Here is a 124106-nt window from a genome sequence, read left to right as displayed (position 1 = left end):
CCCAACACTGGTGTCAGTGGATGCAAAATTATAGCCCCCCCCCACCAGCATGGGTGCCAGAGGCCGCGATAATAACCTCCACCATTGGTGTCAGTGGATGCAAAAATAACCCCCAACATTGGTGTCTATGAGTGCAATAATAACTCTCAGCATTGGTGTTGGTGTATGCAATAATAACCCCCAGCATTGGTGTCAGTGCACGCAATAATAACCCCCAGCATTGGTGTCAGTGCACACAATAATAACCCTGACATTGGAGTCAGTGGATGCAATAATAGCCCCAAGATTGGAGTCAGTGGATGCAGTAATAACCCTGACATTGGTGTCAGTGGACACAATAATAACCCCGACATTGGTGTCAGTGGACACAATAATAACCCCGACATTGGTGTCAGTGGACACAATAATAACCCCGACATTGGTGTCAGTGGACACAATAATAACCCCGACATTGGTGTCAGTGGACGCAATAATAGCCTCAAGATTGGAGTCAGTAGGTGCAATAATAACCCTGACATTGGTGTCACTGGACGCAATAATAGCCCCAAGATTGGAGTCAGTGGATGCAATAATAACCTCGACATTGGTGTCAGTGGACGCAATAAAAACCCTGACATTGGAGTCAGTGGATGCAAAAATAACCCCGACATTGGTGTCAGTGGATGCAATAATAACTCTGAGCAGCGGTGCCGGTGGACGCAATAATAACCTCTAGTATCAGTAGAATAGGTGATCTAAGCTGTCTGCTCCCCTCCCCGAGAAGCCTCAACCTGTGATGTCACCAGCCTTCAGTTCGTTCAACCAAGTGAGATTGTCACCTCATCTGGACAAAAAAGGCCAGAACAAGCCCCTGCTTATGGGTATCTTGACATTCTCATCTGTCAAGTACCCCCAGCTCATTTGGGCCTCCATTGGGCTTCCTAAACACAGCTCTTAAAATGGGGCGCTTATACCAACGAGAACATTATTATTACTATACAGGATTTATATAGCGCCAACAGTTTGCTCAGCGCTTTACAATATAATGGGAGACAATACAGCAACAATACAGTTCAATACAAGAGGGATAGGAGGGCCCTGATCCTGGGAGCTTACAATCTAAGAAGGAGGGGCTAGTGGAACAAAAGGTAAAAACTGTGCGGGATGGACTGGTAGGAGGAATAGAAGATTTGGTTATTAGCTGAAGGCAGGATAGGCTTCCCTGAAGAGATAGGTTTTCTAAAAGAGGGCAGTAGTAGGCGAGAGTCGAATAGATTGGGGTAGAAAGTTCCAGGGGATGGGGGAGGCTGTGGAGAAGTCCTGGAGACAAGCATGGGAGGAGGAGACAAGGGAGCTAGAGAGCAGGCAGTCATGGGGGGAGCGGAGCGGACGGTTTGGGTAATATTTGGAGACAAGATTGGTTTTGGGGCTTTGTAGGCAATTAGACAGATTATAATATATGCATATAAAACTTTATTGACAAAACAATATAATTAATTAAAAAAAATGAAAACATTCAAAAACACCAATCTTGGTGCTGTGAATGCTTTTAAATGCAGAGGTGGGATTTGGCAGCCCATGCAAAATGAAATGGGCAATGATGCACACCTGTGTCTGAAAAGTTCAGTACTGCTATATGTTTTGCAGCTGGAGTAAAATAACCCCCAAAATTGGTGTCAGTGGACCAGGGGCGGACTGACCATTTGGAAACTCGGGCACTGCCTAAGGACCCGGGGTCAGTAGGGGGCCCCATGAGATGCCCCTGGTACCTTTTTCATAGGCTTTTTTGAGTTTGGGCAAGGACACAGGGGCCCCATGATCCCCTATTGCCCGGGGGCCCCATGAGTTGTCAGTCCGCCCCTGCAGTGGACGCAATAATAACCCCCAACATTGGTGTAAATGGACGTAATAATAGGCCCCGACATTGGTGTCAGTGGACAGAAAATTATAGTCAACACATTCCCGCCCGGCCTATAGCAGATTGACGGCCGGGCGGGACACTCGCCGTTGTGACTGGGCGTCATGCGGCGCAATCTATCACCAGCTGTGTCCATATCACTACATAGACATAGACCGTTGCCAGTGTCATGTGACCGCTGTGACCAATCACAGCAGATCACATGTCAATAGTATACAATGAATGGCCTCCTGTCATGCCATCCATTGTATACAATTATGTTGTTAGCTATGACCAGTCAAGGCAGTCACATGATACAGACAGGGCCAATCACAGCCCATCTGTATCATGTGATCAGCTTTGACCAATCACAGCTAATCACAATAAAAGTATGAATGAATCAGTTTCATTCAGTAACAATGATGCAAATATTGATATTTATTATACTATAATATAATTATATTGATTATAATAAAATTGATTATTACAAAAATGATATGCAATTAAATACATTGGTATTAGCAATCATAATGTGTTAAAAAAAAATCCAGATCACTTGCTCAGAGTAGTTCAATGCTACTATGGTAACATTGTATTGCTTTGGTCACAGTGTGCTAAAAAAGAAAATAGTAAAAAAAAGAAAAAATGTAATAAAAAATAATAGATACATTTGAAAAAAAAATACAAATTCAATCATTATTATTATTTTCACCAAACAAGTGTAGCAGAATACATTTTGACTTAAATTTATAAAGAAATGTTATTTATTTGCAAAATATTAAAACAGAAACAAAGAAAAGTGTGTTTTTTTCAAAAGTTTCAGGCGTTTTTTGTTTTATTTATCAAAAAATAAAAAACTCAGTGGTGATTAAATACCACCAAAAAAAGCTCTATTTGTGTGAAAAAAAATTATAAAAATTTCATATAGGTACAGTGATGCATGACCGCGCAATTTTCATTCAAAGTGCAACAGCACTGAAAGCTGGAAATTGGCCTGGGCAGGAAGGGAGTATAAGTGCCCTGTAGGCAAGTGGTTAAAGGATAAGTTCACCTTCTGCAAAATGGTACATGTTACACCCGTATTTAGGGCCGGGATCTTCTCCTGGCACCTGTTATCACTATTTTAAAATAAGGCGGCCGTACTGGGCTCCACCCACACGGCCGCATCGTCCATTCACAGTTTCCTGTGAATGACTTGAACTGCAAGTACCTCCAGCGTTTGCGCCTGACCATTTGTAGTTCTAAATAGACTGTGGGGTCGCTGATGAGCTGAAAGCTGCAAGGCTTGTCTGCAAGAGTCTGGCATTGCACCCCCGAACCACCGACCACGGGTGCAATGCTTTCCATGCTTCTTGGGGAAAAGAAAATAATACATCTTTTCCTGCATAAATATGTGCATTTATTTATTTTTTTCCTAAAAGGTGAACTTATCCTTTAAAGTAGAGCTACACCCAAAAGGGGAAGTTCCACTTTAAAGACTGGTCCCCCGCTCCCCATTAAGGATTTGCACCTAGGCGATCGGAAGCGGAAGTTGTCCTCCCCCCTCCCTCCCCTTATGCAGGCCATAGACAGGTCGAAAATCGGCCGATTTTTCGGCCGAAAAAAAAAATCGGCTGATTTTCGCACCGTTAGTGGGTTAATTGGTTGGCTGTTTTTCGGGATTTTGGCACATTTTTTTATCAGTGAAGCTGGAAAAAAATAGGCCGATTTTCCCGGCAATGATGGGCAAATCGGCCGATCTTTTTACCGATAAAAAATCTGCGCATGAGCCATGACCTGCAAGAAGAAGAAAAAGAAGAAGAAAAATAAGAATTCCAGTCCGCTATTATATTTGACATGAAAAAGTATTGCGGTTGCAACAATGTATCTATTTGTATCCAAATAAAACCATCTGTATCCCAAATGGATACAAATGGATACATTGTTGCAACCGCAATACTTTTTCATGTCAAATATAATAGCGGAGCTCTCTGCAGGGACAGAAGTAATTAAATGCTGGCTGTAGATGGGATGAAAATCGGCCGATTTTTTTCTACCATTAGTGGTAACGTCGGCCTATTGAACGACCGATTTTTCATTTTTTTTTTTTAAAACGGACGGTTTTCGATCCGTCTATGGCCTGCATAAGTCTTCTAGGACACGTGACAGGTCCCAGAAAACTACAGGACAATTCAGGAAGCGCAGCGCTTCTCCTGCATGCGCAGTGGACACCTGGCTGTGAAGTCGCAAGCTGTCACAGCCCGGTGCCCACACTGAAGATGCCAGCGCCTGGAACACCAGACAGCTGGTGAAACGGGCTGCACGGAGGACATCGCAGGATCGAGGGACAGGTAAGTGGCTGTTTTCTAACAGTCAGCAGCTACAGTTTTTGTAGCTGCTGACTTTTATTTTTTTAAAGTGTGAGTGGAACTCCACTTTAAGCAGCGCTTACATAATCATTAGATCCGGCTGTTTGCTGGGCGACAAGCTTAGTGCGATATTTTTGCTGTGATTGCCGCAGGATTCGGTTGTGCAACAATAGTGGCAGAATCACATCGTGTTTGGGGGGCCATTAAAGAATTATGGCACCCAAACACGCGTTGCACGTTCCACCTTGATTTGAAATTGCAGGCAGAATTGCGGCAATTCTTCCCTTAATGTCATATCGAAAAATCTGAATGGCCCCTAACTTTCTGTTTCAGGATGTTGGCTAAGCTGTCTGCTATAGCTACTAGAAGAAGAATCGTCGACATTTCAAATCTGAAATATAGTAATAACAAATATGGCACAGCAAGGGCACTTACATTCAGGGCTGCTGTTAGAAACCACGGGGCCCCTTACAGCCAACCTGACAGGGCCCCCAAAATCACAGGACCCCATACAGCCAACCTGACAGGGCCCCCCCAAACCACAGGGCCCCATACAGCCAACCTAACAGGACGCCCCCTCCATCCACACCAAAAAAACAGAGTTTACTATGCTTCAGTTATGAATGAACACAGTGAGTGATCGGTACCAATCACTCATTGAGTTCAAGGAAGGGGCTATTAACCCCTTCCCGCCAGCGCCTCCTGGCCCTTTAAGGGTTTCAGAAGCCAAGAGGCGGGACGGGGTTTAGAGTCATGTGACCGCCGTGACGCGCCGTCACATGATCGGGAAAGGTCCCGATCGAAAGAGGAGATCGGGACCTTTCCGTGAGTACCAGACGTGTGCTGGGAGCGCGCAGGATGCGCGCTTTCAGCGTATATGTTCTTTTTTAATAGAAAGCAAATGTGCGGCCGCTCGGCGTCTAGGCCCAGACTCCAGGAGGCCACACCTTTGCGTTTGGCCGGCGAGAAGAGGTTAAATTACTGAAACTGATCCCCTGTATGTCTCTCTCTGCAGCAGCTGAAAGCCAGTGGGGGGGGGGGGAGAAGAAGCCAGTCTTAAGCTGCTGCAGAGAGAGACATACAGGGGATTGGTTCTAGTAATTGCCTCCCTGCGCTGTGCCGATTTCAGCCAGCTGCCTGGGTCCCCCCCCCGCTGGCCCGAACCCTGCACAGCAGGACTGGTGGTACCCCCTTATCCACTGCCCTGCTTACATTGGAAAAAGACATATAAATGTAAGTTGGGTTTGATGTTATAATGACAATGAAAGTATAGAGTTTTCATTTAAACTTTTCAGGACATTATCAAGTAAAGGTGTAAACAACATCTATTTATTAGCATCTCATCTAACTTTATTCAGGGGGTCCCATTACAAAACATCAGTGGAGTTTATAGCCCGGCCTTTGTGTTCACACACAGTTGCAAACTATGCCTTGCAGTCAGCCTTTTGGCCATTTCCATGCAAATGAAAATCTATTGTTACACAAGCAATGGGGGTTTACTTATTGGTAGAGAATGCACAGTAACCCTTAGCAACCAATAAACAATTTGCTTGATCTATTCTGTGCTAATTAGAGTAACTGGGGTAACACTACAGTAGCCACAGGCAGGGCCAGATTTACATCTCAGGATCCTATAGGCGGAGAATTCTGAAGCCCCTCCCCCCCAAAAAAAAAACAAAACAGTAAGCTCGACTTTTCTTTTGGGATAAAATATTTTTATATAAATATTCACCAGAGTCCCCCTTACACAAGAATCCCCAGAGTTCCCCTTACATCAGAGTCCTTAGAGTTCTCCTTTACATCAGAATATGCAGGGTTCTCCCTTCCCTTATAGTGCAAGAGATTTGCCACATTTGCAGAGAATTCTCAAAATGTACAGTCAGTAAAGCAATATACAGCAAAGTGTGTGTGTGCCTTGAACCAATGCAATGCCCTGGTTGTTGCCCATTATGAATTAGGCCCTTGCAACACTAGCGCCCCACATTGCAAGGGGACCTCTGCAGATCCTGATGTAAGGGGGAACTCTGACATTAGAGGGAACAGTGCGAACCCTGATGTAAAGGGGAACCCTGCTGACTGTGATGAATGGGGGGGGGGCTTTGGTGACCAGAGACTACCTTACATCAGAGTTCCCCTTTACATCATGATGTAAAGGGAAACCCTGCTGACTGCGATGAAAGGGGGGGCTTTGGTGACCAGAGACCACCTTACATCAGAGTTCCCCTTTACATCATGGTCCGCAGTTTCTCTCTCTCTCCCCTTCAGACAAGTGCCCCTCTAGGTTAGACAGGTTAATTCGGTTGTTAGCAAGCTGGCTGGCAAGTTGTCCAAGAACATTGTTCTCTCCCCCTTTTTTTCACTATGTGATGCCTGTTTATGTGTCCTTGCTTCATAAGCCAGTTATAGACTTGGGCGGGTGGCCACTTTTATGCATGTTTGAGTTTTTGGTACGTGGGTGCACTAGGGCCCTGGTTGCCATTGTGCTACATGCTGGGGTCCAGTGCACTCCTTTGCCTTTAAGAGGGGTGGCTCCCTCAGGTCCACCTGCCCTTGATCTATCCATTAAATGCATGTGCCTCTACTATGGGGACTCACAAATTTTAGAGTTAGGACCACAGATGATCAGGGTGCCGTGTCGTGGCTCTGTGGCTTACGTATGTATTTGCAAATGTGTGCTAACTAAACCCCTGTTATAAACGCATACTGTTAGACAGGTTAATTCGGTTGTTAGCAAGCTGGCTGGCAAGTTGTCCAAGAACATTGTTCTCTCCCCTTTATTCACTGCCTGTAGGCACATGCCTACGCTGCCTATTGGGAAATCCAACCTGACCACAGGGGGTTGCTCACTTGGTTACCACCCTTGCTGACTGTGATGAAAGGGGGGGGGGCTTTGGTGACCAGAGACCACCTTACATCAGAGTTCCCCTTTAGTTCCCCAGAGTTCCCCTTTACATCATGGAGTAAAGGGAAACCATGCTGACTGTGATGAAAGGGGGGGCTTTGGTGACAAGAGACCACCTCACATCAGAGTTCCCCTTTACATCATGAAGTAAAGGGAAACCCTGCCTACTGCGATGAAAGGGGGGGCTTTGGTGACCAGAGACCACCTTACATCGGAGTTCCCCTTTACATCATGGTCCACAGTTCTCTCTCTCTCCCCTTCAGACAATGGGATGCCTGTAGGCACATGCCTACACTGCCTATTGGGAAAGCCAACCTGACCACAGGGGGTTGCTCACTTGGTTACCTTATTAATTTTTGCAATACAAGGCAATCTCCGACTGGGCAAGGTGGAAAAGAAGGGTGGCGACATCACCTAGTCCAATCAGAGAACACCTTGTTGTTTAATGAAATAAAATACTTGATGTTCTATGAATCATGACGATGCCCTGCAAGAGACCCCCTGTAGTCAGTGTGCAATACAAATGATCCCTGGAGTTCAGCTTTAACAGCTTGTAAATGTTAAAAAAAAGGCAAAGTGGTGTTATACTCACCTTTGCTCCAGCGGAGCGTCATCCTCCAGTGGTGCGCCGTCCCGGAGATCCCTACTGGCTGCTTACGACTTCAGGCAGCCGCTTCTGGGTATTGATCACCGAACATTTTATTGGCTGGGCCTAGATAATGACACTCCCATGCATATGCAGAAGTTCAGTCAACCCGGCATTGCCAAACTTGTACAATGAAGTACGCATGTGCAGCTCACTGTACAGGGTGGACTGGCAGGTAGGTAACTTTAATGCAGAAGAGATATAGCATGTTTATTTTCTCCACTTACACCCCGGTCACACCAAACCCGACTTTGAAATCGTACGACTTACAGTGAAGTCGCACGATTTCAAAGTCAGATGACAAGCTGATCTGACATAGATGTCTATGCAAATTGCACCAAAAGTAGTACATGTACTACTTTAGAAATCGGACCAAGTCAGAACCGCACTGATATGGCCACTGTAATTGTGGACAATAGGGTGCAACTTGGCATGCGACTTGCAAGTCGCATGCCAATTCGCATCCAGTGTGACCGGGGACTTAAATTTCCAGCTTGACTGTTCCCCAAAATGGTTATTTACATTCAAGGCATGCTGTGAATGATACGTTTTGCAGAGGTACTATTCATCCTATTGTCTACAAGGATGAGACACTATTCCTTTCACTGACACCAACTAATTTCTTCTACTGACACCAACAGTTGGGCATGATTCCTTCCATTAATACCAGCGATGGGGTACTATTCCTCCCACTGACACTAAAGATGGTGCACCATTCCTCCCACCAATACCAATTATGGGACACTATTTCTCCTCCTACTGACCACAGGCACCATGTAATTTTTTACTCCCATTGATCACCAAGCCTGAGGCATTATTTACATTGACTCTGGGGCATTCACTACTCTCAATGGCCACAGTCTGGCCCCTCCAAATGTCTGAAGGACAGTAAACAAAGTTTGGAGACCCCTGCTGTAAAGGATAGGAGGGTTTAGTTCTGTCCTAATGGTAGTCAAGAATGCAAATACATAAAAACAACAGATCTTTATTGCTACTTATTTGAAAACTCAACCTATCGCTTTCTCATATGTTTTGTTTGCATCATTTCTGTAAAGGGAGATTACTTCCATTTGCATTTGTTCCATCAATAAAGGTCACCAAAGGTCTGATAAAGCTTACGTAGATGAACCCTGGGTTTAGATAATCCAATAGGAATATTCATCCAGTGTCCACAGACGTTAAGATTTAAAGCTAAAATGTAGGAATGGACATTTTTGCATAGTTACATTGGACCAGTGTAAGTACAGTACAAGCGGCGTTCAAGTCAAACCGGGACTGTTGAGATTATATAATAAAAGAACAAATTTCAAGGAGTGGAAACTGTATTTATTTTTCTACATAGTCCCCTGCTACATTTATACACTTATCCCAGCATTTACTAATGGCTGGAAAGCTTTGGCATAGAATTAGATTGTAAGCTCCCAGGAACAGGCCCTCCTAACCCTCTTGTACTGAACTGTATTGTTGCTGTACTGTCTCCCGTTATATTGTAAAGCACTGAGCAAACTGTTGGCGTTATATAAATCCTGTATAATAATAATAATAGAAAGATTTATCAATACGCCTGAACCTTCCTAGGACAGCCTGCTTCACTTCGTCATCAATGTGTTCACCGTTTCCACAGAAGGATTTATCTCTTGCACAATTTCACAACAGGTTATGGATCGATAATCCAGGACCAGGCATTCCACACACTGAATGTTCACAGGAATGACTGCTGGGGGCTGAGAACCACTACGGCCAGGATCGTCACTGATTGACGTACGGCCATCTTTGAAACGTTTACACCATTCAAATGTCTAACTGTGGCTCAGCGTCTCTTCATGGTACTGTGCTTGAAGTCTTCTGTAGATATCTGCAGGTTTCACACCTTCGTTCACAAGAAACTTCATCAACACACGTTGTTCCATGCACACACTAACACTGTTGTCTGCCATCTTGATTAACAGTCTATGAACTGGCCCGCAGCATGTGCACCGCTATCAGTAATAGGACACATTTGCCACTTACTACTGCATGTAGTACCGCCACGCTAGCATCCCTTTTTATACCTGTAAAATTAAAAGTCCCAGTTTGACATGAATGTCTTGGTATGTATGTGCCATACCTATGAGATCTTTGCGGAAGCTGGAAATCACTGTAGCATGCACCATTGTTACAGTGATCACTGCTAGCTTCTGGGTCCCGTGGTGGGCAACTGTCCTGCTGCGTAGTGAACAGTCCACTTGTTTGGCACCATTTAGAGAAAACCTCACTAACCAGGGGCGGACTGACCATTTGGAAACTGGGGCACTGCCCGAGGGCCCAAGGTCAGTAGGGGGCCCCATGAGATGCCCCTGGTACCTTTTTCATAGGCTTTTTTGAGTTTGGGCAGGGACACAGGGGCCCCATGATCCCCTATTGCCCGGGGGCCCCATGAGTTGTCAGTCCGCCCCTGTCACTACCTCATCCAATCAGAGTGACCCCTGAGTTCCCTAAACCGCAGGGCAGCTGCTCAGCATGGGACCAGAAGCTAGTGCCGATGACTGTAGTAGTGGTGCCTGCTACAGTGATTTCCACAGGGTTTGGCCAGGCTTGGTATATACTGTAAATACTTAAACTGGTCCATGCTGGACCAATGTAACTATGTAAAAATTGCAACACCTAAACTTCAGCTTTAAGAAAGTTCTTACCAGCTCGGAACACATGCTCATAATCTACATGAGGGGTGAATTAACACCCTAAAGCTGGTCATACATGGATCGAACTTTTGCCCGTTCTGCAGTGACCAGCAGAATTTTGATCCATGTGTGGTCACTGAGGTTGAACAGAATTCGATTTACCAATCAGTTTCTGTTCAACCACCTGTTGATAGTTTCTGCTCGATCAGCACTACAGGCTATTTGGACATTGGGGATGTCTTCCCGCTGTAAGATTACAATGACTCAGCAGGGAGGAGTCCCACATCAAGTGTATAGATGGGGTAATCAGGTAATTTTTTTCCTTCAACCAGCTGGTTGAACAATAAAAAACTGACCCACGTATGGACGGCTTAGGTCTGACGTCTTGAATCTGATGTTGTCAGAATAGGCTGAGAAACCACGAGGAAACTTTGTCACGTGATAAGAGGTCCAGGCTGAAAAAGCATATAGTGTACTAGAGGGAGATCCAAATCAAAACTGGAAATAGATAGAGCCAGCCTGTAGGATATTGTTTCCATTCTAAAAGATTTCTACAGTATGTAGATCCATGACTCCTGCTCTGCTTAGCCCATGGTTTACATGATTTCATTGTGTAAGCCCCCTAGAGTGTTCTAATACTAATGCCTTACCAGGGGCAGACTGACAGCTCATGGGGCTCCCGGGCAATAGGGGATCATGGGGCCCCTGTGTCCTTGCCCAAACTCAAAAAAGCCTATGAAAAAGGTACCAGGGGCATCTCATGGGGCCCCCTAGTGACCCCGGGCCCTCGGGCAGTGCCCGAGCTTCCAAATGGTCAGTCCGCCCCTGTGCCTTACAGTAAATAATGGTGAGCTTTCAACAAAAGAAGGCCTGGTAAGGTATGGTTTATCTACCAAAGGACCAATTTGTTTCGGGCTCACTCAATAACCTATTGTGACCTGATGTTCTGGACAGAGTTAGTAGTTATATTATCAATAAGGTTGAAAAACTGATGTCTATTGTCATAGTAATAAGTAACAAAACGAAAGACAAGTGTCCTCTGGAAGTTTTATTTTTCATAGCTAGCAGAATTCTTTTAGCTAGAAGAACAAGGATTCTGATAGAAGACAGAAAGTCAGCCTACATCTCTACAATGCTCAGACCTTTTTACACATTTTGAGAACAAACATCAACCTATCAAAATTCTTTATTATCAAAAAGTCAAGGCAGTCTTCTTAAAACCAAGATGTTCCACACAAGACATGATAAGCTCTTCTTGTCCTCTTATTCTTATCTTCAAGTTTTCTGTTTCTGAACCAAGTGTCTGGAATTCTAAGGGCTCTATTTATTCCAAAAATTACAGGGCCAATGTCACAAGCATTTACCCAGCCATCACAAATTCTGACCATATTTTGCTTAAGGCAGAACAAAATGTTTCCCAAAACATTAAAACTGAATTCCAGGTAGGGCTATTTTGTACACTTACATTAGTCCAGCTTGTACCAATGTAATCTTTTTGTGTTATACCTGGTTGATCTCTGTGGAAGCTGGAAATCACTGTAGTAAACACCATTAGTACAATGCTTAGCGAGCGCAGGAGGTTGCTTAATCAGCAGGAGCACCATTCACAGAACACTTTGCATTTTCTCAAAGAGTGGACCTAGAAGCCAGCTGCAATCACTTTAATAACAATGCCTACTACAGTGATTTCTAGCTTCCACAGGATTGGCCAGGAATGACATATAACTACTTACAATGATCCAAGCTGGATCACTGCAAAAATACCTGGAAATCAGCACTGCATTCAATGCATGCAATAACCTTCATATTTACTAGTTTGGCTATGTCAGCTGGAAAAACTTTTAAAAACTCCCTGTTTGTCCACCAGTGGAGACAAGCCCTTAGACCAGCCATTCTCAACTAGCGTTCCTCCAGAGCTTACTATGGTTTCCTTGAGCTGTGGCTAATTGACTTCTCCTCTGATGGTACTTACATAATTCCAGGGCCAACGCTACTTGGCAGAGCCAGCGGCATGACACCAACAATCAAAGTAAGCAACTTCCTGCGGAAGTGGGTGTGTGTGCCAATACAAATAGTGCAGTTTACCAATCCTCATGGCGGAACTAAACCCAATCGATTTAACAGTTTAAAAAAACAGTTACATTCCCTTCATGTCGGGAATGTAACTGTCACATTTGCTGTTGCTTTGCAGCATGACACCAACAATAAAACTGAGCAGCCTGCTTGCCTAGGTGAGGACTGTGGAAGTGAGAGCAGGTACCATAAAAAAGGATACTCATTGGCCCCCTCCCCTGAAAAAATCTGTAAACCAGTTTGCATTGAAGACAGATAAATGAACTGTTCAGCCCAATTCCCACTACGGCCTCTTTTTTTAACCAAGTACAAAAGTTTAGTCTGGGAAATGAGCCAAGGGATTGATGGAAGAGATGGTTTGATATTCAGTCTTCTGTAAAATATAACCTTTCTCTGTTTGCCATCTGATGTGCGCCGTGCTGAGAAATTACATAACTTGCTTTACAACATTTTCTAGTATATTAAATTCTGCCTTTTGACTTGACATTCTTTTTTTCTGCAGCTTTTTTTAACTTCAACTTAGCTGTGAAGTAAAATTCTTCTTGCTGCACATGCATGGAAATGTGATACACGTTAGTTTAATAATTAAACCATTGGTTTGAGCTTGATGGTACAGGAATTATGACCAGATACTTGTAGATACAGTATGTTTAATTATTTCTGGTGTCTCCACCATGCCATCACAGAGATGTATAATCTCCATTCCCTTAGCCTCTATATAATCCATCTGAAGATATATTTAAGTAGTATTAAACCCAAAAACAAAAATGTATTATTTTTGCTCCTTACCAATCCTTAAAGTGAAACTAAACCCATCGATTTAATCGTTTAAAAAAACAGTTACATTTCTTTCATGTAGAGTTTGTAACTTTCACATTTTCTTGTGCTTTCAACCAAACTGTCAAACTATCGAATGGCTGGTGTCATAATTTACCGCATGAGCACAATGGCAGTTGCAGATCAACCAGATGCTAAGATGGCAAATTCCATGGCTGAAAAAGATGGGAGGGTTTAGTCCCATTTTAAGGCTAGGTTCACACTAGCCTACAAGCTGTGGGCTGGTTGCCGGTATTGATGCGATTCCTGCACCCTGATCGCATTTTTCTTGTGAGATGGGGGGGTGCCATTCATTCTAAATTACACCCCCATGCATCTCATCTAGCAGCACGAAGCGTGATCACAGGAACCATGCAGATGCATTTTGGAAAAGGTGCATGCACCTTTTCCCTAAGTGAAACGCAGGTACAGCAGCCCATTCAAATGAATGGGCTGCCGTGTCAACGCAAACGCTGGCCATATGGCCTGCACTAATGTGAACCAGGGGTAAGGTATGGGAGTTGCATTTTTTTTTTTATGTTTTCTTTCCTCTATTTGCACCAGGTTATCCTGCAAGTAAGTCTGCTATTTTTCAACTTTCTTTAGGGCGGATTCACACCATGGTAGAGAGACATCAGTTTTTCTGCACGCATTCTGCAAGGGCACAATGAAATCAATTGTTCTCTATGTGACCTGTTCACACCAGGACACTAGTGTCACATGCAGGACAAATCTGCATGTGGTACTAGTGTTGTGGTGTGAACAGGGCACATAGAGAACAATTGATTTTGTTGTGCCCTTGCAGAATGTGTGCAAAAAAACTGACATTTCTGCACCACGGGGTTAACGAAGCCGAAGAGGAAATTGGTCTTTTTAAAAAAAGTGAAGCTTTACTACATTAACAAATACTGTAGCTGTTGACTATTCATAAACAGGTACTTGCCTGTCTAGGAGTCCTGCATTGTCTTCACCTAGGCCGGATCTTTGCCTGGGTCTTCGGGGTCCTGGTGCTGCCATCTTGGCTATGGGAAGCTAGCTATTAGTTTCTACTGTTTCACAGCTGGCTCCTCACTATGTACAGAGACTAGTCCCGCAGGCTCCTGGGACATGTGATGTGACATTTGACATGTCCCTGGAGGTTGCAGACAGGGAAGTGGAGTGTGGCAAACTTCTGCTCTTCTCATTTAGGTGAGAAAAGCAGAAGACTGCACGGCTACCTAACAGAAATAGGTAACCACTACCAGAAAAAAAAGTTTCCATTAATTGCAGAAGAGGGGGTTAGAGGAAGATGGGTGGAACTAAGAGAAGTTGAACTTTAAGGGGTTGAGACAAACCATTTAACAGTGGCAACTCAGGGCAAGCTTCCAAATTCCCAACCCAAGGGTGGGCATACATGTTCAAAAACCACTTGCAAATACTTACAAAAAAATTCAAATGCATATTTAACCACTTCCCAACCTGGTCATATTCAAAAGATGTCCTCATTTGGAAGTGGAATACTGGGGTTATGGCTACAGCAATGTGCCATAACCCTGGTATTGTTTTTTTCAATTCTCTAACTGATAAAAGTCGTCTGACTGCTGAATTTGCCGCTGGAGGGGTCATCTGACCAAACCCACCGCTTCCTGGTGGTTCTCGGGCTTACTTGGATGATCGGTAGAACCGATCCAGCGGTAGCAGCTGTTTGTCCCAGAGATGAGTGGAGGAAAGATGGCCTCCGCTCATCTCTGTGGCCTAGGAGGACCGGAGCGACATCATGACGTCACCTAATGTAAACAAAACCTTTTTTTTTAAAGCACTACATCAAATTTTTTTTTATCTAATGCTTTACATTGTAAAGGAGAGATGTGGGGTCTTATTGACCCAGAATCTCACCATAAAGAGGATCTGTCATTGCTTATTTCTATCACAAGGGATGTTTTCATTCCTTGTGATAGGAATAAAAGTGATAAAAAAAATGAAAAAGATATGTAATAAAATAATCATTGAAAAAAAAAAATCTAAAGCGCCCTTATACCCCCCTGTGCTCATGTGCAGTGGTGGTCACACCCACATATGTAAATGGTGTTCACACCACACATGTGAGGTATCGCTGTGAACGTCAGAGCATGAGCAATAATTCTTAATTCTAGCACTATATTTCCTCTGTAAACCTAAACTGGTAACCTGTAAAAATGTTTAAACCAACGCCTATGGAGATTTTTAAGTTCTGTAGTTTGGCGCCATTCCACTAGCATGCACAATTTTAAAGCATGACATGTTGGGCATCTATTTACTCAGCGTAGCATCATCCTTAGATTTTACAAAAAAATTGGGTTATATACTGTATTGTGTTTTTCTTTTATTATTATTCTTTTATTATTATTATTATTATTTAAAGTGTGCCATAAAAAAATTGCGATGAACGCTATTTTATTTTCTAGGGCCTCTACTGAAAAAATATATAATATTTGGGGGTTTGGGGAAAGTAATTTTCTAGCAAAAAAACACTGATTTTTACATATATGAGACAAGTGTCAGAATTAAGGCAAGGAAGCATTTGTGGGCATTGAATATGTAACATCAATGGGGACAAGCCCTAAGGGAAGAACTATTTTGTTTCCGAAACCTAGGATTTCCGTCTGCAAAGTATACTAGCAGTTCAACTGCCTCTAGCCTGAGGTTAATGCCCTGAAAAACTGAAACCAGAGGTTTGTGCGGTGCCAGCCACACTGTTCTGCATTGCATATTGCTGTTAATGTAAAGAATCAGAACAAGAAATATGGAGGCTGCCATAGCTGACCTCCTTCTAAAAATATTAGCGGTTAGCTGTCTTGTTACAATTTTTTCTGAGTTAGTCATCAGGAATGGGCACAACCTGCATATTTCCAAACTGGTTTATTGTGTTTCAGGCCCTGGGAGCTAGGGGAAGTTAAAGTAGATAGTGTAAGGGAGGGTAATAACCCCTGTCAGGTTTTGTTTGCCATTGGTGTCCCATTGGAGAGATTTCTCTTCAACTAGTATCTCTAGTGGAACTTTTCCCCTCTATTACTGTTCTGTGGACAACCCAGCATTTGGGATTTTCTTTTACTCTTGGTGATAATGTAAACATGATAAATAGAGAGGGTGAATCTCCCTGAAAGGGACACAGACAGCAATAAAAACCTAACAGGTTCAAATCACCGTCCACGCTGTCCAAAATAAAATAAATACCTTTAGTTATACTTTAGAGCAGACCTCCGGGCAAAAATGTCTTTACATGTCCTTGTTGCTGATTTCCTACCCTCACTGAATAGGTCACCCATCTTCTGGTTCACTCAGTAGTTGTTCTGAAATAGCCTATTCATGTTCAAACCATTAATTCTCTTTGGTTTCCTGTTTGTAAGCCCAGTGGCTGCTATGCCTCCTATTCCCCCAGCCACTGGTCTTGGCACATCCCTTCTGTAGTTTTCTCAAGGAAGCAGTGTAATTCAGCCCCACTTGCAGTGTTGGACGGATCGAGACTCTCAGACACATTTAACATGTACAGGCCTAGTGTACCCACCAACACTCAATGCAATTCCCTGTGGTTGATGGGAACTGTAGTTTCCTTTTACTGCAGAGAGAGAGAGAGGATATGATGTAATCTCCGGCTGTTACACCTCCTCCTTGATAGAGCAGATGCTGTTATCTTTTGAATTACAAGATGAGGTTATGAAAATTCAATTAGACTTTTCTCCTAAATGGTAAGGATTTAAAAAAATATTATTAAGGGTTTAGTGTTTTTTTGTAGGGGGGGGGTGTACTAATGGGTGATTTTTTTGCCAATCCTGGAGTTCTTCTTTAAGTCCCTGGTCACACTGGGTGTGATTTGGCATGCAATTTGCATGCCATACAACTTGCAAATCCCATGCCAACTCGCACTCTATTGTCCGCAATTACAGCGGTCATATCGGTGTGGTTAAGATTTGGTCGGAGCTGCACCGATTTCTAAAGTAGTGCATGCACTACTTTTGGTGCGATTTGCATAGACAACTGTGTCAGATGTCTTGTAAATCGCACCTCAAATCGGCATGACATCCAACTTTGAAATTTCAAAGTTGGGATCAGTGTGAAAGTCAGGATATAGAAGAAGAAAAGCACTATGAGGACCTCAGGCATGTGATAATGCTCATTTTTGTCCAGTTACATACAGTAGTTGATCTGGATGAATAAAGGCACAAGTCCATCCAGTTCAACCAACAGAGAAAGAAAGAACAATGACGCACAAGAAAACCTCCATATACACAATCCTATAATCACAGTTGATCTAGAGGAAGGCAATAAACCTTAATAAAGCATGATCTAATTTGCTCCAGTGGGGGAAAACAATTCCTTCCTGATTCCCAAAGAGGCAATTGGATCAACTTTACCTATAAATATTAGTATCCAGTTATATTGTGTACAGCAATCTGCTGAGCTGGTCAGACCCAGCTCTTGAGGGAGTCTATTTTACATTTTCATCTCTCTTACTGTGAAGAAGCCTTTCTGTATTTGGAGATTGAATCTCTTTTCCTCCAGGCGTAAAGAGTGCCCCCTTGTCCTCCGTGATGACCTCAATGAGAATAAATCTACGGAGTTCACTATATGGAACACCTATGTATTTATACATAATAATCATATCCCCCTTAAAGTGTTACTAAACCCAGGACCCCGCATTCACTCTATCTGGTCTCCCACAGTACACACAACATGGAAGTGCAAATATTTTGGTAAATATAAACTGCTAAATACCTTTACTCATCAGCAGTTAGAGCAGTCTTGTGACTTCTGCAGAGCACTGGTTAAAGCTTGTAGGAGTTTTCTTTCTGCTCTAGGAGGATGCAAAACTCCTGACCTCTGTCTGGACAGTGCTGATTGGCCCTGTGCTGATCACATGCACTCTCCCAAGAAAAAAAAAAGAAACCTCTAGCAATACACACTAAATTGTGTGTGTAATTGTTGCATGTGCAGAAGGGCTAGGGGCTCAGGCTGTCTTATCTTATCAGTGTGGACATTTGAATAAGGAGGGGCAGAGAAGTCAGGCTCAAACAGCATTTTTACACAATGCAGAGGATTAACCCCTTAGGTTCCACAGTGAGTATAACAAGCATGCTTTACTGCATATACAGACTGATTTTACAGTTGTGGGTTTAGTAACACTGTAATATTCTCAAGAGAGAATACATTCAGTTCCTCTAATCTTTCCTCATAGCTGAGCTCCTCCATGCCTCTTATCAGTTTGGTTGCCCTTCTCTGTACTTTCTCCAGTTCCCCAATGTTCTATTTGTGAATTGGTGCCTAAAACTGAACTGCATATTCCAGATGAGGTCTTACTAATGATTTGTACCGGGGTAATATGATATCTCTCTCTCTGGAGCCTATACCTCTTTTAATACAGGAGAGGATTTTGCTCGCTTTAGAAACCTCAGCTTGGCATTGCATGCCATTATTAAGCCTGTGATCTACCAGAACTCCCAGATCCTTCTCCACCATTGATTGCCCCAGTTGTAACCCTCCTAGTATGTATGATCTGTGCATATTTTTTGCCCCCAAGTCCAGTGATCAGGCAGTTAACACTCTGCTGGCTATGGGGTAGATTTACTAAAGGGAGATAGACTTTGCACTTAACAAATGCAGTTGCACTCTTTTTCTTAGCAAATGTCAATGTGGCAAAACTTCACTTTGTAAATAATACAAGGCATAAGGAAAAAAAACATTTTACTTATTGCATATTATTGAATGATGGAAATCAGTCGAGCTTTACCACATTTTCTAAGCTCTGGGGAAAATCAGTTCAACTGCACTTGCACAGTCTAGTAAATCAACCCCACTGTGTCATAAAACAAACAGCAAACAAGTCACCTGCAGTAATTCTTTTCAGCAACTAGAAGTCCTAAGCCTTTCAGGCTGAATGACGCCCAGTGTTATTAAACTGACTTCCTTGGAGTCCAAGCTGTCAAGGATCCGCCTCTTATGGGTTGAATGATACTCACACATTGTTACTTGAATGCTATTCAGCACTGCTGAAAGGACCATTGCAGGAGAAGAGCAACCAAAATACCTTTGGAAAAAAAGTATGTATATTTTCTGTTTAAAGTGGGAGAGGGAGAACCGCTCATTGCATTTTTCCCCCCCAAAAAACCTTAGAAAAAAATGTAGTGTAAATGTACAGTTGCAAGAAAAAGTATGTGAACCCCTTGGGATTACGTGGAGTTTTGCATGAATTGGGCATAAAATGTGCTCTGAACGTCATCTAAGTCACAACAATAGAAGAACACAGTCTGCTGAACATAATACTACACAAACATCAGATGTTGCCATGGTTTAATTGCACATAACATGTAAACATTCACAGTGCAGGGAGGAAAAAGTATGTGAGGCCCTAGCTTAATGACTTCTCCCAGAGCTAATTGGAGCCAGGAGTGAGCCAACCTTGACTCCAATCAGTGTGATGATATTGGATGTGTTGCTGACAGCTGTCCTGCCCTTAAAAAAAACACACACCTGTTTTGGGTTTACTGGTTTCAAGAAGCACTGTCTGATGTGAACCATGCCTCACAGAAAAGAGCTCTCAGAAGACCTACGATCAAGAATTGTTGACTTGTATGAAGCTGGAAAGGGTTACAAAAGTATCTCCAAAAGCCTTGATGTTCATGTGTCCACGGTAAGACAGACGGTCTACAAATGGAGAAAGTTTAGCACTGTTGCTACTCTCCCTAGGCGTGGTCGTCCTGTAAAAATGACTGCAAGAGCACAGCGCAGAATGCTGCATGAGGTAAAGAAGAATCCCAGAGTGTCAGCTAAAGACCTACAGAAATCTCTGGCACATGCTAACATTTTTGTTGACACATCTACAATAAGGAAAACATTAAACAAGAATGGAGTACATGGGAGGACACCACGGAGGAAGCCATTGCTGTCCAAAAAGAATATTGCAGCATGTTTGAAGTTTGCAAAAGATCACCTGGATGTTCCACAGCACTACTGGCAAAATATACTGTGGATAGATGAAACCAAGATTGAGTTGTTTGGGAAGAACACACAACACTATGTGTGGAGAAAAAAAGGCACAGCACACCAACATCAAAACCTCATCCCCACTGTAAAACATGGCGGAGGGAGCATCATGGTTTAGGACTGCTTTGCTGCCTCAGGGCCTGGACGGATTGTTGTCATTGATGAGAAAATGAATTCCAGAGTTTATCAAAACATTTTGCAGGAAAACGTACGACCATCTGTCCGCCAACTGAAGCTCCGCAGAGGATGGGTGATGCAACAGGACAATGACCCAAAGCATACAAGTAATTCAACAAAACAATGGCTGCAACAGCACAGAATACGCCTTCTGGAGTGGCCCAGTCAGAGTCCTGACCCCAACCCGATTGAAATGCTGTGGCATGACCTTAAGAGAGCGATTCACACCAGACATTCCAAGAATATTGCTACACTGAAACAGTTTTGTGAAGAGGAGTGGTCCAAAATTACTCCAGATCGTTGTGCAGGTCTGATCTGCAACTACAGGAAACGTTTGGTTGAGGTTATTGCTGCCAAAGGAGGGTCAACCAGTTATTAAGTCCAAAGGTTCACATACTTTTTCCTCCCTGCACTGTGAATGTTTACATGTTATGTGCAATTAAACCATGGCAACATCTAATGTTTGTGTAGTATTATGTTCAGCAGACTGTGTTCTTCTATTGTTGTGACTTAGACGACGTTCAGAGCACATTTTATGCCCAATTCATGCAAAACTCCACGTAATCCCAAGGGGTTCACATACTTTTTCTTGCAACTGTATATTTATTTTAAAAGTGAAGGGAAGGCTGCTGTCTTTTTTTTTTTTTTTTAGTAGACTTCCACTTTAACTTTTCTGCTTTTGGATATATAAGCAGAATATGGTCATTATGCAAGAAAGACAAACACTCAAGTAATTAAAAAAGTGACAATGAAATGTATCCAAATCACTTTATTACAAACATGTGCTGATTCTGGAATGAATGCAAACTACATTTTAAGTAACACTTATGCCATATTTAACGGTTCATGATTTCACTTCTATTTATATAAATATATATCATTTAGGCTGAGCCTAAATACTGGAAGAAATGATTCAAATTGCAGCATCGGTTAGCATATGCACAGTGTATAGTGATGTGATTAAAGTGTAATTCCCATATCACAGGGGTGAATACAAGTCTGTAGTATCAGGAGCTCTGTAGTTTGATTTAGTAGCCAGCAAGCACTTTTAAGAAGTTAAAGGACATGTACTCAATAACAGCTCCAGAAACTGGGCACAAGTAGATATGGTGACACTGGAAACCTTGAATTTGCCCAGCCCAGGCTTGTTCATATACAGAAAACTAAGTAGTCTGCATGCTCATTAAACCCCAAATGAACCTTTAGTCACCGGTCACACTGCTGCGATTTGTGTGCAATTTCAGGTGCGATTTCTGAAGACTTTGTGAAGATTTTCAATGATTTCTTGGAATTTGCATTCAGATTTCCATTCTATTCTACCTCCTACTCTCTAGTTCCCTGGTCTCCTCCTCCCATGCCCATCTCCAGGACTTCTCCCATCCTCTGGAACTCACTACCCCAATCCATCAGACTGTCACCTACCTTCCTCACCTTTAGGCGCACCCTGAAAACCCATCTCTTCAGAGAAGCCTACCCCACCCTCACCTAATTGCTGATCTCCTCCTCTCTTCCCACCACTCCATCCCCCACAGCTATTTCCCTCCTGTACCACTCTCCCCTCCCTCCTAGATTTTAAGCTCCAAGGAGCAGGGCCCTCGAACCCCTCGTGTATTGTATTGTATTGTTACTGTGCTGTCTTGTGTACTGTCTCCCATTATAATGTACAGTGCTGAGCAAACTGTTGGCGCTATATAAATACTGTATAATAATAATATTCTATGTATGTGAAATCCCAATAAACTGCAGAAAAATAAAGCAAGAACTACTTTAGAAATCGCGCTGCAGCAAATTGCACATCTTAAAGTGGAAGCTCTGCTTATTTGCCTCCTCCCCCCCTCCACTGCCATATTTGGCACCTTTTTGGGGAGAGGGGGGAGCAGATACCTGGTTTTGACAGGTACCTGCTCCCACTTCGCCGGGAATTCATCCCCTTCCTCTCTCCTGCAACCTTTCACAGGTCCCAGAAGACTGCCGGACCAATTAGGAGGCGCAGCTCTACTTGCGTATGCGCAGTGGGCACCAGGCTGTGAAGCAGAAAGCTGTCACAGCCTGGTGCCCACAGTTGAGATGCGGCGCCATGGAGGAGAGAAGGGATGCCACGGGTGAGGACCTCGCTGAACCCCGGGATAGGTGTGTGTTTGTTGAAAGTCAGCAGCTACAGTTTTTGTAGAGGCTGACTTGTAATAAACACAAAAAGGGCTGGAACTCCGCTTTAAGACACTGACATTCATTAGATTTGATTTCAGGTGCGGTTTCAATTCCCAAATCGCATCGGTATGACCAGGCACTTTGTCCAGCTAAATACAATTCAGGTGCTTACAAACAAACTGTATGCAAGTGAATGCAAGGAGGATATAGGAGGTCAGAAGTGCTGATATGCTGGAGCTCTGGTCCAGGGCTTTTTAACTTCTGTATACTCTATTCCATATCCATAAAGACGCCAATTTAGCTCTGCTACATTGTCTGATCCAGGGTTTATTTTCCTTTTAGCAAAAGCTGGCAAGTAACCTGTTTATTGCTGCCAAGTGTGCTATAGCCAAGGCCTGAAAAAAACCATTGGTATAATTTCAAGTGGTGGAGACCAATCTGATGTTAAGCAAAAAAAATTTCCAGTATTTTACATGATTCTCATGCAAAATTTTTTAAAGTTTGGACTCCTTGGTTTGTATGCCCTTCCCACCTTGCCCCCAACCATCCTAGACACTCATATTTTTTGATTTATTACCCAGACCCAGTTGTTTTTGGACTGAAACAACTTAGGAACAGTCTGGCTTTTTAGCACTGTGGCCATGTCTCAGTTGTTTGGCATCCTGTTGACCATGTCCCTGCCTGCCACCCACCTGGATGGACCTGTGCCATAGCTTTGCCTGCCACCTGGATAGCCCTTTGCTTGTCTACTGACCACATTCCTGATGTTTCTGGATTGACCTTCCCCTGTCTATTGATTATGTCCCTGCCCTGATGCCTGAATTGACTTTTGCCTTTCTACCTACCATGTGTGTCTTCCGGCTGCATAGACCTTTGCTTCTTCAATAATTATGTCTCTGCCTGCCGTCTGGATGGACCTGACTACCGACCATATCCCTGCCTGCCGGCTGGATGGATTGTTGCATATTCAATGTTCAATTCCCTAACTACTGCCTAGATGGACCTTTTCCTGTCCGCTGACACCATGTCTCTGCCTAGATGGACCTTTGCCAGTCTACTGACCAATTTCCTGCCTACTACTTTGATAGATCTTTGCTTGTCTACTGTCCATGTCCCTGCCTACTGCTTTTATTGACCTTTCATGTCTACTGCCCATGTCCCTGCCTGCTGCCTGGATGGACCTCTGTCTTTCTACTGACCATATCACTGCCTGCCACCTGAATCCATCTTTGCCTGTCTACTGATCGTGCCTCTACCTGCTAGCTGTCTGGACCTTTGCCTGTCCAATGATCATGTTCCTGTATACTGACTACATCGCTTTCTGTTGCCTGGACTGGCCTTTCTTCACATTCACTAAGTTACGCTCCTACCAAGGCACCAGTCCTAGCCCACCTTTGCCAACCTCTGCATACAACAGGTACCCTTTGTTCTATTTCTGCTCAGCCTCCTGTGCTACGTGGGGGCAACCAAGTACCAACAGGTCTGCTATGGAAATGGGGGTTGCTTTAGATGAAGCTACACTAGCCAGCTATATTCCCTAACCACTAATACAGAGGTAACCATTACACAGGTAAAGCCCAACTCTGAAGGACAGGAGAGCAGAGATTTATTTACCTAATCCTCCCAGCACAAGACTGGTCCAATACACCCACGCTCCAGTGGTCTTGAATAGTGGACTGTTCCTGATGTCATCATGTCCAAAGCAGGCTTCATAGACCAGGAACCACAATCCACCACTGGACCATGGAGGAGCACTGTTTTCCAGTGGATCAAATGAACGGGTGAGTATAAGTTTTCTTTACTACTTTACCACTAGAAAAAACAAGCAGTTGACCCATACAGTGTGGGCATAGCCCCACTGCATGCCGGGAGTTGAGCTTTAGGATTCAGTCGTGACAACTGCCAGATCATCAAAGGGCGGTAGAGGCTCTAACATTTGACATTTGAATGACAAGGGGTGAATATTACTGCTCAGAATGGTTGGTTTCTAACCCTGACTCGAGAAGTCAAGGTCCCATGTTCAATGTAGACATAGAATCAAAGAGGGCTCCACATGAATAAAGAAATCAATGTGAACACTAGTGTAGATACTTGTATGTGCCCAGGAATGGCACGTCCAGGCTCTAGTTAGTTTTGCAGCATTTTAGACCGTCAAGTTTTTTTTTTTTAACATGCACTCACTTGCTACAGTCTAAATCAGCTATTCTCAACCATGGATCCTCCAGAGAATGCTAGGGGTTCCATGAGCTGTAGCTGATTGCCCTTCCATTTGATGATGCATGCATAGCTTAAGGTCCATCGCCACTTAGAAGAGCCAATAGCATGACACTAATGATCTTTTTAGCGTACTGTAAGGGTGGTATTCTGATCACCAGAGTAAGAGGTCATTCTTCCTCTCGACCAACAACAAAAGGGGCATTTTTCCCAAAGACCCCTGATGGACTAGTCTAAGCAAGGTTTCTCCAAAACCTGAAAATTATTTCAGGGGTTCCTATGGGGAATAAACGTTGAAAAATGTTGATCAAAATATTTGATCCATCTTATTGTTCAGTATTCAAAATCTGTGCCATTGTTTTCAATCACCTTTCAAATATTTCAGGATAGATAAAAAAACAAAAAAAAGTAATTGGACAGACAGGAACATATCATTTTTGATTATTTTTCTGTAACTGATACATTGATTATCATTACATAATTCTTTGAAAACATTATAAATCTAAAAAGATCAAAGATTTTTAAAATACATTTTTTTGTAGTTTTTACTTTGTTTCCAGATTTCCTAATTAAACATTAGACTAAATAATAATGAAAAAAACAACAACAAAAACACACACACAACACCATGCAGGTGATTGAAAAAGCAACCCCACACCTATTGAAACATTCAGATAAAACAAGCAATAAATAATATTTGATGCTCATTTAGAGATCGCCTAGGAATGTGCACTCTTCAAGGCATCCTCCCAAGAGCCAATCCACTGCTTGTATCAGGACTGAGGGCTCTTGAGAGGAGTATTGAGCAGGGGCGGACTGACAACTCATGGGGCCCCTGTGTCCTTGCCCAAACTCAAAAAAGCCTATGAAAAAGGTACCAGGGGCATCTCATGGGGCCCCCTACTGACCCAGTGCCCAAGTTTTCAAATGGTCAGTCCGCCCCTGGTATTGAGGCAGGGTGTTGTGATGCTTCAACCTCTTGGCGCCGACCGAACGCAAATGTACGGCCTCCCAGCGTCTGGGCCTAGACGCCGAGCGGCCGCACATTTGCGTTCTTTTAAAAAAAAAAAACATGTGCTGAGAGCGTATGCCCTGCGCACTTCCAGCACACATGTTCGGTACGCACGGAAAGGTCCCGATCTTCTCTTTCGATCGAGACCTTTCCCGATCATGTGACAGCGAATCATGGCGGTCACATGACCCTAAAACCCCGCCCCGCCTCCTGGAACCCTTAAAGGTCCAGGAGGCGTCGGCGCCAAGGGGTTAAGGAAGTTATGAACAGCACCCTGTAAGCGTCTCCCGCCAGCCATGATTTGCCTGCATGCCATAGAGAAGCACATAGATCTAGTGATAACATCACTGGTTTTAAAATAGGTATGTAATGAAAATAGAAAGGTTTCATTTCAAATTTGCATTAGCATGTTGATGGGGGGGGGGGGGGGGGGCGGGGAAGGAGGAAACAACAAAGGCAAAATATAAAGAGATCACATTTTAACAGGATATATTGTAGTATGGTACTCAGAACTCAACTCGCACTGGTCTGGTTCTTTCAAGTAAAATCAGAATGGTCCTGAATAAGGCCAACAGTTCCCTAAGTTCTGAGGGCACAGTGTGTGAGCTCAGGTGGGTGACAGGCAGCGACTGTCCCCAACACCACAGCTAATGTGTCTGGCTGTGACAAACTAAGTCAAGTGAAATAAGAGGAAACAAATCCTAAGTAAACCACCAGAGATATAATAGTGACAGACTGAGCATTCAGATTTGTGCATAAATCCAGTAGTTACAGGTTCTCTTTAATTTAGCTCCTTCAGTATACCCAGGAAAATCAGACAAAACTGTAGATACAAACTATCTCTTATCCCAAGGTCCTCTGAGGGAAGAACCAGATAATCAAAGCTCTATTTCCAAGGCAACTTTCTTTTATTTTCTTGACAGTTTTTCGCAGATGCGGAATAGAGAACAGAAACTCGATCGAAGGAAAGCATCCCACTAGATCAGTGTCCTCTACAGACTAACCCACAACTGGCTGGCAGAAATCAGCATGGAGTATTAATGTGTAAAGCTATTTTTCTTTTAGGGCCAGTTCACGCAGTCTGGATGCGTTTCTGCGTGCGTGTTTTTAAAGTGTTACTAAACTCACAACAGAAAAATCAGTCTGTATATGCAGTAAAGCTAGCTTGTTATACTCACTGTGGAACCTAGGGGGTCAATCCTGTGCAATGTGTAAAAAGGATGTTTGATCCTCTTCTCTGATCCTCCCATTCTTCCACTCTGCACATGTTCACTTTGGTGTGTATGCTCAGCTTGGTGTGTAAGGGGTTAATCCTCTGCATTGTGTAAAAAGGCTGTTTGATCCTGACTTCTCTGCCCCTCCTCTTGTTCAAATGTCCACACTGATAATACAGACTGAGCCTGTAGCCCTTCTGTACATGCTCAGTTTAGTGTGAATTGCTAGAGTTTTTTCTTGGGAGGGTGCATGTGATCAGCACTGTCCAGATAAAAAGTCAGGGGCTATGCAATCTCATAGACAGTCATAGGAGAATGAAAACTCCTACAAGCTTTAACCAGTGCACTGCTGGACACTGATAGAAGTCACAAGACTGTTCTAACTGCTGATGAGAAAAGGTATTTAGCATTTTATATTAGCTAAAATAATTGCATTTCCATGGTCTGTGTATTCATTGTGTAGTGAATGTAGGGTCCTGGGTTTAGTAACACTTTAAAGCATTTTTTTATGCATTTCGGTGCCTTTTTGACACATTTTTGATGAATTCCAGTTAATTTTCTTCTAATTTTTTTCTTCAACTTAATAAAGAGATGTACATTCTGGCGTTTTACTGTGTTCCAGTACAGTTCACAAAAAATACAGCATGTTCTACATTTTTTTCTGGAACTGGAACCGACCGCACTGATGTGAAGTATGCCACTGGAAACCATAAAAGCTACTATCCATGCATTTTTGAAGCAGAAAAAGTGCACTGGACTGCATGTGGTGTGAACTGGCCCTCATAACGGAAAATACAGTAACCTCCCTATTTTTGTTTTGTTTATTAATACAATTCCAGGTGCAATACTGAAGATGTATAAAAAGGAACAAAGTTCTATTTCAATCAGATATGAGGGATGAGGGTCCCTCTCAAAGATGCATATTCAGGTTATCCCACATTACCACATATTTGCTGCTACTTGATGAAGTCACAGCAGATGCCAATTAAAGAAATACTTATAAAAGAATCTACCTGTTATTTATACTGCAAGCATGGTAAATCCAGTGTAGACCAGAAATTACTGAGCCAGTAGATTTTTTCCCATTATATAAAACTAGTGGTAAAACCCAGAACAGAACTCCAGACAAAGCCTAAAAGTAATTAATACAAATGGAAGATTTGAATGTGCTTGATATGAGTGCACTGCTCAATGCTCCATTAGGCTTTGGCCTCACAGCAGGACAAGGAGGCTGGCTGTGGCCCAATACTGCTGTGTGTGAGCAAAAACTTGCCAGTCGACTACCTTTCAAAAAACCTGCACTGATTTAGGAAAAACTAGTTTTTACCTTCAGGGCAAGTATTTCAACAATGAAAAGATTCTAAAATGATTATTCAAATTTACTAGAAGATCCTTTCTAAAAAGTAAATGTCCACCTAAAACAGAAATATGAAGGCACAATTTAATCTTTTCAATCATTTACTGCTTTCTCATATTTCTTAAAGTCTCCAGTGGTGAGATCCCAATGATGGAATTCCAGGTTTGCCCCTCGGATAGCCAGTGATATGTTGCTTGGCAAAGTAAAGTCTGTCCTGCTCTGGTTACAGAAATATAGAGGCGCTGGGGAACCTGTAATGAGATCCCTATACTTATCTATCAGCTCAAAACTAACTATATAAATCACACTCTTGAAGAAAAGTTATTCACTTCCACCCTTGAAAGTTAATCAAAAATTATATATAAACACCTTTTCTTTATACAAAATCAAATAGCTATACAAAATGTCCCCAATGTCTTCAATCACCATATGCAATTCCACAAAATAAAGTCTTTTTCTTCTTTCAAAATGAATCTCTCTCTTAGTTCGTGAAGTTTCCAATGATCATAAACCTCAAAAAAAAACAAAACTCAAAATAGTGTCATACCCTTTAAAATATGTGCCACTCACTGTGAGTCATGCAAAACACAAAACTAGTGCAAAACAAACAAACAAAAAAAAGAAAAATGTATATATATATTATATACACATATCAGGGGCGGACTGACCATTTGGAAAGTTGGGCACTGCCCGAGGGCCCGGGGTCAGTAGGGGGCCCCATGAGATGCCCCTGGTACCTTTTTCATAGGCACAGGGGCCCCAAGATCCCCTATTGCCCGGGGGCCCCATGAGTTGTCAGTCCGCCCCTGACACATATATATCCAAATCCTCCAAACGTGAAAACACTCCAATTGTGTCCACTACAGCAAATCAGTAAATCACTCAAATAATGTGTATAACCACACTATATCCAAAAACAGTGATCACCTTAAGCCCATGAAATCACAATATAACACTCAAACTCGTGTAACAGTGAATAATGACCCTATATATATATATATATATATATATATATATATATATATATCAGAAGGGCATATCATAAGCTAGGATGACATCTTTCTTCAGGATCCAACTCAGTTCTCAGATTTCTCCTCCATTTCCCTCATAAATGAATCCACAATTAGATATGGTGGGTAAAATATACTAATTTATTCAGCAACTTACATTTAAGATTGTAGAAAACAACTCCTCATAGCAAGTTCACCGGAAGTGCAATCGCGGCCATTTTGGAAGTGGGAACATGTGGTTGTTCCCTTGCTTCACAAACACAGAGTGGAATTGTCTTTGCTATGAGGAGCTGTTTTCTCCAATCTTAAATGTAAGTTGCTGAATAAATTTGTATTATATTTTACCCACCATATTTAATTGTGGATTCATTTATGAGGGAAATGGAGGAGAAATCTGAGAACGGAGTTGGATCCTGAAGAAAGATGTCATCCTAGCTTATGATATGCCCTTCTGATATATATATATATATATATATATATATAGGGTAATTATTCACTGTTACAGAGTTTGAGTGTTATATTGTGATTTCATGGGTTAAGGTGATCACTGTTTTTGGATATAGTGTGGTTATACACATTATTTGAGTGAATCACTGATTTGCTGTAGTGGACACAATTGGAGTGTTTTCACGTTTGGATATATATGTGTATATAATATATATATATATACATAATTTTTTTTTGTTTTTTGTTTGTTTTGCACTAGTTATGTGTTTTGCATGACTCACAGTGAGTGGCACATATTTTATAAAGGGTATGACACTATTTGGAGTTTTGTTTTTTTGAGGTTTATGATCATTGGAAACTTCACGAACTAAGAGAGAGATTCATTTTGAAAGAAGAAAAAGACTTTATTTTGTGGAATTGCATATGGTGATTGAAGACATTGGGGACATTTTGTATGGCTATTTGATTTTGTATAAAGAAAAGGTGTTTATATATAATTTTTGTAATGAGATCCCACCACTGGAGAGTGTCTGAAGGGTACGTGTGACCCAACACCCATGGCTCATCCCACAAAAAGAATGTCAGTTATAGGTTGAATTGAGATATCACCACAATTTTTTTTAAACGGACATGGCACCAGGCATTGCCCAGTGACTGCTGAAAAAAAAAAAGGAATATCCATAATGCTGCTCTGGCTTGGTTCCATAGCATGGAATAATACAACCTCTATGTGGCCATATATGGAGTCCCAGGACCGACTGTAACATGGTGGGTCTGCTAGGGGTCTCCCAGGTTTAGGAAACTATTAGAACACTTTAGTCTATAGAAAAAGTCTTCAGTCTAAATCTAGAATAGTCAGCAGATTCACCGTACGATGCACACATCCACAATACAGAATCTGGCTCGGCAAGTAGGACAAGGCACTAGGCTGGACAGCCAGGTCTCTGGATGTTGCTGGTCCTGACGACTAGCAAACCACTTTCCCATGCAAGTAAGGCACCACATGGGTCGGCAGTAACACTGTTGGCACTCTCCCTCATCGGGCTCATGGCAATTCTTGACGAGCTTGATGTTGGCACTGGTCTGCATGCAGCCAATACAGGGCTCCAGCTCCTGTGAAGAACAAAATACGCATGTCATTAACACATAACTAAGCCCATTTATCTAAGTAATTATGGAACAGGAAGTAGTAGCTATGACAATCAAGCCTAAACATCAGATGACAATCTCTCGATTCAGCCAATTCAGGTCTAATGTATATAGGGCATTTGCTGGCAACCCTGGCCTGGCTCATCGAGGGAAAACAGCAATCAGCCAGGTTAGAGAATCATATCCAATCCAGTTGTATCCCCCTGTGTTGGAGGTGTCTGCAGCACGTCTTTCCGGCCATGCTCAATGGGCCTGACAAAAGTGTTTGTTATCTGGGAGGCATTGACCAGTTCAGGTCCCTGAGGTCAGTCAGCTGAATTCCTGTCCAACTGCCATTCACTTTCTTTTAAGACTAAACTCAACGATATTAACCTATGCTTCAATGGTCCAATTCCCATGAGGTCCCTCACTGGCAATGTTTCCCCGGTTTCTTCTTGGTGATGGTCTTGGGTCATCTTGATTGGCCGGCGCAGGATAACATCACTTTTGTGCATGTACAGGAGTGTAGTCATCCCGGTAAATTCTACAGACAACTGTGAGTAGGCAGGTAGGTTTATTTATGCAAAAATAGGATTTGTTTTATAACAGCCTGCCTGCTCACACTTATTTATTAGTAGACTTCAGTTCCACTTTAAAGAGGCTTTGAGAATATGTGGCTTCACAGTGCTGTACTGCAGTTAGGCTGCAGCACAGATGCACTTGCAGTTTTTGTGCGCTTTACCCGCGGTCCCATAGACTATTAGGTTGCGTGTTTTTGCCATGTTTTTAAAAGTGCACCAAGGATGCAGCATGTAGGACTTTTGGTGTACTTTCAGAAAACGTGCCAAAAATGTGCAACATAATAGAAAGCCTATGGGACCATGGCTAAGATGTGCTAAAACCACGGATACACCCGCGTGACCGAACCACAGTGCACCAGTGTGAAGCTGGTCTTATCAATGCAACTGTGCCTCAGATCAGCAGATTGCATTTTGTGTGCAAATATGTCAGAATTAATTTTTGGGTCTGTTTTGCAACCAAATCAACAATTGTAGTTTTCCGTAATCGTACGGCCAAATAGTGACTGTCTGCCTCTGTTTTCTATTGCACTGCACCTGAAGAAACCTCTATTTTAAAGATGAAATTCAACTTCATAACTGTGGCAGAACTTAGATGTGGTACGGGTCATTTTTTAAACACATGCAGATATGTTCATTTTTATTGTGGCCAATTTATTATGCAAAAAAAAAAATCTGGTCCTAAACTTTATTTTAAATTATAGAAATGACATATTAACCACCACAACCATTTGGAGCAGTGGTCTCCAAACTGCTGGCCATTATCCGGCCCTTGGGGTACTTTTCCTTCCATTGATATGAGGTACTATTCCTGCCACTGCCACTCACACCAATGATGGGGCACTGTTCCTCCCACTGACACCAATGATGGGGCACTATTCCTCCCACTGACACCAATGATGGGGCACTATTCCTCCCACTTACACCAATGATGGGGCACTATTCCTCCCACTTACACCAATGATGAGACACTATTCCTCCCACTGATACCCATAATGGGGTACTATTCCTCCCACTGACACCAATGATGGGGAACGTTTCCTCCCACTAACACCAATGATGGGGCACTACTCCTCATTCTACTGACCACAAACCCTGAGGTCATGTTTATTCTCACCGATGCTGGGCCTGGGACATTTAATACCCCCACTGGACACAATCCGGCCCATCTAAAGTCTGAAGAACAGTAAACTGGCCCTTTTTCTTGAAACGTTTGGAGACCCCTGATCTAGAGCAAACCATTGCTGTAGACATAAAGCGCAACCAGGAAGTGTGTATGTGTGTATATATATATATATATATATACACACACACACAGTATATACAGTAATATATATATACGTATGTGTGTGTTATGGTGATGTGCATAAAAGCAACATATCTTGCATGCACGAATGTGCTGCAATGCTATACATTTTCAACATGGTGCACGTCAAATTTCTGGTCCATCGTGGTGTTGTCAGCTGATTCAAATGATTTGAGTGCATTGGCATAGTGTTCAAATGAGTGGGCTGCTTTAACTCAATGCATGTTAGGCTAGCCATACATTATACAATTTTCTTGTTCAATTTCCATTAGATTTACCTTCAACTATGTAGTACAAGGGCCTGCCTGATTGCATACAAATTGAAAAAGTGTTTAGGTTTGACCCCATATTATATGGCTTTGATAAACCTAAAGGAAAATTGTATCATGTATAGCCAGCCATACCCTCTACTTTCACACAAGCAAAATGTTCCTAAAACCTTGGAAGGGGGAGGATTTGTCATTCACGTGTGTGTTTAAATTTCACCATGCTCCCTACCCTAGTAGACTCCAAAAGCTGCATTATTAAAGAACATTGCTGACTCAAGAGGATGGTGCTTCCTAGGAACTAATCCAAGTCTCCTATTATTTAGGCAGGCCATAGATTATGGGTTGCAGGAAAGAAGATCGCTCAATTTCCCCATCAACACAGTTTTAAACACAAGCAGCTGTCTCTTCTGGAAGGACACAATGATTATTGCTAGTGGCTATAGCAGCTGGCAATAATCGCTTGCTAAAAGTCTGAAATGGTGTTTGTACCCAAATCGATGAATGGATCTACTTGGGTACAACCAGTCTGCCCATAGATGGATTGAATCTCGTCCGGTCGCTGCTGAACTGGCTGAGATTCAATCCATCTATGGCCGGCTTTACCAGTAATGTTTGTAACTTAGTTTTGTATTTCCTGCCATATGAAAAGCCCTACTACCTGAGAACAGTTTGGTGAGCTGGGTCGAAGACCAAAAAGCTCTTCATTCTACTTCTAGGCCCTATGTGGCTGGGGATTGCTAATATCGGTTCTGAGCCTTATCAATGCAATGACAGTGGATGTTTACTGTACCTTCTTTTTTAAAAGAACTTTTTGATTTTGTAAATTGTTTATCTACTCCTTTTCTGTGCTCATGCAAAACTTAAACAGATTAAAACATAAATTTCAGCTTGAGCTAATGAACTCTATAAAGGAGCTTTTTCAGCAACAAGTAGGTAGTGATCGCATGAGAAAAGGAGCCAGATTACAAAGATCAACCAGGCTTAGAGGAAAAAGAAATATTGCTATGCAGTTATTTATATTTATCTGAAGAAAAAAAAATGTAAAATGCTATTTTTATTCCCAATTGCTAACACTTTCTTTTTAAGCTGCCTTTTAAATACTCAATCCCTTAGCAATGTATGGGGTAGACAAGTGTTATGAAGAAAACAATACAAAGATAACCAGGGAGTAGCAGTATTTCTGTGTGTATGCCAAAATCTTGGCGAGGTGTCTCCAAAAGTCACCATGAACCAAGTCCCAAAAAATGTACAGATCTGACACCTTCTATGTCTAATGCAAAAGATTTATTTGATAATTTGCATATAAAAATTAATGAAAAATTGATTCCAGTGCAATAGCCCTATGTATCCCCTCCCTTCCCTGTCCAATGTCACTGATCCCTCCTCCCCCGAACTACCTACCCAACCTATTTGTACCCTCCAATACCCCCTTCACTAAAAATGTCCCCCATTATGATGGATAAAGATGTGACACCCTAGATAGGTAGGTTGGAGGGATATTGGACAGGGAAGGAAAGGGATACATAGGGCTATTGCACTGGAATCTATTGTTGTTTCATTTTTATATGTAAATTATCAAACAAATCCTTTGTATTAGCCATAAAACTAAACAAATGTTATGGCCTACAATGGCTTTCGAATATGTGTTCTGGTGACAGGCTACTCCTATTACTGCCTGGGGCCAAAAAGGGACAAAGCAGAGGAATGCAAGCTGACATTTGCAGCTTGTTGACTCATTTCCTTTCATGTTCCAAACTGAGCAGGTGTTTCCAACAACATGCTGACTTTACTATAAATTGCCATGAGTGGTAGGTTCTTGTGATTTCAACAACAATCATAAAGTCACCCTAATTCTAGGTTCAGAAAGTCACTACATGAGGTTTAAAACAAAACTGTAGAAAAATGAGACAACTTAACAAATGGCTATAGCCTAGCTGGGATCACATATCTCTTGCTTTATAATGTGCCAACAGAACCCCCTTCACAGGATGTTCACTTACACATAGTCCACGTCTCCACTGGCCGCTGCAATACCCAGATTCCCTTTAGGAGGCCTGGGCATTGCCACATGACATACAATTGTCTACAGCCAATACAGGCTTTCAGAAAGTCTGCATAGGCAGGCATAGCCAAATCTCTTGATGAGATCCTGTGACAGCCCATTAGTAGTACTAACCACCACTGCACCAGAAGATTATGGCGGAGGGGTGAGGGCAGGACAGAGGAAGATTACTAGTAACAGCAGAGAAATCAGCACAAGGGACACATCCTACTGACTGTAAGTTATGTCTCTTGTATTGATTTTTCCATTTTTGATTGTTTGTAGAAAGACAGAAGGTGCTCTACCTCTCTATTCTTGTTGGACTGGAAACACTAGTGCTCTGGCAGGAGTGTATGTTAACTCTCACACTGCTGATCAACAAGAGGAAGCCGGCAACACAATGACATATCAAAGCTTAAAGTGTTTCTAAACCCAGGACCCTGCATTCACTATATCCGGTCTCCCAGACCCTGCATTCACTATATCTGGTCTCCCTGGACTCTGCATTCACTATATCTGGGCTCCCCGGACCCTGCATTCACTATATCCGGTCTCCCAGACCCTGCATTCACTATATCTGGTCTCCCTGGACTCTGCATTCACTATATCTGGGCTCCCCGGACCCTGCATTCACTATATCCGGTCTCCCAGGACCCTGCATTCACTAGATCTGGTCTCCCCGGACCCTGCATTCACTATATCCGGTCTCCCAGGACCCTGCATTCACTATATCCAGTCTCCCCGGACCCTGCATTCACTATATCTGGTCTCCCCGGACCCTGCATTCACTATATCTGGTCTCCCCGGACCCTGCATTCACTATATCTGGTCTCCCCGGACCCTGCATTCACTATATCTGGTCTCCCCGGACCCTGCATTCACTATATCTGGTCTCCCCGGACCCTGCATTCACTATATCTGGTCTCCCCGGACCCTGCATTCACTATATCTGGTCTCCCCGGACCCTGCATTCACTATATCTGGTCTCCCCGGACCCTGCATTCACTATATCTGGTCTCCCCGGACCCTGCATTCACTATATCTGGTCTCCCCGGACCCTGCATTCACTATATCTGGTCTCCCTGGACCCTGCATTCACTATATCTGGTCTCCCCGGACCCTGCATTCACTATATCTGGTCTCCCCGGACCCTGCATTCACTATATCTGGTCTCCCCCGGACCCTGCATTCGCTATATCTGGTCTCCCCCAGACCCTGCATTCACTATATCTGGTCTCCCCTGGACCCTGCATTCACTATATCTGGTCTCCCCGGACCCTGCATTCACTAGATCTGGTCTCCCCGGACCCTGCATTCACTAGATCTGGTCTCCCCAGACCCTGCATTCACTAGATCTGGTCTCCCGGACCCTGCATTCACTATATCTGATCTCCCCGGACCCTGCATTCACTATCTGGTCTCCCACAGTACACAATTTATTAGTAAATATAAACTGCTAAATACCTTTTCTCATCAGCAGTTAGAGCAGTCTTGTGACTTCTATCAGTGTAGCAGAGCACTGGTTAAAGCTTGTAGGAGTTTTCTTACTGCTCTAGGAGGATGCAGAACCCCTGACCTCTATCTGGACAGTGCCGATTGGCCCTGTGCTGATCACATGCACTCTCCCAAGAAAAAAAAAACCTCTCTAGAAATACACACTAAACGGAGCATGTGCAGAATGGCTACCATTCAGTCTGTCTTATCAGGAGATAAGACGTGGATATCTGAACAAGAGGAGGAGCAGAGAAGTCAGGATCAAACAAGTTTTTTAAACAATGCAGAGGATTAATCTCTTAGGTTCCACAGTGAGTATAACAAGCATGCTTTACTGCATATACAGACTGATTTTACTGTTGTGGGCTTAGTAACACCTTTATTTAGCTGCATGGTAAAATCCAGCACATAAGGAGGCTAACGTGTAAGTAAGGCTGCTTAGCTGAAATGTGAAGTTAGATTAAAAATTTAAGTAATTACAAACATGTTATACTTACCTGGGCGGCCCCGAACCTCCTCTTCTCAGGTCCCCCACTGGAACTCCTGGCTCCAACCCTCAAACGAGTGCCCCATAGCAAGCATCTTCTTATGGGGGCGCTTGTGCAGGCTTGTTCCCAAGCCTCGCTGTCTGCTTCTATTGACACAGACAGCAGGACTCGGCCCCGCCTCGTTTCCTCCTCAGCTTTGACAGCAATGGCTCCCAATGCCTCTGCAAAACCAGTGAGACCAGAGAAGAGCTGCAGATGGGCACATCGCTGAATCGAATGAGAGCTTAGATAAGGGGGGTGTTGAGAGGGAGATACTGATGCCTAAACATTATCATCTTAATGCAAGGAATGCAATAAGGTAAAAATGTTTAGGCTTTATAACCACTTTTAGCTCTGAGATACCATTGTGTTGCCGGCTTCCTCTTGATGGACAAGCAACTGATTTACTTTTGCACTATACTCAAAAATGTCTTAAAATAGGTGGCAATACCTCCAAACAGTGGCATACAGTATTTACAATATTACAGTCAACTCTGGATGCATATCCCCCGTCCCATGCAAGCCGCAGTCTAGGATTTGTCCAGCACTGGAGCCAGGGTGGATAAAAATCAATGATTTTTTTTTAAAAAATCAAAAAATTTTTTTGATTTAAATCGTTTTTTTTTAATTTAAATCGGATTTTTTAAAATAAAATGCTTTTTAAAGAAAATATATTACCACCCAAAGGTTATTCCATCATGAAATAAAGATTAGTTTTTTAATTATGCAGAATAAGGCTGTATATGTTTAATTTTTTTGGTAAATAAATTCCATGAATCCATTCACAATGTCATGCTCTTCCAGAGGTTTTTGTAACATTATTGGGCAGTTTCTCTGCCTACAAGATATTATCACAGATGATTGGTTTACTTTGCAGTTCTCAAAACTGAATTTGACTCAGCGGAGATCACATGCCTCTTCTTCACAGCAAAAATGTTATAACATGAACAGAGTTAAGAAAAAGACCTTCATCCTAACTTCTACAAACCTATGAATACAGAATCAACCCCTTCACTGCCAAGGTTCAAGAAGTTCAGTGAATAGAATAGAAACAATATTTTTCTGATTGTTTGGAGTGGAATAGATCTGCACAAGAAGAAAGTGAAACTAAGTGTGAGGAGGGAGGGGCTGACAGTGCGAGGAGGGAGGGGCTGACATTGTGAGGAGGGAGGGGCTGACAGTGTGAGGAGGGAGGGGCTGACAGTGTGAGGAGGAAGGGGCTGACAGTCTAAGTTTCTTAAAATATATAGATTTTGTTTAGCCAAATTAGTTAACAAACATGGATGTTTAAGCAAATCACATATGCTGGAATGTTATTGTTTCAGTTAATAAATCTATTTAAATTGTTATTATTAAGGTAATTATTATTTTTCTCCTAAATACAACAGAAAAGTTGTCCAAATATATTAAACTGGGGATAAAAAAACTAATATGAAAAGTTGTTATTCTAAAAATCTTCATCTACTTGTATATTAAAGTTATACCAGCAAGAATTAGTCTTTATGTAGAAAACTAGGATTTAAATCAAGCCTTACTGACTAGTGATTTAAATCAAATCCACCCTGACTGGAGCACACCACTGCATCCAGCATTGCAAGCTACTAACCTGCAGTTCCCAGCATTTGTAACTAGAATTCCATTACTACATGGGTCACTGGAACTTGCAATTACTACCAATGTGATGCAGTCCACTAAAGCAAAATATCCGGCAGACATGAGCTGTGTGTTTTGCAGTTTCCCTGGAGCTCCAGATTAACTATTCATGATTCTGACACATTTTGACTATCCATGTGGCAAGTTACTGTCACGTTACAAGGTGTGTAATCAATTAGCGGTTAGCAGCGACAATGCACAGTCATACTATGGACACCCTGCCCTGCTCCAGAGGCTTTGCAGTGCCTTTTTGAATGACATGGTTCTAGAAACATTTTTGTGATATTAACTAACCTGATTGCTGGGCAGCTCATAGAAACTATTGGCTTCTACGAGAGATCTGAAAGTTTCCAGGAACAAGTCGCTCAGTGTCTGATGGATCACAACATTGGCTGCATTTCGGATGGGGGCGTGGAGCTTCTCCTTCAGCTCGCCATATTCTGTAGAGTTTAACCTGCAAGCACAAAAGGATAGAATTACATTCTCTGAACCTCCACATTGTACATTATTATTATTTATGTGTCTCCTGAAAGTTTTAGGGTCTGTACTGATGGGTCTTTGTACACTGCAGATGGATTTTGCTATTCCATACAAGTCTATGGGACAGGAAAATCCCCCTTTAAAAAAGTCAAATCCCATTTCAGTCTTTGCAGATGACACCAAGCTGTGCAGTGGAATAACGTCCTTACAGGATGTCTCCAACTTACAAACCGACCTCAATGCACTGTGTAATTGGGCAACTATGTGGCAAATGAGGTTTAATGTCGATAAATGTAAGGTTCTGCACTTGGGGGCTAAGAATCTGCATGCATCATACATACTAGGGGGGGTACAACTGGGGGAATCAATGGTGGAGAAGGATCTGGGGGTTCTGGTAGATCACACGCTTAATAATGGCATGCAATGCCAAAAAAATAAATGAGTGTACTTGTGAGCTACTATGGTGTTTGTCTAAACTATTACCATTAATTAATTTGACAAACAAAACAAAACACAATATATGATACACCTGTGGTTCACTGGCACTCACACCTACTCATTAGACAGTGTTCTGTGAGAAAATTAAATATATAAATTGTGCCGTGCTCCTGTGTACAAATAATTACAATATTCACTATTTCAAATGACAATCCAAAGAAAAAAAAAAAAAAAAAGAAAAAATAATAAAATGATATATATACTTACAGTATATCTAGTGTATAAAATACAATTATCTTCTGCTTATAACATCATAAATAAATACCGCATACTGTGCTGGTGACAATAGTAAATAGTGATAGCGATAAAAACAATATATATGAAAAACTGCTCATAGACAGTCCTCTTTCAGTTTAAATTATGATGCTGCAATGCCGCTCCCATAATCCACGTGCAGTGTGATTTTATTATGCGCTCACCTCAAAGCTGTGGTAAAATTCCTGCCTGTTTGCCCTTTATAATGTTTGGACCTAAAAGTTCCACATAAAGCCTACATATACGCTGACCCCCATTCTAAGCCCTATGCTAATTACCCTGTAAAGGAAAGATGCATAAAATTTACATAACCTAAGGGCGCTGAGGTTCATTCTCGTGGTCGGGTGCCAACACTGGCTGCAGGGGAGAGGAGGGGCAGTGCACAACGGATGCCCCATAGTAAGTCTATGGGTGATCTCACTGCCCAGGCTCTGCCATCTTCTCTGAAGCCAGCCTCTGGGGAGATCACGTGACTGGCCTGCAGCACCCTTATATTAGGTAAGTACGGGCATCTTTCCTTTACAGGGTGGTTAGCATAGGTCTTAGTATGGAGGTGGGAGTAGGTTTAAGCTTAGTTAGCTTTTGACTGAACTTCCACTTTAAGTCCTCTGTATCTATGTAGAAAACAGTTGTCATCAGACAGGCCTACAGAGATCTGCTACTGTCCTTTTCTCCATAATATGGGCAGGGTACTGTAGTCCTCAGAGATAACTAGGAACAGTGTAACTGATAAAGGTGCGGCACAGGCAGAGAGCACAAGAAATCAGGTGACAAGACTGCTGACAAAACCTACTGGATTGGTTTGCACTTATCAAACAGGTACTGTATAACAAAATGCTGTCAATGGTATATTTAAAGAAAAAAAGTCTCGCCACAAGATGAAAACGCTTGTCAAATCCCCTACAGGAAGCACTGCACATCACACTTGGCCCCATTCAGTCCTGTGCAGAGGTTGCTAAGCAGCGTGATCGAATAGCTCCCGCTGGAAGGCTGTAACTTCCCCATACAAACTCCCATAATTTGGGCTTCAGCCTGGGGTGGAGCTGCAGCCAGAACTACCAGAAATAAAAATGGTATTTTATTTGAAACTCCCTGAATAGATATGAATGGCACTAAGTGTGATATGCACTGGGTCCCCTGGGGAGGGGTCCTTCCTACCTGCACCTTGCATTTTTCACCTGAATAGGATGTGCATTGATCATGTAGTTTCTTGATATCATTTTCTGCTCTGTATGCACAGCCTGTAGTAGATTAAATCTGCACATTCATGTGTCAGAAATTTCTAGTAGTGCACCAAAATGAAAATTCTGGTGCCGAAACTGAAAATTCAAAATGCACTTGGCCAAAAACCGAAACCGAAAAGTTTTTAAAAATGAATTTATAATTTTTGGAAAAAATACACTGATAAAAAAACAAAAAAAAAAAAAAAACAATATATAGCCCAATTTTTTGTAAAATATGAAAGAGGATGTTACGGCGAGTAAATAGATACCCAACATGTCACGCTTTAAAATTGCGCACGCTCGTGGAATGGTGTGAAACTGCGGTACTTAAAAATCTCCATGGGTGATGCTTTAAAAGTTTCTACAGGTTAGCAATGTAAAGTTACAGAGGAGTTCTAGCGCAAGAATTATTATTATTGAAACTTTGTTTAAAAATTGTATTTAATTTTCTTTTTTTGCACCGTCCGTTTAAAAAAAAATTGTAATCACTTTTATTCTTATCACAAGAAATGCATGCATCCCTTGTAATAGGAATAATTAGTGACAGTTCCTCTTTATGGAGAGACATGGGGTCAATAAGACCCCACATCTCTCCTCTACAATGTAAAGCATTGGAGCAAAAAAAAGCATTGATCTAGTGCCGGAATGGGAAGTGACATTGCTCCGGTCCTCCAAGGGCATAGAGATTAGTGGTGGCCATCTTTCCTCCACTCATCTCTATGCCCAGCACCGGGATCGCCGGTTTCTCAGGTAAGGCTGAGAACTACCGAGTGGCGGTGGCAGGGTTTTTTCAGCACCTGTATCGGTGCTTTTTTTCATTTAGGCCAACGGCCAAAAGAAGTGTTTTCGGCTGAAACATTTCGGTGCATCCCTAGAAATTTATGTTTGTGTAAAAAAAATGAGGCATGGCACTGCACATGTTAATACATGATCTCTGTCTGTGGTGTGAGAACTGACACTTTCTATGAAGAAAATAAATATCCCACAATCCCTGGGTCTCTCAGTCCAGTGTTCTGCAGATGAAACCGACAACAACCTTCTTGATCCCCTACAGTCTGGCTTCCGCCCACAACATTCCACTGAACATGCGGTACTAAAACTCACTAACGACCTCCTAACTGCTATAACCAATGGCCATTACTCCGTACTCATACTCCTAGACCTTTCCTTTGACACAGTCGACCACCCACTCCTCCTCAGTAAACTCCACTCCCTTGGCCTCCATGACTCCGCTCTCTCCTGGTTCTCCTCTTACTTTCTCAGTGCATTTCAGCATCACATACAACTCCTCCTCCACTCCTCTCCCTCTTTCTGTTGGGGTACCCCAAGGTTCTGTCCTTGGGCCCCTCCTTTTCTCTCTCTATACCTCCTCCCTGGGCCAACTGATAACCTCCCATGGCTTCCAATACCACCTCATTGCTGATGACACCCAGATCTATCTCTTTACTCCCCAGCTCACCCCCTCAATCTCCTCACGTATCACAAATCTACTAAGCGACATATCAGCATGGATGTCACATCACTACATTAAACTCAATCTTTCCAAAACTGAGCTTGTAATATTCCCCCCCCCCCGATCCCCCACTCATGACTTTACCATTAAGATCAACAGCACAACCATTGGTCCTTCTCCTCATGCCAGGGTGCTAGGCGTAATCCTAGACTCTGACCTCTCCTTTGGGCCCCACATCCACTTACTGGCTAAATCCTGCCGCCTCAACCTCCGGAACATTTCCAAAATCCGCCCCTTCCTGACCAATGACACCACAAAACAACTCATCCACGCCTTGGTTATATCCCGCCTCGATTACTGCGACTCCCTCCTCACTGGTCTACCGTTACACAGGCTATCCCCCCTTCAGTCTATTATGAATGCTGTTGCTAGACTCAAACACCTTACCAACCGATCAGCGACTGCTGCCCCTCTCTGCCAATCCCTCCACTGGCTTCCACTAACCCAACGTATAAAATTCAAAATACTAACCACAGCCATCCACAACACTGCCCCTAGCCACATCACCAACCTCATCCGCAGATATCGTCAAAATCGCCCGCTCCGCTCCTCCCAAGATTTCTTCTCTAGCTCCATCATCACCTCCTCCCACACTCGCCAGAGCCTCTCCCATCCTCTGGAGCTCCCTACCACAGTATGTCCGGTCAGCCCCAACCCTGTCTGCCTTTAGGCGATCTTTGAAAACTCACTTCTTCAGGGAAGCCTACCCCACCTCCACCTAAGAACTGTACTTGAATCACCTCCACTAGATCATCCCCCAAAGCTATCACCTCCCCCTTCCTTTAGATTGTAAGCTCCTCTTATTCCTTCTGTACTGATATGTATTGTTGCTGTACTGTCTCCCTTATATTGTAAAGTGCTGCGCAAATTGTTGGCGCTATATAAATCCTCTATAATAATAATGAGAGCTACATAGTAATCAGATCTGACATAAATACTAGCAAGCAGAACAGTTGAAGCTGAATTCAAGGAATTCAGCAACTTTGCAAAAAGTGAAGGCATATTTTAATTTCAAGCAGATACACGTTGCCTCTGGGACTTATCTTTATTACCTATATGTGACAAGTTTATCATACTCCTGGAGGAACTACTCCAGCTTTGAGAAGAGAGAAGCGAACAGAGCAGCTATGCCCCCCCCCCTCTGTCCATTCACAGAAGCCTTTGCATTTTGTGAATGAGTTCACATAGTACAAAGGCTCCTGTGAATGGGCAGAGGAAGGGGAGTGGGAGGCATAGCAGTTCCAGCAACTCTGCTCTTCATGGAACTGAGACTCACAATGAGCAATGGAGCTATGGAAGTTATCTCCCTAGAGAACAATAAACCTGTCAGGCGTGAATAATAGAAACAAGTCTAAAAGGCGGCAGGCAACTCATTAGACTTAACTCACAGTACTCTTGCAGTTTTTACAAAGTAGCTGAATTCCTGGAATTCAGCTTTAACAGAGAAATCACTGTGCAGTCTTTTATCACATTAGCACTCCCACATTTGTGATGTAACAGAGGAAATGGTGAGGCATGGAACAAGACATTTCCCATCCTCTTAGCCAATAGGGACAAGCTAGGTGAATGAACATATGGACACAGGGGAATCTATCAGCCATGACACTACAAACTGCAGCAACAACATGTGGACCCATCATTACAAGGTAGGGCAAACAAACAACATAGGGACTATAACTACACTAATACCTAGTTCAAATAAACAAAAACTTTGAAAAGTATACAATCCCTTTATGGTAACCATTTTTGTCAGAGAACTGGATTGAAGCCAACATCCCAAAACCAGTGAAAATAAGCTTCTCCATCACCTGATATCAAAGGGCCGAACATTGGGGTTGACGCTTGCCACGCATATTGTGATGAACTGGATGGGGGTGTTGGAGTCCGGGGAGAGTTCATGCTGTCTAGACTCAGTCACAGTGAGGTGAATATCTTGTTGCTGGGCTATGTACACCCTGTAAGTGGTCACCTTCATCACCCAGGTGTCTGTCACAATCACTCGGGCTCCAGGAACCCCTGTAGCAAACTTATCAATTCTCCGGAATTCAGTGTTCATGGAAAAGGCCACGAATCTCCAGTTAGACTGGGGAAGGGTGTGATGGGCCAGGGTCCTGGCCAGAGGGTGATTGCTCCATTTCTTCTGTGACCAATGCAGAGCCAGGAGGCTGGTCAAGGTGGGAAGGGCAACCGCAATCAAGGCAAACACCTTCCAGCCTTCACTGGCCAAGTAAAAGTAATACAGTTGTTTCTCTGGAGCTGCAAAACACATTCCTATGTAATACCCTGGAGGAAAAAAAAACGTTATGTTAATATTTGGCAGTGACTTAATTCGCCCATCAGTTGGCATACGTGGGGGCACATTGGGGCGGATGACACATGCGTGAAGGGACCATCGCCATTGGGAGAAGCCATCAGGGGCGGACGACACGTGCGGGAGGGACCATCAGGAGCGGACACCGATATGATCGCGGGAGGGGCCATCGGGGGCGGACGACGTGTGCGGGAGGGGCCATTGGGGGCAGATGATGTGCATGGGAGGGGCCATTGGGGGAAGACGACGTGCGTGGGAAGGGCCATTGTGGGCAGACGACGTGCGTGGGAGGGGCCATTGGGGGCAGACGACATTAGTGCGCAGGGGGGTGGGCATCGGGGGTGGACAACAGGAACGTGCGGGGGGGGGGGGCCATGGCCGATTGCGGGAGGGACCATCAGGGGGGCGGACGACGTGCGTGGGGGGGAGGGGCGGACGACGCGCGCGGAAGGGGTTGTCGGGGGGGGGGGGCGTACGCCGCGAGCGGAAGGGGTTGTCGGGGGGGGGGCGGTCAGACGAAGCGCGGGAGGGGCCGTCGGGGGGGCAGACGACGCGCGGGAGGGGCCGTCGGGGGGGGGGGGGCGGACGACGCGCAGAAGGGGTCGCCGGGGGGGGCAGACGACGCGCGGGAGGTGCCATCGGGGGGGGGGGGCGGACGACACGCGGGAGGGGCCATTGGGGAGCTAGGGGGCGGGCAACGCGCAGGAGGGGCCATCGGGGGGGCAGGCGACGCGCGGGAGGGGCCATCGGGGAGGGCGGACGACGCGCGGGAGGGGCCATCGGGGGAGGGGGGGCGATCGACACGCGGGAGGAGCCATCGGGGGGGGCGGATGACACGCGGGAGGGGCCATCAGGGGAGGGGGGGCGGACGACACGCGGGAGGGGCCATCGGGGGGGGGGCAAAAGCCGCGCGCGGGAGGGGCCATCGGGGGGGGCAAAAGCCGCGCGCGGGAGGGGCCATCGGGGGGGGGCAAAAGCCGCGCGCGGGAGGGGCCATCGGGGGGGGCAAAAGCCGCGCGCGGGAGGGGCCATCGGGGGGGGGCAAAAGCCGCGCGCGGGAGGGGCCATCGGGGGGGGGGCAAAAGCCGCGCGCGGGAGGGGCCATCGGGGGGGGGCAAAAGCCGCGCGCGGGAGGGGCCATCGGGGGGGGCAAAAGCCGCGCGCGGGAGGGGCCATCGGGGGGGGCAAAAGCCGCGCGCGGGAGGGGCCATCGGGGGGGGGCAAAAGCCGCGCGCGGGAGGGGCCATCGGGGGGGGGGGCAAAAGCCGCGCGCGGGAGGGGCCATCGGGGGGGGGGGGGGGGCAAAAGCCGCGCGCGGGAGGGGCCATCGGGGGGGGGCAAAAGCCGCGCGGGGGGGGCAAAAGCCGCGCGCGGGAGGGGCCATCGGGGGGGGCAAAAGCCGCGCGCGGGAGGGGCCATCGGGGGGGGGGGGGGCAAAAGCCGCGCGCGGGAGGGGCCATCGGGGGGGGCAAAAGCCGCGCGCGGGAGGGGCCATCGGGGGGGGGGCAAAAGCCGCGCGCGGGAGGGGCCATCGGGGGGGGCAAAAGCCGCGCGCGGGGGGGGGGCAAAAGCCGCGCGCGGGGGGGGGCAAAAGCCGCGCGGGGGGGGGGGGCAAAAGCCGCGCGGGGGGGGGGGGCAAAAGCCGCGCGCGGGGGGGGGGGCAAAAGCCGCGCGCGGGGGGGGGGGCAAAAGCCGCGCGCGGGGGGGGGGCAAAAGCCGCGCGCGGGGGGGGGGCAAAAGCCGCGCGCGGGGGGGGGGGGGGGGCCTTTGGGAGGGGGACGCGCGCGGGAGGGGCCTTCGGGGGGGGGGCGGGGGACGCGCGCGGGAGGGGCCTTCGGGGGGGGGCGGGGGACGCGCGCGGGAGGGGCCTTCGGGGGGGGCGGGGGACGCGCGCGGGAGGGGCCTTCGGGGGGGGCGGGGGACGCGCGCGGGAGGGGCCTTCGGGGGGGGCGGGGGACGCGCGCGGGAGGGGCCTTCGGGGGGGGAATTGGGGGCAAACGACGCATGGGGAGGCAGTCATGGTAGCCTTTGTCTGAAGTCAGGCGGCAGCTCACCCAATGGCAGCAGGGAATGGACCAGCAGAGTGGCCGTGGTCCTCTTGATGTGGTACTGGATGAAGGACTGGTCCTCACTGCCCAGCCAGCCGGACAGCAGGTTCTGCACAGTGATCCCGGCCGAATGAAATTCATTGGGGGTGAAGACGAAGCACACAGCGAACACCACGTAGGCTAAGGTGAATGTAACTGCTGGGCTCTCCATTATAGCCGGGCACAGCTCGCCACAGACACGCACTTCCGCCAGTGGAGCGGAGGATGCCGGAAGTTGTAGTCTTTTGGACGTGTCCTGTAGCGCAAAGCTCCGATTGCACAAGGACGTCCGGGGGCGGGGACAGGAGTTTAAGGCGCACTGTGATTGGACATTGTATCATCAATGAACACCTCTGAGAATATTAATCAGGAATAACGTAACTTTCACATGGAATTATCAGTTTGGAACAACACAGTTGGCAAATAACCGCGTGCGGGTTAAAAAAAATATATAAAACAAAACTATTCCCTGGAACAGACATGCGCAGAACGACCTACTACAACAAACCTGAGCAGAACAAGACGCTTCCCCAGCAGGGCAGGCGCGTTCACGCTCAGTTCTCCACTCCGATTGGCTTGTTTGTACGGACGTGATCATGTTGTCAGCGGAGTCCGCTTCTGATTGGATAGATTTCTCGAACTGTCCAAATTCAAACCGCGGATTCGGAGCAGAGCGGAGCGAGGCGTCAGTACAGACGGAGGATTATAAATAGCGGGCGACGTGAGGCGAACCGGGCCGGGCAGGTAAGAGGCGGCAGTAAATTGGTGAGGAGTGGTGGGTGGCATGCTGGTGTGGTCAGTGGCAGAGCTGGCGGGATGGGCACTGTGACTGGCAAGGTGTTCTGTACGCCATTCTATAATATATTCCTGTGGTGGGCTCACATTGTTATTGGTGATAATACAATTGTATAGATGAGGGGTCTCCACACACAGGGCCAGTTTACTGTCCTTCAGGCTTTAGGGGGCTGGACTTTGGCAACAGGGAGTAAACTATGCCACATCAGTGGGAGGGATAGCCCCTATTGTCGGTGTCACTGGGGGGGGGGGGTAGTTCCCTCGTTGGTGTCACTGGGGGGGGGGGGTAGTTCCCTCGTTGGTGTCACTGGGGGGGGGGGTAGTTCCCTCGTTGGTGTCACTGGGGGGGGGGGTAGTTCCCTCGTTGGTGTCACTGGGGGGGGGGGGTAGTTCCCTCGTTGGTGTCACTGGGGGGGGGGTAGTTCCCTCGTTGGTGTCACTGGGGGGTTGGCGTTTCCCTCGTTGGCGTCACTGGGGGGTTGGCGTTTCCCTCGTTGGCGTCACTGGGGGGGGGGGTGGCGGTGGTTCCCTCGTTGGCGTCACGGGGGGGTGGCGGTTCCCTCGTTGGCGTCACTAAGGGGGGGTGGTTCCCTCGTTGGCGTCACTGGGGGGGTGTTCCCCCCCCCCCCCCCACCACTGTTGGTGTCACTGGGAGGGGGTGGTCCCCCATTGTCGGCATCACTTGGAGGGGGTTGTTCTCTCATTGTTGGCGTCACTGGGAGGGGGTGGTCCCCCCCCCACCACCATTGGTGTCACTGGGAGGGGGTGGTCCCCCCCCTACCACCGTTGGTGTCACTGGGAGGGGGTGGTTCCCCCCACCACCGTTGGCGTCTCTGGGAGGGGGTGGTCCCCTCGTTGGCGTCTCTGGGAGGGGGTGGTCCCCTCGTTGGCGTCTCTGGGAGGGGGTGGTCCCCTCGTTGGCGTCTCTGGGAGGGGGTGGTGCCCCAAGGGACAGGTAAAGGGTCAGTTTAGAGACCACTGGTGTATATGAATTGGTGTGATGTCTCCTCTTCCCTGGGGCAGCTTAACTGTTTGTTCACTTGAGCTGCTTTTCAGGATTTTGCACATTTTAGGCCTGAACTTTAACTAATCCTCCCCCCCCCCCCCCCCACAAACATTCTATATTTCTGAAAGCAGGGGCCCTAAAGATTAAAATGGGGTCATTCGGATGGTTTATCTATTATAGGATAATAATGCAAATGTGGAATTTCAGTACAAAGAAAAAGCTATTAACCACTTGCTGCCCATCCAAAGTACGTCTAGTGCGGATGGGCAGCACAGCCAGGGTCAGCAATGTGAATCTTTGATGCCTGGCACATGTGCACTGGCCTGCCGCTCTTGTAACAGTGGATTATGGTTCCTGCTACCTGGCCTTACTGAGAGGCCAGGGGATCATGTGATCACAATGTCAATGAAGTTATGAATGGATTTCATTCATAACAGCTGTGATTCCTGTACATTGGTGTTGTGATTGGCCCACAGCTATCACATGGTCCCTGAGCCTATCATGGCACCCTGTACCATGTGGTTAGCTGTGGCCAATCACAGCAAGTCAACCAAAAGCTCAGCTGGTATGAATGGAACCCATTCATGACAGTTGAAACTATTGCTGTTAGTGGTCATCCTTGTAGTTACAGTGAAAAAAAAATCCTTCATCACCCCTCCTGAGTAATACAGTGACATTGAACTACTCTGAGGGAAGTATGTAAAAGAAATAAAGTTAAAAGAAAGTTTCAAATATATATACATTTCAAAAATCCATACTGTCACCAGTCCGTGTCCCTGATCACTGCCACACCAGACATATGACCATGCTGTACTGCACTGCTGAACAAATTCTATTGAATTTCCTCATTTTCCAGAAAATTGACAAACTACAACTTCAAAAAAACTTGCCATATTTCTTACTAAATGCCTCAGACTGTGTACATTCCAAAAGGGGTTGTTTGTACTGGGGGGCATTTTAGGGCTTCAAGAAATTACTTTTCTGATCAATTTTCAAATAAATACCATAGTTTGTAGACTAAAACTTATCACACAGACAAAATAATATACACTGATTTTCGTTTTTTTTTTTTTACAAAAAAATGTAGCAGTGCGGCCCCAAACGTCCTCTTCTGGGGTCCCCTGCCAGTGCTGTCTGCTTCATTGGGGAGGGAAAGAATGTAATGCGGTCTGCTGTGCACTGCATTACATCCAGTGGAGTACAGAGCTGACATGCAGGACCCTGAATGTCTCAATAAAGAGAACCTGTCACCAAAATAACCTTTGTCCCCTATGTGATGAAGAAGAAAAGTTGAGTAAACATATATATGCATGTACAAATGTAAAAGCACACGCTAGGGCACCTACGCTGGAAGTCTGTGAAACACGTGGCATATTGCCATGCATGCCAGAGTAAGAATAATAATTCTAGTACCATACCTCCACTGTAACACTAAACGGATGACATAGAAGGGCTTTAAAAGCATCACCTATAGAAAATCTAGGGTACTAATGTTTGTCGCCATTTCACGAGCGCACGCACATTTTAAGGTTTGACATGTTGGATATCTATTTACTCGGTGCAACCTCATCCTTTATAAGTTACCAAAAAAAGGTAGTTTTTTGCTGTTTTTTGTCCTAGAGATTAAGTATTTTTTACTGAAATGTTGTGTTTCCTAGTCCTTTGTGGTAATATGTAACATAAATCGCAACTACTGCTTTTTTATTCTCTACGGTCTTTGCCTTTAGAAAGTCCTGTTTTGGGGTTTTTTTTTTTTTGTAATCTTCAGGCCAAAATAATGTTTTTTTTTTTTATGTGTACAAAAAACGCAAAAAAGCCCTGGAAGTAATAGGGGATAAGCCTCAGACTCACCTTTCCTGATGAGCACCCAATCGGTGCTCATTACATTGTGAGGTCTTCTTTACCCCCATCCCACTAGTCCCTGGGTATGGTGCTGGAGACAGGCAGGGAGGGGAGGAGATAAACTGTAGAATCTAAAAAATATTAGACATTAAAGGCCTTTTTTTTTCTTTCTCTGGACAAGTAGATTGGGACCCTGATTTAGTCCCTGGACAAGTAGTTTTTTTTTTTCAAAAATTTCCACACCACTGCTTTAATTATACTTTATTGGCTTGGAGCTTACAATCTAAGGGGGGGGGGACTGGTGGTAGAAATGGTAATAACTGGGGGATGGAACTGATAGGAGGAATAGAAGATTCTGTTATTGGCTCAAAGCGGGATAGGCTTCCCTGAAGAGAGAGGTTTTCAGAGATTGTCTAAAAGTGGGCAGAGTAGGCGATAATCGGGTAGATTGGGGTAGTGGTTTCCAGAGGATGGAAGAGGCTCTGGAGAAGTCCTGGAGACTAGCATGGGAAATGGAAATGAGTGGAGCTAGAGAGCAGGAAGTCGTGGGAGGAGCGGAGAGGACGGTTTGGGTGATATTTGGAAACAAGATCAGTGATGTAATTTGGGGCAGAGTTATAAATGGCTTTATATATTAATGTTTTGAATTTTATCCGTTGGGCAATGGGAAGCCAGTGGAGGGATTGGCAGAGAGGGGTGGCAGATATGGAAACGTTAGTAAGATGGATGAGTCTGTCAGCAGCATTCATGATAGACTGAAGAGGGGATAGCCTTCGATGAGGTAGGCCAATGAGGAGGGAGTTACAATAGTCAAGGCGAGAGATAACCAGGGAGTGAATAAGTTGCTTAGTGGTTTCTGAGGTTAGGAACGGGCGTATCTTGGAGATGTTGCGGAGGTGAAGTCTACAAGATTTGGACAGTGATTGGATTTGGGACTGAAAGGACAGATGGGAGTCCAGGATTACACCTAGTACACTGGCATGAGGGGAGGGACTGATTGTGTTATTGATCTTGGAGAAGTCAGGGGAGGGGGCACAGGCTGGAGGGAATAGTATGAGCTCAGTTTTGGAAAGACTGAGTTTGAGGAAGTGGAGTGACATCCATGCTGATATGTCACTTAGTAGGTTAGTAATGCGAGAGGAGACTGAAGGGGTGAGGTGAGGAGTAGAAAGATAGATTTGTGTGTCATCAGCATAGAGATGGTACTTAAAGCCATAGGAGTTTATCAAGTGACCAAGGGAGGAGGTGTAGATGAAGAGAAGGGGTCCAAGGACAGAACCTTGGGGGACCCCAACAGAGAAGGGGAGTGAAGAGGAGGAGGCAGCGTTATATGTAACACTGAAGGAGCACTGCGTTAGGTAGGAGGAGAACCAGGAGAGAGCAGAGTCTCGGAGGCCAAGAGAGTGGAGTCTTTTGAGGAGGAGGGGATGGTCAACAGTATCAAAAGCCGCAGAGAGGTCAAGTAGTAAGAGTACGGAGTAGTGGCCATTGGTTTTAGCAGTTAGTAGATCATTAGTGAGTTTTAGTAGGGCAGTTTCAGTGGAGTGTAGTGAGCGAAAGCCAGACTGTAAAGGGTCAAGAAGGTTGTTGTTGGTGAGGTGGGAGCTCAGGCGATTGTAGACTAAGCATTCTAAGAATTTAGAGATCAACGGCAGCAGGGAGATGGGTCTTAAGTTGTTCAGGTTGGTGGGGTCCAGGGAGGGCTTTTTAAGTATGGGAGTGATGTGTGCATGCTTTAGAGGGGAGGGGAAGGCACCATTAGAGAGGGAGAGATTGAAGATGTGAGGGAGCATAGGATGGAAGAAGATGGTGACAGTAGTAGTTGAGGGGACATGATCCAGGGGGCAGGTGGTGAGGTGGGCTCCTGAGAAAACCTTGGTGACCTCTTCGGTAGTGGCGAGGTTAAAAGAGGAAAGTGTTGAGGGAGATTTAGTATAAGGTATGCTAAGTGGGATGGATGTCTGTGCAGTGGCGATGCCCCTACGAATTGCATCAATCTTCATTTTGAAATTCTCTGCAATCTCATAAGCATTGAGTGAGGTACTGGGTGGAGGTGGAGAAAGTAGAGAAGAGATGACTGGATGAAAAGCTATTGATGAGAGTGACAAAGTAGGCTTGTTTGGCAGCATGGAGGGAGGAAGCGCATGTTAAAGCAGATTTATATAAGGTGAATGCTTGGTGAGATTTGGTTTTACGCCACAATCGCTCCAGTGCAAGACTGTCGCTTAAGATTTCTGGTGTCTTCAGTCTGCTACGGTTGTAATGGTCAGGGCCTGATACTTCGTGTAGTTAGAGGAGCACGTGCGTCTAATGTGAATGAAAGCAAACTGTTGTAGACAGCAGTGGTCAGGGAAGAGATTCTGTCAGAGGCAGTCAGTTGAAGAGTGGAAAAGAGAAGGGTTTAAGTTGTGAAGGTTTCTGCGGGTAATTGTTTGCTGCTTGGAGGGATAGGTGTTTGAAGACGAGGACACTGAAGGTGATGAGATTGTGATCAGAGAGAGAAAACTGTTTGTGAGGTTGTAGGGAGTGCAAAGATGGGAGAAAACAAGGTCTAGTGTATTCTCATCTTTTTCCTTAACACAATGGATACAATCCTCAACTCACTCTGATGGGGTTAGGTTGAAGAGTTGGGATGTAGCTGGGTTGTTCACATTAATGGGGATGTTAGTCTCCAAGAACGATAGTGGGTATTTCAGAGGAGAGAAAGTAGGGTAGCCAAGCAGAGAAGTCATCCAGAAAGCGGGACACCGGTCCAGGAGGCCAGTAGATCACTGCAATCCTCACAGAATTTGGAGAAAACAGCCAAATGCAGGGAGTCTCGAAAGAAGAGAAGGCTAGAGAGGGAGGGTTAAGGAGGACTTGGAAGGTGCTCTGTGGGGATAGAAGCAAACCAACTTCCCCTCCTTTCCTACCACTGGGTATGGGTGAGTCCAGAGAAGGCCTCCATAGGAAAGTGCTGTGGTAGAAGCAGAACCTGATGCTTGAAGTCAGGTTTCTGTAATTGCTAGTAGGTTAAGGGAGTGGGAGAGAAAGGTCATGGACAGAGGTGAGCTTATTACAGACAGAGCGGGCATTCCAGAGTGCACATGAAAAAGGGTTTGTTTTTTTGTGTTTTTTTTTAGGAACATAGGGATTGAGATTAATGCAGGCTATACATGGGTTGAATTTTGACCGCTTTTTCATCAAAAAATCAAAAACGTCATTCGCTCGGTAATCCGATAGTGCCATCAATTATTTCAAAAATTGGCTGACCGAGTCATAAAGTTCATCCCATATAACAAGCGAAACTTCTGTTCCTTCCAGGTCACGGCACATGCGCATATTCTTTTCAGAAAAATGATCGTACGATTTGACCATCGAGTCGAAAATTGAAACATGCCCTTTCACCGGAAAGGGGAGGAACCACAAAAATCAGCCATTGACCCACTAACAGAGTGAAAATTGGCTGATTATTCTTAGGTCTGATTTTCAGATGAAAAATCGGTTGAATTTCAACTCATGTATGGTCTGCATAAGTTGAGTGTATTGCGGCTATTCCCAGAGGAAGGAGGGTGCCTGGTGTGGGGGTGAGATACTGGAAGACCAGGGTTTGGGGAGATATCCTCAGGGGTTAGGAGGGTGAGGAAAGTAAGGTGGAAGTGGGATGTATATGAGTGTACATGCCTTCCTGTCCTGGTGTTTGGGTCAGCAGGTGAGTAAAGTATTAGAAGGAGGTGAGAGCAGTAGTAGGGAGATGGTAGCCGTGAGGGTGAGATGTATAAGCTTTGGGGTGGATCAGAGGGGTAAAGAAAGGTGATTTTGAGAGTAGGAGATAGTAATATGAAAAGGAGGAGTAGAAGGGCTGGTCTAAATTTATAGGGAGATGATCAAATGAGCAACTCATCTCCGCCCCGGTTAGGAACTGATAAGGATCACATGAATTGGAGGGGGTTAGTCAAAACCAGACCCAGGCCAAAGTCATAAAAGATTGATTTTCTGCTCACTACACAGCCTATAGTACCTAGTAATCTCAGGATCAAGCAAGAGAGAGGGGCTATGCTCTACATAGAGTTGTACTATGGTGAAAGATTCTAAGGGAAAGTTGCATCACTCCAAAAAAAAAAAATAATTATAATTTGGAGGAGGCTGAGCAATAGTCGGCCATCTGTTCACTGTTTGAAATGATTCGGACCCTCACATGTGGTAAGAGCACCTTTCTCCTACAGACAACAAAGGGCAAGGATGGATGCCTAAACCTGGGCTTATTCCATTTAAGGTCAAATTTGTTCACCAACAGCCCTGGCAGTCCAAGTCCCCTAAGCCTTTCTTTGCATGAAGATTTCCCCCACTGCAGAATCTAAAGATGGGTCAGGGGAGTGTTGGGTTGGGAATTCCTTGTGTATTCAGCGCAGTTTGCTGTTGCTTCCCTGCACCAGGGGAATCTTCTGGCTTTGACAAACCTCAAGGCTGCTTGTCTTCATGTTCCCATTTTCTGCAGCCACCAGTGCTTCCTTCGGTTCATGTTGTGCTGGTGTATTGTTACAATGGATGCCAGTCTTTCCGGATGAGGGGCAGTGCTAGGTCAGTGGACCAAAGAGGAATCCGGTCCACCAATAGATTTAATTGATTTCCTGAAGCTTCAAGTGACTTGGCTGTCATGAATTTCCTTGGGGCTTCCCCTTGGGTTTTGCCATTTGGAAGAAGTTACAGGAAGTGGCAAAAAGCGTCAGAGCTGGGCTACCACGCAACACGGACGGAGTCCATACACAAGGACTTGGTGACATTTACATCTTTTTAAAGCGATGCACTACTGTTTAAGTGCACTAGACTTGTGTGTATTTTATTGGTTTAATAAATATATAGTGGTTTTAAATGGTAAAACCCTATGTACAGTTTCTTCATTTCTGAGCTAAACACTCAAGGGATCTTAGTGGGGCGATCAGATGCTTTGACAGAATCCAACACAAGCATAGAAGGAAGGAGGAAGAATAGTTTTGATAACCAAATAGACCCCTTAAAGGGGAAGGTGCATGGTGACCTACATATAGGTCATAAATGAAGGTGAGAGCGGTGATTGACAGGTGGTGGGAATCACTGAAGATTTTGTCACTTTAATTTTTCACAAGGATTGGAAAAGTGGTTTGGAGACTTCATTTGGACTGTGGGGACGTCACTGAACATGGTTTTTCACATGGGACATTTTATTGTTTGGATCAATTTTTATTTTTATGTATATTATTATTATTATACAGGATTTATATAGCGCCAACAGTTAGCTCAGTGCTTTACAATATAACAGGAGACAATACAGCAACAATACAGTTCAATACAAGAGGGTTAGGAGGGCCCTGCTCCTTGGAGCTCACAATTGATGTGATATGGAATATAAAATTTTATATTAAGACAGCCCTCATTGACTAACATTAGATTTCAAATGTCATGCGACTTGGAGTCTCAAGTTGGATCCCAAGTCCCTGGCAGTGTGAACCAAGCCTAGGAGCCCATTCACACTTGTGCAACTTGTCATACGACTTTGGGGTCCAAAGTCACATGACAAGTTGCACTGCAGTGAGTACCCTTCATATTTGTGGGACTTCAAATTGCAGTGACCTGAAAGTAGTTCCTGCACTACTTTGGTCTGACTTGAGGGCTATAGACTTCAATGTAAACCCTCCAAAGTTGCATGAAAGTCGCATCTGAATGATATACATACAACTTGTGTGTGACTTTGTACAACACAAACCTTCATCCTTGGTCAAAGCCAAAGTTGCATTAAAGACGTATCAAGTCTCAATGAACAAGCATGATTTTGAAGTTGCACAAGTGTGAATGGAACCTTAATGGTGAATGCAGTATTTTAGTTCAGCTTTAAATGTGCAAAATATAAAAGCTATAAATCATAAGTCCTACGCATAGCACAAAATATTTTTCCCTGCTACTGAATCGGTAGAATGGTAAAAATTGTGTCTTGTGCAGCTTTGTAATCAATGTGTTAATGTGATCCATTAACAAAATATTTGTAATATAGGCAATGTTTTATGGCTGATCACCCTTTTACTATGTGGTATATTATTATTATTTTTTTTTTTTTTTGGACTGGTCTTTGGGAATACAGGATCTTTTTACACTAACTTGTATATTCCACACTGTTCAGCCTCCTGGTTCTTTTCCAGTGTGTTGTCACTAGTCTGAAGGATACCTAATGCTGGCTTGGGTAGGGCATCAGGCAATTGCAGTGCCTCCAATGCATGTGAATCCTTTTGGAGCCATTTTATTTGCCGAAAAGAGCATTTTTGAGTAACTCCTCAGCTATTGTATTTAAATAGCTGAGCAGCTGGAACCCCTATTGTAGGATATTGAGTGATAATTCTTTGTGACAAGGTTGGGTCCTGTTGGATGACTGGCAGTGTAAGGTTGGGCACAAAGTGTGGGATGTACTGTAGGTTCCTGTGATAATTGGCATAGTTGGTGGCTGGCAGTGGTTATGGTTATCTTTATGTTGGGATGACATATCCCTGGTATCATCCTGAGGACAGGAAATCACCAGGCCACTCAGATTGGGATTGAATTCCTGAGAGAAGTCTGTGCTAAATTTAAATTTGAGATTGATTTTGGTGCTTTCCTTGAGAATATGCTTGCAACCTCTGCTTCACAAGTCATATGTAAGGGACCACGTCAACAATCCTGATAACAGAAGAACTTTATTCCCGAGAACATGCTGCCTTTGTCTTGTTTCATGTCTGGCCGTAAACATCTAGAGGTGACATAGAGGAGACTTAACTTCCAGCTAGGCCCAAATATCTTCTCTTCTATAGAGAAGTGGGCAGCCTCACTGGCAATTTGATATCCAGACTTCTAAAGTTTTGCCTATAGGGCAGGTTTTCTATGGAAAATTCTAGCCCTGCAAATAGACACACATGTTTGACACCCCGAGAAAATCCAAAAGTTTTATGTGCGTTCACTATACAGCCCATCCTTGTGTTTTTACGCAGGAATTTCCTGCCAGGAATCTGATTTGGATCATCAGAACGGTGTGCAAGTACCTTCTTTCTTTCTTTCCTTCTTTCTTTCCTTCTTTCTTTCCTTCTTTCTTTCCTTCTTTCTTTCCTTCTTTCTTTCCTTCTTTCTTTCCTTCTTTCTTTCCTTCTTTCTTTCCTTCTTTCTTTCCTTCTTTCTTTCCTTCTTTCTTTCCTTTTCTTCTTTTCTTCTTTTCTTCTTTCCTTCTTTCCTTCTTTCCTTCTTTCCTTCTTTTCTCCTTTTCTCCTTTTCTCCTTTTCTCCTTTTCTCCTTTTCTCCTTTTCTCCTTTTCTCCTTTTCTCCTTTTCTCCTTTTCTCCTTTTCTCCTTTTCTCCTTTTCTCCTTTTCTCCTTTTCTCCTTTTCTCCTTTTCTCCTTTTCTCCTTTTCTCCTTTTCTCCTTTCCTTCTTTTCTTCTTTCCTTCTTTCTTTCCTTTTCTTCTTTTCTTCTTTCTTTTCTTCTTTCCTTCCTTCTTTTCTTCTTTCCTTTTCTTCTTTCTTTCTTTTCTCCTTTCCTTCCTTTTCTCCTTTCCTTTCTTTTCTCCTTTCTTTTCTCCTTTCTTTTCTTCTTTCTTTTCTTCTTTCCTTTTCTTTCCTTTTCTTCTTTCTTTCTTCTTTCTTTCTTTCTTTTCTTCTTTCCTTCCTTCTTTTCTTCTTTCCTTCCTTCTTTTCTTCTTTCCTTCCTTCTTTTCTCTTCTTTCCTTCCTTCTTTTCTTCTTTCCTTCCTTCTTTTCTTCTTTCCTTTTCTTCTTTTCTCTTCTTTCCTTCCTTCTTTTCTTCTTTCCTTTTCTTCTTTTCTCTTCTTTCCTTCCTTCTTTTCTCTTCTTTCCTTCCTTCTTTTCTCTTCTTTTCTTCCTTCTTTTCTCTTCTTTCCTTCCTTCTTTTCTCTTCTTTTCTTCCTTCTTTTCTCTTCTTTCCTTCCTTCTTTTCTCTTCTTTCCTTCCTTCTTTTCTCTTCTTTCCTTCCTTCTTTTCTCTTCTTTTCTTCCTTCTTTTCTCTTCTTTCCTTCCTTCTTTTCTCTTCTTTCCTTCCTTCTTTTCTCTTCTTTCCTTCCTTCTTTTCTCTTCTTTCCTTCCTTCTTTTCTTCCTTCTTTTCTCTTCTTTCCTTCCTTCTTTTCTCTTCTTTCCTTCCTTCTTTTCTCTTCTTTCCTTCCTTCTTTTCTCTTCTTTCCTTCCTTCTTTTCTCTTCTTTCCTTCCTTCTTTTCTCTTCTTTCCTTCCTTCTTTTCTCTTCTTTCCTTCCTTCTTTTCTCTTCTTTTTCTTTTCTTTTTCTCTTCTTTTTCTCTTCTTTTTCTCTTCTTTTTCTCTTCTTTTTCTTTTCTTTTTCTCTTCTTTTTCTTTTCTTTTTCTCTTCTTTTTCTTTTCTTTTTCTCTTCTTTTTCTCTTCTTTTTCTCTTCTTCTTTTCTTTTCTCTTCTTCTTTTCTTTTCTCTTCTTCTTTTCTTTTCTCTTCTTCTTTTCTTTTCTCTTCTTCTTTTCTTCTTTCTTCTTTCTTCTTTCTTCTTTTTTTTCTTTTCTCTTCTTTCTTCTTTCTTTTTTTTTTTCTTCTTTCTTTTTTTTTTTCTTCTTTCTTCTTTTCTTTTCTTCTTTTTTTTTTTTTTTTTCTTCTTTCTTCTTTTCTTTTCTTCTTTTTTTTTTTTTCTTCTTTCTTCTTTTCTTTTCTTCTTTTTTTTTTTTTTTTCTTCTTTCTTCTTTTCTTTTCTTCTTTTTTTTTTTTTTTTCTTCTTTCTTCTTTTCTTTTCTTCTTTTTTTTTTTTTTTTCTTCTTTCTTCTTTTCTTTTCTTCTTTTTTTTTTTTTTTTTTCTTCTTTCTTCTTTTCTTTTCTTCTTTTTTTTTTTTTTTTTCTTCTTTCTTCTTTTCTTTTCTTCTTTTTTTTTTTCTTTCTTCTTTAAAAAGTGGTAGTAAGCACTTCTTTAATAACTTTACCTACAGGCAAGCTTATAATAAAGCTTACCTGTAGGTGAAATTAATATCTGCTAAACACAGTTTAGGAGATATTGGCCCTTTTTAATAGCCGGTGCATGCACTATGAAGGAACGGCGTATACGTGTCGTTCCTTCAGAGCACTGTCTTGGCCTGGGAATCCTGCTCGGCCAGTCAGCCAGCCAGAGCCTGCATACCCGGAAGGAGGACCAGTTGAGGATAGAAGACCTGGGGAGCCGTGACGACGCTCTGCTGGAGGGCTTTGTTTCAAGGCAAGTCCTTCATAATGTGCTAGTATGCAATGCAGAATAGCACATTATGCCTTTACCTTGCAGGGGTTTGCTTTGCTTTTCTTTTCTGGATGTGGTTTACTACCTCTTTAAGCTGGCCATCGATGGATAGTGTTTTTTTTTGATCAGCCACACAATTGAGTTGGATTGGGGAATCCTCTCTGAGTTATTGTGTTCTGACAGTAGGGATTCCCTGACCGTCAGAATACACTGATCAGTGTGGCAGCCCTGATCGAAGCAAAATTTTCCAACAAGCCTGTTCAAGAGCAGTTGGTCTTTAGATCGACTGCTATCGAACAGGAATGGCCATAGATGGATCAAAATTCCTCCGATCCCTGACGAACCAACCAAATTTCAATCCATCTGTAGCCAGTTTTAAGCTGGGTATACGCAGACTGAAAATTGGCCAATGGCTGCAAGCACTGATTGGTGTGTTCTGGTGGTAAGGGGATGGGGGGTGTCCCCCAGTCAGAGCACAATGGCATAGCGGGGGGAAGGGAACTGTACTAACATAGCTCGTGTTGCTACAGCGATCTGTCGGGGTTTTTTTTTCTTTTTTCGTTCAGCCCGTTGGGTTGAATGAAAAACTGACTCCAGGCAGCCCTTTTTTTTTTTAAAGTTTTTTGTAAAGGTGATTTCACTTTTAAAAGTGAAGTATAGGATTTTGGTAAATACATTAATATCTTCCTAGGTGGATCAAAATGATGCTGCATCTGCCCTCCGCCACTTTGAAGTCTGAGAACAGAGTGCTCAAAGATTACTGATCGCTCAGTTCTCAGTCTTCAGTGAGCAGAGAGCTGGTAACTTTCAGTCACCGACTCTTTGCTCTGGTGCTCCAGTGCTCACTAGATCACCAGGCTGTGGAGGGGACAAGAGGCTGGAAGCGGCTGGCTCAGGTTCTGTGGCACTCTGAGAGGCAATGCCAGTCAGGCATCTGAGTGGATCCTGACAATAACCACTTGACCACCGTGCTATAGCCAAATGAAGGCTACAGTGCGGTCATCTAATTCTGGGAGGGTGTCGTATGACATTTTCCCAGAATGTGTCCCCAGCAATCTCTGTGATCTCAGTGTCCTTTGGACACAGCTAATCACATGACATGGTAAAAGGCCCAATCACAGCGCCATTTTACCACCCGATCAGCTGTGTCCAATGACACAGCGGACCATAATGTAAATACAGTTGCTGGTTATCGGCTGCACTTTCCTTCACCCTGTGACAGCATGAGGACAGCGGATAATCGGCAACTGTACATGGACATCAGTGCTGCCAGTCATTGTCCATCAGTGCCGCCTCATCAGTACCCATCAGTGAAGGAAAAAAATGACCTGTTTGCAAAATTCATTAACAAACTAAGAACGTTTGTTTAGTAAAAAATAAACCCAGAGCTGATTAAATATCACCAAATGAAAGCTCTAGATGTCTCAAGAAAAGATCAAAATTTCATTTGGGTACAGTGTTGCATGATCGCACAATAGTCATTCAAAAGTGCGACAGCACTGAAAGCTGAAGATTGGCCTGGGCAGGAAGGGGGTGAAAGTGCTGGTAGGCAAGTGGTTAAAGTCAGGATTCCACCAGAGCTTGAACCAGCTGAGTGATGTCAGCGGACTTCAGCCCTCAGCTGAATCTGGATCACAGGAGTGCAAAACGAAGTGCGCTCCGGTCACCCATAGGAGAAGTGTGGCCTAAAACGCTTTGGCCCTACTTCTCTCCTAACAAAACTGGGCTTAGTGGTTAGCACGTTTGCCTTGCAGTAAATGGGCCATGGGTTTGATTCCCAACCATGGTGCCTCCTGCCTGGAGTTTGCATGTTCTCCCTGTGCTTGCATGGGTTTCCTCCCACACTCCAAAGACATGCTGGTAGGTGAATTGGCTCCTGTCTAAATTGGCCCTAGTATGTGTATGTATGAATGTGAGTTAGGGACCTTAGATTGTACACCCCTTGAGGGTTAGGAACTGATGGGAATGTACAAAATATATCAGGGTGGATTTGATTTAAATCACTAGTCAGTAAGGCTTGATTTAAATCCTAGTTTTCTACATAAAGACTAATTCTTGCTGGTATAACTTTAAAATGCAAGTAAATGAAGATTTTTAGAATAACAACTTTTTTCATATTAGTTTTTTATCCCCAGTTTAATAGGTTAATCATTCATATTTGGACAACTTTTCTGTTGTACTTAGGAAGGCGAAAAATAATCATTCCCTTCATAACAATAAATAACAATTTAAATAGATTTATTCAACTGAAACAATAATATTCCAGCATATGTGATTTGCTTAAACATCCATGTTTGTTAACTAATTTGGCTAAACAAAATATATATATTTTAAGAAACTTAGACTGTCAGCCCCTCCCTCCTCGCACTGTCAGCCCCTCCCTCCTCGCACTGTCAGCCCCTCCCTCCTCGCACTGTCAGCCCCTCCCTCCTCGCACTGTCAGCCCCTCCCTCCTCGCACTGTCAGCCCCTCCCTCCTCGCACTGTCAGCCCCTTCCTCCTCCTCACACTTAGTTTCACTTTCTTCTTGTGCAGATCTATTCCACTCCAAACAATCAGAAAAATATTGTTTCTATTCTATTCACTGAACTTCTTGCACCTTGGCAGTGAAGGGGTTGATTCTGTATTCATAGGTTTGTAGAAGTTAGGATTAAGGTCTTTTTCTTAACTCTGTTCATGTTATAACATTTTTGCTGTGAAGAAGAGGCATGTGATCTCCGCTGAGTCAAATTCAGTTTTGAGAACTGCAAAAGTAAACCGACATCTGTGATAATATCTTGTAGGCAGAGAAACTGCCCAATAATCTTACAAAAACCTCTGGAAGAGCATGACATTGTGAATGGATTCATGGAATTTATTTACCAAAAAAATTAAACTTATACAGCCTTATTCTACATAATTAAAAAACTAATCTTTATTTCATGATGGAATAACCTTTGGATGGTAATATATTTTCCTCAAAAAGCATTTTATTTAAAAAAATCCGATTTAAATAAAACAAATCCGTTTTTTTTTTTTTTTTTTTTTTATATTTATTATTTATTTATTTTTTAATCGATTTTTATCCACCCTGATATATATGTGTAAAGCACTGCGTAACATTGACAGCGCTATAGAAGTACCTGAAATAAATAACCAAAAGCCTGTGCTCAGCTCAGAAAACTTCATTCGCTTCAAGAAAAGTGAATGAAGTCAATGGCTGCTTATACTGTATACTCTCCTAGATTGTAAGCTCCAAGGAGCAGGGCCCTCCTATCCCTCTTGTATTGAACTGTATTGTTGCTGTATTGTCTCCTGTTATATTGTAAAGCTCTGAGCAAACTGTTGGCGCTATATAAATCCTGTATAATAATAATGGTATTAAAAAAAAAAGTGGAGCATTTAATCCTACTGGGACACCCAATTGAGATACCAGCCTGACGTCACCTTTAAGATGAACTTGTGCTTTACCTACCTTTTTAGAATGGCATCTGAAATCTGCTTTTTGAAGTGTAACCAACCCCCCCCCAGATTTGTTATGTTTTATTACACCTCTACCCTGTAACATGCATACACGTTTGACTATCCTCGCTGTGTAGTGACCCTCCCCGCTGGCTGTGTTTTGGTCACTTCTTTGTGTGGTTTTATAGCTGGCTTCCACCACCCAGAATCATGCTGGTGTGTCATTCTTTTCCACTCTAGAATGAATCTGCAAGCTGTAAATGATGAAAATCTCCCAATCGACATAACATCTGAGTCGTGTGACTTCCTGTTTACCCCTCCTCAGCCTACCGGCAGACCCTCCATCCTGCGTCCTTCACAGAAAGATAATCTTCCTCCCAAAAGCACCAGCAAGAGCATGAAGGTACTTTCTGTATGTGACGTCTATTCTTTGACACGCCATGATTTCAGGGCTGTAACTGTAGGCGTGTAGCACAAACTTTTCTTGGAGTGAATGAAGTTTTCTGAGCTGGGAGAGGTCGGCTCTCAGCCCAGGAAACCGTTAGTCACACATGTGCTGTTGGTAGTCAATGCATCATTCTGCCTTCCAGGTCACTTTCCAGACTCCAATGCGGGACCCTCAGACTCACAGGATTGTAAGCCCCACTCCAGGCTCAAAACCTGAGAATCTCTTCTTGCTGGAGGACTGTACACAGGCGCTGGAGCAGCTTCATCTGTCTGCAGCTGTTACTTCTAGGTAAACGTCTGGAAATGTCATTGTTCTGCTGTCATCAAAAGCTCTTCATCAAAAGCTCTTCCAATATTCCTCAAAGTCTCTTGGTATTTGATCAGCCATAGGTATCCAGGAGATTCCCGCTATTGTGGAGCTACAAACTAACCTGTCAGCTAAACTACTGAGACTTGTAGTTCTACAGCAGGTTGTCATTGGCTGTATTGTAATGTATTTTATGTATGTGTTACTTGGATTAAAATGTTTTATTTGAAGACAAGAAATCATGTGGGTGGGCTTAACGTGGACAGGTCAGACATCTGAACTACTTTTTTTTTTTTAGTTTTTGCAGACATGTGTCATAAGGCCATTTTAGGCCTGAATAGCTACAAACTCCCCCCCCCAACCCCTGAAAACTGTGTGAAATATATATATATTAGTGTGATTATAGTGATAAACCACAATTTTTTATATATATATATATTTTTTTTTATTATTATAAAATTAAGGTTTATAATGTGTACCTGGTATGTTGGGCCATAAAATTGCGCATGCCTTGAAACCGTCATAATTCAATAATTGCCCATAAAAGTCACCTTTTGAAGGTTAATCATGATTAAGGCTCAGTTCACACTAGCTTTGTCAGCAGGTGTCTGACAAGCGTTTGCGGAAGCGTCTTTAACGCTTCTCAAACGCCTATGAAAATTCTGCACATGGGCTTTTCACACTGAAGCGTTAACGTTGTGTCACAGCAAAACTAACTTCTCATGTCAAGTCAGGAGTTTAAGCCTCCCATTCAAGTCTATGGTGCCACTCAAATGCCTGGCAGGCGGTTGCAAGGTGTTTGCAGAGCGATATTACCATTTAACTTTGTTATAGGCGTTTGTGGTGCAGGTTTAACACTTGGTAAACACCTCAAAACTGAGCATAGGGCATTTGGGGAGTGTTTGAGGAGTGTTAAAACCGCTTCCCAAACGCCTGTCAAATGCTATAGGGGCGTTTGGCAGGCAGTAAAAATAAAGTCACGTGTGAACGAACCCTAATGACTTTAGAATTTTATTCCTCACTTTGTTTTTTTGTGATGTGTAGCGCAGTTGTTTGTTATGTAGATGTCCCTGCCCATCACTTGCTTTACCAATGTAAACAGTCCCAACTGTTGTTTAAAATCCTGGTCTACCAGCCACTATTAAAACAGCGCTGGCAGACAAGTGGTTAAATGTTGTAAAGTCCTGTTCCCTTATTGGCCAGGAAGGTGTCGCTCTGTTAGGAATAGGCACAACCATCCTGACGTTTGCAGCCATGCCTCTCCCCTGCTGGAGGACAATCTTCTTGGCCATTGAGTTGTCAGAAGCCAATCTCTGGGTAACAGTGAGATTGCCCTCGGTTGTGAACAAATGTCATGAATACCTTGATGTCTGCTCTTTTGTAGGGTCTTTTCAGAGGTAAAAATACCTGACCAATTCACTTGAACAATAAGATTATCTTCCTGCCTGCAGTTATACTCTTGAGGATTATGAACAGGAGTCGGCTATGCATGACTGGCTGCTTAAAATGACGTAATGGTTATTCCAGATCCCATTTTGCCTGACATAATGTTGACACGTCACCCTTTTGTAAACGTCTGCATTTTTTTTCTATGTTGTGGATTGTAGAAGGTGGCTAAACACCGTATTGGAAAGAATACCTCCTGCAGTAGTGGTGTTTGATCAAGGACACCCGTTCCACCCCCACCTTTTGATAGGATAATGGAGGAGCAATAGGCTTGCATTGTTGGTGTGAGGTCTGTTTGTTTTTATTTTTTTCTTCTCCCTCTCTGGGCTAGCAGTCTCCTGTTGGTGCCAAATGTGTGGTGCCAAATGTGTGGTGCTGAGACTTGTTCCATCTGCAGAATGCTCAGTAAACTGGTCACTCTTGATAACGTGCTTGGCACATCTATTCATAAAAAGCTTTTCTTTCTAACAAATGCAAGGTGCCCTGTATTTAGGGAAAAGGTAGGCTGAGGTTCATTCACACCTCCCAATAGGAGTGCCTTGCATTTGTTAAAAAGATTGCAAAGCTTTGAGGTGCCAAGCAAGTGACCAACAGTTCTCCATGCGCTGAGTATACTGCAGCCAAAGGTAAGCTCCGTGCAGGAGGTCCGGTGCTGATAGATCTGGGCAAAAGCAAGATGTGTAACAAATCTGCAGCAGTCAGAGAAGGGCACGTTAGAGAGTGCGTGTGTATAATTAATATTATGTGTGTGTGTGTATATGTATGTGTACATATTTATATTTTCAATACTACTTCTGCTTTAATTGGCCAACATTACTTTTATTTGCTTTAAGTTCAGCTAAAGTACTGAGGGAAGTTTGACACATGGTATCACAGCATAGGGTTTAAACAATGGGTGGGTGAAAAAACCATACAGTAATTCAAGGTTCTGCAGTTGGAAGTAGACTTAGCTGGTGAGGTCAAATTATAGGTTTAGGAAGTATAAAATAGATGAGACATCTGGTGTGGGGGCTGTTGTGGGATTGACAAATGCAGACTATTGAATTTCATAAAGAATATAACTGCAAGGGGAACTTTTTTTTTTTTTGTTACCAACAGTCTAAAATCAAATCCAGATAAAGCAAGGAGAATTGCAATTTCTCTTTAAAATGGTAAGAACTGAATGTCTCATCACTGGATAGGAAATCCTCAGTAGATAGAGAAAAGAATCCCTCCCCCCCCCCCCCCCCCAAGAAAAAAAAATTACATTAACTTTTTAAAATAACATTTTGTTGCTTTGCAGCTTGCAGTAAAGACAGTTTTTATTTTATTCAGCTGTATTTAGTGCAACTTTTAACATCCGAGTGAAAGATGTAACACCAAAGTGTCACAAAAAAGTAACAAAATTCAAAAGCAGAATCACTGAATTGGAAAAGGGGGTCACCCACTCCTAACAATGACTTGTAGCTAATCACCTTGTCAATGGCACAGAAAGCCATTTGACTTTAACCACTAGCCTACAGGGCACTTATACCCCCTTCCTGCCCAGGCCAATTTCCAGCTTTCAGCGCTGTCACACTTGAATGACAATTGTGCGGTCATGCAACACTGTACCCATATGAAATTTTTATCATTTTTTTGAGACAGAGCTTTCTTTTGGTGGTATTTAATCACCTCTGGGATTTTTATTTTTTCTTAAACCAAAAACCACTGAAAATTTTGAAAAAAAAAATGTTTTTTCATAGTTTTTGTTATACAATTTTGTAAATAAGTGATTTTTTTCCTTCACTGATGTGCGCTAATGAGGCTGCAGTGATGGCCACTGATAGGCTGCACTGATGAGGAGGCACTCGTAGGTTGCACTTATGGGCATTGACAGGCATCACTGATGGGCACTGAGAGGCAGCACTGATACATGACACTGACAGATGGCACTGACTGGCAGCATTGATAGGTGGCACTGACTGGCAGTGATGGGTGACATTGAAAGGCAGCTCAGATGGGCACTGATATGTGTCATTGATGTGCACTGGTAGGCACTGATATTTGGCACTGATGAGCACTTACTGCTGGCACTGATGGACACTGACAGGTGGCACTTCTGGGGCCACACTGATCATCAGGGCTCACTGATCATCAGTGCCCTGATGATCAGTGTACATGTCCCCTCTGCGGAAAGCTGATTACCGGCTCTCCTCACCTCTCGAGCTGTCAGTGTGACAGCTCGAGAGGAGAGAAATGCCGATAACCGGCATTTCCATGTTTACCTGTGATGAGCTGTGATTGGACACAGCTGATCACATGACTGAGCCAACATCTTCGGCTCTTTCCGTGATCGCTGTGTCCGAGGGACACAGCGCACTGGCGATTGCCGTGCTGCGCGCTCCCTGAGCCGCGCATGCGCGGTGAGAATGGAAGGATGTCACATGACGTCCTATCAGAAGGAGAACCATCTTGTGCCCATCATTGTACTATATGGCGAGCGGAAGGTGGCTAAACTGTCATCCGCTGTGGTCATTTTGATTAGCTTAGTATAAAAAGAGCTTTGCTGGAGCATTTCAGTCCCTGGTAGTGCAACTGATGCAAACTATAAACTATAGGTGGCAAGGCAATGTCAAAAGAGCTTTGGGATAAAGTTGTTGACAGGCACAAGTCAGGAGATTGATAACAAATAATTTCAAAGGCTTTATCAATGCCTAGAATCTCAGTGAAGTCTTAGTAAGAGGAAGGTATTTGATACAACACAGACCCTCCCTGGATCAGGACGTCGCTCCAAACTGGATGAGAGCCCTGAGGGATCTGGTCAGATCAAGAGGCCTACAGCAACTCTGAAGCAGTTGCAGGAATTTGACAGAGTGGTCATTGTAGGCATGTGACCACAATATCACAAAGTCTCCAAAAAATGTGGCTTGTGTGGGAGGGTTGCAAGAAAAAAGCCACTCCAAGAAAAGCCACATGCATTCAAGACTGAGCTTTACCAAAACACAAGTTGAAGACTCAGGCCCAATGTAAAAAGGTGTTCTGGTCAGATGAGACTAAAATTGAATGATTTGGCCTCAACACTAAATGTGTCTGGAGGATATCCAGTATAGCTCACCATCCAAACAACAATATTCCCACAGTAAAGCATGGAGGTGGTAATGTCCTGTTATGGGGGGTTTCTCTTCAGCAGGGACAGGAGAACTCGTCAGGGCAGAAGGAAAAATGGATGGGGAAAATCTCCTGCCCCCTGCCAGAAAGTTGTCAATGGGAAGAAGGTTTACCTTCCAACATGACAATGACCCAAAGCACACAGCCAAAATGGACACACAGTGGTTGAAGGGGAAAAAGTTGAATGTCCTTCCATGGAATAGTCAGAGCCCAACCTTTAACCACATTGATAATCTGTGGAATGATGAAGACTGCAGTCCACAAACGGTCACCATCAAATTTAACTGAACTTGAGCAGTTCTGCAGAGGAGTGGTCAAATATTGCAAAGTTAGTAGATACATATCCCAACAGATTATAGGCTGGAATTAAAGGAAAAAGGGAGGTTCCACAAAATACTGACACAAGGGGGGAGGAATACTTTCCAACTTGGTGATTCTGTTTTTGATTTTAGTTTTTTTTGTGTTCTTTTTTTTTTTTTTTTTGTTGATATGTTAGTGTTATATCTTTCACTTGGATGTTATAAGTTGCACTGGATAACACAAAACTGTAATTTCAAGCTGAAAAGCAACAAAATGTGATTATTTTAAAGGGAGGTGATTCTTTTCTATAGCTATTGTATAACCCAGGTCTAAATTGGGAGTGTGGAGTTTAGGCTTTTTTTTTTTTTTTTTTTTCTCCCTGGAAAATCTAATCCTTGATCAGCTAAATGTTGTTTGGCCTGTCTACATATACTACAAGGCCACATCATCTTTCCTGACATCTTTTGTTGAGGTTTTTTTTTCTTTTTTGTTTTGATGTGCATGCCAACACACGTCTGTTTACTTCAGTGGTGTAATATTGGTGACATTCGGCCTCATTTTGACCCACTTTGCATTTTGTTCTTAAACACAGTGGGTCCTAGTAAAGTTAATTTACATTGAAAGTAAGAAGCGGCTTTGCTGTAGTTTACATTAAACAGCAGAGTTCTGACAGTTGCCACCAGTTATGATACAAAAAGCTTGTGTAGGTGTAAAGCGTAGTAAATACAAATTTTGTGAATAGATAGAAAGCGTGACTGGATGTAATTTCGGGGGTTTTAATTGGTAAGGCATATGTTTCCCGTTAGACTATCCCTTCAAAGCCCTGAAAAGGGAAAGCGTCCATAAAGCTGGTTCCTGCCATGGAGATCAGGAGACATTGACTTGATTAACTGTTGACTTGTTCTAACTGGGACTGAACAGTCCTGAAGCTTGCACATACTTTAAAATTGAGCAGTGGAAGCATCTTGGCCCTTGTATTCATTTTCTTCATAAGGGGGAAGAAAATAAATGCTTCAGTAAGATTTCCTTGTGATGGCTGTGGCAGTTGGGTGGCATTTGGAGTTGGCTGTAGAGATCTCGCTTGGGGTTCTCCAAGTGGTGAGACATGTTTAATTTGCTGTCATTTGTCCATATCTAAAATCTGTTAAAGCAGAACTCCAGTAAAAAAATGTTTTTTTTTTTTTATTTCCATGCAGTGGGGCTGTGCCCAAATTGCAGGGATTAACTGCTCATTTTGTCCAAGGGCTCAGGGAGAAGCTGTACCTTCCCCATCCTCTGGAAAACCGTGCTGCCTGATGTCCAGCGGTGGACTGTTCCTGCCGTCCTCATGTCCGGAGCTGGTCTATGGGCGTGATGACGTCAGGAACAGTCCTTTCACAAGACTGCCAGTGTGCGGGGGGCAGGAGTGGCAGGGACCGTTCTTATGCTCAGAGGATTGGTTGATTGGGTAAGTATATCTTTACTGTCAGAGCCCCTAGACCGAAACGAGTATGGGGAAATAAACAATTTGCTCAGATTTCTTTAAGGCTTAACACTTTTGGACGGTCACATGACCAGTCAGTCCATTGTTTTGAATGGCACCTGTTTGGATCTATGTGTCTTATTGCATTACTGTGATGCGACTTGAGTGCCAGAGAGTGTAAAGTCACATCAGTCACTCCAAAGGTGTGCTGGAATTGTGCCACTTTGAGTCACAAGTGTGAACAGAGCCTAAGAGATGTAACATCCCAAACTCTATCAGTATGTGTTAAGTCCTTTACATTATTTAAGCTGAACTATAGGTAGACAAAAATCCATGACCTTTAGGTATATATTGGTTAAACAAATTCTGGATATAGGTCCATGGTTTTCACTGAAATCCATGCAACTATATAAAGTGAAATGTATGCAACTAAAAGGCCCAGTCATGTACTTGGCAAGCCCCACAAGTTGCCTACACATCAGCGTTAATCCTTTTTAGACTATTTAATTTTTTAATTGAGGTTTTTGCTATGTTATGACCATCAAAGACAAACTGATAACACCTGTCATACAGTAGAGAGGCTGCAGTTGAGAAGATAAAAATGGTCAGTCCCAAAGGGCCCATTGAGCCTGGATTTGTGCCGGTCTATTCTCTTGGTGTAATGGTCCACATAGTCTCGGGATACAACAATCCTAGTATATAGCAAGTCTCCAGCAAACCAGGCTAGGCTTGGATCAAAGATCCAGAGGCCATGTTTGGCTCGTAATACAGTGCTATATAAATTCGATCTTTTTTTGTGTTTAGACCATGTAGTAGTAATTTGAAAAACAGCCCCAGACTGTCAAACTTGGAAGATACACTTTGGTTGGCATAGGTGGATTTAGCTTCAGCTTAAGTACTATTTAAAGCGGAGTTCCAGCTGTTTTTGTGTTTAATAAAAGTCAGCAGCTACAAAAACTGTAGCTGCTGACTTTCAATAAGCACACTTACCTGTCCCAGGGTCCAGTGATGTTCTCACCTGCGCTGTCCCTTTTTTTTTCTTTAATCATGTAGGAGGAGTTTTCATTCCCCTCTGACTGTCCTTTGAGGCTGCATAACCCTTGACCCTCTGTCTGGACAGCACTGGCCCTGTGCTGATCACATGCACCCTCCCAAAAATACTCTCTAGCAATACACTCCAAACTGAGCATGTGCAGAGTGACTTCCAGAGCTTTGTACTATCAGCAGGTGGATTGGGGACAGAAGGGGAGGATCAGAGAAAACAGGATTAAACCGCCTTTTTACACAATATGGAGAATTATCCCCTTAGGATCCACAGAGTGTATAACAAGCATGCTTTACTGCATATACAGACTGATTTTTACTTTTGTGGGTTTAGTAACACTTTAATCATTCTTTTCTTGCCTTGTTATGAAGACCTCTTCTATGTTTTAGTTATTTTAAGTATGGGCTTCTTTAATTTCTATTTATTTTTATGTTTTTGCCTCAGCAGTGTAATACCAGAAGCCACAGCTGTCACAAAAGATCCCCCAACCCACACTGAAGATGAAACCCTATTTAGAAGCATTGGTGCCTATAACATCGACTTTGATAAATTGGATGAGATTAATCCATTCAAAAGTATGAATATGATGCAGAATTCTCCTGTGAAACCAGATTGTGACCCAACAAATGCCCCAGATTCTCTGGCTGATCTAGAAGTTAAAGGCTTGTCTGAGGCCACTGATAGTGCTGGTATTGTCATGGAAAATGTAGCAACTTTTAAAACAAGTCCAAATATAACAGATTCTCCAGTTATTGTACAGTTTACTCCAGGAGATAATGTTTTAGATACTTCTGCTAAATCTGGATTAGATGACACGGTTCCTCTGATGGTTAACACTGATGTCCAGGAGAGTTTGTCATCAAATCCAACTCTTGATGAAGACAAGAATATCTTTCCAGCCGAGAAGGAAGGTGGTAGAGCTGATGCTATAGACGATGCAATACCAGCTGCTGTTACTGAGGGTGTAGGTGAGGGTGCACAAGCTGATATTCCTAGCTCTCCACCAGTTCCAAAAGGGTCCTACAATTTTGATCCAGATCAGATTGATTCCATAGATCCTTTTAATACTGGAAGTTCAAAGCTGCAGAATTCTCCAAAAAAACCTGTCCCAGAAGAAGGTGAAGGTGATAAAGCGGAGCCATTGAAGCTTGAATTTGATTTTGGCGGTAGTGATGCCCCTCGTAAGCCGCCACCTAAAAAACTGGGGAAGAGACCACCTGTAAAAACTTCAGCAAAGAAGCCACCAGTGGCCAAAGAAACAGTACCTGAGAAGCCAAAGGAGCAGGATCCTCCAAAACCACCTGAAGATGAAGTTCTTGCTCCTAAAGCTTCTTACAACTTTGACTGGGATAAGTTTGATGATCCCAATTTTAATCCTTTTGGATGTGGGGGATCCAAAATGGTTGCTTCACCTAAAGCCCCCAAGATTACAAGTGAAGATCCAGATGTGGAGAAAGTGGACATTCAAGCAGAAGCAGCAAGTGTAGCTACTGTCTCATCAGTAGAAAATAATGAAGCCAGTAAATCCACATTATCTGAACCAGCTGAGGAGTAAGTACCATATTATAGCATGAGGACTCTGGTATTTGATTCATTTTCCACTTTATCAATTTACCTGATTTGGAAACAAAACAAAAGGTGGGCAGTCTGGATTCTCCAGGTGAGACAAAAACCTCCCTTGTGGGGAGCTGCTTTTGCACTGCAAGGATTAAATGCTCATTTATGTCTAGGGCAGTGTTTCTCAACCTTTTTTCAGTCAAGGCACCCTTTAAAATTATGGACAGTTCTGAGGCACCCTTTAAAATTATGGACAGTCCTGAGGCACCCCATTCTACAATGTGAAAAACCTATTCTAACCGCAACATCCACACATGTAGGACACCCAACATTAGAGGGGATTTATTCTTCCAAAGCAAATACACTTTTGCACACTGGTACTGACTAGTATGCCAGTGTTTCTCTTCTCCCTCAGTTTTTATCCATAACTGAGCTAATGTGACCCCAGCACTGACCGAAAGGGGAAGGGAAAACAAGGATGCTGTGCATCCAGCTGACATCCTCATCAGTTGATGTGATTGGTTGTCAGGATGCCGGTGGCTAGAAGGTTGTAATGGTGCACAATGAAAACCTGTGGCTTTGTGTAACTAAAAGGCAGGTTTGTTCCACCACATATGCAAGTTATAGGCTTATATGCAAGTTTTGGGCAATTTTTAGACATTTTGCCAAGGCCCTCTTGAAGAAACCTCAAGGAACCCCAGGGTGCCTGGCTACCCTGGTTGAGAGGCTCGTCTAGGGTACCAGAAAAAAATGTTTCACTTTACCTGATCACAGATGAAGCTAGCCCCTCTTCCCCCTACATTCTTGCGGGACCTCTGAGTCCTGTTGCAGGCTATGGGTCCAGCATTGTAACTGCTGTCATTGGACCTGTGACTGGTGCATAGGGGAATAAGACTGCGGGTGTGGGGATAAGGTGAGAGCGCATTCTGTTACCCTAGGCATAAGCATTTAATCATTGCAATGTTTGGGCAGCCCAACTACAAGGTAGGATTAGTTTTCCCTGGGAGTTCAGCTTTAAGCCACTCTTGCTAAAACGTGTAAAATATCACTTGGAAAGATGGACGATACTTGCCCTTCCTACGCTGCCAATCTGCTGTGTTAAAGAGCAACTGGAGCTACTGACTAAATTGTCTTCAGAATAAGACCCTCTTTGGGAGTGTCAGGTTCATGGTGCCTTTCTGTCCACTTCTCCCTACATAAGACCCCTTTCACTATGCAGAGCAATACAAAGCAATGTGCAAGAGCTGACTGACAGGGGAGAGATCTGTATTGTTTACACACAGGTCTCTCCCCCGTCAGTGATCACTGGGTGTTGGTGAGGAATCACTGGCTGGGACCCGGTGATCGACAGCTGAGGCCAACAATGGTGACGTGGGTAGGGCGCGAATGTGGAAATGTGAAATCGTGTATATATGTGATTTTGCGCAGCTCTGCCACCCTGTAGCAGTATTTCTGCTATAGGGCGGCAGGAAAGCGGTTAAAGTGACCCCATCAGTACTTTTTTTTAAAAAGTCTGCAATTTTAAATTCTACCTTTATCACGATGTGTATTTGTTTTTAAAAAGGTGCACTTTCACCATCAAAACAGCCTTTTGCCCTAAGCAGATAACTGCTTCAGTCAAATGGGAGAAATATGAGGAAATGCTTCCTCATGTAACAGACTATTTTAATCCAGTGATCACTGCAGCAGCAGGGCTGTCATGTTTTGGAAATGGTTCAGAACCAGGTGCTAGCCCTGAATGATGCCTGAGTGAAGGTGGTGGGAAGGAGGGAAGCAGATGGAAGGTATTATCAGGGGAGGAAGTCCTTTAATTTCTTTGGGATACAGTATCTGTAATACTTGGCTGGCATCCACTTTACACCTCGGTCGCACTGGATGCGATTTGCATGCCATGTGATTTGCAAATCACATGCCAAGTCGCTCCCTCTTGTCCGCAGTTACATCGGTTATATTGGTGTGCTTCCGCACTGATTTCCAAAGTAGTACATGCACTACTTTTTGGTGCAATTTTTGCATAGACATGTCAGATGTCTTGCAAATTGTGCCTGAAATCGGCAGTTCACCCAACTTTGAAGTCATTCGACTTCACTGTAAGACGATTTCAAAGTCAGGTTTGATGTGACCGGGGTGTTAAAGCAGAACTAGCTTCAGGTTTTTTTTTTTCTCTATTTTAAGTTGTCCACTTCTAATTTAGCCATGCCATTAGTATAGGTGGCATACAACTTGTAATGTCATCTCAGTCGGCATTTTGCAAAATTTGCTCAGTATTCCATTGCCAAATCTAGCATGGAGCCACTTCTGGATGGGTATGCATATACTGAGGCTAGATATTGTGGTCTGTAGTAAACTCTGCTTGAACATTACAGGCCTCCCAAAGAATGTTCCATGACCGAGGACAAACCTGTGAGCATAGGCAGCGAGAATACTTATCCGGAACAAAAGGTACTGCTGTATCCACCTCTTTTCTTCAGACCTATACTGGATGATTTTGTGTACAATCCCACTGACTTTCTTCACATCTTCTGTTTTTAGGATGAGAGCACGGACTTAACTGTGGTTCAAGAGGATAACACCCCTCATGTTGATGAGAATCTCTCACAGATTAACAGTGTGCTGCCAGATCCAATGATTTTTTCAAATCCACAGCTTGGAGCATTGGATATGGATTTCAATGCTGCCTTAGAACTAGACTTTAAACCAGCTGAGGAGATGGACTTTAAGCCTGCTACAGAATGTGAGTCACTCCAGGCCGTTTGCCTTTCAATCTCTCTAGGTGGTTGTCAGCTGTCAGTACAGACCATGAGGGAGATTTCTTTTTTCTCCAAAAATATTTTATTAAAGAATAAGGCATAGCAAATACAACTACGGATCGCAGTCCGAGAATACACCTTAAACTGCGTCCCATGAGGGAGATTTCTAAGTCCGATGCTGAGAGATCTAGCTTGATTATTTCAGCTTATTGTAAACTTTGCTGCTTTGTGGCCAGATGAAATGCTACACCAGATTAAAATGTAAAGGAAACATTTGGGGCAAACAAATGTGAAAACGTGTATAGTATGCTCACTCCATGCTGAAACATCAATGTGATACCTCTCCAATGCTTACTGGAGTGCTGGGCTGGAGCGGGGTGGGCACAGCCAGCTTTGGCTTTGTTGCTTGCTGAGAGATAAAGGCAGCTGGGTGGATCCCAGCATTGTCAGGATCCTTCCACAACTTGCCGCAGATGATTCTGGGTCACATGCTGGCACCAGTAAGGGCACTCCTGGGACCCAGAAAAGTATGGCCAAAACTTTTTTTTTTTCTTTTTTTTTCATGGAGACAAAAATTACAAATAGAATAATTTTTGCAGACAGCTGGATTTTATATTTATGGGGCGGTAGTTTTTAGAAGCATTGCAAACAAACTTAGGGGATGGCATTGAGTAGGAGTGAAGTTCAGTAGTTGCATGTTTACCTTTCGCAGTGAACAAATCTTGCTATAATCTGCACTAAGGCTTGGTTCACATCTGTGCGGGTGGTGCTGCTGCAGATCCGCACAAAAATCCGTGCAGCCGCACCACCCGCACAGAAGAATGCGGACCCACGGGTGGGTGCCATTAATTCTAATGGCATGCCGCCTGCACTGGAAATTGCAACTGCACTGGGAACAGAGGTTCCCATTCAGGTTGCGGTTTCCAAAGAAGTGCAGGGACTTCCCTACGTGTCCTGGGGCACGGGAGTCCATTCAAATGAATGGGCTCTCGTGCCTGTGCAAAACGCAGTCCGCACGGCCGCATATATGTGAACCAGGGCTAAAGGTCTCTGTTAAGCTTTCATAGACTGAAGCTGAAGGATGCCTTAATGCTTCAAGAAAGCTGCATTCATTGACACAGCTGCTGCTGCTGCTTTATTCATCACCAAACAGGGCTTTATAGCCCAGTCTACAGGAGTAGGACACTAGGCCAAAAGACTCAGCATCTGCGATGGGCAGTCCTCTCTAGGCATAAAGCCCCATCTTTGCTATAGGCTCTCAGGTTGGGTTATTATGTGTACTTCTCTGATGGCCGCTTCCTGGAGGTCTGATTCTCTGCTGGGGTCTCGCACGTGCCAAGGAATAGCATGGCTACCTTTTCTGCCACTATTTCCCGTCTGGATTTGGCAGGATCCTCCTTTCCTCCAGGGCGATTATCGCCTCCTGGGCTTTTCGACATCAGGCATCTGTCTCAAGCTTGCACGGTGGCAACCTGGTCATCTGAGCTCTTGCTTCTGACATTTTTATACAGGTGATTGTTGAGCATGCTCTGCTCGTTTTGGCTGCAAGGTTTTACAGGGGGCTGTTTAGGATACTCTGGTGCCCCCCCGGGGTGGTTTGGAATATTGGTTCGTTACCCTGGGTTTTTTCTTCATTAGTTGGTTTGTTCACCCCTCATTGTGGCACAGCTTTGGGACATCTTTTTCGTCAAAGATAAAGAAACAGCTGTGTCCATTAATGAACGTAAGAAAACAGAATTTTTTTTTTAATATAAAATAGGAGTATGTGAGCGCACTAAAATGTAAAAGCAGCTATGCACGAAGGTAATCAAGAAAAACCTCAATAGAAACAATATAAGAAAAGTGCAGCGCTAAAAATAAGTATGATCATAAAATATCTCATAAAAAGGATATTAATAAAAGTTCATAAATTATGATAAGTCCAAAGGTGACTATAGTGCTTTTAAAGTGCTTGATGTCCTGGTAAGCCGGTGTCTGTGCAGTGATTATAGAATTGCGCACTCACAGGATGCGCAATTTAAATGCGAATATAAGTGTAATCCCAGACGACCTCAGGAACAGCCAGGTAATGGGAAGGGGGGGGGGGTCAAAGGATCCTGGGGCGTTAGTGGTGATAATTTATGAACTTTTATTAATATCCTTTTTATGAGATTTTATGATCATACTTATTTTTAGCACTGCACTTTTATTATATTGTTTCTATTGGGATTTTTTTTTTTTCTTCATCATAAAATCCTTTTCTGAGTCCATTGATGGACACAGCATCCACCCCAATATGGAGTTTTCTCCTTTGACACTGCTTGTGACTGACTGGAGGCTTATAGCAGAGAAGGGGGTTATATGCCCAGGGAGGACAGCCCGTAGTGTGTGTGTGTGTGTGTGTGTGTGTGTGTGTGTGTGTGTGTCCCCGTCCAACTCCTGTAGGTGGGGTTCTAAAACCCTGTTTGGTCAGGGATAAAAAAAAAAAAAAAAGCAGCTTCCCCTTTGATGCAGTTGGACAGACTCCCCACTGGTGCTATTATATGTACTGTACAGTATATAGGCATCCACATCATCTGCCTTCATACGGTAGTGCTGCTGAGCAGTGTCTGCATCTGCTGGGATGCAGTTGCTGCGGAGGCAATTTTCCACTTGACTCAGTTAAATTTTTTTTTTTTTTTTTTAAATCCAATTTTATTGTGCTGGGCTGTGCTTTCAGTAAATAAAATTCAAGCGCCCTGTATGGGGGACCATCAGAGTTGTCTTGTCAGGCTTCTGGATTGAAACAGACCAATTTCCTTGCCCTGGTGCCTCATCTCCATAAAGTGTCTTCCATTGCTATAATGTGAAATGTTGAATGAAAATTTTAGCTGTGACTAAAATCCCACATTTTGAAATTCTAGGTATGTCTAGCTCCTACAACATTAAAGTGATACTAAACCCCGGACCCTGCATTCACTCTATCTGGTCTCCCCGGACCCTGCATTCACTCTATCTGGTCTCCCCGGACCCTGCATTCACTCTATCTGGTCTCCCCGGACCCTGCATTCACTCTATCTGGTCTCCCACAGTACACACATGGAAGTGCAATTATTTTAGTAAATATAAACTGCTAAATACCTTTTCTCATTAGCGGTTAGAGCAGTCTTGTGACTTCAGCAGAGCACTGGTTAAAGCTTATAGGAGGAGTTTTCATTCTGCTCTAGGAGGATGCAAAACCCCTGACCTCTGTCTGGACAGTGCTGATTGGCCCTGTGCTGATCACATGCACTCTCCCAAGGAAAAAACCTCTCTAGCCTATACACCAAACTGAGTGCAGAATGGCTACAGATTCAGTCTGTCTTATCAGGAGATAAGAAGTGGACATTTATTTACAAGAAGAGGAGCAGAGAAGATGGGATCAAACAATCCAAAAATCTATCAACATTAATTTAGGTATAAATTGATTAAACAAATTCTGGATATAGGTCCATGTTTTTCATTGAAATACATACAGCTAAAAGGCCCAGTCATGTACTTGGCAAGTCCCACAATGTTGCCTACACATCAGTGTTCATCCTTTTTTAGAATGTTTGTTTAATTTTTTAATTGAGGTTTTTGCTATGCTATGACCTCAAAGACAAACTGATAACACCTGTGGCTAATACAGTAGAGCAGGGTTTCTCAACCTTTTTTCAGTGAAGGCACCCTTTAAAATTTTGGACAGTCTTGAGGCACCCCATTCTAAAATGTGAAAAACTATTCTAATTTTTTACAACGTAGCAACATCCACACATGTAGGACACCCAACATTAGAGTCCTTTTTTTTTTTTTTTTTTTCCCCCAAAGCAAATACCTTTTGCACACTGGTACTGACCAGTATTCCTATGTTTCTCCTCTCCCTCAGTTTTTTTTTCATCACTGAGCTAATGTGACTCCAACACTGACTGAGAAGGGAATGGGAGGGTCAAGCTTAGGATACTCTGCAGGCAACTCGTATCCTTTTTATCAACTGATTATGTAATTGGTTGTCAGGATGCCGGCGGCTAGAAGGTGGTAATGGTGCACCATGAAAACCTGTGGCTTTGTGTAACTAAAAGGCAGGCTTGTTCCACCCACTGGCTTGTATACAAGCTATGGGCAATTTTTAGACATTTTGCCAAGGCACCCCTGAGGAAACCTCAAGACACCCTGGTTGAAAGGCTGCAGTAGAGAATCCTGTTGAAGATAAAAATGGTCAGTCTCAAAGGGCCCATTGAGTCTGAATTTGTACCTGTCTCTTGGTGTAATGGTCCACATAGTCTCAGGATACAACAATCCTAGTATATAGCAAGTCTCCAGCAAACCAGGCTAGGCTTGGATCAAAGATCCAGAGACCATGTTCGGCCATGTAACACTGTGCTATATAAATTCGTTCTTTTGTGTTCTGACCATGTAGCAGTAGTGGAACTTGACAAACAGTCCCAGACTGTCAAACTTGTAAGATACACTTCCGTTGGCATAGGTGGATTTATCTTCAGCTTAAGTACGGTTTAAAGTGTTACTAAACTCATGACCCTGCATTCACTATCTGGTCTCCCACAGTACACACAACATGGAAATGTAATTATTTTAGTAAATATAAACTGCTAAATACTTTTCTCATCAGCAGTATATAGCAGTCATGTGACTTTTCAGTGTTCAGCTGAACACTGTTTAACTATGTAGGAGGAGTTTTCATTCCCCTCTGTCCTATGAGGCTGACCCTCTGTCTGGACAGCACTGATTGGCCCTGTGCTGATTTCATGCACCATCCCAAAAAAAAAAAAACTCTGCACATGCTCAGTTTGGTGTGTGTTGCTAGTGACTTCTAGAGCTGTGTACTATCAGCAGGTGGATTGGGGACAGTAGAAGGGGAGGATCAGAGAAGACAGGATCAAACGGCCTTTTTACACAATGTAGAGGATTAACCCCTTCGGTTCCACAGTATAACAAGCATGCTTTACTGCATATACAGACTGATTTTATTGTTGTGGGTTTGGTAAAACTTTAAGACATGACGTTGCTGCCAAATTTGTAAAAACTCTGGCTGATACAAAAGCATGTTCCTCCAAAAAAAATTGTAGAAGCTCCTGTGGGATGAAGGGTTTTTGAGAATCCTTGTGCAATGATCATGCTTTAAAAGAGCAGGGCGGGAAAGTGGATGCTCTCCTGCTCTGGATTTGGGGGATTGAATGCAGCCTGTTACTGTCAAGATGAATAGAAAATTAGATGGAGTTCTTGACTCCTCCCCTTCAGACGCAATGGCTTCACGGGTCTTTACAGGGATGTTTGTTACTGTCCTTGCCCTGTTCATTGCACTCTGAACAATCTTCAGGATCAATCAGTTCAGTCTGTCAGACCAGGAATTAGACTGCACAAACTTTAGAGCTTCAGGTGGCATCAACCTCAAAGCCCAGTGTTGGTGCAGACTTGGTACCTGGAGTGTCTGAGTCTGATACTGAACAGGGACCAGGCCAGGTTGTCCTGCCCTCAGGACAAGATGGTGTCTCTGTTCCTTTCAAGCCAGTCCAAGAGATGTCTGTGGCTCTGTATTAAGGTCCTAGGCTTCATGGTGACCTCCTTTAAGACACCACTGTAGGCACCATTGTATTCCTGCACATTACAGCTCTGCATTCTGGCCATGTGGAACCAGACTATTCACTCTGGATCTTTCCATGCACCTCTTGCAAAAGGTTTGGCTTTGTTGTGATGGCTACCAGCACAATGCTTGGTCTGGGGAAATCTTCCTTCCATGGTCTTGGATGGTTCTCACTGGATGCCGGCTTGTTGGGCTAGGAACAGCTATGGTCCTAGAGACATGGTTGTCGATGGACTTCTGATCCTTTGTCCTGGAGCTAAAAAAACTTGTTCATTCTTTATTGGATGACTTGGTTTTGGGGGCACTTAATAAGTTTAGTCCAACAATGCTGTGGCTTGCATCAATCAAGGTAAAAGGTGCAGCCACCACATGTGATTGATAAGCACCAACATTTTACACTTTTTTTGGTTTTGTGTTTTTAACTGTGCTTTAATCTTCTCAGTATTTTTAATCTGCAGCCTATGTATATTGGAATACATGCTCTGTCTTCACTGTTGTCACTGTCACATGTTGCAATAAATACATCACATTGATTAACCTGCACTGAAAAATGTGCAAAAGTCTGCAGATCAGCAGGCCAGATATGCAAAAAAAGTATGGGGGAAGGTTTTATTCTATAAATAAAGATTGGTTTAGGTATATGTGACCCCTAAGTGATTTGAAAGCACAATTACATTGTAAAAACTTACATACTGCCTCCCGTTACATTGCTCTAGTATTTTTCAATGTGTTAATGCTGAATTAATTTTGCCTTTTGGGGCTTTTGGGTTTTTTTTTCAGTTGGATTTGACCAGCCAATAGAAATTGATTATCTTGAGAAGTTTGGAACATCTTTAGTAAGTGTTACTAATTCTCCTACATGACCCACCTGTTCCAAGCATTCTTCCATACATAATTGATACATATAACCTTCCTGGTCTGTTGATAATGTTTCATCACCATGTGTATTGGTTCAAGTGTTTTTTTTTTTTTTTGGTTTTTTTTGTTTCAGTTCAAAGATTCTGCTCTGAGAAAGCAGTCCCTGTATCTGAAATTTGATCCTCTGCTGAGAGAGTCTCCTAAGAAGTGTGCTGCTCCAGACAGTGACCTGATGTGCAGCTTACCTCTGCGCAGCAAGTAGGTGCCGCACCATCTGTTCACTTTCCTGAAACACAAGATGCTTTTATTAAAATTGTCTCTACCAATTGCAGCTTGGAGCTTTTTGGAGCCTTGCCTAAACCGACTTACCCCGCTGCTCTGAACCTGGAAATTGAAGAGAAGCCTAAAGGCCTCGACCTCCTGGGGACGTTTACTGTAGCTGTAAGTTCTGTGCCGACTTTAACTCCCACACCTGCAGGCATTGTGTAACCAGACAATTGCCATCGTTTGGGTGATAAACGTAGAATTTACCTGTATAACCAGTTTGTAGTGTGTGTTGGGGTTTTTTTTTTGTGTCTTTCCCGAGCATTCTGGAGCTGGGTTGGCACTGTGCTGCTTGGCTTAAAGCCCACTTTATTATTGTAATGCATTAGTGCTGTATACAGTAAAGGGTGTGCATTTGCCATCGCCCCCCCCCCCCCCCCTCCCCTTCTTGTGTACTGCAGCCTTTTGTTAAATATCCATGTGCCAGCAGCCTAATGGGTGTGTTTTTTTTTTTTTTTTTAATGTCATACTTGCCTGCTCTATGCAACAGTTTTTGTATAGAGCGGCCCAAATTCTATTCTTGGGTTCTGGTGCTCCTGGCTCCTCCACCTTGACCTGTGCTCCGAATAACAAGCTGCTTGCTATGGGGCACTGGTGCATGCTAGCTCCCGAGTCCCGCTCTGTGTCCAGAAGACAAAGCTGCAGCTCAGCCCCGCTCTCTCTCCTCATTGGCTCACTGGCTTTGACAGCAGTGGAAGCCAATGGCTCTTGATGCTGTGTCTCCGGCAACAAGGAGAGCGAGAGATCCGGGACAGCCGAGGCTCCCGAGCACACCACTGGCTCAAGAGGGGCCTCAGGTGAGTATAGGGGGGGGGGGGGCGCGTGGGGGTGCAGCATGTACAACCTTCAGCCTTTACAACCACTTTAAAGCATCATTCAGGGGGAGTGTGTCTGAAATTGGTGATCTGGACTACTGTGCATTGAGATCCAGACTGCTGCCCATCAAATGTGCTTTTACCACAGGACACTAGGGCTTTAAAAAACAAAAAAAAAGATACTAAAGTTTATGAAGCCTGACTACAGTATAGTAACAAATCATTCATTATGGACTTTATAGTGGAGCACAAAGAAAGTCATTTGTAGAATCTCAATTCTGTTCTCCACTGATATGGGCCACGTGAAGCTGCTTTCACATTGATCAGTTTTTCTTCCCTTTTTAAACAATTGAGTACTGACGTGATACTTTTTTTATTTGCACTAACATACAATTTTGAGGACAAGCTTTCGGGGTATGTCCCCTTCAAGGTCCAAGCAGTACTATTACAAAGTTTTAGCAGAATGTTAGAAGAGATGTGGGGGATGAAATAAATGTTTTAGTTCATAAAGGAAATTTCAAATCCATTCAGGAAAGAAAAACTTTTGAACTAAGAATGACAATTCTATTTGACACGAGAGGCCTTAATTCTGACATGGGATTCCTCACTCATTATCCAATATTATGACTCCCTCTGAGTGTTGTTCTCCCCCCCCTCCCCCCAGTCTTTGCTTTTGCTTTGCTGTGTCTTATCTCTAGTTTAACCCTAGGCTTGTGTTTCTGCTTTTTTTTTTTTTTTCTCATCCCCCCACATCTCTTCTAACATTTTGCTAAAACTTTGTAATAGTACTGCTTGGACCTTGAAGAAGGGGACATACCCTGAAAGCTTGTCCTCAAAATTGTATGTTAGTGCAAATAAAAAAAGTATCACGTCAGTGCTCAATTGTTTGTCGCAAATGCACTAATACGGCTACAATCACCTCTTCCCTTTTTAAATGCCAAAACAAATAAGCAGAAGAAAAACGCATGACCTTTAAATCATACTGAACTCTTAACACTGAAAAATGCAATGGACCCGCAACTGACCAAAATCCTGTAAGCTGCATTTTTAGGCGCATGTTTGGTGCATTAAAAAAAAGCACCCAATGCACCTCCCTATTAAAATGAATGGAAAACGCACCCTCGGTTTGAGTCGCTTGTCCTTTTTTCACAAGTGCAAAACGCACTGGAAGTGTGGTAATAACGCATATACGTTTTTGCAATGGAGCAATGTGAAAGTAGCTTTACACCGTTCAGAACCTCCTGCCCCTAGCTGAATTCATGCTAATGGTACTTGCCCAGCTGATTGGTGGCCATGGGAGGCCATGGCTGCTAAAGTTTTTGAAACCTATATTAAATACTGAAATTAAATTCTAACTGTTCCCTATTCTTATGAGGAGGCGATGAACATCCAGAAGCAATGTCATCCCCTGAGGCAATCCTCTGCTTGCAGGGTGTACTTTTTCCTGTGTTCTTTCCATAGTTCATTATGGATGGACAATCCTTTTTCTTGCGGTGATTTGCAAATTAAGAGAACCAAATCAGGTGGCATCACTTTGGTTTTTTGATTTGGAGGGGATGAGAAATTGATACTTTGTTGCAAGGGTCATTGGGTAGTTGGTATAGTCTCCATGAACCCAGAACAGATATTTAACTAATTTGCAAAAAAGTATGCAAATGTAAAATAATGGTTTGAACTATTCAGAATAATGCAGGCGGTGGCAGACGCCCTCTTACCAAGCCATCTGGTCTGTACTATAGCGAGCATGTTCAGTTTAAGGACTGGTTGGATGTGTTGTACTTTGCTGGCAGAGTATTGGTGTGACAGAATTGGACTCTGCCAGTAGCTGTTGCCACTTTCACCTCTACCTCTCTGTAGTGGCTTTCCTTGTATTCATTGTTGCTGTAGTAACAGTGAGCTGTACAAACAGCAACAGCTACTCCGGTGAGGTGTTCAGTTACTTGTAGAGCAGACCTGTCTGAATAGCCTTTTTCATCTTCCCCAGGACACGGCACCTTTAATTCCAGACTGTGCGGATTTACTGTCTAGACCAGACCCCTTCCTCCTACCACCTGATGTGGGGGCAATTGTTGAGGTTCTCAAGTTCAGTCAGAAGGACATGGATGCAGCTATAGAGAAAGTTCGGCAAGAGGTGAGTGGCTTGCTAGGATGGATCAAATGGATATACATGACAATCCCTGTGTCAAAATCATGACCGATTTCCATTGATGCTGTGGGGTTGGTATTTTGTTCTATGCCAGCTTCTGCCCTGGCAACTGATGTCCGTCCTTTTTTTTTTTTTTTTTTTTTTTTTTTTTTTCCCGCCCCCAATGTACCAAAATTATATAGAAAAACATTTCTGCCGTATAACTAGAAATATTACGGAGATATCCAAAGAAAATGGAGTACAGATAAAGCATACTATCTTGAGATCATGCCAGACAGATTTAAGAGACCTTGACTAATTGCCATCTCACAGCGATAGTACCATTCCAGAAGTTGTCATGTCACCTTTTTTAGATTTGGATCATGCATACCATTAGATAGGACAGGTAGCTTGCCTGCTTATTGCAGCTTCAGGGGGATCCTTGCTGGAAACTGTGGCAGGGGCAAATAACATGGGAGATTGCCGAAGCACTCTTAAAAATTAGACCTAATAAAATGTGTTGGGTGGTCAATCAGGTTTCTAGGGTTTCAAAATGCAGGTTGCCCTGAAAATTCAGTTTCTTGAAGAAAAAAAACGACAGATCAAGTGGTCCATCAAGTCTGCCCATGTGGTGTTTTTTTTTTTTTTTTTTTCTTCTTGGGGGAAGGGGGGGGGGGGGATTCTCTTCACTTTGAGTATACAGTAGATCTATGCTTGTCCCAAGCATGTTTGAAGCTATTAACTGTTGACTGGCTCACTACCTCTGCTGCATGATCTGCCATAGAACAACCCCGATGTTCCCTAATCGGTGATTCTTTTACAGGACGCCATCTCTCAACTAGGGATAGGACTATTACAGAATTTCATGTGTGCATCAAGCTTGTCTTGTACATTTGTAGGATAAGACTTGCAACAATTTTTTTTCCCTCTATCACTGGGAGGGTCTTATATGTAAAAGGAAAGCACTTTGACTGAGGGGTCTGTGGCCTTATCACACTACTTATTCCTTGTCAGGAAAAATTTCCCTGGATGTTTGAGATCTTCTGATCAGCAAATGAATGTTGAAACTGGAATGCCTTATGATGGTTGTATCTTTAATCACTGGTTTGGGGGCAATCATTTTTGTGTGGTGGGTTTTTTTGTTTTATTTTTCTGCTCACTTTACTCTTTTTTACTCTGTTTACTTTTTTACGATCTGCTGAGCTTATACCTTCTGTTTCTAGGTTCAGGAAAAAGAATTGGAGATTTTAGAATGGAAAAATAAGCATGAAAAACTCTACATGGAATACGTGGAGATGGGGTAAGATTTTAATCTACTGGACTTTTCATCCACTATCAAGTTGGGAAGGGAGGTGGGTGTCCTCCCTCAAGTGAGGGCTAGAATCTATGGTAATTGAAATCAAAGTGTGCTATTGCATTTTATTCCTCCATACAAGCCAGTGTGTCCAAAATGCCAAACCAGTGTTAAGAAAAACTGGCCTTTTGCTTGGCTATGGACACAAAACTCCTCCAACAGTGTTTATAAGAATCGGCTGCTACACTGCAGCACAACTGGTCTGTCAGAACTTCAGCTTTGAAAAAACATAATCCGTATATCATTTATGAAAACAGGCAGGGATCTGGAATGAAGGAGATTACCTAACGATTTTCATAAATCAACTGATACACCAAGTTCTTTATTTGCGCTAATTTGAAGACTAAATAAAAAGCCATAATATCCAAAAATATATATCTATTAATAAAAAAAAATCTTTGCAAATGGTACACTGAAAGTTCAATATACAAACTTTTGTTGAGATGGAACAATTGTCAGCTGAAATATTGAATTTGAAGGAGTTTTCCAAAACAGAAAATTAATCATCAAATCTCTGAATTGTGTGATTGCAAAAGGACAAAATCAACTTTAGAACGAAAATGACAAGTTGAGCATTACTAATACCAATCTCTGCTAACAAGCAGAAGTTATATGTCCAAAACTGGGCATATCAACAACTGGTGCATGAGTCAAAAGCCAGCAATACAAGGGTTAAACCTTCTACTTGGCAGAGAATAAATGTAATTGAAACCTTTAGCAGCTCACACCCAGGCTGCTTTGTGAAGCCTAAAATCGTAAAGCCATCAAACTGGCTTCAGAATCTGAGAGTAACTAAAGTCACACCTCAGATGAGGATGAAATTCCTTCCAGTAGTCAATGTTCTCTTCCTAAATTAAAACCAATCTCCATAAAACACCCCAAAAGTGAGAGAAAATCCCAGAAGCCTGTGTGATACCACTAAAGTGATAAAATTCTTAAAAGAAAATGTGGGTCTCTTTACTAAAGGATCGTCTTGTATAATTGATCACATAGAAACCGGGGTGGACGGACAACTCATGGGGCCCCCGGGCAATAGGGGATCATGGGGCCCCTGTGTCCTTGCCCAAACTCAAAAAAGCCTATGAAAAAGGTACCAGGGGCATGTCATGGGGCCCCCTACTGACCCTGGGCCCTCGGGCAGTGCCCTAGTTTCCAAATGGTCAGTCCACCCCTGCATAGAAACCTTATGAGGAGGCGATGATGACCCTAAGTTTGAATTATGACAAATAGAACATTGAATTTGTCCCATGGGTGTTTGAGCCAAAGTACAGGTATTTCTTTACTTTCCTAGGAGAGATGGGTGTAAACGGTCAGAAGTGGTATAAAAAATAAAACAATTTGGTCCCTACTGGTCAGCTGCTGCTGCTAAAAGCCATTTTGTATTTTAAAATGTTGGCCAAAGCAAAATCCCTGAGAAGTTGTCAGTTCTCAAGAATGCCTGCAGCCTGACTGAAAAAGAAAACCCCGAATTTATCCAAGGGTTTTATGATGCTTTGCCCACATACAATAAATGCAATGCAGTAGATTTAAAAAGTCCACAGAAAAAATAGCCGAGACTCAGATTAAAATGCATCCCATAAAGTTTGAATCCCCAAAAGTTACACCAAAGCTGTTAAACTCCAGATGTCTCAGTCTGAATACGCCTAAACCCAATCTAGACTTCAAGAAGGTCCCTGCCACTGAAATCTCATTACAAATGACCTCAGTGAATGTCTTTAAGATGTATAGATAGCAATTTTGTTTTCATAATCATTTGGGTAATACATCATTTTAAATGACACTGGTCCCAGTTTGTTTAAACAGTTCTGCCAACAGAGCAACTACCTCTTAAATTTATAGCCTGTTAACAAGCTGGATGTTAGAGGTCAACTCTTGACATTTTATTTATTTATTTCAGGTACTTATATAGCGCTGTCATTTTATGCAGCACTTTACATATATATTATACATTCACATCAGTCCCTAACCCTCAAGGGGTGTACAATCTAAGGTCCCTATCTCACATGCATATGTACACATACTAGGGACAATTTAGACATGAGCCAATTAACCTACCAGCATGTCTTTGGAGTGTGGGAGGAAACCGGAGTACCCGGAGGAAACCCACGCAGGCACAGGGAGGACATGCAAACTCCAGGCAGGTGGTGCCGTGGTTGGGATTCGAACCAACGACCCTAGTACTACCAGGCAGAAGTGCTAACCATTTAGCCACTGTGCTGCCCACATGACACAAGAGTTTGCAGGAAAAATCCAGTATTATTCCTACTCATTTTCTGCCCCCATTAGGTAATTGGGATAATTTAGTAAAGAAAATCTCACCTAGAGTGACGTCTTAAATTGGGCAAGATAAGCTTTGCCCGCTGACGTAAAGCTAACATCACGGATACCATAGAGTCTTTTATGTAACGTATAATGTTAATTTTTCTGTAGCCAATTTGCAGTCACCTTATATCTACAGCTAAACCGTTTAGTCTGATATCAGTTTTGGTTAGCACCGGAGTTGATTAAATAAATTTTATTGCAGTATAAATTATCTTCATAACAATTCTCAGGAGGGAGCATTTTCATTTTTAATATCTCCCGAAGCTGACTTCAGCTTTTAGTCAATGGTTTGTTTGGTTATATATAACAAATAGACAACTTGGCGGAACATTTGTCATTGACCTCAGATTCTAAGCTCGTTGGATTGTCCTCTATATGATTTTCTAAATCAGTTCATACCAATGTAAATTTTGAGCTTTTGAATATTTGGTTGTAGCGCGATCACATCCTTGCATAGTCTCGTATTCTACTGCGTTACCAATATAACCAACTATTTAGAAATACAGCATAGGAAACTATTAATATTTGATAATATTGCTGGTTTGAATATGTAACCATTTATTTTTGATTAGCTAATTGAACTATTTTGATTTTATGATTTATCATCACTGATTATATTTTTAATTGACATTTACACGTTTTTTTATTTTTTTTGCCTATTCCTTTTTTATTTCGTCTTCAAATTAGCGCGAATAAAGAACTCAGGCTATCCGATATTTATGAAAATTATTAGGGAATCTGCTTAATTCTGTTTTCATAAACTACCGTATTTTTCGCTCCATAAGACTCACCTAGGTTTTAGAGGAGAAAAACAAGAAAAATTCTGAACCAATGGACTGCGGACACAGTACAGGAGATGGCCAAGAGACTGCGCACACAGTACAGGGGATGGCCAAGAGACTGCGGACCTTTGGGGAGGGAGGGGGAGCGGGTACCTGAATTTGACAGGTACCCGCTCCCACTTCCGCGGAGTTGTCCTCTCTAGTGCTAGCACCCGGCTGTGCTGGGTGCCCATTGAGCATGCGTGAGAAGCGCTGAGCTTTGTGAATGGCCCGCTGTCTTCTGGGACCAGTAATGTGACCCAGAAGACGCCGGCACATTCACAAAGCACAGCGCTTCTCGCGCATGTGCAGTGGACACCCGGCTGTCAAGGCCGGGTGCCCGCACTAAAGTTGCCAGCGCGGGCAGACTGCACAGCGCTGGACCGAGGAACAGGTAAGGGCCTGCTGCAGAGGAGCAGAGCAGCCGGCCTGGTATTCTAACATGGTGGTGGCGGCAGAAATACCGGACCGGCCGCTCCATATTCGCTCCATAAGACGCACTGACATTTTCCCCCTTTTTTTGGGGGGAAAAAGTGCGTCTTATGTAGCGAAAAATACGGTATTGTGTGTGGGGTCCCCCCCCCCTTCTTCCCTCAGAGCTAAAGTTCTGACGTGTTCCATGCCTCTGTCTTGGACTTTATCAGTGGGCTGGCTGCAAGAACAAGACAGCTGGCCCCCTGACACGGCTCATGTACTGCAGCGTGCCCTGAGGCCAACTAGAATCCATGACATGGGTAGGCCAGGAAACTGCAAGCATTGAATAAGTTATTTTTACCTAGGTGTGAAGCCAGAAAGTGGGGGGGGGGTATTAAATTAAAAAAATGAAATGATAAAATTTAGTATTTAACATTTCGATTTGGTTTGAGGGTTTAGTGGCATGACAAGTAGGTGGGGAGGGATACAAACCAGAAATTGCTTAAAATGATGCAGCACATGCTCTTAAATTTCATGGACTTGTGGAGATGCAGCAAATCAGCAGGCTCTTGTGTACATTTCAGCTTGATTTTGAGATCAGCTTGAGTCAGCTGGGTCTCACCTGATTTCAAGTCCTCTGAACCGCAAGCCTGCTCCAGTTCTTCTGAACAGCTTCTGGCTGCTCCTGCAAACCCTTTTGAGGTGTCTAGGTAGAAATAGTTGTGAAGATAACAAACGTTTTGTGTGTTTTTTTGTATTTTTTGTATTTTTGTTTTCTTCATTGCCATAAGTTAATTTAATATTCTCTTCTAACATTGCAGGAAAATTGTTGCTGAATTTGAAAGCACAATTGCACAAATAATAGGTAATGTATAAACCATGGCCTTGGTTGGTTTTCATGTGACCTAATATCTAAGAGAATTCTTTTGTACTTGCCATTTTTAGAGCTGAATGCCAGACAAATATAACCTAAATTAAGGTAGAACTATGGGCAAACCTCCCCCCGTCCCATTGGGGAGATTTACCTTTACTAGTCAAAACAGGAGGTGAGATAATCTCTGCAAATTAAATGAATCTCTTGGACGCCAAGGTCACCAGAACTAGTATCCCCAATGGAATATTTACTCTGTTACTTTTCTGGGAACAACCCTAAAAATAAGATTTTTTTTTTTTTCTTTCACTTTTCAGTAATAAATAACAGGACAAAAGAGGGTGAATCTCCCAAATGACGACAAAGATAGAACTGTTGGGGTTCTAATCCATCTCCACTCTATCCAAAACTGACATTTTTGCCTTTAGTTATACTTTAATGTCACTCTGCATTTAATTTGTAATCACAATGTATTTTATAAATGCAACCAATGTAAGTACCTTGACTTGGTACCAGCCTCTTACTATCCCCTATAATGGCAAGAAGTGGGAGGAGCAGGACTGGGAGCCAATGGAAATGTACTGTCAAGGAACATGCTGATAGGGAGTGGTATGTGTGAAATGAATGGATTTCAATGTTCTGTGGAGAACACTGAAGTTGCAGTTATTGTAAACCTTCTCTTCTGTCCTGCTCATGAATTTTTACTCCTACAGCGGACTCTCAAAGACAAAAGGAAATGGCGAAGCTAGAGCTAAATAAAGTGGTGGAGGAAAAACAGCAAGTTCAGGTGGACCTAAACTCGATGGAAAAATCCTTTTCCGATTTATTTAAAAGATTTGAAAAGCAGAAGGAGGTCTTGGAAGGATATCGCAAGGTAATGGTTATCATCCTAAACTGGACCTATAGTGCATGGACCCATTTATTGCCGTGTGTATGTACATATACACCTAATTTTAGGTATTAAAGAAAAAAAAAAAGAACTTGCTATAAATCTAGGTTTTGAGCATCCAGAGCTAGGTAACAATGGCATCCAAAGGGAAAGGAAGCGTCTGTTCCCACAATATCTGAGAAGGGATGTTGTGGGAAGGTTACAGCCTAAAGGATAATAATCATAATATTAAAGCCAAAAAAGATGGAGGTACTGTAATAACAGCATATCCAAATACGCTCCATACCTTCTGTGGATGTTGATGCTCAAATTGCCACACCTGCAAAATAGTCACATTGACCTGTGAAATTGTCATCTGACCACTGCCCTGCCCACTATTCCACCTCTGGAAATGGCACCAGGTCATAGTGCAGCAGGGACGTCCCACTAGGCACACAGGAACCTCAAGCAAGCTCATCCTGCCAACATCTGCCAGGGCAAAAGAGTAGGGAAGAAAAGTAATAAAACCTCCAACACCCCAGTAAGTCAACACATCCAAAGTGCCACCCCAAGGTATACCCAGGAGCACCTCTTCCCCCACATCGAATCCTGCGTAGTAAATGGAGTGCACCACACAATATGGGGCAAAAGCACTCCCTTGTGACAAAAATAGATTCCATCACTATAGTTAAAATATACAGACATATGCATGCTCCTCTCAGGTCTAAACTGCATTGCTGCAGGCAGGAGGAACATTTTTAAATTTTTTTTCACACTCCAGCCTCTGTGATCATTCTGGCTATAACCACCTAACCTGTAATGGTAGGGAGGGTTGTGTGTGAAGACCTGTGTGCATAGACTATGCAGGCACTTGGCATATCTGAGACTAGGTCCATTTTAAATGTATAGTACAAGTATACCACTAAATGGATATATGGGAACGGTTTTACTTGCCAAGTAGTGTAATCTGTTGTGATGCTGGGAAATTTTTGAACCTGTGACTGTCTTTCTAGAACGAAGAGGCCCTTAAGAAATGTGTTGAGGATTACCTGGCCAGAATTAAGAAGGAAGAGCAAAGATATCAGGCACTGAAGGCACATGCAGAAGAAAAATTAAACCGGTACATAAAATGTATTCGTTGTACAGGTGCATTGTCTTGATAACCTTAAGTGAAATTGCTTAACTGCTTGCCGACTGCCTAACATACTATTATGTGGCATAGCAGCCTCTCTGTGCTGGATCACGTACCTAGTGTGTGATCTGCGTGCGCCTGCTGGTCCAGTGGTGCTGTGATTTGTTGAAGCACAAGCTGATCAGAAGGTCCCAGCCAATGAATGATTTCCGGGACCTGCTGATCGGCTTGGTGATTCATGGAAGAGAGCTCTGTGTAAATTAGTGAAGTGCAACACTATTAATACCATCAAAATAAACTCAAACCATACAAATATTTTTTGTGGGATTTTTCTCTTAGTGGTAGATGTTCCACTCAAGGACAATGAGACTTGGTGAAATCAGTGACACTGAGGTCCAAAAAGGACTAAAAGCTAAACTTCACCTTTCACTATACATTACAGCTTGGCCCAAACGAACTGTCCTCCACTAGCGTGTGAGGCCACTAGATGTGCGGTATAAACTGTATGTAGCTGCGGCTACATACAGCATACTGCACTATGTTCCGGGTTTGAGCCAAGACTTCTAGTCTTAGACCCGGAACGGAACACAGTCTATCACAGAGGTACTCAGCCAGTCAGAGGAAGCTTTTGTGTTCATTTATGGAATACGTTGCTAACTCTGGCTCAGTGCCGCTGTGATGGACTCTGTGTTCCGGGTCTAAGACTAGAAGTCTTGGCTCAAACCCGGAACAGTGCAGTATGCTGTATGTAGCTGCAGCTACATACGGTTTATACCGCACATCTAGTGGCCCAAACTAAAGAATAGCGAAAGGTGGAGAATGGCTTTAAGTTCCAGGGAGATGTGATTACCCAGGTACTCACTGTTGAACCCATTATAAATGGGTTTTGGTTGTCACTTGAGTTTGCAGGTTTGTCAATGGAGGAAAAAAAGATAGACTTGAATCAATTTATTCTCATGCCGGAATAATATCCAAAATCATTAAAGTGTTACTAAACCCAGGACCCTGCATTCACTTTATCTGGTCTCCCACAGTACACACAACATGGAAATGTAATTATTTTAGTAAATATAAACTGCTAAATACTTTTTCTCATCAGCAGTTACTTGTGACTTCTATCAGTGTTCAGTTGAGCACTGGTTAAAGCTTGTTGGAGGAATTTTTATTTTGCTCTAGGAGGTTGCAGAACCCCCGACTCTCTGGAGAGTGCTGATTGGCCCTGTGCTGATCACATGCACTCTCCCAAGAAGAAAAAAAAAACCTATAGCAATACACACCAAACTGAGCACGTGCAGAGTGACTCCACATGATATGTCTTATCAGGAGATGAGAGGGGGACACTGGAAAAAGACAGGATCAAACCGTTTTTACACAATGCAGAGGATTAACCCTTTAGGTTCCTCAGTGAGTATAACAAGCATGTCTTACTGCATATACAGACTGATTTTTACTGTTCTGGGTTTAGTAACACTTTAAAAGTCTGCAGGGTGGTTGCCAAAGGGGAGGTCTGAGCATCGTTAAGGTATCAGCATGTAGTGATCACTTGTCCTCCAATATCCCCATCCGCAAACCATGAATACATGGGTTGGCACGAATCAGTAGCCAGGGATCCCATGGCCAAAGCAAAGAGGCCCAGAGATGGGGCAGCCCTGTTTTGTGCCCCTATGAAGAGTAAAGGGGGTAGACAGAAACGTATTGGTAAATAGCCTGACCTTAGGAGCCACATAGAGCAACTTTTTTCCCATAATTTTATTTTTATTGAATTTTTTTTAACATTATACCAAAAAAAAGCAAAGAAACAACTTGAGAGACTAGGATCAAACAAGGATCACTAACTGTTTCACATAGAAACACTAACAAAATATACTGCTAAACTGGATGGGATTATGCCAAAGAAGTAAAAAATGCAAATACACAGGAAAAACGAAGAGAGAAAATGTAGCCCAGAGTGTCAAGTTGGCTCGTAGGGACGAAGGTAAATTGTAGGACCCCAAGAACACACTAGAGGAGTAAGGTTGAGAGCATAGAAGCCAAAGGATTGGATCCAAATGAAGTAACTTGAGCCATTGGATAAATTTTGTCCAAAACCAAAGTTGGTCCCCTAGAGCTATGGCTGTTTGACAGTCAAACTTTCTTAGTGTCAAGAGAAGCAATAACTCAGGTAATGAGAATTAAAAATAGGTCACATACCAACCATAAACGCACTGACATCTGCTTGTTTCTCAATACAGAGCTAATGAGGAAATTGCTCAAGTAAGGACCAAATTCAAGGCTGAAGCAACAGCCCTCCAGGCAACACTACGCAAAGAACAGATGAAGGTCCAGTCTCTGGAGCGCACTTTAGAACAAAAGGTCAGTCCCCTTTCTTGTGCACTGAGGGACACCGAGATCTTAAATCTGCAGGTTCACTGTCACATACAGATTGGAACACTAGCAAACAAAACTGTAGGCCAATCCAGGGTAACGCCTCTTTCTACCAGCATACCTCAGATTTTTTTTTTTCCCTGGGAGGATGGACTTGTTTTCAGCTCTGCTGTGTGAAGGCTACTTTTTTTTTTTTTTTTTTTTTTTTTTTGCTAGTTTGTGCCACATTTTGGAGTTTAATTATCCAGCAGGCTCTGGATGCAAAAGCAACCTTCAGGCACTGGGTTCCACATGAGGCAATGTCTAGACTCTCTTCTGGTAAAAGTTAGCCGCAGAACACTTTCTAGGTCTAGAGCCACTGGTATTGCCTCAGCACTTGCCCTATCTCTGTTGGGCCAAGCATTAAGAACTACCTCTTTACATATTATATAAGTCACTGGGCACCTTTTTATTCCTTGGGGGGGAAGGGTGGGGGGGTTGCCATAAGGGGGGTTAACACTGCAAAACTGAGCACTGGCACCTGCTGGGTGAAATGTGTTTTTCTCTGTTCTCCATGTGGTCCTAAAACATCTCTGCACTGCTGCTCTGGCTTTCTAAGAGCCATGTGGAACTTTTTTTAATCTGACAGTCCAGCTGTGCCCCAGTACACTTTCTAGTGGCTCTGTTGCTGCTTTCAGCATGTTTGCTGATGTCTGCTGCTTGGATTGGCGCCTATCCAATTCTAGCAGTCCACTTTAGCTAATTTGGGTGTAGCTGCATCCTCTAGCACAACAGTCGTGCAAACCTCAGCCAAACGTGTAAACTTTGTGGGGCAAATAACCGTTATTTGTGGACTGCTGAAACAAATGTGCCCCAATGGCCTCTCTGCAGACTCTAGATCTGATTTTGTCTACGGCCCAGAGTTATTGGCCATAGAGAATGTCTGTCTGATTTTGCGTCTTTTTTTTTTTTTTTTTTTTTTTTTTCTCCATTCCTTGACTGAGCTTAACCTTTTGAAGTAGCAGTCTATTGATTTTACTCCCAAATTTCAGAAGATTTAAACTAACGCAGCAGCCATCAGCAGAATGGACATTTCAAATTGATTGTAAGTACTTTCCCTTGAGCTGTGTTTTGGGGGTTTTTTTGGTCGGTGTTTTTTGCCACCAACTGCTAGTGTAAGTAAAGCCTATAGGTGCACCAGCTTCTCATTTAACTATCTCTAGGTGGCTCAGACCTTTCAAGCTTATGGTCTCAAGGTAACCGGTTCCACCCCTTCCTGTCAAGGGGCACTCTGAATCTGTGAATGCCTCTTAGGCTTTTTTGCATCAATCAATGGTTTTCCAGATTTGCAAGGTGGATGTTAAGGCTTCATTTGATTCCAGCTTCAAGTGTAAAGTCCCTTTTTAGTCAGCTGCTTGAACTACAGGCAGTATAACCTGATTCAAGAGTTCATGTTTCCCTCAAACACGGGTAACACAGGGTTCCCCTTTTCTGGCTTTAACGCTATCAGTACCTAAGCACATTATTATAGGCAGAGGATTTGGGAGTTCACTATATTGTTTCTAAGGTTGTCCTGGAGTAATGTCCTGTTAGAACACCACTCCCATAATATGACAAAGGCATATTTTTCTCTGCAACTATGTCTGAGTTCTTAGTCTCTTAGCACTTCTAGAGCCTTCGGTTTTCAGGGGTCAGAATTGCTACTCATCTGTTCTCCTGGTTCCTATTCAGAAGTGGAACCACTTTTCCTTGAGGATATTATGAAGGAAAATATTGAGTACTCTAATTTTGTAGCGGAGGTTGCAGAAAATTTTGCCTTCCTCCTACATTATGAGGTGCAAGATGGTTTTGCACCAAATGCAGTCTACTGTGAACTCAGTATCTGATGTGGCGAGTTTGGTTTTTTTTTTTTAGTGCCCATGGGGACATGTTTAGGCTGTGGGAAGTCATGTTCTGTTAGGTGAGTGCAGAAGACTTTTACAAGCACAGATTGTATACTTCTGAGTTCTGACCCAACCTTGAAAGGGTATTCACTCCTAAGTTTTTTTTGTTTTTTTGTCGTCGTCCCCCCCCCCCCCGTTCAGCCCTCTGAACAAAAAATGTATAGGCTGCTTCACTAGGTTTTTCACTCTTTCCATGCATAAGGCTAAGCCTCTCCTTTCGTTACCCATTGAAGGAGCACCCCCACTCTTAGGAGTGAGGGGGAATGTCTGGGTCAAAAGTTCTTTACCAATGGTTCAAACTCCAGATTGGTGCAATCTAATTTCAAATGTGTTCAAAGTAGTCTCCATTTCTGCTCCCTCGCTTTTTGCCTTCCAATCTGCAGATTACCTGGCTGATGACCTACTGGAGGACTTGGCTGCAAACATCCAGAAGACAATTCGGTTCCTTTTTAAACCTTTGGCTGGATAGTCGACTTTTAAAACTCTGCTCTCCAGCCCTTGCTGTATGGAGTACCTGGGTCTAATTTTTGGACACCATCCAAGCCAGAATTTTTCTTCCCTCTATAAAAGGATGATTCACTGAAGTACCACACAAGGACCCTTAGGTCAAAATGGCAGCCCTCAGTTTGATTCTGCGTGAGGTTTCTGGGCTTGAATGGTACCCTCCTTTTTTTTTTTTATGGCAGTTTTTTCCCAGTTTCTCTCCAGGCCTTCTAAATATAATAAACTGATGACATGAAACAAGTCAGCTAAATCCTTGGTGTGCCCATGTCTTCTTTCCAGCCATACAAAGCTCTCCCTGATTTAGTGGCTCTCATGCCCTAGACTTGAAGGGATTTCCTTCACATGCCCTTGAAGGGGGTGACAGCGGATGTCAGCCTTACAGGCTTAGACAGGAGATCTGGTCCCCACAGGAGTTGAAACGTTCCCTTAACATCCTGGAACTGACAGCAAATGGGATTGTCTAATAACGGACCTTCCTTCTGAAAGGTCACCCACCCAGTTAGTTTATGTAGGCCACTGCGGTGGCATTGTCCACCTGTACCCTCTCAGGGGGCAACAAAAGCCAGACTAAAGGCTGATCTTTTAGATGGAAACATTTGAGCTTTTGGCCCTTCACATCCCTGGAGTACACAATGGGCAGGTGGGCTTAAGCTGCCATCACCCAGACTGACCGATACTAAAAACTGTCTGGGTGCAGAGCCCACTCCAAAGGTTGGAAAAAAAACAATTTCAACAGCAAGCTGTAATTCTGGTGATTCCTGGGACTCAATACGAGCTGGTTTATGCCTTCCCTCTGATAAAAAATCTTCCTGACTGCTGCACAAGATGAAGGAAAATGTTTAGGTGATTCTCATTGCACCAGTTTGGTCCATTAGGATGTGGCACAGCCATACTTAGAATTCTGGTGAACAAGCCTTGGCTTTATCCACAGGCCAGATCTACTGGCTCAAGGGTCCCCTCTTCTATCCTAATTAGTAGCTAGTTTTAAAAGGCATGACTGAAAGCCATTCTGACTTTTCCCCACTTTACTCAGACAAAGGAAATCCAACTTCCGTAAGGTTTACTATCGCAAATGCAGTGCTTGGTGCGAGGACAGGAGTCTGAGTCACTTGTTTCACTTATATTTTGGCCTTTCTTTGGTTAGGTCTTGTTTAGTATTTTGCCCAGAATACTTTACTGTCAAGGGACAGCTTTCTATTTTAACCATTTTATTCCAGAAACCTCTTGTCTTACAATCTTTCATCAGGACTTTTTCTTCAGAGTATAAATCTCCCCAGTTCGATTTCCTGTGTCACCTTGAAATCTCAACCTGGTGCTCTGTCGGAGACCTCTTTTCAACCAAACGATTTTATTGGAAGACTTCCCTTGAAAGGTTTGCTTTCTTGTAGCCCTTACATCAGTTATTACAGGGAAGATTTGCTAACATGTCTTGTTTTACACAGTGGTCTTGAGACCAAAACCTTCCTACCAAAGGTGATCTTTCCAGGAGAACATGTTTAGGCTCAGGAAAAATGGAAGAAAAAACTGCCAAGGAAAGCACCCTACGTTACCTAGGTTTTCAGTATTTGCTTTCCAGAATTGCAAGGTCACCACCTGGTCCTCTGTTCACATTTTCAAAGATCTACCAGGATGTCCAAGCCTTGGCCACAAGGTGCTTCATGCTGTCTTCTTTAAGTACAGCCAAAGCTCTTTTGGCTGTATTACTATACATCACAGAAGTGCAGTTTTTTTTTTCTGCAGTCCTGTGACCAGTTTTCAGCTGATGGCTGAAAACAGGTCACTGAGTTCTCATCCTTAGAGCAGTCAGGGGACAGATGCAGCATCCACCTTGATAAGGTATGACTTTTTAAAAAGTTTCACATACTTAAGTTTTGTTTTTTTTTTTTTTTTGTTCTGTGTCTGGGAGGGGGGGTTCTTCCACCTCGTGTTCTTGTGGACCTGTTGACAGTTCTGTTAGCTATGTTGCCCACCCCTCAGTTTATTGCTTGAGTATATTCAGTAGTCTGCGTAAAACTCCTGTACTGTAGGATAATTTTGACTTTTCTGTAAACTCCTCATCTTGGAATACAAGACACAAGCCCTTGTCTTGGTCACTCCTTACTGCTTGCTTAAAAAGTGGGATCTGAGCGGGCAGGGTTATATAGTGAGCTCTGGGGGCAGCCCTAGCAAGTTCTGTGTCCTGTAATCCCACCTTGAATAATTGACAGGGAAATCAAAGTTCTTTTTTAATGATCGCATCTTTCTAAAATGTTCTTTCTGCTGTGCATTTCACCTTCCTTGATCTGTTCAGTTACTGGTTATACAGACCTACTTACCAGTCAAAACTGAGTTATATCCATTTTGTGTGCAGTGTGAAGGTTGGTATCTCTTATGTCTTCTCTGCTAGCTGGGAACCTGCTTGGGGTATTCCTCCCACCCACCCCAAACTACACTACAGGGTGCATTATTTAATGATGCTTCAACTGTCCTCAGGGTCACAACCAGGTTTTTTTTTTTTCTTCTAGATGGACATGTGATGTTTTTAGAAGGTGCGGATTATGGATATCGTTCTATTTAAGTGTTCTTACATGGCAAGACCACTTACTGTTATCTCACATATATATATTCTTATAGCCAAATTTACTACCCTAACTCCTCCCACAGTTTTTACACTACATAAACAGTAATATACCGAAACGTGCAGATTGTTCCCGATTGGTGTGCTATTACTTTGTGGAACGTTTCGCCGAATGGTTCACGAAATATCGACGTTTTTTGTGGTGAAATTGGTCCCATAGGAATGAATGGCGCAATGTTCAAAACTAGAGTGGGAGCTGACAAAAGCTAGAGTGTGACCTGAAAAATCAGGACATGATTTCTAAACTGCCATCACTCCCTCATTTTCAAGCCCACCTACACAAATCTTATATCAAAACGTTCAGCTATCCCTGCTGCCACTAAAAATGTCCACGGCTAAGCCATAGTCCTGATAGTTTTCACAATATTACCATTTGTTTGCAACTCACGCCACCCATTGACCGTTTCACAGTTACTCCAACCACACAACCAGTTACTCAAGCCACTCCAGTTGTAGACTATTGGTGGAGGCAAGAACACTTCACACAATTTCCCCAGAAATTGTAGCTTTTCTAGTTGAATCTATAGTTGTAAATTTTTTCTTTTCACTGTTGTGCCACTAACTCTCCCCTTTCCCCCCTCATTTCAGTCAAAAGAAAATGATGAACTGACAAAGATATGTGATGACTTGATCATGAAGATGGAAAAAATCTGAGAAGTGGTCCAAGCACTTTTGTACAATATTGTTTGCGTTGTAGCACTGTTTTTGTCTTTTGTCTCTTTATATGTTAAAAACTAATAAATAGAATTTTTAACTTACACTGTTGTCTTTGACTGTTTGTTACCATTTAACCCTGTTCTAAAAGGAACCAGGGGCTTACAATGCTGTCTTGTTATCACACGGACTCACTTGCTGGAAAACAATCATTTGCAATACCCTGTTTCCCCAAAAATAAGACCTGCTCCGAAAATAAGACCTAGTACTACTTTTGGGAATTGTTAAAATATAAGACCTACCCTGAAAATAAGACCTAGTTGTGATCAGGGCTTTTTTTCCAGCCAGAACGTGGCGGAATGCTGTTCCGCCACCTCTGGCACTGGCCCTGTGCACATCAATATCTACTGTCTCTTATAAACAAAGAAACGCAGCTTTTGTGCTTGCAAGTGACAGTCCCTCTTGTAAGTGACAGTCCCTCTTGTAAGTGACAGTCCCTCTTGTAAGTGACAGTCCCTCTTGTAAGTGACAGTCCCTCTTGTAAGTGACAGTCCCTCTTGTAAGTGACAGTCCCTCTTGTAAGTGACAGTCCCTCTTGTAAGTGACAGTCCCTCTTGTAAGTGACAGTCCCTCTTGTAAGTGACAGTCCCTCTTGTAAGTGACAGCACCATCCGCTCCCACAGAACCTCCCTACCTCTGTACTCACTGTGGGACAGGGAAGGAACAGACATCGGCGGGTGCAGTGTGTAGGGGCGGGGCATCTCATCCTGCAGCCTAATGCATGGAAGCTGATGCCCCAGGGGTGATCACCGGCCAGTGGGGAAGAGGTGGAGCGGTGAGTAAGTGCACTTGGTGCACTGTGTGGAAAGATAGGACCTAAAACGGGAGTTACTATAGAGAGGGGCCGGCTGCTGACAGCTGTGTTTTGTAAAGCTAGCTAACCATATGAGGGAAGTGGAGGGGGATGGGGGGATGTGCAAAGGTGAGCTGCAGTCAGATGTTGCAGAGGTATATTTACAGGTGAGTTGAAGACATGGTGCATAGGTGAGCTGTAGCTGGGGGGGTGCAGAGGTGAGCTGAGTTGCCCACCTCTGCAAACCCAAGGCTACAGCTCGGCTCTGCACCTCCTGCCCAAAGCTTGTCCCTATAGCCCCAGCCACAGCTCACCTCTGCATCCCCTGTCCACAACTCACCCCTGCACCCTGTCTGTGGCTCATCTCTGCACCCTGTTTGAGACTCACCTGTCAATTCACCCCTGCAACACCAGACTGCAGCTCACAACTGTCATCAGCCGGCCCTCTTTATAGTAACCCTCATCCACAACTGCCTGTCAATTCACCTCTGCACCCCCTGTCCAAACTGTGCATTAAAAAATAAGACCTACCCTGAAAATAAGACCTAGTGTGTTTTATTGAGCCCAAAAAAATATAAGACCGTGTCTTATTTTCGGGGAAACACGGTAGTATTCCAATGAGACCCAACATTTTGGTTATATTTGTCAGGATCAGCATAACTTTTAAACCCCCCCCCCCAGGATAAGGTCATCAGTGGCAGCCAATGTATGTACATTTCATAAGTTAGTATGGCAATTCTGGTCCCTGTACTTTACAAACTATAGAAACTGCCATTGCTATTTTGGAAGGTACCTAAAGCAAGCGGGCTCATGCTGATCTCATTTTTAGTGCATGTGTTGGACACTACTAGAGACTGCAGGGTGTTTGTTTTCACAATGCAATAGTTGCTATAGTCTCTCACCTCTGCCAGTGGTTTGATGGATTTTAAAACTTTTATTCATGACGAGGGAAGGTGCCTTACTGTAATGTGTTTTGGTAACTGTTGAACTGTTCTTGCAGTGCTTTTAATGATTGCCTTTTAAAACTCTCCTCCAAGAATCCCTATTTGGCAAATGAGAGGCACCAATAGGCATCCTTCCCTTAAATGTAGGCTTTACGCATTAGTTGAAATTACAGGATTAGTGAAATTTAATGTTTTGGATTACTTCTATTCAGGTTTACACTGTTCTATACAATTTTACTAATTGCCACTAGAGGGCAACCTATTACAAAACACTCTGGAAACCTTTTAGGATTGAAGACTTTCTAACAGGATCAAAAAAATTAGGTCACACAAATGGCAGCCATACTGAAATTTTAGTTTCTTCTGTCACAATACTTTTTTATTGAATTTACTTGAGCGAGATGGCAAGGTACAGAGTATACAACATATAGTCCAGCATACAGTGAAACAAATATACAGGGATTGGCTAAAAATATGGAAATACTACATGATTTGCAGGTGTGAAAGTGACTTTCTTGTTGAAAGTGGTGATGTAACATCTTTTTACTTTTGCTGTGTGATGAGACACCTAGCCAAGCGGTGGGAATACTCACGTTTGTCATTCTCTGCATTTTGCTGCTAGTAATAGTCCTGCCTGAGCTTGCTAAGCTTCAAACAGGGCATATGGTTGGTGCATCTGTGACTGAAGTTGCCAATCTATTTGCCATGTCACGAGGTACAGCATCAAAGGATATGACACCATGTACAGTTTCTGGGAAAACTTTGTCTGATAAGCATAAGCATGGTCAACTGACCGAAAGAGACAAAAGGGCTTTGCGCAGGATTGGGACCCAGGATAAGAAAACTGCTGAAAAAGTGACTGCGGAGCTCAATCTCAGTCATCCAAAGCCCGTGTCAACAAAAACTGCGGAGGGAACTCCATAAGCAAAACATTCACGTGTGAGCTGCAATTGCTAAACTACTAGTGACAGATATGCTCCGAAGAGGAAAGAGTGGTGTAACACCCATAAATCGTGGACTATCGATCAATGGAAGACTGTATTATGGTCTGTATTGCATTTTATACTGTTCCCAACCACCGAATATGTTTGTGTGGCAAACATCTTCCCAAGATTACTTTCAGGAGTGTCTTGTGCCAACGGTAAAGCATGGCGGCAGTGCAATCGTGGTTTGGGCAGACAAATCCTGAAAGGTAAAGTTGTTGCCAGTGACTGCACCATGGGGTACACTTGGTTGGCCAAAATTTGTACAGACATTGTGTCCCAAAGACAGTGCCTTTCACCAAGACAATACTCTGATTCACACAGCTGGTGTCAAATCGCGGTTTGATGAGCATACAGATGGAAGTCCTACACCTTCCCTGGGTGCTGCAGTCAGCGGACCTCAATATCCTAGAGCCGCAATGGTCAATTTTGGAGCACAAGCTTTGGGCTAGTTTCGGCCTCCAGCATCTCTGCAGGAACTGGAGCGATTTTTGCATTCAGAGTGTTATTGGTTTTCATTATCCACCATCCAAGACTTTATATTTGACACTTCCCAGGAGACTTCAGGTTGTTTTGAAGGCCAAAGGCGGTCCAACACCATAATTGGTAACTATTTTTTGTTCCTTTATCTGGTGTTTCCATAATTTTTGTCAAATTCCAGCTAGGACAAAGGACACAATGTAAGAATGCTGCTCTAACCACTCGTGGAGTCCTATGTGAAGATGGCCTCAGCTGTTGCTCCGTCCAGAGAGTTTGGCCAGAGCGACAGCTGAGGCCATCTTCACATAGGACTCCATGAGTGGTGAGAGCGCTGTCCTTTCTTACATTGTGCCCACATGACTGCAGACATTTGAGGACATCACTCCCCCTTTTGTACCGGTGAGGTGATTATTGAGCTCCAGCTTGCAGCGGTGCCATTACATTATATACGGTAGGACAAAGGACAATTTTATTTGCAGTTATGATGAAATTAGGTTGGAGTCCTAGTCACCATCAGTGAGTTTCCCAAGTATACATTACTCTAAGGCAGCCAAACATTAGTAACTTTTTTTTTTTTTCATTTTTTTTTCTCTGTTCATCCAGCAGGTTCAACAAAGACCTGATTCCCCCCATCTACACATTCGAGGTGGATGGGGGAATAGCTTTTGCTGAGCTATTGCATTCTGACGGTGGGCAGACTTCCCCACCATTAGAATACACTGATCAGTGATAGCGGCTCTAGCTGATGGCACGGAGTGTTGAAAATTTCCAATATGCTGGTTGTACATGGATCAAAATTCGGCCTTTACCTGCTGAATTTCAGTCCATTTATGGCAGGCCAAAGTGAGGAGGAAGTTGCAATTTGGCATAGACTGTTAAGTCACCTGGTAGGTCTGTTAGATGGTGGTGCTCAAGTAGAAGCGAATACTGCAAGTACCCAAGGGGTATTAAGAATGGCAAAGCGGTATAAGAACAATAAGAGGAAGGGTATAAGACTGAAATAATGCTAAAGAGGAGGGCAGGGGTGTGGGGCAGTCACAGGAAAGTAGAAGGGAAAGGCATTGGATTATGACAAAGACGCAGATTTTGTGGGGCTGAAAAGCGTCTATGGGTTCTTTTTATGCTCTATGGTTAAAGATTTGTAATTTTATTTCATACTGAGTCTGTGCTGGTCTCTTTATGGAAAGGCATTGGGAACCTGGACAGCAAAACACTCTCTCGTATGATCCAGTGCTCCTTAAAGTGAGCGAAGAGTTGAGATTAAGGTGGTGGGTGTAGTCCATCCACATGGACCGTACTTTCAGGAATTTGATTTCATAGAGGTGAGTTTTTCTCATGAACAGTTACGACCATGATCTGAGAAATGTATTTTTTAATAAAATATTGCAAGCACACACACCTAATTGAAATACTCACCTAACCTTCACCTTTTTTTATAGTGAAAAATATTGTATTCCTGTAACTATGTTCTTAAATTAGAACTATAGGCAAAACGTATTTTCATTTTGGATAGAGTAAGGGAGGGTTATACCCATCTTCTTCTTCTTTTTTTTTTTTTTTTTTTTTTTTCAGGTCACCAGAACTAGTGTCCCTATTTGAAGATTTCCCCTCTATTACTTTTCTGGGGACAATCCAAAACTGAGATTTTCCTTACTTTTACTTTCAATGAAAATGGGTAAACAGGACAAACAGAGGGAGAATCTAACTGGGGCAGACACAACAATAAAAAGCGACATGTATTCTAATACATTTCTCCCTGTGTCTTCCAGGACAGCCCCTTGAGATGTAGAGCTCCTCCCTCAGGGTCAAGAAACAAAGTTAACGAAGTAAATCTGGCAGGGGATTGGAGTGGAACCAGCCGGCTCCACTCATTGTTACAACCGATGCCAGCAGTTATGGTTGGGGAGTCCATCTAGGAGACATGGCGGCACAGGGGCTGTGGTCTCGGAAGGAGTCTTGGAGATCCTCGAATCAGAGGGAACTGATGGCAGTTCAAAGGGCATTGGAGGCCTTTGGAACAAACCTTTTGAACCATCACTTACAGAACCATTCGGACAATATAGTGGCAGTGGCTTATATCAACAAACAGAGGTACACGGAGCTCCTCGCTGCAGAAGATTGCAGGCAATATTCTATCCTGGGCCAAGCGAAATCTACTTTCGGTCTCTGCTGTTCATCTAAACGGATCACAAAACTCCCTAGCAGACTTCCTAAGTCGGTGGCCAAGCAGTCACGACGATTGGTCTCTCAATCAGGAGGTCTTTCTGGATGTAGTTTGCAAGTGGGGGGTACCGGAGGCCGATCTTTTTGCTTCCCACAAAACAGGAAGGTCAGTCAGTTTTTCACCCTGAATCCACGAGAGCAGGCCTTGGGGATAGACGCCCTGATGAGTTTGTGGGATTTCAGCCTATCTTACGCATTCCCTCTGATAAGACTGATCCCAGTGGTCCTGCAGAAGTTTGTGGGGGAAAAGACGGATCTTATATTGATGGCACCCTTCTGGCCAAAAAGACCCTGGTTTTCTCTTCTGAACAGTCTTATCTCGGATCCCCCATTTCCTCTCCCAGAGATGGAAGATCTGATTTCTCAAGGTCCTGTTCTGCATCCACGGATCAAAACCTTGAAATTGACGGCATGGTTTTTGAAGAGCAGCTCCTGAAAGCCAGAGGGTTTTCAGACACCGTGATAAAGACTCTGGTAAGCCGGTAACTAGAGCCATTTATGAGAAGGTCTGGAAGAAGTTCAATTCTTGGTTGTCAAGTGGTGGGGCCTAACTCTGCTTATCCAAAACTCAAAAGTATAACTAAAAAAAAAAAAAAAAATTGCCTTTAGTTATACTTTTGAGTTTTGGATAACCAGAGTTGGGCTTACTGGTAACTCCTTTTCTACGAGTCTTCCAGGACAGCCCCTTGAGACTTAGAGCTCCTGCCTCTGGGTCAGGAAACACACCATCCCCCACCACTTTAAAAGGCGGACCTCCAGGCCTCCATCCCCAGTTTTATTCGAACTAGCGGAAGACACTGAAAGATGCAAACATTTAGATAACCACATATACATCACTTGTACATCTTCAGGGTGAAAAATCACGGCTGTCCTGGAAGACTCATAGAAAAGGAGTTACCGGTAAGCCTAACTCTGGTTATCCAAAAGTATAACTAAAGGCAATTTTTTTTTTTTTTTTTTTTTTTTTTTTAACATTTGTAAGGAGAAATCCTATAATTCTGCTGGTGGTGCTTACAATGGTCAGTTTTGGTTTTGAATACTTTCAGCTTTTTTTTTTTTTTTCCCCCTCTCCAAAAGAAAACTAATGCTCTAACTGCTTAAAGAAGTCCATTTTAAATCCTACATGTCCATCTAGACTACCCTTAGGGGGAACCTCAGAATCTATTATGCCATTGATAGACTGCAGCATGTGGTTTTTTTTGTTTTTATTGCTCATGGCTCCAGTTAACGCTGATCCCTTTCACGTGTTTTGGTCTCCTTTTTCTAGTATTTTTGCACATTTTCCAATTTGGTTATAAAGGTTCCCAGTGTTGAGCATAGGCCAAGTGTCAGCATATATAAATGAGAACTTGAGGCTGCAATAATCATTTGCAAGATATCAATGTGCAGCAAGGAAGGAGCACAGAGCATCATGACTCTCCATATGCGATCTTGCACTCTACCTTTGAGGCCATGCAACAGGTATGGTGGCTCATGACTCGTTTCATGTGACAGAGCTGGGTCAGTAGCCAAGCACCAGCCCATGGCCTGTGTATACTAGAACTTCAACAACTCTGCTTACACAGGGTGGCTTTTCCACCTTCCTGATGACCAAACGGAGAGGTAGAATGAAAGGTGAATCGAATATGTGCTACTGGGAAAGGGGGAATAAACTTGTGAGCCATTGTGGACCCCCGGAAAATACTAGTTGCCTGGCTATTCTGACCTCCAGCTTTAGTACGTTCTCCTCGAACCCAGACATTTGCATAAAAGAAATGTCAGATTCAACAATATGGCAACTCTTTCTGACAAATATGATTGTAGTTGTTAGACATGTGCTGCTCGTTTTGTTCTGAATCGAATTTTGGATGAAATTTTTCGTTGTTCGGATATATCAGAATTCCGAATTACAAAAATAACGAATTTAAATGAATCTGAAATAACGAAGCTAAATTAGGCTGAAATTTGATTTGAAAAAAAATCTAACAAACATTCGAAAACAAATTTTAAAGCAGAGCTCCACCCAAAAGGGGAAGTTCCACTTTAACCATTAGCCGCCCGGCCAATGGCCGTGTGGCGGCTTCAGAAGTGCTTCGGCATTCCGGGTGCACGCCATTTGGCGTGTACCCGCACATGCGCAGTTTGCGACCCTGCAGAGCCACGCAGCGGGGCGATCTGTCACCGGCCGTGTACCTCGGACACGGCTGATGACAGATCTGAGTACCGGCCCCCGTTGCTGGTACCATGTGACCTGCCGTGACCAATCACAGCAGGTCACATGACAGTTGTATACAATGGATGGCTTCATTCATGCCATCCATTGTATACTACTGCCTAGCTGTGAATGGTCACAGCTAATCACATGCACATGTCATGTGATTAGCTGTGACCAAATCGCATCTAAGCACAAAAAAAAAAAAAAAACTGAATGAATCGATGTCATTCAGGTAAATGCTTGCCTATAGCAAAGTAATTCTTTGCTATAAGCAAATTGTGTAAAAAAAAAAAAAAAAAATACTGATCACTTCCCCAAAGTAGTACAATGTTACTATGGTAACATTGTACTACTTTGGTCATAGTAAAATATGAAAAAAAATCTTTAAAAAAATGTAATAAAAAATTTAAAATAATAATAAAAAAAAAAAAAAATATATATATATTTTTTTTTTTTTTTCATACTGTCACCTGTCAGTGTCCCTGTTCACTGCCATGCCAGTTATATGTTGATGCTGTACTGCACTGGTGACAGTATGTAAAAAAAAAAAATAGTGAAAATAATTTTTTCAATTTTTTAATTTTCCAAAAAATGATAAACAAAATACAACTTCAAAAAACTTGCCATGCCTCTTATGAAGTACGTCGGACTGTCTACTCTGCAAAAAGGGGTCATTTGGGGGATATCTGTACTGTTCTGATATTCTTGGACCTCAAGAAATTAGATTGGCTGTCAGTACTTCAGGATTAATCATTTTCAGATCTATCCCATAGTTTGTGAACTCTAGTACTTTCTTACAAACTAAATAATACATCCTAATTTGGGTTATTTTCACCAAAGACATGTAGCAGAATACATCTCGGCCTAAATTTATGAAGAACAATTATTTATTTGTAAACTTTTATAACAGAAACAAAGAAAAACGTGTTTTTTTTTCAAAATTGTTGGTCTTTTTTTGTTTAGCAAAAAATAAAAACCCCAGCGGTGATTAAATAGCACCAAAAGAAAGCTCTAGTTGTGTGAAGAAAATGATAAAATTTTAGTTTGGGTACAATGTTGTATGACCGCGCAATTGTCATTCAAAGTGTGAGAGCGCTGAAACGTGAAAAATGGCCTGGGCAGGAAGGTGTAAAATTGCACGGTATTGAAATGGTTAAGGACTGGTCCCCCTGCCCCACATTAAAGATTTGCAGCGGGGTGGGGGTGAAATTGACAGGTACCCGCTCTCACTTCCACTGCGATCATTTTCTGGAACAGGTCACAGAAGACTACGGGGCTATTCACAATGCGCAGTGCTACTCACGCAGTGAAGACGCAAGCTGTCACAGCCGGGTGCCCACACTGAAGGTGTCGGGAACATAGGGTGGCTGGTGAAACAGGCTGTGGGGAGGACACCTTGTGATTGAGGGACAGGTGAGTGTCCTTGGTTTGTTTTTTTTGTTTGTGTTTTTTTTTTTTTTTTCTTAAAAGTCAGCAGCTACAGTTTTTGTAGCTGCTGACTTTATTTACATTTTCACTGGAACTCCACTTTAAACTCTAGTTTGAAACCTGGAATACGATTAGAAAATCAAATGAATATTCTTGAAACTAATATTCTTGGCCAAAAATCTATATGTGTATGGCCAGCCTTAAGCCCGATGAGAATACACACGATGAGAATATCGGACAAACAATTGTCTGATTTTTTTTTTTTTTTTTCCCCCCCCCACCTGCTAGTCTCACATCGAAAGTGAAAAGGTTACTAAAGATATGAAAATTCTCATACGAAAGAAAAGAATTTTGAACGTGAAGACATGTATTTGTGTTGTATTTTCGTACGGCTACTCTACTGAATGAACAAATCGTACGATCTGGTATCGTATGAGAAAAATTTTCGCAATTCTCCATTCAGATATTGTCATACAAATTGCAATGCTCAGCTATTGAAAACTGTGTACTAATGATTCGATTATTGGACGATCTGTCCTTGTACGAAACTTTTGTAAGATTTTCTTATGTGCACGAGGCGTTAAGCTGGCCATACACACATATAGATATTCGACCAAGAATATTCATAAAAAAAAGTTGTATGAAAATTCTTACACATTTGATTTGACGAATGTTCAAAAATTCTTTTGCTTTTAACATTCTGTTTTAAAATGGATGTAATTTCTGAACGATCACCACATACATTGGCCAAAAATTCTTTTGATCAAGATGTTTTTTTCCTTCCTGCCCCTTCAAATTTTTCCGTCACTGCCATCCAAAACAAATATCGATTTGACCCCACTAACGGTTAGAAAATCAAAAGTGTATGGCCAGCTTTACACTTCAAATTTGGTCGACTGGTTTTCGAATTTGGTTGAAATCTTTTTGATTTTGAATGACATTTCAGAGTTTGTTGAGTCTCTTTTGAATTCGGTTGAACTAATTTCAAATGTGAATGACTTTTTGAATTTGGTTGAAATGTTTTCGAATTGAATTAGAATACAAATTACCGAAAAAAAATCGCAAAAACGAATTGACCAAATCCAACTACACGAAATTTGTTAGATTTCAAAACAAATTTTGTAGTTTTGCACATGTCTAGTAGTTGTCAAATGTCCATAAATTACCAAGTATGGCCTCCCCTGAACATACTTTTTACAAATATTTGCAACTAAGATATATGTCTGGACATTAGTATCTCTGCCTACTTCCTTATTGGTATTCTCATTTTAAAGATACAAAGGGACCGGTTTCCACTTTATTATCCCATTTGCTAACAGTTTCCTGTTCGCCCTATAGCAGATATACTGCTACAGGGTGGCACGGGTGCGCAAAATCACGTGCGTAAATATATACGCGTGATTTTGCATTCGGGATAGTGGGTGTGTCGTTATTCGTGGCTGTCAAATCACTGGGTCCTGGCCAGTGATTACTCACCGGTGCCCGGTGCTTGCCAAGCATCTCCGAGGGGGAAAACTATATGTGATCAATACAGTTCTCCTCCTTGTCAGCTCATGCACACTGCTTTGGATGGCTGTGTACAGCACAGCCATGCAAAGCTGTGTGCTTACAGTGAAGCACACAGACCCATAGTAAAATGCACACAGTTAACCCTTTGATCACCCCTCATGTTAACCCCTTCCTGCCCAGTGCCATTAGTACAGTGTCAGTGCGTTTTATTAGCACTGATCACTGTATTGGTATCACTGGGGATGTCAGTTCCCCTCATTGTCAGAGTGCCACCGCAGTCCTGCTAGAAGTCTGATTGCTGCCATTACTAGTAAAAAAAAATTATAATCCCAGTATATATATCACCATTTGTAAACGCTATAACTTTCATGTAAACCAATTTAATTTACATGTATTGGGATTTTTTTTTTTTTAGCAAAGACGTAGCAGAATATATTTTGGCCTAAATTTATGACAAAATTTTATTTATTTTTTTCCCACTAAACATGTTTAATAACAAAGTAAAAAAATAGATATTTTTTTCTCAAAATTGGCTGTATTTTTTTGTTTTATAGTGCAAAAAATAAAAATGCACAGGCGATCAAATACCATCGAAAGAGAGCTCAATTCGTGGGAGAAAAAAAAACCCCGTAAATTTCATTTGGGTGCATCGCTGCATGACCGTGCAATTGTCAGTTAAATTAATGGAGTGCCGTAATGCAAAAAAATGGCCTGGTCAGGAAGAGGGGTACATCCTCAGGAGGGCAAGTTGTTAAACACAAAACTTGGTAAACCACTTCTGGAGAGGAGGACAAAATGGCAATCTATTATTGTCTGACTGATGAGGACTGGAAGGATCCAATCTATCAGTCTCCCATGTGGTGTATAACAAACGTATTCAATGGCATATTATTCAGCAAACCTAGGATACTATGCTGTGCTATAAGTGACAGTTCAATTACCATACATATGCAATGTATAAACTAACATGTGCACTTGGTCATTCAGTCTCAATGAATAAAAGAAAAAAAGTCCAAACCAAAAACAAATGATAGTGTCCAAAAGAGAGAGTCCCTTTTTAAAAGGTGTCAAAACTGATGAATCTCTTCCTCTTTCAGCCATATTATAACATTTGTGTCACCAACATCCACCTTCACTCAGAGCGGTAATGGGGTGCAAGCTTTTCAGATTCCTGTAACTCCCTTAATAAGAACATAGCACTTCTATTGTTCACATAGACACCAGTGGTTACCTCCACATAGTCTCTGATCATCCAGGAAAACTGCTCAGCAAATAGCCATGTCCAGACGGCCAGTAATAAAACTCATGCAAAGCAAGCAAACGCCTCCTTCACACTTTAAAAAAATACTCTAACATTTAGCATAAAAATACACACGTGAATAAAAGCCATGCACATATAAAGTATATCACCAAGCTGACATAATCAACTGAAACGCGATGACGTCACTAGGTAGAATGACTTCGAAATTCTTTTTTCATGAACAAATGTCTAACAGTGTATGTGGTTTTTGTTCAGTGAAGTCCATTCATTCCAAAATTGAATGTTAAGAGCAAAAAAAAAAGTCTTTTGAACGACAAACAAATGTTCTGAGAATGTTCGTACAAATGTTCCAAAGACTTTTCCTAAAAATGTATCCACATCCATCTATGTATTGTTGCTGTATTTGTCTCCCTTTATATTGTAAAGCGCTGAGCAAACTGTTGGTGCTATATAAATCCTGTATAATAATAATTAGTGTATTCTGCCTATGGAAGATTCCCTGCAGATTTCCCTAGAATTCCCATTCTAGTAATAAAAACTCATGCAAACGCCTCCTTCACAGTTTAACAAAATCCTCTAACATTCAGCATCAAAATACACACGTGAATAAAAACAAAGCACATATAAAGTATATCACCAAGCTGACATAAAGCATCAACTTCTGAAACGCGATGACGTCACTAGGTAGATTAACGGAAATTCTTGGGAAAAGATTCTAAATGTTTTAGTTTTTCTAATCATTAGTGGGTCAAATCAATATCTGTTTTAACCACAGTGATGAGAACATTCGAAGGCGCAGGTTGGAACATTTTTCATGAACAAATTTTTAACTGTGTGTGTGGTTTTTGTTCAGTGAAGTCCATTCATTCCAAAATTAAATGTTAAGAGCAAAAAAAAAAAAATCTTTTGAATGACAAACGAATGTTCTGAGAATGTTTGTACAAATTTTCAAAAGACTTTTCCTAAAAATGTAACCACATCCATCTATGGCCAGCTTAAAGCGGAGCTTCACCCAAAAGGGGAAGTTCCGCTTTAAGGATTGCTCCCTCGCTCCCCATTAAGGATTGGCACCTTTGGGGAGCGGGAACTTGAATTTGACAAGTACCCACTCCCACTTCCGGTCCAATCGCCTAGGCGATCGGAAGCGGAAGGTGTCCTCCCTCCCTGTAGTCTTTTGGGACACGTGACAGGTCCCAGAAGACTACAGGACCATTCATGAAGCGCAGCGCTACTCACGCATGCACAGTGGGTACCCGGCTGTGAAGCCGCAAGCTGTCATAGCTGGGTGCCCACACTAAAGATGCCGGCCTCCTGTAATACAAGATGGCCGGGAAAACAGGCTGCGGGGGACACACCTTGGGACCGAGGGACAGGAAAGTGGCTGTTTTTTAAAAATCAGCAGCTACAGTTTCTGTAGCTGCTGACTTTTATTTTTTGATCGTTGAGTGGAACTCCGCTTTAAGTTCACACATTAAATAGAAGTGGGAGACTTTAAATGTAAAGAATTGCATAGACATGTTTTGTACTAATCCCATGCGCTAATCAAGCTTGAAATCTGCTTTATTGACAATGATATGTTAAAGGATAAGTCCACCTTTCTTAACATGTTGCATGCATATTTGGGGTGTAACATGTTACAATCTGACCGGCCCTTGAACCCCACCGATCCCTGCTGTGACATCTAGCGGGGGATCTCTTCCCTGCTAGCAATCACAATTTAAAAAAAAAAAGTGGCCATGTGGGGCCCCACCCAACTACTTCCTGATAGGTGTTGCAACTGTAGCAAAAGTGGCCCATGAACCATGCTTGGTGCTGTGGGAGGGGCTACATAGTGCTGTAATTCCTCTGGATGCATTCTGGAGTGCACACAACACTCCTTGTGCCTTTTTGCTGTGTTTTGCTGTGTTCCAGTACAGTTCTGTGCAGAAATAATGCGGCAAGTTCTACCATTTGTTCCTGCATGCGAAACCTGGAACTGACTGCACTGGTGTATTAGGTCCATTTGAATACATGAAAATGCATTTTTGATGAGGGAAAAAGGTATTGGACAGCATCTGGATATAGACCAGCCCAAAAACGTGTCCAAACGCGTTTACATGCGTTTGGCATTTGAAACTCTAGTAAACTCTACTCCCGAACGTGATTTTTGTGCTTTCAAAAAAATGCCTGTAACCTCAACTGCCTGTAAACGACGATGTGTACATGGACACATAGGAAAACATAAAGGAGAGTTCAGGGGCTGCTGAAAAAAAAAACACACAACTGCTCCTAAAATGCCAATACGTGTAAATTAATTGGTTTATATTGTTAATATATACTGGAATGATTTTATTTATTTATTTTTACTAGTAATGGCAGTGACTTATAGCGGGACTGCGGCGGGCATTCTGACACTGGGGGAAATGACATCCCTAGTGACACCAATAGTGATCAGTGCTAATAAAAAGCATTAACACTGTACTAATGACACTGGGCAGGAAGGGGTTAACATGTGGAGCGATCAAAGGGTTAACTGTGCTGTTTCACAGTATGCTGTGTGTGTGCTTTCAACTGTAAACACACTGCTTTGTATGGCTCTGCTATGCAGAGCCATACAAAGCAGTGTGCAGGAGCTGACGGTAGAGATCTGTATTGTTTTGATACAGTTCTCTCCCCTGTCAGTAATACTCAGCGATCTCCGGGTGGCGGTAATTAATCACTGCCCGGGACCCAGTGATTGACAGACGAAGCTGCGAATGGTGGGGTGTGTATGGTGCGTGCACCTCCTACCCGAAACTGCAAAGTTCCGTGTATTTTTCCATGATTTTGTGCACCCGTGCCGCCCTGTACCAGTATTTCTGCTATAGGGTGGACAGGACGACACGTGTGGGTCCTGAGGTTTCACAGGTTGCAAACCACTGCTCCAGACTGTATAGCTTTACTAAACCCAGTGTAAATTGTCCAAATACATTCCAGGTACATGAATACAAAACATGTGCATAGGAGTCTTAAGCTGCTCATAAATGGATCCGAAGTTCAGCAGGGACCAGTCAATTTTTGATCCATCTATGGCCGTTCCTGCTTGATAGAAGTTGATATAATGATTAATTTCTGTCAATTGGACTGTTGGAAAACTTTCATTCAATCTGCTGTAGCACTGATTAGTGTATTCTGACAGTGGCGGATTCCCCGATATCAGATTACAATAATATATTCACCTCGATTATGTGGATGGGGGAATCCAATTGTGTTTTTTTTTTTTTGTTTTGTTTTTGTTTTACTTCCCATCATCCCGATGGCTGGTTAAAAAACAAATTGGTCTATACCCAGCCTTAGCCTAGGTTCACACCATTGGGGGCTGTGCTTCCCATGTTTGCTTGGGCATGGCAGCCCATTCAGTTGAATGTGCTGCTGCGCCGTGTTTTCCACAGGACAAAGGTGCATGCACCTTTTTAGAAAATGCGGCCGCAGGGAACCTGAATTCTTTTTGACCATGCAGTTTCCGCAATCGCGCTGCGTGCTGAGATGCATGGGGTGCCATTCAGAATGAATTGTGCATCTTGCAAAAGCAGCGTGATTTGGGTGCGGGAATAGGTGAGATTCCAGCACCCATAACCAGCCGGCTAGTGTGAACCGAGCCTTAGTCTGTGTCTATTTTAAAGAAAACTAAGCTTGGTGGTAAAGCCTGTCCCCTGTCAGCAGCTGCAGAAGATCCCTTGTTCTCCTGTGTGGAAGCAGTTGTCTCTTTGCAGAGATCCAAGGCGTGCTTTTCTGCTTGGTGTCTTACTGAAGAAAATAAACTGAACGCCATTTATTTTTTTTTTTTTAATTGAATTTTAAATGTACCTAAATGGCTACTGACCATAAAAACTAAACTATCAGTTTGGGTATAACTGAGCTACAGAATCCAAAGCGCATTTTTAAGATTGCCACCAGGTGGCAGTGCAGCACCATCTATCATGTTTAGGATTGTGTAAAGCCAAAATTACAACCTGCAGGGCATGACTGCCAACTGATAGAATGTGTATGAAAAGCGCACAGGCATGGGGTAGATTCATCAAAACAGACGTGTGATTATTTAACCACTTGCCCTCCAGAGCATTTACCCCCCTTCTTGACAAGGCCGTTTTTTGCAATTAGTAATGGCGGTTATAAGCAACTTATAGGTGGACATTCTGACACTGGGGGGGAACTAACTGCCACTGACATCCCCAGTGACGCTAATGCAGTCATCAGTGCTAATAAAAAGCACTAACACTGTACTAATGACACTGGGCAGGAAGGGGTTAACATCTTGGGCGATCAAAGGGTTAACTGTGCTGTTTTACTAACTGTGCTATGTGTGTTCTACTGTGTAAGTATGCTGCTTTGTATTGCTCTGCTATGCATGCAGAGCAATACAGAGCAGCATGCTGGAGCTGACAGGAGAGATCTGTATTCTTTACATGTCAGTGTTCCTTGGCGTCTGTCGGCTGCCAGTGGGGAATCTCTGGACGGGACCCTGTGATTGACAGCTGTAGCTGCCAATGGCCCGGAAATGCAAAATTATGTATATATACGTGATTTTGCGCAGCCCTGCCGCCCTGTAGCAGTAGCTCTGGTATAGGGCAGTAGGGAAGCAATTAAACTGGATCTCTAAATCTTTTGTATAACAGAAGTGTATATTTACCCTGTAAATTTACATTGCCTATTTAGAGTGGTTTTCCAGCAGTTTTTATTTTTTATATATATATATATATATATATATATATATATATATATATATAAATAAATGTGATCAGCTTATAATGGACCTTCAATGTCTCTGTAAAATACCTTTCTGATATGTAGTTCCCTCCTAGGGGTAAGGTTAAGATATTTAGCTTTAGTTTGGATTTTGATAGGTACAGTGATACCTCGGGTCACAAACGCTTCTGTTCACGAAGAACTCTGTTTGCAAACAGAAGTGTTTACAAAAATTTGCTCTAATTAGCGAACTCTGCTTCGGTTGACTAACACGAGTCGTGGCCATTTTCCCTGCTCTGACACGTGGTCATGACTTCCTGTAGGCGAGATCGCGGTCACAGACAGACACTGAAAGTGTACTGTGAAGACACAGTAGTGAGAAGATTTTTGGTGTGCTTTTTAGCACATACTGTACAGTACTGTACATCCCTGTGCACACTTGCTGTAAAGCTATTTTGTGTATATTTTTTTAGCACATACTGTACTGGACATCCAGTTTGGCTCCAAAGAAAATTCAGAGCAAGTATGGCAGTAAGAAGAAAGTGCGGAGAGGTAATGAAGGTGACAAGAATGTGCAGAGCAAGCATGTTGTTGAAAAAGTGCAGAGCACTAATGAAGGTGACAAGAACGTGCATAGCACTAATGAAGGTGACCAGAACACGCAGAGCGGCAATGAAGGTGACCAGAATGCGCAGAGCGGCAATGAAGGTGACCAGGATGTGCAGAGCAGCAATGAAGGTGACCAGGATGTGCAGAGCAGCAATGAAGGTGACCAGGATGTGCAGAGCACTAATGAAGGTGACCAGAACGTGCAGAGTGGCAATGAAGGTGACCAGAACGTGCAGAGCGGCAATGAAGGTGACCAGAACATGCAGAGCGGCAATGAAGGTGACCAGAACATGCAGAGCGGCAATGAAGGTGACCAGAACGTGCAGAGCGGCAATGAAGGTGACCAGAACGTGCAGAGCAGCAATGAAGGTGACCACAACGTGCAGGTCACTAATGAAAGTGACCACAATGTGCATAGTGGCAATGAAGGTGACCAGAACGTGCAGAGCGGCAATGAAGGTGACCAGAACGTGCAGAGCGGCAATGAAGGTGACCAGAACGTGCAGAGCGGCAATGAAGGTGACCAGAACGTGCAGGTCACTAATGAAGGTGACAAGAACGTGCATAGCACTAATGAAGGTGACCAGAACACGCAGAGCGGCAATGAAGGTGACCAGAATGCGCAGAGCGGCAATGAAGGTGACCAGGATGTGCAGAGCAGCAATGAAGGTGACCAGGATGTGCAGAGCAGCAATGAAGGTGACCAGGATGTGCAGAGCACTAATGAAGGTGACCAGAACGTGCAGAGTGGCAATGAAGGTGACCAGAACGTGCAGAGCGGCAATGAAGGTGACCAGAACGTGCAGAGCGGCAATGAAGGTGACCAGAACGTGCAGAGCGGCAATGAAGGTGACCAGAACGTGCAGAGCGGCAATGAAGGTGACCAGAACGTGCAGAGCAGCAATGAAGGTGACCAGAACGTGCAGGTCACTAATGAAGGTGACCAGAACGTGCAGGTCACTAATGAAGGTGACCACAATGTGCATAGTGGCAATGAAGGTGACCAGAACGTGCAGAGCGGCAATGAAGGTGACCAGAACGTGCAGAGCGGCAATGAAGGTGACCAGAACGTGCAGGTCACTAATGAAGGTGACCAGAACGTGCAGAGCGGCAATGAAGGTGACCAGAACGTGCAGGTCACTAATGAAGGTGACCACAATGTGCATAGTGGCAATGAAGGTGACCACAATGTGCAAAGTGGCAATGAAGGTGACCACAATGTGATAGTGGCAATGAAGGTGACCACAACGTGCAGAGTGGCAATGAAGGTGACCAGAACATGCAGAGCGGCAATGAAGGTGTGCAGAACAAGCATGGTAAGAATAAGGTTGTGAAGAAAATAACCATTGAGTTGAAGGCAGAAATTGTAGAAAAGCATGACCGTGGTATTCGTGTGACTGATCTGGCGAAGTCAACAATCTTGACTATTTTAAAGAAGAAAGTTGCCATCAAAAGAGCTGATGTGGCAAAAGAAGTAATGATGTTAACCAAGCAGAGGACACAAGTGAAGGAAGAGGTGGAAAAACTTTTGTTAGCATGGTTGAAGAGAAACAGCTGACAGGTGATCGCATTATAGTAAAGTTATGATCTGAGAAAAAGCCAGGAAATTGGACAGTGCTTTACTGCAAACCTCCTCTACTGGCTTTAAATTCTTCACTTGCTGCACTGGTAGAGGGTGGTTTGAAAAATTCCGCAAGACAAGTGGCATCCACAGTGTGCCAAGACATGGTGAGGCTTCCAGTTCTAACAAGGCCGCTGCAGAAGCCTACAAGAAAGAATTTGCAGAATTCATGAAGGCAGAAGGATACGTCGCTCAACAAGTGTTCAACTGTGATGTAACTGGGCTCTTCTGGAAAAAGAAGCCGAACAGAACCTATATCATGCAGGAGGAAAAGGCACTACTGAGGCACAAGCCCATGAAGGAGATCTCCCTAATGTCCTTGTGGGGGGGGGGAGAGAGACTCTCCTTCCAAACAATAACCACCTCCCCCCCGCCTTCCTGTCCTCCACGCCAGAAGTCGTCTCAAGTCTCTCTCCATACTGTACTTTTTCAGTAGCTTTGGGTCTGTTCCTGTTGAGGATTGGTCCAGCCTGGGAGCGGCCTTGTGACAATCTGAGTGCCTGAATGATGAGCCCCGGGTTCTGCTATGCTGGATGAGGGGCTGTCTGCTTAAGATCTGGTGTGGTGTCACAGAGGATACCTAACACCTCCCCCCCCCCCACCCTAAAGGTGCCAATCCTTAATGGGGAGTGGGGGACCAATCTTTAAAGCAGAACTTCCCCTTTTGGGTGGAACTCCGCTTTAAACTGTCATGGTCATGTGTGCTCCAGGAAGTCACATGGGTGATATCTGGTGGTTTCACGTAAAGCACTGCAATTTCTTGCATGAGTTTTAATACAGCACTGTGCAGGGATATATAACAAAAATACTACTGTTCTTTTGTGGTCTGTATCAATTTATACAGAACAAACGGCTGCTTCCATGAATGCTGTCAATGTACAATGTAGTAGGAAATGTAATGTTTTATTTTTTTACATAGTGATGCTCTAACTCTTTACAATGTGCTGTGAAGGATGAGATTGACCCATCAGCTCAAGCATGACCCCAATAATTGTAGAGCGCCCAAGGACACCATTATACAGAAAACGCGACCTTACTGTAACATTCTGTCCTCATTCATCGACATCTGCTCAGCAGGGGGCAGGAACCACATTGAAAGAATTATGAATATTATTATCTGTACACTGTGAAATTAGCATTGTACTGACACCAGCAGCAAGGAAGGTTTTATTCCTGGATTCATAGAGACGGATGTATACAATTCTGAAATTCTCTTATTACTCTAATATGGACTTCTGTTGGCTCCTTGAGAGAGACTAATAAAAGTCTTATAACTGCTGAGGTTGGTGAATATATATGTAGCCAGGTTCTACAATAATCTGAAGAAGACCTTGCCCTTTATTCTTCTCTCCCTCTACGGAGATACTGCTGTTCTGCTGCACGATCCTCCTCCAGCCAGCCAGCAAGCGGAAAGTTAAAGCCAAGCCCATAGAAGCCTGGGAGAGGTAGTTTGAGACAGCAGTCATATAATGGAATTAATAGACTCCTTATAATACAAATCCCAAAAGGCACTGTGCAACAGGAGGAATGGAGAGATGATTTGTAATAAGCTGCTCTGGTAAGTTCTTCCTCTTGCCACCAAGGGAGTTAGAGAGCATCTCTGTCCAGATATTTCCCTGCCAGCTGGAGACCATACCAGCGGAGATCTGAGCCTGAGATTGGGAGTGAGGACACCCAGGGGCAGCACAGCACTGCCCATATCTCCTAAATTGTAAGCTCTAATAAGCAGGCTCCTCTGTTTCCTCTTGTACCAAATTGTATTATAACTGTAATGTCTACCTTCATTTTGTAAAGCACTGCACAAACTGTTGGTGCTATATAAAGCCTGTATAATAATAATAATAATAATATCACAGCACCTGCACTGCTGAAGCAGGAAGACTGGAGCACCCACTCACCCTCTGCTTCCCACTGCTGATCACCAAAGGCTTTCAGGGAGAGACTGAGAGCCCTCCCCTCTACAGTGAGAGGTCAGCTCTGGGAACTGGTGAGAGGGTTAGTCACCCATTGCTGATACTGCTAGTAGGGACCAGGGGCAGACTGACCATTTGGAAACTCGGGCACTGTCCGAGAGCCCAGGGTCAGTAGGGGGCCCCATGAGATGCCCCTGGTACCCTTTTCTTAGGCTTTTTTGAGTTTGGGCAAGGATGCAGGGGCCCCATGATCCCCTATTGCCCGGGGGCCCCATGAGTTGTCAGTCCGCCCCTGGTAGGGACTGAGCCACTGAAGGCAAGACACATAATCCATTCTGCAATCCTACTGTACTATGTACTGCACTTACAGTTGTGTTCAAAATAATAGCAGTCAGACATCACTAACCTGATCAATCACTGTTTTTGGTAGAAATGATAATTCTACATGGCAAATAATTTACTAGCAGGTGTAGTAGAGTAATAGAAATCCAACAGACCCAACAATCATGACATGCATGCTGCTGATTCTGTGTAATTGAATCACTAATTGAAAGGGGCATGTTCAAAATAATAGCAGTGTGGAGTTCTTTTAGTGAGGTCATTCATTCTTTGAAAAACAGGTGGCAATTATTGCCCTTATTTAAGGAAGGAAGGCAGCAAATGTTGTACATGCTGCTTACAGTGCATTTCTCTCTGAAATTCTGAGGAAAATGGGTCCTTTCAGACATTGTTCAGAAGAACAGCGTACCTTGATTAAAAAGTTGATTGGAGAGGGGAAAACATATAAAGAAGTGCAGAAAATGATAGGCTGCTCAGCTAAAATGATCGCAAATGCTTTAAAATGGCAACCAAAACCTGAAAGACGTGGAAGAAAGCGAAAAACTACCATTCGAATGGATAGAAGAATAGCCAAAATGGCAATGACTGAGCCAACAATCAGCTCCAGGAAGATGAAAGAAGGTCTAAAGTTACCTGTGAGTACTAATAAACAAGAAAGTGCAGTGCTAGAATAAATAAATGTCCAAATGACTCTGCATATATAATCACTAAAACCACCACATAAAATAATTCAATCACAAATAGTAAAATCAGAAAGTTCCAATGTAAACAATATATAAAGTGACTCTCATGCTTAATGACACTGGATCCGGTATCAGTGCAGTAGTGGAAAAGGTAAAGCGCACTCACCGGACGCGCATATTTATTGTGCCTTATGTTAAAATCCAGATGTCATCAGACAGGTATTAGGTAGATGGACTTCCCTCTCAGAGATGGTGGGTCGTCAGATTAGATGTTATGGGGTTGGTAAAGATGGTCCTCTTCCTTTAGAGCTCCTTTACATTCAACCTGAAGTAACTCTCTGGATATGCAGATCAACCCTCAGGGTATGGCAATCCGTTCTAGAGTAGTGGGTCTGCTGGTATAAAGAGCTCCCCCAGGGGGTAAGGACAAGGAAACACCCATAGTGTAGTAGTTATAAACAACTTTTATTGTGATGCATCAGAAAAGGATAAAACAGACAGGAATAACCATCTAGTATTAAAGATGGCCGCTGGAGCTCCACGTTGCTCCGGCAGCATGACGTCACGGTGTGATGTGGCTCCTCCCACTGTTGAAAAAAAGACATGCTGAAGAGGTTACAATTTGCCATAGAGCACATTGACTGGCCTAAAGAGAAATGACGCAACATTTTGTGGACTGATGAAAGTAAGATTGTTCTTTTTGGGTCTAGTGGCCGGAGACAGTTTGTCAGACGACCCCCAAACACTGAATTCAAGCCACAGTACACTGTGAAGACAGTGAAGCATGGTGGTGCAAGCATCATGATATGGGGATGTTTCTCATACTAC

General features: G+C 43.2%; 2 protein-coding genes across 3 annotated transcripts; one reads left to right on the top strand and one right to left on the bottom strand.

Annotated features, from left to right (window-relative positions):
• Positions 1-30279: 30279 nt before the first annotated feature.
• Positions 30280-47488, bottom strand: TMEM129 (transmembrane protein 129, E3 ubiquitin ligase). The gene is made up of 4 exons (XM_089692272.1): positions 47227-47488; positions 44670-45144; positions 39187-39346; positions 30280-31009 (listed from the first exon to the last, which is right to left on the bottom strand). The coding sequence occupies exons 1-4, from the start codon at positions 47429-47431 to the stop codon at positions 30761-30763; spliced, it is 1089 nt and encodes a 362-aa protein (XP_089548398.1). The 5' UTR covers positions 47432-47488; the 3' UTR covers positions 30280-30760.
• Positions 47489-47873: 385 nt separating this feature from the next.
• TACC3 (transforming acidic coiled-coil containing protein 3) lies at positions 47874-101638 on the top strand. 2 transcript variants are annotated; one of them, XM_089692271.1, is made up of 16 exons: positions 47874-48003; positions 63789-63951; positions 64139-64284; positions 72132-73235; positions 75608-75683; positions 75774-75975; positions 82350-82405; positions 82561-82685; positions 82760-82868; positions 85551-85697; positions 86915-86991; positions 91424-91467; positions 92187-92347; positions 93355-93461; positions 95705-95825; positions 101469-101638. In XM_089692271.1, exons 2-16 carry the CDS (start codon positions 63790-63792, stop codon positions 101532-101534), a joined length of 2703 nt encoding a protein of 900 aa, XP_089548397.1. In that variant the 5' UTR covers positions 47874-48003; position 63789; the 3' UTR covers positions 101535-101638. The 2 variants fall into 2 exon arrangements, with proteins under 2 accessions (XP_089548397.1, XP_089548396.1); XM_089692270.1 differs by having other exon boundaries at positions 72129-73235.
• Positions 101639-124106: the final 22468 nt, after the last annotated feature.

Source organism: Staurois parvus, unplaced genomic scaffold, assembly GCF_062004578.1.
Source record: "Staurois parvus isolate SC_StPar_1 unplaced genomic scaffold, SC_StPar_1.0 ptg000581l, whole genome shotgun sequence".
NCBI classification, from domain to species: Eukaryota; Metazoa; Chordata; class Amphibia; order Anura; family Ranidae; genus Staurois; species Staurois parvus.
This window is presented reverse-complemented; position numbering and strand designations above follow the sequence as displayed.

Bases quoted from the DNA above. Each gene is read 5' to 3' on its own strand.
- TACC3 (XM_089692270.1), top strand. From the start codon at position 63,790: ATGAATCTGCAAGCTGTAAATGATGAAAATCTCCCAATCGACATAACA. The intron at 75,976-82,349 runs GTGAGTCACTCC...TTTTTTTTTCAG, and splicing joins CTTTAAGCCTGCTACAGAAT to TTGGATTTGACCAGCCAATA. The intron at 82,686-82,759 runs GTAGGTGCCGCA...TACCAATTGCAG, and splicing joins AGCTTACCTCTGCGCAGCAA to CTTGGAGCTTTTTGGAGCCT.
- TMEM129 (XM_089692272.1), bottom strand. From the start codon at position 47,431: ATGGAGAGCCCAGCAGTTACATTCACCTTAGCCTACGTGGTGTTCGCT. The intron at 39,347-44,669 runs GTGATGGAGAAG...TTGTGCTTGCAG, and splicing joins GTTCGGCCCTTTGATATCAG to GTTAAACTCTACAGAATATG. The intron at 31,010-39,186 runs GTTAGTTAATAT...TGTTCTTCACAG, and splicing joins ATGAGCTGCCCAGCAATCAG to GAGCTGGAGCCCTGTATTGG.